The sequence below is a fragment of the Miscanthus floridulus genome, chromosome 2 (assembly GCF_019320115.1).
Source record: "Miscanthus floridulus cultivar M001 chromosome 2, ASM1932011v1, whole genome shotgun sequence".
In the NCBI taxonomy this organism is placed as follows: domain Eukaryota; kingdom Viridiplantae; phylum Streptophyta; class Magnoliopsida; order Poales; family Poaceae; genus Miscanthus; species Miscanthus floridulus.
The window spans coordinates 47,564,390-47,708,568 of record NC_089581.1 but is presented as its reverse complement, the minus strand read 5'-3'; the positions used below and the strand labels follow the sequence as shown (position 1 = coordinate 47,708,568).

General features: G+C 46.1%; 3 protein-coding genes and 3 pseudogenes across 10 annotated transcripts; 3 read left to right on the top strand and 3 right to left on the bottom strand.

The window, feature by feature from the left end:
• Positions 1 to 7,221: 7,221 nt before the first annotated feature.
• LOC136536492 (uncharacterized) lies at positions 7,222 to 9,137 on the bottom strand. The gene is made up of 3 exons (XM_066528766.1): positions 8,667 to 9,137; positions 8,564 to 8,618; positions 7,222 to 7,646 (listed from the first exon to the last, which is right to left on the bottom strand). The coding sequence occupies exons 1-3, from the start codon at positions 9,135 to 9,137 to the stop codon at positions 7,222 to 7,224; spliced, it is 951 nt and encodes a 316-aa protein (XP_066384863.1).
• Positions 9,138 to 26,266: 17,129 nt separating this feature from the next.
• LOC136538697 (uncharacterized) lies at positions 26,267 to 37,694 on the bottom strand. 8 transcript variants are annotated; one of them, XM_066530657.1, is made up of 10 exons: positions 37,270 to 37,694; positions 37,178 to 37,221; positions 36,051 to 36,342; positions 35,902 to 35,971; positions 35,530 to 35,585; positions 29,354 to 29,429; positions 29,219 to 29,255; positions 27,913 to 28,027; positions 26,708 to 26,975; positions 26,267 to 26,602 (listed from the first exon to the last, which is right to left on the bottom strand). In XM_066530657.1, exons 1-9 carry the CDS (start codon positions 37,659 to 37,661, stop codon positions 26,762 to 26,764), a joined length of 1,296 nt encoding a protein of 431 aa, XP_066386754.1. In that variant the 5' UTR covers positions 37,662 to 37,694; the 3' UTR covers positions 26,267 to 26,602; positions 26,708 to 26,761. The 8 variants fall into 8 exon arrangements, with proteins under 8 accessions (XP_066386754.1, XP_066386760.1, XP_066386753.1 ...); XM_066530663.1 differs by having other exon boundaries at positions 36,051 to 36,335; positions 37,270 to 37,347; XM_066530656.1 differs by having other exon boundaries at positions 37,178 to 37,694.
• Positions 37,695 to 40,514: 2,820 nt separating this feature from the next.
• Positions 40,515 to 47,141, top strand: LOC136536491 (uncharacterized; annotated as a pseudogene).
• An 18,453-nt stretch (positions 47,142 to 65,594) lies between these two features.
• Positions 65,595 to 84,403, bottom strand: LOC136523420 (RNA-binding protein L-like). Its single transcript, XM_066517109.1, has 7 exons — positions 84,062 to 84,403; positions 68,364 to 68,841; positions 67,545 to 67,600; positions 67,338 to 67,468; positions 66,227 to 66,323; positions 65,977 to 66,147; positions 65,595 to 65,885 (listed from the first exon to the last, which is right to left on the bottom strand). The coding sequence occupies exons 1-7, from the start codon at positions 84,350 to 84,352 to the stop codon at positions 65,883 to 65,885; spliced, it is 1,227 nt and encodes a 408-aa protein (XP_066373206.1). The 5' UTR covers positions 84,353 to 84,403; the 3' UTR covers positions 65,595 to 65,882.
• LOC136523409 (uncharacterized) lies at positions 78,866 to 80,124 on the top strand (annotated as a pseudogene).
• A 2,450-nt stretch (positions 84,404 to 86,853) lies between the features above and the next one.
• On the top strand, positions 86,854 to 122,829 carry LOC136536490 (tyrosine N-monooxygenase-like; annotated as a pseudogene).
• The last annotated feature ends 21,350 nt before the right edge of the window (positions 122,830 to 144,179 follow it).

The window sequence follows — 144,179 nt, the reverse complement described above, 5'->3', positions numbered from 1 at the left end:
AATCCTGATGCACCTAAAGCCCCTGTTAATCAGGCTCAGAATCAGTACAAGGGCAATGCTTAGAACAATCAGAAGGGTCAGGCTGAGAAGAAAACTGGAAGGGTATTCTATATGCAAGTGGAATCTATTCCAGAAGGAGAACCAGTTATGATGGGTATGTTTCCCATTGCTAAGCATCCTGCAATTACCTTATTTGATTCTGGTGCATCCCATACATTCATCAATCGTACATTTGTTGTGAAGCATGGGATAGCTATTGGGGAAACAAAAGAACCCTATCATATATAGTCGCCTAGGGGACGAATCTGTACAAGGGAGGTAGTTCAGCATGTACCTATTGATTTGGGAGGTTATGAGTTCCCTACCAATATGCTGATATTAAAGGATCAAGATATAGATGTGATCCTTGGTATGAATTGGTTAACTCAACACGGGGCTATCATAGATGTCCTGCATAGAACCATAAGGGTAAATGCACCTGACAGCAAAACCCAACTTCTCATCCAACTTCCCTTTCCTAAGAGTACAGTGGAGACAGTCTGTGCAACTATTGTTGAAGGAGCCGAGGAAATTTTAGTGGTATGTGAGTTTACAGATGTCTTTCCTGATGACCTGCCTGGTCTGCCACCAGACCGAGACATAGAGTTCAGAATTGATCTGAAACCAAGGACAGCACCAGTGTCTAGAAGAGCATATATGATGCCACCGAAAGAATTAGCAGAATTAAAAATGCAACTACAAGAGTTGTTAGACAAGGGTTTCATTCGACCCAGTTCATCACCTTGGGGATGTCCTGCTATTTTCGTGAAAAAGAAGGACCAAACCTTAAGGTTATGTGTTGACTATCGGCCATTAAATGAAGTCACCATCAAGAACAAATACCCCTTACCCCGAATTGATTTGCTTTTTGATCAACTTGCGGGAGCTAAGGTATTCTTGAAGATAGACTTGAGATCGGGCTATCACCAGATTAAGATCAGATGTGAAGATGTGCCGAAGACAGCATTTACTACCCGATATGGTCTATATGAGTATTTAGTCATGTCTTTTGGGCTGACCAATGCCCCGGCTTATTTCATGTACCTGATGAACTCAGTTTTCATGCCTGAGTTGGATAAGTTTGTCGTGGTGTTCATTAATGACATTCTTATCTACTCTAAAAGCAAAGAGGAACATGCGGAACATCTCCATATTGTTCTACAAAGATCGAGAGATCACCAACTATATGCCAAATTTAGCAAATGTGCATTTTGGTTAGAGGAAGTACAATTTCTGGGTCATGTAATATCTGCTGAAGGTATAGCTATTGATCCGAGTAAGGTAGAAGAAGTCATTAATTGGAAAGCACCTACAACTGTTCAGTTCGTAGTTTCCTAGGGTTGGCAGGGTATTACCGTCGGTTTATCCCTGACTTCTCCAGAATTGCGAAGCCAATTACTGGACTGTTGAAAAATCAAACTAAGTTTGTATGGTCGACAGAATGTGAGGAGGCCTTTCAAACATTGAAGAAGTTGTTGACAACTACCCCAGTATTAGCACAACCTGATATCGAGAGGCTGTTTGATATCTATTGTGATGCATCTGGAATTGGTATTGGCTGTGTTCTAATGCAAGAAGGCAGAGTCATAGCATACGCTTCCAGACAACTCAAGAAGCATGAAGAACATTATCCCACCCATGATCTTGAATTAGCTGCTATTGTCCATTCACTCAAGATTTGGTGACATTATTTATTGGGCAATGTCTGTCATATCTATACGGATCACAAAAGTTTGAAATACATCTTCACTCAGTCATAGTTGAATATGAGGCAAAGAAGATGGTTGGAACTTATTAAAGATTATGATTTAGAAGTGCACTATCATCCGGGCAAGGCTAATGTGGTTGCCGATGCCCTGAGTCGCAAGAGTCATTGTCATTGCCTAATTGAAGAACCGATGCAGCGAACATTGTGTCAAGAGATGGAGCATATGAATTTACAAATCATAGAACAAGGTTCCCTGTCCAATATTGTAGTTGAGTCCACTATCAAAGATCAGATCATTGCTGCTCAACAGAAAAGTAAGGGCATAGCCCATATTAAGGATAAAGTCAGATCTGGGAGACCAACATGTTTCAAGATTGATGAATCAAATGTCGTATGGTTCAAGGATAGGTTGGTAGTACCCAAAAATCCAGAGCTGCGAAAGCAGATTCTTGATGAAGCTCATTCTACAAGATACTCCATTCATCCGGGTAGCAACAAAATGTATCATGATCTGAGAAAGAGATATTGGTGGACCAAAATGAAAATAGAAATAGCTCAATATGTAGCCAAGTGTGATATTTGTCAGAGAGTCAAAGCAGTTCATATGAAGACTGCAGGTCCATTACATTCGTTGCGAGTTCCATCTTGGAAGTGGGAAGATATCTGTATGGACTTCATAGTAGGGTTGCCTAGGACATCTACAGGCTACAATTCAATATGGGTTATTGTTGATCGTCTAACCAAGATAGCTCATTTCCTACCAGTCAGAGATAAATATCGAGCGGAGCAGTATGCAAAGATTTATCTTGATAGAATCTTCAGTCTACATGGGGCACCCAAGACCATTGTCTCTGACAGAGGGTCATTGTTCATATCCAAGTTTTGGAAAAGTCTACATGAATCTTTAGGAACTAAACTTATCCGTAGTTCTGCTTATCATCCGCAAACAGACGGACAGACTGAAAGGGTAAATCAAATTCTTGAAGATATGTTAAGAGCATGTGTTCTTTCCTTTGGTGCTAAATGGGATGAATGCCTTCCCTTAGCTGAATTCTCATATAACAACAGCCATCAAGAGAGCATTAAAATGGCACCATTCGAAGCACTGTATGGCCGTAGGTGCCAAACACCTTTAAATTGGTCAGAAGCTGGAGAACGTTGGTTCTTTGGACCGGATGTGGTCAAGGAAGCTAAAGAGAAAGTTAAACTCATACAAGCTAATATGAAGATAGCTCAATCCCGACAGAAAAGCTATGCTGATAAGAGGAGACGACCGCTAGAATTCAAAGTGGGAGATTATGTCTACCTCAAGGTATCACTGATGAAAGGAGTTCATCGTTTTGGGATTCGGGGAAAGTTGGCGCCCCGTTATGTTGGTCCTTTTCAGATCCAACAACGATGTGGACCAGTCGCCTATCGCGTCAAGCTACCAGATCACATGTCAGCGGTGCATGATATCTTTCATGTATCTCAGTTAAAGAAGTGTCTTCAAGTACCTGACCAAGAAATCAGCTTTGGTGATGTAGAACTAGAACCTGATTTGACTTATGCTGAGTACCCCGTTAGAGTCTTAGATCAGAAAGATCGAGTCACTCGCAGACGTACAATCAAGTTCTACAAAGTACAATGGAATCAACACACGGAAGATGAAGCTACTTGGGAGTCCGAGGATTACTTAGAAGAGAATTTTCCTGACTTCTTCGCTTCTATCTAGTTGCAATACCTTGTCTATATTGTAACTTGTCTCGTTTGTCAACAGAATGAAAAAAAAACCCCTCACTAGCCTTTTGAATAAAGTTATGATGTGTTAGCTTGACACATTTCCTTTTCCATTACTTAGCCTTAAGTTTTAAATCTCGGAATGAGATTTCTTTAAGGGGGAAGGGTTGTAACACCTCTAGTGTTTTGACCTAATACTAAAATTTGACATGTCATCATGTGCATTGCAAAGCATTCATATAGTATAAAGTTTTGAATGCATTCACTAAATAAGGTTTATTTTATAATGTTGTTATTTCATGTGATGTGTTTCAAAAACCCTAAATAAAGATCATGACCACAAGGGTCAAATTTCATGTGATCATGTGAGGCCATGTGTCATTTGACTCAAATAACCCTATTGGGCCATGTTACTGGTCAAAAATCAAAATTTAAGTAAAAGGAAGACAAATCAAATTTGAATTCAAATTCAATTTATAAAAGTCCTTTTTGCCTCTTTTTACTAATTCAAGATCCATGTGGAATTTGGGGTTGAGGCAAAAGGCAAAGTTGGAGATTATTTTATGTAGATCAACTTTGGTATTCAAAGTTTTTCAAGCTTACATATAAAATTTGGAGTAATTTTGAAATGATTCAAATGCTCAAATGCACCCCAAATTCAAATTTCAAAATGGAGGCAGAATTTGAAAATACTTCTAGAAGCAAAGTTGTAGAGTTTGAAAAATTGAACAACTTTCATTTTTGGAGATTTTCAACTTCTTTAGAAAATTCATGAGTAATTTGAAAAATGGACGCAGTGGCAGTTCTATAATTATTTCAAAAATCACCTCCACCTCTCTGCTTGCCGCCGGCGCCACGCGGAGGTCACCGCCGATCAAATTTCGCCGCTTTCACATGCAGTGACACGCCCAAACCTCCGTGGCGAGTTCGCCCGTGTGCTGTCAACACCGCACGCCCTCCTTCTTGCTATAAATAGGAGCACGCCGTCGTCATTTCTGTTTTTCACCTTCTGCTCTGCTCCACCGCTAGCTTGCTCCGCCGCTCGCCGTAGCCTCCGTCGAGCAGCATCCACCGTGCCCAGCTACGCCTACGCGATCATCTCGGTCCTGCGCTTCTTGGCGTCTTGCCTACGCCGCTTGGTTTGGCCGGAGTCACCCGGCGCAACTACTTCTTCCCCGAGCCCGGTCGGAGCTCTGCCACCATCGCCTCGACGTGGCTAGGCCGTTCCAGACCATCTCTGCCTTCACCAAGCCCACCGACGTGACCGTGGTGAGCCACTGAGTGTGAAGTTCACTTCGCTTTTGACTCTACCGCAGTTTTGCCAGGGTTACGCCGTGAGCCGACGTGCTCGAGCCGCCATGGCCGGCGTGGGGTCTTCTCCGGTGTGCCTTCTGCCATTTCAAGGACGGGGATGGGTTCGTAGTAAGGTGTAGATCATTTTGGTGAGGTCGGCTTCGCCGGAGCGTCACCATCGGTGCATTTTGCGGCCGGTCAGTGAGGGTAGCACCGCCGTGATTGCTTTGAGTCACTGACAGTGGGGTCAGCCTGTCAGTGCGAGTGAGGAAGAAGAACAGTGATGATTTTTATTTTCTGAATTTGTGAATAGTGCTGAAACTTTGGGAATTTGTAGGAAATTCATGATAGCTCCAAAAATTCTAAAATTTTGTGTGTAGCTTCTGTACATGTTATAGTATGATTTAAAAATTTGAAACTTGAAATTTGAATAAATTTTTAATGTTCAAATATTCAGTCCATTAATTGAAAAATGCAATTTCCATGATTTTTGTAGGTCACTGAATAATTCCAAAAATTATGAAATTTGTTTTGGTACACTAATTTGATATGAGGAAGCTTACATAAAATTTTGAAGTCTTTTGGAACAAGTTCATTTTTGGGCTTATTTCCAAATTAATTTAAAAATAAATAAAAGCAAACCCTAAGTGTTTGATTAGTGTTTGGTCTTGTTTTGGTCATGTTTTGTGACCAGTAGGGTTCAAGATTAGTGTGGTCGGAAAGTTCACCATAGTGGTCGGAAAGTTCACCATAGTGGTCGGAAAGTTCACCATAGTGGTCGGAGAGTTCACTGTAGTGGTCGGAGAGTTCACCGTAGTGGTCGGAAAGTTCACTGAAGTGGTCGGAGAGCTCGCCAAAGTGGTCGGAGAGCTCGCCGAAGTGGTCGGTGCTGGCATGGTCACATCCATTACGAATATGGTTTGGTTAGTTTGGCTTGTAACTGTACCATGGAGGAAAGTTGTATTCAAGGTGTTGTTATATTTCATGCACCATGAAAGCATCATGTTTACATTATCATCATGTTGAAGCATATGCTATTATTTCATGTAGAAACCGAGAGTGAAACGATTCTAGTTGAGCAAGTTCTGGAAGAATCCCCGGTTGTCACGGGATTCGATAATCGTGGTACTGATCCAGAACCTGAGATCGTCAACGAAGGCAAGCCCTGGTTTATGCATTAAGCCATTACCTTGTTACTTTGAAAAGTTTATCACCTATGTTACTTACTGCATTAAGTTGATTACTTCAAATGTTATCTACTTGATGCATTACCTACCTTGTTACTTGTTTACCATCCTTGAAGATGTTTTCATTTACAAAGGCGTAGATTGCTTAGTATGCTTTATGGTAGGCTTTCAAAGTAAAAGTTTTGATACAATCAAAGATGGCATACTGGCCGAAGAAAGAAAGAAGGTTGAATGAACTAGAGACTAGTCGGGTGACTTATCTTGAATTTTGGGTAATGTTGCCGACTATGTCGCTTAAAGGCCACTCATTGTGGATCTTCTGAACGAGACACTTTGTAGTACTAGTCACATACTCCGGTAAGCCTACTTCGGCTAATCCGATACTAAGACGAATGCCCACGCACTGGGAGTGGAGAGATGGCGGGAGTAGCGTGTACCCTCGTGGCTGGAATGTGGCCGGATTTGAGGTGTGCTGTGCTCTCGGGTGGCGTGGAGATGGCTTAGTATAGGAGGATCCGGTAGCAAGGTTGATATATGCAAGATTAAGTTCTACATATGTCGTGTGATAAGGAATCCCCGGCTGGGACTTGAATCAATTCGAATTGCCGGTGCTCCGCGGATATGGAGACTCGATTCATTACAGAAGCAATGCAGGACTGGTGAATTACTAAAATATGAGAAAAAGAATGGAATATGGAAATGTATATTTAGTTGAGATAATGAACAACAAGAACTAGTGGTAAAACTTGAAAATAGAATGAAGAATAGTAAGCTTTTGGCAAAGAACTTTTGAATCTTGCTACATCCTTACCTTGCCCAAACCCCTGCATCTCCAAAGTCTTACATCCCATTACGTCGGGTTAGTCTTGTTGAGTACCTTTGTACTCAGGGTTTGTTAACCCTTGTTGCAGGTGAGTCACATGCGCAGGCTTGTTTTGGTCCCTGCTGCATGTCTGTGTTTGAAGTCAATGACGATGAGGAGTGATGAATGGCCTCTGGACAAGGCACTAGTTTGTATGATAAATAAAGCTAATGTAATATTATCCCGCTACTATGGTTGTATGACACTTATGGTATTGTAAGTTTGAAAACAACTGGTTTGTAATTATGTTATCTTAAGACTTTCGCTATCTTTTACTCTGGTATATATTTGAATAAACTATTGTAATCTGCAATGACTATGATTGGGATCCTGTTTGAAAAGAGAATCGTGGATGATTCGGGTTTCCCGAGGACACCCGACAGACCTGTTGAGTTGTTGGGAACTCGTGTACGCTATCCGAGGTCTGTTAAGACGATGATAGGTGCATGTGGGCCTGATTCCTTAGGAGGTTCTGCCACACCCTCCGCCGCCCCCATTAGCTTTGCGACTGCCTCATCGGCCTCCTCGTCATCGTCGAGCAGGACATAACCATCACTGATGGCCTGGAGGTCAACGCCAATGTAGTGCGAAGCAATGACGGCCAGCGCGCGCTTGATGCCCGTATGCAGCGCCCCTCGGAGTCGCTCGCCCACTTGGCCACTCAACGCAATCAGGCGGCTCCCAAGAGAGCTTCCTGACTGGACCCCCTCGACTTCCAGGGCCTCACAGGCGGTACGGGCGACGCTCTTCAGCGCATCGTGCTCCCCGATCTTGGTTTCAAGCACCGCCTGCACTGCGGCGGAGGCCTCAGCCGCCTGGGTGACCTCTTTCTCCAGCTCTGCGTCAAATGCAATGGAACAAGGTTGAGCACAAAGGAGTACAAGCCAGAACGAGGGCAGAAGCCTACGGAACTCACCCTCGGCCTTCTGCCCCCGACGTCGGGCCTCGACTTGAGAGGCCTCTGCTTTCTTGTTCCAACGCTAGGCCTCGACCCGAGATGCCTTGGCCTTCTCCTTCAAGCGCTGAGCCTTGACTCGAGCAGTCTCGGCCGCCCTAGAACTCTCTCTCCCTAGCTCTGCGTTACACTAGGGAGTTAGGGAGCGAACACAAGAAAAGCGAATAAAACGAGGGGAATAGGACTCACCCTCGGCCGTTCCCCTCCAGACCACAGCCTCGGTCCTGGAGGCCTCAACCACCGTAAGGGCCTCATCCAAGGTGCCTTTCGTCAGCTGGTGTGCGCTCTGCTCCACCCCTAGCTGCCCAGCAAGGACCTTGCCCGAGGCCATGGCTTCTCCAGCCCAGGACCTGAAGGCGTCCCGCTCACCGGCCACGTGGGTCAGCTCCTCCTCCAACTCCTTGACCCGCGCCGCCAGAGGGGCAACCTGCTCCTGGGCCGTGGCTGCCTCGACCTTTGCATCGGCACAACGAAGGCGGAGGTCCTCCACCTCCGCGCTCCGTGCCGCTAGAAGTTCGTTGGCGCCGGCAAGTAGGCCCTTCTACCGCTAGAGTTGGTCCTAGACGTCCCTCTCCCATCAGAGAAAGACCGACTTCCCGAGGGATCGGGTCTCGAGCTCCTAGGTAAGCAGAACAGGGGTCATTCACTACAAGAAAACTCAGGAAAAGACAACACCGCATGAGAAAAGAAAGCGCGAACCTAGGCGACTCTGGGCAGATCATCGGCCACCACAGACAGCGCCATCCATAGTGACTGCTCCGCCAGCTGGCGGTATCGCTCGAAGGTGTCCCAGCACCCACCCTCGGCCGTGTCCTCAAGGACGAACAGAGGCTCCCCCTTAGGGTCATCCCGGCTCTACCACAGGACATGTGGGTGATCCCACCCGTAGAGCTCAGGTCATACCCGCACGAGGGCCGAGCTTCCCTCGCCCGGGGTCGGAACCGGCTGTTCCACGGCGCCAGCCACCTCGGCGTCGACCGCCTCCTGCACCCGGGAAGTATCGTCAGAGGAGATCAGATGGACCTCCACCTCCCGGGCGCTCTCCCACAATGACGGCGGGCCTTGAGCCAAGGGTGTCACCGAGGCCTCTGCCACCTTCATCTCCACTTCTGGGGCCGACGGCCTCGCCGCGATCACATTGGCCTCGGTGGTCCCAGGGGCTCCGGCCTCCGCCATCGTGGCCTCGGTGGTCGCAGGGGCTTCGGCGCCCGCCGCTGCGGCCTTGGCAGTCCTAGGCGCCTCGGCCTCCATCGCCTTGGCCTCGGAGACCCTGGGGGCCTCGACCTCTGTGGCCTCGGCAACTGAGGGCACCTTGGCCTCATCCGACTCATGGGCCTCGCCCTCGTGGGGCGGAGGCGCCCCCTCCCCCGTCATTGTCGGGGCCGCCTCGGTAGCCTGTCCTTGGGTGGCCAGCTCCTTCGGGTCGGCCCTCGCCGATGCCGTGCCACGTTGTAGGGCGGCTTGCACCTCCATCACCCAATGGGCAGTGGAGCCGGGGTTCACCTTGAGCGCTTTGAGGGGCGCCAAGGTAGGCACCTCCGCAGGTCGCTTTCAGCTAAGGACAAAGCACTTACAGGGTCAGCACGAGACAAAAGAACGAACGAAAAACGCTACGGCTCCACCAAAAATACGCTTACCTCGAGCGGGGCTGCAACTGCTTCGGCACAGCGACCCTCGTCTACAAAGGCAGTGGCGGTGGCAGAGGCACGACCTCCACATCCGTCGGCGCCGACTGATCCTCGACGGACCCCGGCGCCCCCTCAGTCCTCTGCGGGGGCAGTTGCATCGCCTCCGCCGCCACCTGCTCCACCGCTACCGCCGAGCCCACTGGGCTGACGGCACGCTTGCCCAACGCCCGCTCCTCATTCATGTCGGCCTCGGTCCCGAGGCGGGCAATCGCCAACCCCGGGGCGGCTCCTCCTCCTCCACCTGGGAGCACCGGGCTGCTTGCCAACACCCCGGGCACCGTCTCCTCAATGTCAGGGAGATGGTCTAAGGGACCCCGCCCTATCTTGCCCTCGTCATCTCCGTCCGAGGCATCCGTCGATAGCGATGGTGACAGGGACTCCTCCAACGGGAGGCCGTCCTTCCTTTGCTGCCGACGGCGCTTACCAGTTCCTTGTGCGCAAGGATCTTCTTCGTGCGCTTCGCCACCTTGGCGTCCTTCCGCCTTTTCTGCGCCTCAGCGTGCGCCCGGTTAGCCGCCCGCCGCCTTGCGTCCTCAGGAATGGGCGGCGGGGAGGCTCGCATGTCCCTCATCCCCTGCAGGAACGGCGAACATGGATAAGGGAACAAGAAACAATGAGAAACTAGGATGCCTCGGGGGTTGCAGCGGCACGCGACTTACCAGCGAGAGGAACCCCCGCGACGGGCGCATCGTGAAGGGGGTCAGGCTACTACCCCTCAGCTTTGCCTCCACCGTCTTGCCCACCCGGCGAAGAATTTCCTTGTCGGAAAGGGCGGAGGCAGACATCCGGATGCCCTCGATTGGCTCGTCCAGCCTCATCTCGAACAGGCACCGCCACCGAGCCATCAGCGGCAGCACCCTCCGGCAGTGGAAGGCGGCCACGACCACGGCCGCAGTAAGGCCACGGCCCCGCAGCCTCTCTAGCCCCTCTAGGAGCGGCTGTAGCTTGGGCTGATCCTCCCTCGGGACACCATACTTCCACCTCTCCGGGCAGCTCCCCATGATCCGCCCGATGTAGGGGGAAGTCCACCGTCGTCGTTGCGAAGATAGAACTAGCTCGAGTACCATCGGCGATTGGTTGACGAAAGCTGGGCCAGGATGTAGAGGTGCTGACAGTCCTAGCGCACTTGGAGAGTGCAGCCACCAGCCCTCACCGCCTTCCTCGTGCCCGACGTACCCGTCGGCTTGGTAGTATGCCCCGCCCGGAAGAGGTGGAGCCACAACTCCCAATGGGGAGCAATCCCCAGATACCCCTCACAGACAGCGACGAAGATGGCCGCCTGCACGATGGAATTGGGGTTGAAGTTGTGGAGCTCCATGCCATAGTAGTGCGGGAGCGCCCGCATGAACCGGTCCGCTAGAAGGCTGAGGCCACGCTCGTGAAAAGACATGAAGCTCACGACATAACCGTCATGAGGCCTCAGCTCTGGCTCGCCCGACGGAGCGATCCACTCTAGCTTGTTGGGGTCGGTAACCGGATGAAGGAGCCCGCCGTCGATGAGCGACTGAAGCATCTCCACGGTGACGTCGGATGGACCCCAAGGGTCCACCTCGATGACAACAATGTCGCCAGCCATGAGTGTGGTGGAGGGTTCGACTACGGCGGTGAGTCTCTCTCTCTCTCTCTCTCTCCGCCTCGCCTCTCTCCCTTCTTCCTCTCAGGGCTCTTTGCTCTAGTGACGGCTCAAAGATGGCAAAGCTATTGCGGGCAAGGTAAGGAGGGGAGGGGCGAGGCTTGTTGCGTATTTATGCAGGATGAAGGCGAAACGGACAGGCGACGAAATCGGGAAAGTTTCCCTCAGATCCGGCGTGGTTAATCCCGATCCGATTTTACCACCCACGTGCCCACCTTTTCCTCATTAATCGTGGGAACAGTTACGTCCCATCCGCTAACACCACGTCATGCCCGACCGCAGCAGCAGCAGGCGTCATTCCGCCTCCCCGAGAAAATCACCTCAAAGGGCGCGCCAGCCGTTGTCGAGCCGATGGGGGAGACATTCTGCCCACCCTATTCCTTTCAGATGAAGGAACTGGGCGCCGAGCCCATTACGGTCCATGGGTTCGAAGGCTGGGCCCCTAAGGGTTTCAACAGCCGCCCTAGGGCAACAGAGTCAGGGACGACCACGGGCGAGCCCACACGGGGCTGAGGCCCAAGCAAGCGAAATGCTTGGGATGCCCTAAGTCATGTCCGAGACCGGCAGGGAGGTCTCCGAATGGGATCCCACTGTAGGGAGGCACCGAGCCACCAGAGCCCAGCGAACGGCCTCGGCACCCACTAGAGAAACCCTCTGGTACTCTTGGAGTGCGTCTCTAGACAACTAGACGACCCCTAGCGAACAGAGCACGGGCCTCCACTCGGACTCACCCGATAATAGCTCGCCGAAAATGCCACCGCTCACGCCCACCGAGGGTAGCTTGGCATATTCCACCCCTCCTTCCGAACGAAAAGGAAGCGCAAGGGTCGTACGAAAAGCTAGGGGAACCCTTGACGGTCCTCTTGCTCCGTGCAGAGGCTAAGGGGCTCCTCCTGCAACCTTGCCAAGACCCAGTGACCCAGGCTCGCATTCGCGGGGGCTCGGCAAAACAACCCCTCCTTTCGAACGAAAAGGACACGCGAGGGTCGATTCAAAAAGTTATGGGAACTCCTGATGGCCCTCTCGCTCCGTGCAAAGGCTAGGGAGCACTTCCTGCAGATATGCCGAGACCCCGCGACCTAGGCTCGCACCCGAGGGGGGCTCCGCAAACAAACCCTCATGCGCAAGGGGCGTACAAAAAGCCAGGGGAACTCCTGATCGCCGTCTTGCTCCGTGTAGAGGCTCAGGGGCTCTCCTTGCAATTTTGCCAAGACCCAGTGACCCAGGCTCGCACACGAGTGGGCTCAGCAAAAAACCCTCCGTCCAAACAAAAAGGATGTGCGAGGGTCGAACAAAAAAATTGGGGGGGACCCCTGACCGCCCTCTCGCTCTGTGCGGAGGCTCGGGGGCTCCACCTGCACCCAAGACAAAGACAAGCGACCCAAGCCCGCACTTGAAATTTCGAGAAAACGTAACAAAGGGCATCGAGCCCATTACGGTCCAGGGGTTCAAAGGCTGGGCCCCTAAGGGTTTCAACAGCCACCCTAGGGCAACAAAGTCAGGGACGACTATGGGCGAGCCTATATGGGGCCAAGGCCCGAGCAAGCAAAACGCTTGGGACGCCCTAAGTCATGTCCGAGACCGGCAGGGAGGTCTCCAAATGGAATCCCACCGTAGGGAGGCACCGAGCCACCGGGGTCCAGCGAATGGCCTCGGCACCCACTAGAGAAACCCTCTGGTACTTTTGGAGTGCGTCTCTGGACCGCTAGCCGACCCCTAGCGAACGGGGCACGGGCCTCCACTCGGACTCACCCGATAACAGCTCACCAGAAATGCCACCGCTCGCGCCCATCGAGGGTAGCTGGGCATATTCCACCCCTCCTTCCGAGCGAAAAAGGAGGCGTGAGGGTCGCACAAAAGGTCAGGAGGACTCCTGATCACCCTCTCACTCCGTGAAGAGGCATGGGGGTTCTTCCTGCGATCTTGCCGAGACCTCGTGACTCGAACTCGCACTTGTGGGCTCGGCAAATATGATAGCATCCCTCGGTCAACGTGAGAAAAAGACCCTCAAGGAATGAATCCATTCCCCCAGGGCCTCGGGGACTACACCCGGCGGGTGCGCTCGCGCGCACCCACCGAGGCCTCGAAATACGAAATACCATTCCGCCAGGAGCCACCTCAAGTCAAGCCTCGATAAAACCTCAAGAAGAGCGCTCACGCTCTCCCTGAGGCTCGAGGGCTACTGTCGGGTATGATAAAACGGGGTACCCCGAGCGCATACCAAAAGAATCACTTAAACCCCATCAAGAACAAAGCCAAAGTGTAAGCCATTTGTCGAATCCCGGCCTCGTCGAAGCCCACCAGCTCTCTGCCTCGCTCCTAGTCTCACACGGGAGGTCTCGGTGGCCTGCCAAATCTCCGCCTCGCGCGAGGCCTCGCATAGGGGGCCTCGACGGGGAACCGATTCTCCATCTCACCCGAGGCCCCACGCGTAAAGCCTCGGACAAGATGTCGATTCTCTGCCTCGCCCGAGGCCGGCTTGGCAACAACCCGTCGCTTCCGCCTCGACCAGTCTCCCCGACAGCGCGTCGCGTCCCATTAATGCGCCAACTACTCCCGCGATATTAGCCGAACGACGGCCCGACACCGTGGAGCGGCCGACGAGACGGGAAGTCACGTCAATGCCATACCGTCCTAGACAGGGCGCGGCAGGGATTACCGGCCACTGTGCTCCGGTGTTGTGCCCACGATCAGCGCCTGTGCTACACTATGCCACCTAACCCCCGCCCCAGAGATAACGTGGCACGGGGGAGTCTAGTCTGGGTCATCATAGCCTCGGAATCAGCGTACGAGATCAACTGTTCCCTCTGAGCCTCGGTGATCTACGAAAGGGTCTTGACAATCTCGGGATTTATGTCTGTCGAGACCCCCATGATGGCTCGGCCTCGGCACCAACTGAGCCTTAGCTTCTCACGCAGTTAACACACAGTGACCAGCACGCCGACCGCCACGCCCGCTTCAAGGTAACACTGGAGCTCCCACGACGCACAGGATCGGATGTGACCAGCGCGTCGCCCAGTACTTCAAGGACGAGACCACTCCGTCGCCCACACCGCCACAGTAACAGGCTATAGGGCTCGGACATGCCGCCTCCATTCGCACGACGCCGTGTAGCTAGCGCATGTGTCACCCTTGTCCCCCCTTCAACTATAAAAGGGAGGGATCAGGGCCATTTCTAGGGGACGAACGATTAGGCCTATACCCACGCAACGAACTCACGCATGAACACACAGACGAACGCTCGAGCTTCCCCGCTGCCTGAGATCAACATCTCAAGCAATCCACACCACTCCACGTAGAGACCTAGGACTAGCTCCCTCTCTCGCCCTGCTTGTAACCCCCTACTACGAGCACTTCGGTACAAGGAATACAAGATCGATCTCTCAAACTAGATGTAGGGTGCTCATTACCCGAACCAGTATAAGCCTTGTGTCTCTTTGCATCACCATCCGGGATTGGGAACACGTAGTACAAATTTACTAGTTGGTCGAGGACCCACCGGTTCGAAACACCGACATCATGCAATTGCAAGGATTTCATAATTTAAGCACATACAGAGTTCTTAAGCTGTGTGCCTGATCCAAAGCTTAAGTCGCCAGTTAGAATCGATAGAACTCTTGAGTCCACAATTGTGTTAGATATAGTATCCGTGGGTATCTCATTCTTTGATTCATGAAGGATGGCATTAAACATAGCAATATCTAAATGAGCTACGCAATGCTCCATCACCTAATAGAAACATAAAAAATTTCATGACTTCACATAAAAGATATCATTACCAAAGAAACAAAAATTAGTATATGAAAGCATACCAATTTTGCCAACACTGGTAAACATCCACACTCATGTCCACCAGCACGAAGAGGACAACTTCTGCTGAATGCATCATCAAATGTAGTTTTCTAGAGATCAATAGAAAAACTACTATGTTGCTGATCACCCAGAAAGCCCTAACAACCTCCCAATCTTTGGAGTTGACAAATCTTCCACAGGGGTTTACATGCGGGGTGTCATTGCATGTGAAATGAAAATCCTTCAGAAAACTAAAAAATGAATGAGTTTGCAGTAGGTTTTACTCATCACTATTTTATAGGAGCCATACTCAGCTTTTTGGAAAGTGCCAAGATAGTAATAGGGTTAACCTTTATATGCCACCACATCTTCTCCAATGCATCTACAATGTGCTAGTTTCACACCAATCATCTAGCAGCTTCATGATATTGGGTATACTTGCCATTGTAGTTACTTTTTCATCGTGTTGTAGCGAAACTCCTCTCAGGCTCCTTTGCACCATTTGTGCTGAAAACCTTAAATGGACTTGAATGCCGTGAAGTACCAAATGTTTGTGCAACGATCTATCAGGACAAATGTGTTCGATAGCCAAAATATCAGCCTACATCAAAATTAGGTTCTTACTTCTTAAACTTTGATTTGAAAGAATTGATGCTAACAACAATAAGGGAAACAAGCGGTAGAGCGTAGTCATAATTTACTATGGGGGTATGGCCCCCAAGACATGGGCCGCACCATCGGAGGTGGCCCGACCCATAAGATCAAGGCATGCACGGCGCTGCTCGGCGTGCACCGTAAGACATTGTATAGTACCAAATAGGCTACTTTACTTGTAACCCTGTCCCTCCAGACTATATAAGGAGAGGCAGAGGTCCCCTAGCGGACAAGATACATATATCTATATCAAGCTACTTGGTCATCCAGATCAATACAATACACCAAAGATATAGGACGTAGGGTATTACGTCGATCAGATGGTCCGAACCTATCTAAATCACTGTCTCTGCGCCATATGTCACCATCCGGTTCCTGATCACGCGCACCCCCACCGACAAATCTACCATCGCGGGATACCCCTCGGTGGACTACCGAGCATATTCTATCGATAGTTGGCGCGCCAGGTAGGGGTGTGCGCTTGATCCATGGCGAGTCAAATGGGCCTCAAATCAACAGTGCGTTCTCGTCATCAATCTCATGGAGATCCATGTCGGTCCACGACGACGATTCATCGCTACTACACCAGCCCCTACGGCAGCAGATCCGATCTTGGAACCACCTCCGAGGTCGTCTTCACCAACAACTCACCTCCCACCAGGTGCTCGTCGTCAACGCCGACCAGACAACACCATACGCCACCGACCAGACGCTCCGTCTAAAGCTAAGTCATGCTTTAATATTCTTCTAAATATTCTCCGATCTTCGTATATCTCCATAATGTTTCTCCGAACTGTTTTCTCCATATTTGCTCTCCAAACGATTTTCCGAACCCTCGAACAATCACGTTGATGTTCGGACACCTCCAGAGACGGCCCTATCTCTGGCTCCTCCCTACACGTGCTATGGGCTCCGCGCTCTGCGTTATGGGTGATCGGCAGTGGCTTCTTGGTCACGCCTGTTCCTCCTACACGTGCACGGGCTCCGCGCTTGACGTTATGGACTATGGGCTAGCTAGGGCTAGAGACTCAGCTACACACTAACTGTTTAGGCGGTTTATATTAAACATAAATATATTTTCACGCCAACTGATCGCCGAACTGCATACGCCGTTTCATCACCATTGTTGATTTTTCTCTGAAGTTTATTTATTTGTACATCATGTACTACCCGTTCTACATGTTTGTATTGCAGGATCATCATCCAGGTGATCAGACCACCTGGTGCTCGGACTTCTCCACCGATCAACTGGTCGGCCCGCTTGGTTCATGGACTCCGTCGCTGACTAGTTGATCGGACTATTCGCCGGTCGTTTCTACTCAATGTTCACTTCGCCACCGACCAGTCGACCAGACTGTTCGTCGCTCGTGCTTCATCGCCAGCGACGCCGGTTACTCCTCGGCCATCGGATTCTTCGTGTTCGAGGACTAAGTGGGCACACTTCACCGCACGGACGTCGTTAGCTATGTCGGTGCTCAGACCTCGTCACTTACGCTGGGCACTCCTCAGTGCTTGGACATCGCCGCCTATGCCAAGGACTCCTCGATGCTGGAACATCGCCGCCTACACCAGGGACTCCTCGGTGCTCGGACCTTGCCACCTACGTCGGGGACTCCTCGCTCCTCGGTGCTCGGACATCGCTAGTAACGCTGGGGACTCCTCGCTCCTCGGTCATCGCCAGCGACGTTGGGACTCCTCGCTCCTCGGTGCTCGTACCTCACCAGCTTCGTCAGGGATTCCTCGGTGCTCGGACATCGCCGCCTACGCCGGGGATTCCTCGGTGCACGGTCATCGCCAGCGACGCCGGGGACTCCTCGGTGCTTGAACATCGCCGTCTACGTCGGGGACTCCTCGGTGCTCGGACATCGCAGTCTACGTCGGGGACTCCTTGCTCCTCGGTGCTCGGACATCGCCGCCTACGTCGGGGACTCCTCGGTGCTCGGACATTGCCGCCTACACCGGGGATTCCTCGGTGCTCGGTCATCGCCAACTACGCCGGGGACTCCTCGGTGCTCGGATCTTGCTATGTCTCATCGGTGTGCTATCAAGCTGCTCCACACTATTCGGATCAGGGTGCTGATCTTGGGCGGCGCGTGTGGGGTCTTGATACGCGCATGTCAGACGACGTCGGCAAGCTTTCTTTTTCTTTGACCCTGCTACAAGATTCATTCTTCATCTTCCAGCAGGCTCGGGGACTAAGTGGGCACACTTCACCTTGCAGTGAATGTGCTTGTTCTCATCTCAAGGCTACGCCCGGGGACTGGTTGCCTGCTCGGCTGGTCTTCTACTTTCTGACCCTGGCACCATGTGACTATGTCACCTACTGTCAGGCTCGGGGACTAGCTGTGCCCCCAAGACATGGGCTGCACCATCGGAGGTGGCCCGGCCCATAAGATCAAGGCGTGCACGGCGCTGCTCGGCGTCCACCGTAAGACATTGTATAGTACTAAATAGGTTACTTTACTTGTAACCCTGTCCCTCCAGACTATATAAGGAGAGGCAGGGGTCCCCTAGCGGACAAGATACATACATCTATATCAAGCTACTTGGTCGTCCAGATCAATATAATACACCAAAAACACAGGACGTAGGGTATTACGTCGATCAGACGGCCCGAATCTGTCTAAATCGCTGTCTCTACGCCTTGTGTCACCATCCGGTTCCTGATCACGCGCACCCCCATCGACAAATCTACCATCGCGGGATACCCCTCGGTGGACTGCCGAGCATATTCTGTCGACATTTACCTTGAAACATCATTACCACGAGGATTTTGAAACAAGCACAAGCCCAGAAACTGAATTTTTTACAACTGAAGTTTTCCTATCTAAGGACCAAAATTTTGATGGATGAATGTAAATCCTAGATAAATGGGGAGCTAGCGTATGAAACTTATGTGATGAACAACCATGCTCTAGCACCACAGAGTAGAGAGAAACCTCAAGAGCAGTCTCATTATTTTCATATGAAACTTAGTTGCCATTATCAGCTAGGTTTTCTTCAGTATTAGCAATTCCATAGTCAGTGCCCCAAATCTGATCACATTTCGGAGTTTCATCCAAATATCGATCTTCTTTGCCTCTTCAGTGGCTTTACCTTCCATCTCTCTGTCCTCAATGACATTACCATTAGTTACTTTGCTCTGAATAGGTTTATCATTAGTGACTTGACATTCAACGGCCTTATCATCCTTTATTCTGTCCTCATCATTTTTGGCTCTGTCTTAACAGCTTTGTCATCGGTGGCTCTGCCTTCAACAGTGCTATCATCCTTGATTCTGCCCTCAACTTCTTTATCATCTGCGGGTTATTAGTAAAAAAAGAAAAAATCCATCTCAAAGAAAAAAGGAACAAAACTTACACCATTTAAACATGAAAGAGATCAGACAAATATTAAAGCAATGGATATTAGTATGATTGTTATTTTACATCTACAGGCAACAAATCACGAATGAATCATTGATGTCTAATGGAATGCATAAATAACCAGCGCCATAGTCATAAATTAAGTCTGTTGAGCTAAAGAAAACAGTGAGACAAAAACAATTATTTCCCCTTGCTTATCTGAACAATCCAATAGTTGCCGCTGCTTTCACTTCACCAACAAAAGATAAATATCAAGTCACTGCTAGTTTCTTCCAAACTGTCATGCCTGCTTGTTCACAGAGGTGGGAACATCATCACAAGATTATGTAAATTCGATTAGCATTATATCTCTTTCTAGCAAGAAGCCAATTATGGCTACCAGCTCAAGATTATGATTTAGTAGTACATACTACCACCTTATTAATTCTAGAGCTCAGAGAAATGATGTGGTAAGATATTTCACTACCTTAAGCAGTCCCTGTTTGTATTATTACCAGCAATAATTTTAGTATTTTTTATGAAACTATCCGAAGGTATAAAATTACACGTGACAATCGAGTCATGCAAAGATTAGATAGAAAATATCAACGGTGTATGAACCCCATCATCTTCTTCCTCATCATCGTCCCCAGCATCATCCTGCTCAATGGCTCGCCATGGTATAGCGGCAGATTAAGCACCATACAAAAATAGGAAAAAAATTATCAAGGTTGACTGAATTTTGACACTGGTCTATACACTCACTATCACCGATTTCAACGAGCGCCATCAGCCTGTCTGCAACGTCAAGCTCCTCGGTGTCTTACAGGGGGCACGCGAAGGCCTCGAGATCACGTACTCACCACCGGCAGCATCATGTATGCCCGTTCCTGCAAAAAGCAGGAGGAATCAGCAGCGATCAGCGAAGTGCCCGGCCTAGGCGCAATCGACCCCGCGAGATTGGCCTCTTGCTAGCTCCTGGACGACACGGGCGAGGGCGAGATTGTCCTCTTGCTAGCTGAGGCCAGTGAACGGCCACCTCCCGTCAGTCGGCGGCGCGACCGCCACCGCAGGGATCGACCGTCACCACAACGTGGTAGATAATCATGTTCGGTTGTTTTGTATGAAGGAAAATTATAACCTCTTGATGAGAATAATTTCTTATTTGATTTGATTTGATTGATAGTAGTTTTCTTTTGCATGCAATAAAGTTATAGCACAACAGGCGTGATGATCGCACGAGGGAGCATTTCCTTTTGCATGGAAGGAAACTGCCATGATTGCCACCGCACGCAGGTCTCATGCAAGGAAAATCAACAACTGTATGCAAAGAAAATCAACGACTGTCGTGATTGTCGTATGGAGATGGGATCGATCGTATGGAGTGACAGACGGATGAACCAAATCAATTATCACACTAAAACGATATTCACACTTTGTTGTTTCTAGTTACAGGAGAGTAGGAGATTATCAGCTACCGAAACCATCGTGCCTGCAGCTGCAGGACAGGATACATGGTCTCCGCCTCGGTGAAGGTGTTCAACTTCCTTCCAACATGCTCTTTCCCACGCGGCCACGCATGCCGCTTGCCCAGACTTGACCTCCCACGGCCACCATGCCATGCATGTCATGTGATGCCATGACATTGACACGGCCATCTCCACGGAGCAGCCGGCCGGCCGGCCCGGGCCGAGTCCGCCGAGACCATGGCCATAGCCCACGTGACTTTACGGCAGGGGCCGAGTACTTTCGACACGTGTCGTCGTGATTCTGAGACCGATGTCCAACTCACTGATTTTTGTTTCCCCTGAAGAGGAGAGGCTCGGAACTCTCAAACGAAAAAGAATGGGGAAAAAAAGACGAACTTTTCAAAACGAAATGGCCGCATCATCATATCATAGGGTGAAAAGAGGCCAACGAAGCCTTCCAGCTTGTCCGTGTGTGCAAGTAAACAAGAGGAATTTTGAGAAGGAATAAACTGTTCGGTTGGTATTAAAGCCGACCGATAAGCCGGCTGAAGCTGTTTTGTTATGAGAGAAAAACACTGTAGATTCTAACTGATAAACCGGCTGATAAGTTCAAACGAACAGGCCGGCAACGGGCACAATTTTTGCGGTACATCGTATATAAACCCACACCCGTGCCCGCGCCCGTTACCCACGACGGGTACAATAGTGTGCTCGCACCCGCCACCCGCAGGCACAGAATACCCACGGGCACACCCATCAGCCCACCAGATATAAAAAACAGAGAGTGAAAAGTAACAACTAAGTAGCTAACAAGGCAATTAGATAACATCAGTACAATACATGGCAATATCAAATTCTACACTAATTATGGTTCATAGATTACACTCACACCGTCACACAGGACACAGTAGTACAATATACATAGTTCAACTTCAACAAGCTGCTATCATTCATAGTCGACACTCGTAATGCATGATTCTTCCTTCATTTCTTCTTTTATGTCTTCAAGGCAAGACCAAAAGGTATCAACCTTACCATCATCTTGATCTACAGCAAGGTATTTTTTAATGTTAGTAGCTGCAGCATATAGATTACAGGTTTTAGAATATATGAAACATAAAAAATGACCATTTTTATTATCTTTAAGCGAGTGACGAAGCCAACTTTGGCTATACATAAGAGCTTCCACCATTTGAGGAGTAAGACGGCTGCGATGCTCACTTAAAACTCTACCACCAGTGTTAAAAGCTGACTCGGAAGCTACTGTAGTGACTAGAATAGCCAAAATATCACGAGTAATCATCCTCAAAGTTGGGAAACGAGTTCCCGCAACCTTCCACCAGCCAAGAACATCAAAATATTCACTCTTGTTATGAGGAAGTGGTTCTTCATCCAAATAGCGATCTAACTCATTCTTGGCTTTAGACAAACTTGAAGTTTGTTTATTCGCAGCAAGTGACTTGAATATGGACAGCACAACCACTGCACAAAAGTAGAAGAAAAAGCACTAAAAGATGATGTACCCACACCCTCTTGGCCAGTTTACACGTGGTATTCACGCATCAACTCCGTTAGCAAACTCATAGCTCTTTTTGACATATTTATCAGCTTCATCTTCACCCAATTGGCCCCGTTCGCTTGGAGAAATCTGGAGGAATTTGTGAGAGAAAAACACTGTTCCGGATGAAAAAAGAAGCGGATCCAGCCGGGTTTAAGGGCACGCGAATGGAGCCAATAGAGCAATGTAGCAAGCTTCCAACATTATCATCTTAAGACATGAATCAAGAATAACAGCTAAAGTATCATCCTTGATTCTGCCCTCAACTTCTTTATCATCTGCGGGTTATTAGTAAAAAAAGAAAAAATCCATCTCAAAGAAAAAAGGAACAAAACTTACACCATTTAAACATGAAAGAGATCAGACAAATATTAAAGCAATGGATATTAGTATGATTGTTATTTTACATCTACAGGCAACAAATCACGAATGAATCATTGATGTCTAATGGAATGCATAAATAACCAGCGCCATAGTCATAAATTAAGTCTGTTGAGCTAAAGAAAACAGTGAGACAAAAACAATTATTTCCCCTTGCTTATCTGAACAATCCAATAGTTGCCGCTGCTTTCACTTCACCAACAAAAGATAAATATCAAGTCACTGCTAGTTTCTTCCAAACTGTCATGCCTGCTTGTTCACAGAGGTGGGAACATCATCACAAGATTATGTAAATTCGATTAGCATTATATCTCTTTCTAGCAAGAAGCCAATTATGGCTACCAGCTCAAGATTATGATTTAGTAGTACATACTACCACCTTATTAATTCTAGAGCTCAGAGAAATGATGTGGTAAGATATTTCACTACCTTAAGCAGTCCCTGTTTGTATTATTACCAGCAATAATTTTAGTATTTTTTATGAAACTATCCGAAGGTATAAAATTACACGTGACAATCGAGTCATGCAAAGATTAGATAGAAAATATCAACGGTGTATGAACCCCATCATCTTCTTCCTCATCATCGTCCCCAGCATCATCCTGCTCAATGGCTCGCCATGGTATAGCGGCAGATTAAGCACCATACAAAAATAGGAAAAAAATTATCAAGGTTGACTGAATTTTGACACTGGTCTATACACTCACTATCACCGATTTCAACGAGCGCCATCAGCCTGTCTGCAACGTCAAGCTCCTCGGTGTCTTACAGGGGGCACGCGAAGGCCTCGAGATCACGTACTCACCACCGGCAGCATCATGTATGCCCGTTCCTGCAAAAAGCAGGAGGAATCAGCAGCGATCAGCGAAGTGCCCGGCCTAGGCGCAATCGACCCCGCGAGATTGGCCTCTTGCTAGCTCCTGGACGACACGGGCGAGGGCGAGATTGTCCTCTTGCTAGCTGAGGCCAGTGAACGGCCACCTCCCGTCAGTCGGCGGCGCGACCGCCACCGCAGGGATCGACCGTCACCACAACGTGGTAGATAATCATGTTCGGTTGTTTTGTATGAAGGAAAATTATAACCTCTTGATGAGAATAATTTCTTATTTGATTTGATTTGATTGATAGTAGTTTTCTTTTGCATGCAATAAAGTTATAGCACAACAGGCGTGATGATCGCACGAGGGAGCATTTCCTTTTGCATGGAAGGAAACTGCCATGATTGCCACCGCACGCAGGTCTCATGCAAGGAAAATCAACAACTGTATGCAAAGAAAATCAACGACTGTCGTGATTGTCGTATGGAGATGGGATCGATCGTATGGAGTGACAGACGGATGAACCAAATCAATTATCACACTAAAACGATATTCACACTTTGTTGTTTCTAGTTACAGGAGAGTAGGAGATTATCAGCTACCGAAACCATCGTGCCTGCAGCTGCAGGACAGGATACATGGTCTCCGCCTCGGTGAAGGTGTTCAACTTCCTTCCAACATGCTCTTTCCCACGCGGCCACGCATGCCGCTTGCCCAGACTTGACCTCCCACGGCCACCATGCCATGCATGTCATGTGATGCCATGACATTGACACGGCCATCTCCACGGAGCAGCCGGCCGGCCGGCCCGGGCCGAGTCCGCCGAGACCATGGCCATAGCCCACGTGACTTTACGGCAGGGGCCGAGTACTTTCGACACGTGTCGTCGTGATTCTGAGACCGATGTCCAACTCACTGATTTTTGTTTCCCCTGAAGAGGAGAGGCTCGGAACTCTCAAACGAAAAAGAATGGGGAAAAAAAGACGAACTTTTCAAAACGAAATGGCCGCATCATCATATCATAGGGTGAAAAGAGGCCAACGAAGCCTTCCAGCTTGTCCGTGTGTGCAAGTAAACAAGAGGAATTTTGAGAAGGAATAAACTGTTCGGTTGGTATTAAAGCCGACCGATAAGCCGGCTGAAGCTGTTTTGTTATGAGAGAAAAACACTGTAGATTCTAACTGATAAACCGGCTGATAAGTTCAAACGAACAGGCCGGCAACGGGCACAATTTTTGCGGTACATCGTATATAAACCCACACCCGTGCCCGCGCCCGTTACCCACGACGGGTACAATAGTGTGCTCGCACCCGCCACCCGCAGGCACAGAATACCCACGGGCACACCCATCAGCCCACCAGATATAAAAAACAGAGAGTGAAAAGTAACAACTAAGTAGCTAACAAGGCAATTAGATAACATCAGTACAATACATGGCAATATCAAATTCTACACTAATTATGGTTCATAGATTACACTCACACCGTCACACAGGACACAGTAGTACAATATACATAGTTCAACTTCAACAAGCTGCTATCATTCATAGTCGACACTCGTAATGCATGATTCTTCCTTCATTTCTTCTTTTATGTCTTCAAGGCAAGACCAAAAGGTATCAACCTTACCATCATCTTGATCTACAGCAAGGTATTTTTTAATGTTAGTAGCTGCAGCATATAGATTACAGGTTTTAGAATATATGAAACATAAAAAATGACCATTTTTATTATCTTTAAGCGAGTGACGAAGCCAACTTTGGCTATACATAAGAGCTTCCACCATTTGAGGAGTAAGACGGCTGCGATGCTCACTTAAAACTCTACCACCAGTGTTAAAAGCTGACTCGGAAGCTACTGTAGTGACTAGAATAGCCAAAATATCACGAGTAATCATCCTCAAAGTTGGGAAACGAGTTCCCGCAACCTTCCACCAGCCAAGAACATCAAAATATTCACTCTTGTTATGAGGAAGTGGTTCTTCATCCAAATAGCGATCTAACTCATTCTTGGCTTTAGACAAACTTGAAGTTTGTTTATTCGCAGCAAGTGACTTGAATATGGACAGCACAACCACTGCACAAAAGTAGAAGAAAAAGCACTAAAAGATGATGTACCCACACCCTCTTGGCCAGTTTACACGTGGTATTCACGCATCAACTCCGTTAGCAACTCATAGCTCTTTTTGACATATTTATCAGCTTCATCTTCACCCAATTGGCCCCGTTCGCTTGGAGAAATCTGGAGGAATTTGTGAGAGAAAAACACTGTTCCGGATGAAAAAAGAAGCGGATCCAGCCGGGTTTAAGGGCACGCGAATGGAGCCAATAGAGCAATGTAGCAAGCTTCCAACATTATCATCTTAAGACATGAATCAAGAATAACAGCTAAAGCCATAAGACCTTGGATGTCACACCAATATTTATCATACTTCTCTATCATGGCAATGGACATTTTTCTAATTATCTTATTTTCGTCTTCTTTCCAAGAACTAATTATGACGGCTGGGGTGGGGAGGTGGAGGGGATAGAATAGAAATGCTAAACATGAATCCTAGGGTTTGCTTTCTTATATACTATTGGCATAGGGGACCCACATGTTAGGGCTCTGGAGCAGGTTTACGAGTCTAGCGGGCACAGGTACAAGTTTTTTTTGTACCTGCCAGACTTTACCCATTGGGTTCAACTACATGCCCTCGCCTATCGCCCCGTTCGGCTGGGAGCGGCTGGCTGGCTGAGCTGACCAGCCCTCACAGAAATACTGTTCACATGAACCAGACAGCAGTACTTTTCTCTCACATAAACGAACCAGCAACGATGCGAACCAGCCAACTGAACAGGCTGTATGCCCGTGGCACAACTCTAAACCCATACCCTCGCCTTAGCGGGTTTATGCCTGTGGGCACGCAGGTAATCTGTGCCGTTGCCATCTTTAGAAGCTGGAGTCATCTGTGGTGTCCAATCCAATGCACAATCTGAACATGAAGGTGGTGCTGGAGCTTTCACTGGAAGGCTCAAGAGGAAGGCCGTGCCTATGCGGCTATGCCTATGACTGGGGAAAGAGATCGGACAGGGCTGTAGAATCCTACTCATTCCATTTTTTCTCGTTGCGCACTCAATTTGGCCCAAACCAGAGTCATGACCATTTCGCATGAAACGGACCCAAAATTACGAGGCTACCCACCTCATGCAACTTGAATAGAGGGCCGCTGGGGCAATTATACATCTGAATGAACGCTTTATACTCTGAAATCGTCCTGCAGGATCCTACTACGATACAAGCACCGGTTACAACCACCTGAGCCGTTTTTAAGTGTAGGCAGCACAAGAGCTTGTTCGGCTCATCCACAATCCGAGAGGATTGGAGGTGATTGACCGGGATTTTGACTTGTAGGGGATATTCTAAACATTGAAGGCAGCAGCACTAAGCTTCATCCAGGAGACTTCTCCGGTGGGGCATATAACCGATTTCACCGGTGGAGACTGAAGAGCATCGTCTTCCGACTGCAACCAAAAACTCGTTGGAAATTTCAAATGAATAACAGGTCGGTGCATCATCACTACAGGCTACAGATACAAATCTTAATAGCTTACTTGTGAAACTATTACCTTAACAGTTGCTCCTGGATACACATTCATAGAACGGAGAATGAAAGCAATTCTTCATAGTTCATCATAAATGGGAGGAGCAGCAGGAGCAGGAACATTTGCTGGGGCAGGTCCATGTTGGGCTTTCGCTACCAAGTCCTCAGCTGATAATGAACCTGATCTGATGGCATCGGCCAGTTTCCTTTGTAGCGTCAACAGGCCAATACGTCTTGAGACAACATAAAGTACCGCCAAGGAGAACATGATAAAACCGATAGTCAGGATGATCCTGGGAAACAGATCTTGTTAGCAATTGGCTACGACAAACAGAATCACAGGTTTGTTACTAGACAGGTAGAAAATTTGTCTCGCAGATAAGAAGCTTATTGCATATCACAAAAGCACCAGGCACAGTTACTTCATTCTAAGCATTTTGGCATGAGATCTGAACTGCTGGGAATGAGGAACAAAATAGTCATACCAGGAATGTCACAGCAATAATGTTCCTTCAAATAAGGTTCATTACACACTTCTCGTAGATGCATAGTACAAGTATTAGGACTGGGGATTGGAGTTTGCTCCAATTCTGATACTTTCTGTTTCCATAAGATTGTGCCTTTTCTTTAACAAGCGGGACCGCATTGTTTGCCAAGGGATCATCTGGACCAAGGCCCAGAGCTCATAGAGGAAGCAAAGAAGGCCACCAGACCTGTTTATTCAATGACAGTCTGATGTGTGTCCTTTGGCGTTACAGATGCATCCAGTGTTTATAAAGGCTTTTAAGAAACTTGTAAGTTCACACAAGTTTTGGTTTAGTTCCAAACTTGTGATTATATGGAAATTAAATGCCAGCATGTTTTCTGCAAGTCACTTTTCTTTGTTATTCTTTTGTCTGATTAGCTGTAATGAATCATGTATTTCCTAAAAAAGATAGACCGGGATACAGTTGTTTAATATGAAAAAAAGTACCGGTTCAAACAATCCTGACAAATGATAGTTCAGTACTGCAATATAGCACTTATCACAATTTCTATGAAAGGAGCCAGCGATGTGGTTCAATTTTGAAGGTACTCAACTACTCATTGAGCAGAATGTGTCTACAGAGACATGTCTTTTAGCTAAATGGCTTGAGTATAAAATAAGAATGTAGTCTATACGATCACGGATCACATTACACACTGATCTGCAGCAAGTTTAGAACTGTACAAAAGAGTGAGAGTACCTACCTATCAAGAACATCTTGCCGTTGCATCGTGGAGAGCAAACCACGGGTACGCATTAGCAAAGAGCGGTGTCCTTGATATTCACCTTCAGCCTTCCGGAGAACACTTGTCGATTCGTCTGCATAATTTAATAAATTAGTTTGCATGGTACAATTTGACTATGATGATCCTTAAAATGAAGGCAAATAAGAAAATGTTTTGATTCATACACCATGAATTGCATGAACATTCTATATTTTCAGCCATAACAGAATAACATCCTATAGTTAAATAAAAAGGAATATTTGACAAATTAAATATAAATATACAGAACAAGTACATGGCTACAACCAAGCAGTTTGCTCCACTGTGAGGCATCACAAGAACATTAGTGCTCCCTCCATTCCAAATTAAGACGTTTTGACTTTTCTAGATACATTGCTTTTACTATGTACTCCTCTAGACATAGTGTATATCTAAGTGCCAATGTTTTTAAGGCGGTAAGGCGAGGAGTGGCGAGTGACTACCGCCTTACGCTTAGGCGACTAAGGCGTGAGGCGAGGCGACGCCTTATGGATTTAAGAAAAACTTAAAACAACAGCTTAGAGTAGTAGATGATGAAGAAAAAAAAAGGAAAAAAGAAAAAGAGAGGAGTAAGAAGTGGGCTGGCCCAGCCCACCAGGCGGCCCATGTGCCCCTCCCCCTCCTGGCGTGGCTTATCCCAATGGGAATCCCCTCCAGCGCTGCTCCTCGTTCTCCACCACTCGTCCGCCTCCGCTCGTCTCTCTGCCGCTCCACTTCCCTCTGCGGCTCCGCTTCCGTCCGTGGCTCCTCCCCTCTCTCCGGATGCGCTGCTCTGCTCCCCTCCCTCGCTGCTCCTCTTCCAGATCTACAGTCGCCGCCATCCCCTTCCAGATCGAGCAGCCGATGGCGAGAAGGAGACGGCGAGGAGACGGCGCAATTGAGCGGAATCGACGAGACGGCGGAATAGAGAGGACCCGCATCAGAATCGATGAGGAGACGGCGGAATCGAGGGGGCATCAGCATGTGCATAAGGCGACAAGGTGCCGCCTTACCCCTAAGGCAAGCTTGGAGCGCCCGATGCCTAAGCGTCGCTTAGGCGACGCTAAAAACACTGCTAAGTGCATAGCAAAAGCTACGTATCTAAAAAAACCAAATTATCTTATAAGTTAGAATGGAGGGAGTACATTACAATTAAGATCAAGCACATTGTACAAAACCGATTTTAGGAACCGACAAAACTCAATCATTCTAGAATGATAAAAATTATAAATAATATACAGACTAACGGCTTAATTAAAATGCATACCGAATGTTGCCAGGGTACTAGCGCTTCTTTCCACTTCCTGTAAGCATTTATAATTTTATATCAATTAGCTTCAAGTTTATGAGCAATAAGCCATTAGGCATACAAGCTAACAATTGAACAAGTGGACATGCAAACCTGAACCATCATCTGGCGAGACCGTCGGAGGCTCTCAGTGATACTTTCAGCAGCAGATGTCACTCCAGCCTTTGTCCTGAATCATTTAATAGGTCAGAAATCACATTATATGGCAAAACTAGATGTTGCTTGGATTAAAAATGTAGAAGGGTGGTTCACTATTTACTGTGATACAAGAGAACTTATCTAAACATGAATGCAAAAGGATGGCCTTTTCATTAGTGAAATACTGAAATGCATTAATACAGCAGCTCTTAATTGTTATTCCACAATTCTTAGTGTATAATATAGAAAACTAGAATTCACAAGTGACAGCCCATTATCTGCTTCTTCAAATTTCAAGTAAACTTGACGGGAAGGAGCACAACGCACCCCTGTTTTTTTTAATTAAGAGGATGCAGGGCTCGAACCTGGGTCGCTGGACTGAGAGCGAACTCCAGTAACCAGTCGCCCATGAGTGCGCCAGGAGTTACACAATGATAACTGGATAAGAGCACTTCGGATGGGCGTCACAACTTCACAAATCCAAGAGTTCATCGGCCTATGGATCAAGATACAAAGTGTCCACCTGCAGCCCGAGGTACAGGACTCCATTACACGGAAGTGGACAGCGTACGGAAATTACTCCACCCGCTCGGCATATAGGGTTCAGTTCCGAGGCACACATCGGAAGTTCCGGCATGATCTCATTTGGAAGGCGAAAGCGGAGAATAAATGTAAAATCCATGCTTGGATTCTCATGCACGACAAAATGCTAGCGGCAGATAAAGGGCGTACCCAGTGCAGAGAGCTCCCGCTCTGTGCGAGGTCTGGGGAAGGGTGTTAGTGGCAAGCCTTACCCTCGCCTGTGCAATGCGAGGAGACCGCGACTCGAACCCGGGACCTTCCGGTCACAGGCGGTAAGACTCTACCGCTTGCACCAGGCCCGCCCTTCAAAATGCTAGCGGCAGATAATCTACAAAAAAAGGGGTGGCCTCACCAAGACCATTGTGTCTTGTGTAACGGTCCGATGGAGACAAGGCTACATCTTTCTTTGCTATGCCCCTTCGCTACAGCCGTTTGGGATCAAGTTCTATCCAGGGAAAATTTCGCAGTGCAACTCCCACAGCAAGAAACTCTCAATTGCAGAATGGTGGGAGCAGACAGCAAGTAACATACCAAAGCAAGACCGTGTAACACCCTAGGTGTTTGGCTCCCACAAAATTGCATTTCATTTCATAAACAGGTGCATCATCTATCTCATCATGCCATTGTTACTGAAACATGTATATACAACATTCTCAATTATGTTTGTTTCATACTTGATTGCTTGTGAATCGTAGTTCGTGCAACATGTGAATGCAACATGAGTTTCTCATACCTTGAAACATGGCAACATGGTAGTGTAATATGACAAGTTTAAAATTGCAACAAAGTCATGAAACATGTGAAACATGGATTTGCAACATTAGGGTAATTTGAGTGTTTTGTTGTTTTATCACATGTGATACTTAGAAGTTGGTGTAGCACTTGTGTAGAGTGGTTAATTATGGTCTAATACACCTTAACTACACTTAGGGTAATTGATGGAACATTGTTCATGTGGACCAAAATGACTAAATTGCCCTCTAGGTGGAGGTTTGACTTTAGGATGACCTATAGAGTGACTCTGTTTGACTGATTAAAAAGTCCAACCTAGAGACCTTGCATGGATGTGCACCATTTACCAAAGTTGTAGCCAATTTATCAAGGAACAAAAGTCTCAATATGACCAGCTCATGAAAATGGCTAGAACATGCTCAAACAGGGCCCACAGGTCAGGTTTCCCTGCTGATTTCAGACTTAGAAAATTTTTTCAGTCAAGTCCTGACTTACAGTTTCATGAGCCCCTCTTTGCGACCTTGTATCTCCCAATCCAGACCGAATTAGTCCAAGCCCCAATTGACAATGCTGTAGTACTCCTGTAGCTCTACAAATTTGCTGTTACTACCTACCGTTAACTCGGGCTAGATTACGAGCTATGAGGCGATGAAATGGCGCTGTCAGTCGTGCCACCGGACCTCGATTCAGCCGTTTCAGAAAATGTTCAGAGAACGCCGTGGCCGACCGGTTCAGAGGCTGGCCACCGCGTGGAGTGCATGCTCTGCTAGCACCTCCACGTCGCGCGCCCGTGCTCCCAGATGAAAGCCAAGCTAGCGCCTCGCTCACTCCCTCTTCCTCTCGCCATTTCCCCCTCTGTCGTTCTCTTCCACGCGAGCGCGGTGACCGGGAACACCGTGACGCCGCCGAGCCAAATCACCTAACCGAGCGCCATTGTCCGATTCCCCTGAACCACAGCACCACCGTGAGCTCCTCCACGTCCTCGACCTCACCGAAACCTCGTCCTCGCCTCTGGTAGGGCTCACCGTGAAGGCGGCTCCACCGGGTCGTCATGTCCGCCGCCGGCCGAGCTCGCACGTGGCTGTGCCGCTCGAGCCTCTTACTGCCCCCTCTTTCTCTTGCTTTTGGTCCAGTGAGTGATGCTGATGCTCGTAGGGTAGACCATTAGGGTCGTGATGCCGTCAACTCGCCGAAGCTGGCCAACCCGCGGCCGTGCGCCGCCATGGCCGTCGCCATTCCCCCTAGCCACCGAAATTGCTGCGATTAATGGTACCCCTAGGTGCGCACGGGTGAGGTGAACACGCTGGTACCCGTGGCCTCGCCGGAGCTGCCACCGGCGGCGAGCTACCGCCGTCGTTCTTCTTCCCTCCCCTGTCTTTCTCTCTGACTAGCGGGGCCCGCTTGTCAGCAGCCGCGCGTAGGCGGGAGCCGACCTTGGGCCGCGCCGTGTTTCTGGGCCGCGCTGAGTGTGCTGGCGCGCGCATCGCGGGCCGCAGTGGCTTTCTGGGCCGGCCCAGTAGTTGGTTCGGGTTTCCAAATTTGTTTTGTTTTGTTCTTTTTCACAGATTTGAGTACAGATTCAAAAATATATATCTCTTGGTTGGTAGATCCAAATGATGTGGTTCCAATTTTGTTGAGTCCCTGGTAATGTCTAGTTTATATTAAAAATATAATTTATGCCATGTTCTGTTATGAAAAATGGAGTTGCTAATTATCTCTTTTAATCATGTGGGAAATAGGGGTAATTATATCTTTTTCTGTGTAGCTCCAAATGGCATGAAATTTTTATGGTGTATTGCTCATATCATGAATAGCTTGTAGTTAAATTTTCATACACTTTGGACACTGTATGTAGGAGTTAGGTAATTCTCTTGTTTGCATGGATGGATCTTGTGTGAATTTTCATAATTTTTCTATAGATCCAGTAAAGGTAAAATTTGGTGAGTGCTATTCTTATGCTAGAATGATACTAGGAAAAATACGAAATCTGTTGCTTGACACTTTTCAATAGGGTTTCCTAATTATGCTAGAAATAGACCTACCATCTGTTATTTTTGATACAGCAAGTTCTGCTTGTCCAATTGCTTTGAAATTTTTATGGTAGTCTATGTGAAGTATGAGATAGCTACTGTAATTTTTGTAGATTTTTCTGTACAGTTTTACTATATGTTGTTTTAATCACCTAATTAACTAAATAAATTAGAAAAGGACATTAAACAATTTATTTAGAAGTTGGCACTATACTTTCTGATGTTCCTCTGGTATGCACAACAATTTGGTAAACTTGGTTTGGTCCAATTATGCTTTTGCGTCATCACTAAATATTTAATTTAGTAAACCTGCCATTTCTGGACAGGTTCTATGTTTACTTGAATTCGATTTGGTTAACGTAAGAATCATGCTTTGATGTTTATAAATGATTTGTAGAGAATTTCATAAGCTTTCCAGAATGTCCTCTTGCAAGTCATTTGAAATTGTAGAACTCTTGTTGTGATTGAATTAAGGAACTGCTCGTTTGCATATGAAACCTTAACTGTTGATTTAAGTATGCCTTTACTATTCCTAAGCTTGTGGTAATGTTCCTAGGTGTTAAGCCTTTAACTGAAGATGAGCATCTTTATCTTAGGTTATGCAAGTTAGGTAAGTTGACCTTGTTCTTCAAGTTAAGTTAGATACATATTTTAAAGTGATTTGAATAGAGCTATTCTTAATCGGTAAACGAGTGTCCAGTGATGTTTCGTTAAACACTTACTGTTATCCATTCATCATGAGCATCATGTCATTCCTTATGCATCCATGATATTTATCTTGTGCATCTGCATGTAATAGGTGTACCGGAAGGGGTGACACTGCTGGAATTCGAGGAACCGAGCGGGGATCAGCAGCAGCCAACACCGGAGGTTCAGGAGGTGCAGCCCTCGGGAGAAGTGCCAGACGAGGTCGCCGTTGAGTGCCCGGATCACCGTCCGTGCAACTTTATGAAAGGCAAGCCCCGGAGCATATTAAGCCTCTTAACTTCTGAAATGCAATTAAAGTATTACTGTTACATATATATTGTTGCATTAAGTTTAGGTGTTGGATGCAAACACTTGCTGCATTGGTTATCCAATCCTTGTCCAGATATTGATACCCTGAATCCTATGTAGCTCAGGCTCGTGTAGTGCTTAGCCCTGCTTAAATACGGTAGAAGTCAGGTGATTTCCTATCACCTACGAGCTATAGGGATATACATATGGCACGGTTGGCTATATTTGCTATCGTGGAAAAGAACCTGTCTTAATTTGAATTGAAGACCGGGCGGAGGCTTGCCGGTTTGTAGTGACTCCGTCTGTGTCGCTTAAGGACTGAATCTTGGAGCCTTTCCTGTTCATGTTGAACGCATGCCTCTCTCTTAGTTGGCCGGGTCTGGAGACCGACCACGAAGCCGAGTAGCTCACCTCAGGCCGGGAGTCGATAAGTATAAAGTACGCCTCGGAAGGGAGCCGTAGGCGTGAGTCCAAGGGCAGGTGATTTAAAAGTCCTGATCGTCCTGGCAGAAGGGTAATCCCTGAGAGTGCTGACGCTGATTGAACCCGCGAATTTGGTTCCTGAGTTGTCCCAAAGGTGACCCACGGCTACCCTTGCAAAGTATGCCAGGGTGAGAGTTAGGAATACCCCCTCAGCTGAGTTGTAATTCGATTCGAGTCGCCGTCTCTCACCGGTTAGTGAGAACTTGACGGGCTTATCTCCAAAGTAGATACACTAAATAACATAATGGTTCAGGAATGATGGTATGATGATGACAGCCTTATTATACCTACTATGGTTAATATTGTTTGCTCCTAATAAGTGAGTGCTCTAGTACAGGTGCTAATCTAGTGGACAGGTAAATGATAATAAACTTGATGCTAAGTTTAAATTGGTCACTATATTCATAAGCTCTTTTATGCAACTATGTCAAGCTAGCCCACCTCATAAGTCTGGCATGACCCTTGGTGTCCTTTATTTCTGGTTTTGACGGGTAAGTCTAGCTGAATACCTTCTCGTACTCAGGGTTTATTTCCCACCTGTTGCAGATGACCAGTTCTACTTTGGTTGCTGCAAGTATTGCCTTCTCCCGGCTGGGGATGAAGACTAAACCGTTGGGCGCGGTCTCTCCTAGTTCTCGTACCTGAAGATGCTTTTGGTGGGACATGACTAAGATCTGGCAATGTATTTGAAACTATGAAGTTATGTACTAAACTATGTTGCTTCCGCAAATTTGAACTTGGTTTGTATGTCGGGAGTTGTTTGAAATCCTTCGTGATTTCCGAACTACCGGGATTATGGGAGCTTAAGTACAGGAATTTGATCACTTCGACGATTGTTTTTGTACTTACGTTCTTATAATTTGGTCGGTTCTGTTACAGACCGCAGGCGCTTCAATGGAGTATGTATTTACATTTGGTGGAATCTGTGGAAGGAGGAATAGGAGGATATTTGAAAATGAGTACAGGACAGCGCAGCAAGCCGCCTCCTTGACCAAAGAAGACAGTGCAGAGGCACAGGGCTGTGACCATTGCTGGGGAAGCCAACTAGTTTAGGGAGGCGAGTTCTTTTTTGGTCCTAGGACCAGGGGTCTGGCACCATGAGTGCCACTTGTACATAAACCTCTATTTTCCCTTACTTAATTGAGCGGCAGACCTCCTGCCTTTTACTTCAATTCAAATTTCAAGTAACCTGGATTTGATGAAACCAGATGGATGGGATACCCATGTAACTGACTAAAATATAAAAGCTCCTTAAATATCCCATATATATTGGCTTAAAGGAAAAAGATCTCATTGAAATCAACTTACTGGAGATTACGCCTACGGATGGTAGACTCTTCGCCACCCCCTAGAAGAAGTGCCCTCTAGAGAAAAGATAATTAGAAACTGATAGCCAAGTTATAATGACACCTGCAATGCTCTAAAAAGGTGGTAGGGTGCCTACCCATTTTCTTGCTAACTTTGCAAGGAGTTGCAAAAAACTAAAGCAGCAATAGTTTCAATGGTGCTTCTGAATTTAAAAACCTCGAGAAGAGATACTGCATATAAAGAATAGGTCCTTAAAAATTAAAATGAATTCTTAATCTTTCACATTGCATTGGTGACACTCTAGAAGCATGTACCACTCAGACAGCTAATCACTTGGATCAATATCATCAAAGTCCAGGCAAAATCACATACCTCCTCTTGAGCAGCTTGTCTAATGTTATCTTTTGCTTGTAAGTTAGCATTCCTCAGGCTAACACGAAGCCTGCAAAAACGTTCAAGATTTATACAAAAAGTAGGCTAAGAAGGATAACAAAAGTAAACAAACTCCAAGACTATCTTACTTCTTGTATTGTTCATCCCATGACTTCAGTGTTGCTTGGCCAGACTGCACTTCATCAAAAGTGGGAAGCTGCTGTGCTAGAAGATCAAGCCGGAACTGCAGTGACTTGAGCAACTGCAGAGCATCCTGTGCAGAACCATTCAACCTCGGAAGATAATTTGCTTCCTCTGTTCCTTTCCCTGCTTTCCCACATGATTCGATTGCAGTAATGTTCTCCTCAAGCTGTGAAACTGCTTGGCTCCATTCTTTCTTCAGATTTTCAACAGCTTGTGTGACTTCGTCCATCCTAATATCTTAATGGATCAAAATCATCAGACTTGCCATGCTGGCATGTGAAGAAAGAGAACTGACAACTTGTAACATAAACAGAATTTATGTTTTGATACATGGATAAGTGAGCACTCCTGAAAAACTAAGTTCCTTAGGAAGAAAAAATCCTCATGGTGGAGGATTACTATTCCTTAGCCGTGCATAAATGAATAGCCATAACATGTGGCTAGAAGAAGTCATTATAATCCAACTAGCACCATCCCAAGCCCCAAATATGCACTGATGAGCAAAAAGACATCATAGCCTACAAATACAAAACACCATTGTCTTACTCCCACTCCCCGATCTCTTATTTATATTGGCTATTATGGTTTTCCTTGATAAATATTGCTACGAGGCAGGTCTTTATTCAAAAAAGAACACAAACACTGCTCACTATGGAGAAACCAAACTGTAACCTTAGTAGGATTAACCTAGCCAAATATTATCAACTGAGATGGGATGCGAGAACGCCATATTGAAAAGACACCAAGAAACCTGATTGTATAAGGTATAATAAAATCATGTTATCTGTGTTTGCTGAATCTGTGTAAAAATTAATTAAACTGTCAAATGTGATACATACTCAAGAAAGACCAAACAGTCACTAGCTAAGTAGGCGTAGCAATATATACGAGCATCTCCACCAGTCCCCCAAGGCCCCAATTCCCACCCCCAATGAGGAAAACATGTAGTTTTAGGGATATGAGAGCTCCAGCAGATCCCCATTCTAGCCCCAATGAGAAAAATTTTTTCTCAGCCCCTCAAAATCCATCCTCCACCCCCCTCAAAGATGCGGAAACCACCTCCCCCAAATACCTGAGATTTTTGGCGCGAGCTCTAACTGCCGGCGCCAGGGACGGAGACGGGGACGCCGGCGGCAAGATGTTGGCCACGGGCGCCAGGGACGGGGACGGGGAAGAAGACACCCGCAGTCAAGATGCTCCGGCAGCCTTGTTGCAGCTTCTCGTGCTGCCTTGCCGCAGCTCCTGGCGCCCCTACTCGCGTCGTCTGGAGGAGTTGGATGTGAATAGGAGCGGCGGATGAGGAGGAGTCCGGAGGAGTGGGATGGCCGGATGGGAAGAGGAGCGGCGGAGTGGTCGCGACGGAGGAGTAGCGGGCGGAGATGCGGCGCTCGGTGCCGGGAAGAGAAAGAAACGGTGGGAAGAACAAAATAAAAAAAGATTATATTTTTTGTCAAAAAAGGGATTATATTTGAATAGACAAATAGATAACTAGTTTTAGGTTGCGAGACATGTTTCTCCTGAGGCAACAATGGGTAGACTTCGCCCATGAACTTCATCTATACGAATCTTATGTTGTGTTTGATTGGGGACCGGAGTGGATGAAATGGTTTTATTCATGTTTTTAAGGAAGAGATGGTTCCAATCCGCTATTTTATTGAAGGGATGGAATTGTCTTTAGTTTGGCCGAGGAGATCTGAATGGTGGGATAAGGACTCCATGTCATGAGCCTAGCTCGTTAGTATCGTTATCCATTCTTTAAGAGGATCTATGTTTAGGCATCGTGGTGCTCTAACCCAGAATGCATGAATCCAGGTACAAGAGGAGTGAAGGACTACAAGTAGATGAGTCCTCGTAACTCGTAAGTGCTAGGGCAAAAAATATAAAGGGGTGCCAAGCAGGCCATGGTAGTGGAGGAGACTCCTGGTTCCGGTGTTTCCATGACGTAGGACCCATATGAACAATTGAACTTTGATTGTGCATAATTATCCTAATTCTTATTCTTAGAGCTAGAAGAGATGTACGCGCCACAATCAGTTTGCTTGAGCATGGTGTAGACGATGCTAGTGGTGAGAAAGTTGGCAACACCAATTAGAGGAGAAGCCAATAGTCTGGGAGGGTGTGGAGCTACAAGAATAGCAAACACTCTAGCAGGATTTACACGTTCCTGCTCAGTTGCTTGGCTCAGATAGTGATGAAGAGACAGCACGAGCCCATCAAGGGAGAAGACCATTGTAATGCTAATACCTTGGTCAGTGTAGTGTGAGAACAAAACCGGCAAGGCATGATGTCACGCTCCAAAAATAAGACGGTGATAGCGCCGTATGTGTACGAAAATTTTAAATCCTCGTACATACACAAGGCAAAAAGAGACATCAAAATCCGAAAAGCACACTTTATTAATACTTTGTATCAAGATTACAGTTTATAAAAGTCTATAGGCCCCGTTCGGCTTATTAAATCTTGGCTGAAACTGACTGAAAACACTGTTCTGACTGAATTATTATGAGAGAAAAACATTGTTCTGTTTAAAAAAATAAGACGAACATGCCGATTTCTGGATAAGCAGAACAGGTCAGTATCTTCACAAGCCAGCTATCCTTGTGCTTTTATTTTGCGCAGCAAAGCTACACCCGGTAGATGTCATAGCTATGCCCACCCTATCCATATGCATGTGTGTCTTTATTAGTCCGCCCAACAACAATAATACTCTCCTCTTTCTGCGTACGACAACAAGAAAAGCTAGATTAGTACGTTTACACGTACTCAACAAGAATAATAAAGAGAATAACACGAAGAAGAACCATGCGTTAGTGGTAATAACTAGTGCAGAGGCTTATCGTCACTATCTTCCGCTAATAATTATTTTATATGGCGTTACCCTTCGTCTGATAACCATTTTTGCAGACACCCTACTTGTGTGAGCACACGGACCATAGCCTGCTTGTGCATCACTATTTCAGAGTTGTTTGTCTCAGGTTGAGTGGACCTATTACCTACACTGATGGCGACAACATTATTTTATGTGCCATATCAATCAATTATGAACCGTCTTTCGTTAGCTTATAGGTAACATAGAGCATAAAAATATAGATCAATTAGCTCAGTTAAGAAGGTGACAAGCACAGTCTTACCTTTACTCGTTAATTTATCTGGTGACTTCTTGCCGTAGCTGTTCCTGCTATTAAACGGTGATACATTACTAGTACTTGACGACAGCACTGTTACTAGTAAAAGATGACGTGTAAAAGGTAATTAATCAGGTATAAGTAATATTTAATGGAGTAATACTAATCGTCTCATGCATGTAAGTATAAATAATCTAACTACACACATCCGGCTTGTTCGATGGTTGGTTTCTGGGCTGGTTTGGGCTGGCTGGTGCTGGTTTATTGTGAGAGGAAAACACTGTTGGCTGACTGGTTTGGGCTGGCTGAAATCAACAAGCGAACAGGCTGATCATCATGTTAAGATCGTAGCTGCATATTTGAACAGCTAGCTAGAGTGATTAGATCCGAAGCTAGTATGACTGCTATAGCCTACAGTACAAGTATTTTCTCTGTTTAGGAAAGAATATAATTCTAGCACAGTATGTATCCTAAATCCTATCAATTATATAGATAAAAAGTATTAATATTTATGATATCGAATAAATATCATTAGATTAATTATGAAATGTATTTTTATAATAAATTATTTTAGAGCTGTAAATGTGAATAATATTCATAAAAATTTGGTCAAACATGAATTATTTTTGCTGGCACGCAACCTGCAGTTACATTTTTTCTGGATAGAGGAAAAGAGTACTAGCAAATGGGACAGTACCTGCTCCTACCTAGTCGTCCGACTTTCACGTCAGCAAACCCAAGAACTGTACATTGTTGCTCGATGTGTGTGTGGTGGATTTTTTTTAATTTTAACATTTTTTAAAACTAATTTTAAATCTAACAGGTTTTTTAACTAACACTTTTGGCCGCGCCTATTGCCCTGGTGTGGCCAAATACCTGTGCCGCGCCATGCATGGTGGCGCGACAGCGGGCTGACGTGGCGACGATCAGAATCGCGACCGGTGACGTGGCTGGGCTCTGCCGCGCCACCGATCTTGGCACAGCAGTGACGCGCCCTGATCCGTGGCGTGGCAGAGCCGAATAAAACCCCCGCCACCTGATCCGTCCCGCTGCCCCAGCAGCAAGGCCGCCTGGCCGCCGCGCCCGCGTCCACCCTCGTCAGCTCGCCACCGAGCACGCTGGCCGCCGCGCCACGAACGTCGACAGCCCGCCCCCCGCCCGGCCCTCCGTTGCCGCCTCCCTCCCTTTCCTTCCATTCCCCAGTCGCCTCCCTCCCTCCTCGTCCTCGTTTAAGGTAATGACACACATTTTATTTTTGTTTGAATGATGGATAGGATATTATGAATGGGAGTTAAGGTTAGGAGGAAAATTATGTTTGGAAACTATGAGCTACGGTTTGAAGGAAGATATTAGTTTGTTTTTGTCAATGTTAAGGTTAATTATTTAGTTTGAAGTATGTTTACCATGTATATTTTTGTTGCTATAAGTGTTGGTTATATTATTTTAGTTGCATTGCAAATGATTATATTTTATAATAATTTGCGTTATTTTGATTGATGTTTAATTTAAACTGTTTTATTAGATGGAAGACATGTTTCGGGAGCAGTTATGACGAAAACAGGGTCGTCCTAGAGAATTGTACCCCGACGAGTCTAGCAAAGATGTCCCCGTCCCCCCTGAACTCCCTGTCCATAACTGTGACTATGGTCGTCCGGCCGACATGTTTTAATCAAGACATCCGGACACAACGGCTCGTTGCTTCTACACGTGCAGTCGTTTTAATGTAAGTAATTGTTTCCGTATATTTTTCTTCTTCATTTATATTACTAGGTTACTAATATTTTATTGAATTTTTGTTGTGTAGGTCCATGAGAGGTGTTTTTTCTTTCAGTGGATCGACGATGCAGACAAGTTTGATCCCAGGTACCTCCTTTTCGACGATTGGTGGAGAGGGCGACATCCACGAGAGCACTTCAAGCGGTGGGTTCCACCTCCCCCTAACCCCCCTCCAATGATGGCTAAGGAGAAGCATTTAGCTGTAGTTAGACGACTCGAGGAACCTCCTCTATGCCATTGCAGAGACCGAGCCGTGATAAACCCTGACAATACGTTAGAGTTTGTGTGTCCAAACAAGCATGAAGTGCAAAGTGTATGTGTTGAAATGTTGAGCTATATGTGTCATGTACTAATGTCACATTATTTAGGTGTATTTAATGGCGAAGTGTCGTTTCAAGGAGTGGTTGTATGGTCCTAAGAACAAATGGCCCGAAGAACCTCCAAAGGCAAAGCAAAAGAAGAAAGAAAGGTTAATTTATAAAGCACCGCCAGTCAAGTGCGAATGTGGTGTTAAATCCAACTACGGTCTAGTCCCTTCGGAGCTTGGAATAAACCATTATTGCGGCCATATGACTGACTATGATGAGGTTAGTTATTTTTGTGGTAACCATGAAATCATATTTTGTTTCTTTTGCTAAGACATATATGATATAATTTTTCATTTGAACAGAGCACTAGGAAATGCAGGTGGAAATGTTATGATGGTCAAGCTAAGTTCTTGGATAAACTGAAGGGGAAGCAAGTAATTCCACGAAAGAGGGGATATGTGTAACACCCTAGGTGTTTGCCACCAGTTAAGCAATGGGTTTGAGCTAAAACATGGTATATTAAGTAATGATGAAGATGTCAAGGTCAAACCTATGGAAATGAGCCCCAACCTAAACATGGATATTGCACCTTTGCTTTACATATAGGCCCTTTTCAAGATATATGTTTGGCTGGTGTTATTGGAATATCTTCATGTGTCTCACATCAATACCCATCTATATTGATCCATGAAAAAGTTTCGTGAAGTTTGGAATCAAGAAGTCACATGAAATGACGAGTTATGTCCTTGCTTGAATTATTTTATAAAGTGAATGGAATTCTCGATCGTCAACCAAACCTTGAAACCTTGCCAAAATGACTCTAGATGAACTCTACAACAAAAGTCATGAAAGGTTCATGTTGGGCAAATGCCAAGAAAATGCTCCAATGGATCAAAAAGGATGATTTAAGCTTCATCGTGATCCTACTTTGGTCAAAGTAGAACAGCAGGTTCTATACCAGTTTTGAGGTTGGACCTTAAATGAAAGTTGTAGTCCATATCATGTAGAACAAACTTTGTTTTTGGACTAAGAGCTATATCATCTTGGAAGTAAGTCAAATCGAGGTCACAAGATTGAATTTGCTGCTGATTTCAGCACTTAGAAATATTCAAAGTCTAGAAATTCATCGACATCGGCATTGGCGTCTCGCGTTCTCCGAAATTCGTTAAGCAACTTAAGTTGGTCCAAAAATAAAAGTTGGAGATAAGTTTATGAAGAAGAGCATACAAAAAGTTGCACTGAGTTTGACCGAGTTTTGACCTCTGAAGGTGAGTTCCCGTGACCGTTATCAACATGTTGACACTATCATATTGAGGCTTAATTACCTGCTGTTACAGAGCTCAAATGATCAGGCACCTTAAATGAGAAACGTAGAGTAGGCCGAGGTGAGCAAACTTCGTTTTGGGTCCATTGCTAAATTCAGCCCGAAAGCAGCCCAAATCGGCTCCCCACGTCGGCCATACCGTCGCCCGCCACGTGCTCGGTACAAGGCCTCAAAGGACACCGCGTGTCCGTGGACGTGGCCACCATTGCCAAGCTTCCTTGCCGCGTGCCCTGCCTCCTCTGCCACGTGCCCTGCCTCCCCTGCGCAGTATAGAGGTGGACGCCGAGCTCCCCACTCCCCAGTGCTCTCCCTCACTTGCTCTTCCTTGCTCCGCTCCGCGCCGGGACGCGCGTCCGCCATGGCCGGCTGGCCGAGCTTGCCACCGCCACGTCCCCACCGCCTTGTGTTCCCTCGCGTGCTACCGCATGCGCCACCACCTTCGCCATCGTGCGTCGCTCCTCCTAGCCCCTGGCAGCCTGCTGCTGCCGCCTTCGGGCCGCCGCCGGCGCGCTTTGCCGTCACGGCCGCTCGCTCGTGCGTGGCTGGGCCACTGTAGGTCACCACGGCCCGTGACTAAGTCCTGCACCAGTGCGCTCGGTCCCCCATGTGCTGCGCCGCCACTCCCCGCCGTCGGCGCTGCCTCAGCCGGCCGGAGCCGCGAGCCGGCCGGCCACTCCCTGCTGCCGTCCTGAGGAAGAAGAAAGAGGACCCCGCGCATGAATAGGAGCTTTTCCAGAGGGTTAAGTGAATAGACAGTGACTCTGATGAATAGTGCAGTAAAGGATCCGTTTGTTCGGGTTTTATTTGTGGAAACTTCAGGGTCCTCGACGCAAGATTTCCTTTCCCTGATTTTTACAGATTTGAATGCTCCACTTTGAGAATTCATAGTAATTCGTACAAAAATCATAAAATAGTAAATGAGGACTTTTTGGAATCCTTGTGAAATTGTCTATGCAGTAGATCTATAATGTGGCATGTTTTAGTTTAAATATTTTGCTGTAAAAATAGATCTATGCAGCTAGGTTCCTGTTACTTGCCATGTCTTGTGTTTTTCATAACTGTAGTTTTTATGCTCAAATAAATGTGAAATGTTTGTGGAGTACTACTAAGGTGATTGTTGTTGTCTGCTAAAAATTTCAGAAGTTTAGGATCTATAGTTTAAGAGTTATAAAAATAACAAATGCCCTGTATTGTTTTGCTTCTACTCTGAATAGTTCTGCATGTTTGAATTAATTGGCTCAGTTAAGTTATGAATCATGACTTGGTGAAAATACATGAGTTATGGTACTTTTCTTAAGCTTTCTAGAAAGTTAAATATCATGATTTTTGGCTAAGTAGATCTTGAGTTATACTTGCTTAAATCTCTGTGGCTGTTTCTGCCCAAAACCAGAGAGGGTTTCCTTGTTCTTATTGTGGGGCCTTCTTAATAGTATACTTAGCTTTAGGTGTTTACAACAAAGTTGTTTAGAATTTGCTAAGCTTTCTAAAAAGTCTAGAATCACATTTATTGGACATGTATAACTCCATTTATAGCTGTTTAAAGTTGGGTTTCAGAAATGACTGCTTTCTGTCAATTGTGGACCAGTTTCTGTAAATGGGTATATTTGACTTAGTTAACTTGAGAATCATGCTAAGATGATTAAATATGAATTGTAGAAAATTTCATAAGCTTTGCATAATGTCTTCTTGCAAGTCATTTGGATTTGGGTAACTCCAATTATAGCTAAATCTTGTAGCTGCTGTTTGCATGTCCAGAAATTAGCAGATTCTAATTATAGTGTTTGCTTGTATATTATTAAGTGTGACGTATGCTTTGAATGATGACTGAGTTAGAGCACCTGAGATCTTGGGAAAACTTGTGTCATGCTTGGTGTTGTCGTCTCCTTTGCCATCTTAGCATGATAGATTATGTGATATTTAAGTTAAGCATCGCGAAGTACTTAAGTGTGTTAGTGTAAACTATGCTTGTCTTGCTTGCTATTCTGTGATGCGTCTCATGGTACTATTCTTCATATTAATGCACTTACATATTGCATCTCATCTAGGTATGCTAGATGCACCACATGAAGGATGAGATGTTGGAGCCAAACCCGAAGACAGTGTTTGATGGATCTATCCCGAAGATGGAAGGACTAAGCGAGTGCTAGGACCTGAGATGTCACCAGGACGGTGCAAGCTAACTGAACTGACTTGTGTCGGATCCCAGGCAAGCCCCGGAGCATTATAAGTCTCCTAATTTATAAAAGCAATTCTTTCTATATATATGAGTTTATATATTGTTGCATTAAGTTGTAGGAGTTGATTGAAACCGTTGATGCATTTATTACTATCCTTGCCTACCTTATTACCTTTTACCCTGTTAGGTCAGGATCGAATAACTGCTTAGCCTTGCTTAGACTGGTAGCGATCGATGATATCCGGTCACCTACATTATAGGTGGTTACTGGAAGAATTTAGCTATGGAAAGAATGATATCCTGGAAGTAACCATGTGTGATGGATAATTGGAGATCGGATGGAAAAGTTGGAGGCAACCAGGCAGGGTTCTGGGGTGCTGTTAGTTTCCGTCTGTGTCAATTAAGGACCGACCGTTGTTGGCCCTCGAGTCATGTTGAACGCATGCCTTACATTTAGCTGGCCGGATAAAGTACCTTCCGACCGCGAAGCTGGGAGATTATTCGGGCCGAGTAGATTGCCCGCAACGCACTGTGCCGGAGCAGGTGTGGTAGGACACGGGGGCGAGATGATAAGACCAAAGTGCAGTCGGTCGGCCCCTGGGTACATGTGGTTCCTGGCAAACTCGAGACTCCTGGATAGTTGACTCGGTGATCAATACCTCACTTTAGCGGGTGAGTGAGGTTTGTGTAAGGAATAAATCACCAGCTGGTTAGGAATCGATTCGAATCGCCATCGCTCCTGGATAGTGAGCACTTGACTCGAGTTACGGCATCGTAGTAATTATTATGGAACAATGATGGTTATCTGGATGGTATGGGATATGCTAAATCTAAATTGGTAACTGGATGATATTGGTTAATCAAGTGATTGCTATAGTACAGGTGCTTACCTAGATGGATAGGTCATAATAAAGATGATGCAAAGTACTTAAAATGGTTTCTTCATGATAGCTTATGCTTTTCGCAAATGAGTCAGCTAGCCCACTAAAGAAAGCCTTGCATAATCCTTGGTGTCATTTTATTTCTGGTTTACGACGGGTAAGTTTGGCTGAGTACATTCGAGTACTCAGGGTTTATCCCACCTTGTTGCAGGTGAAGTTCTCGACCTGTTGATGATGGTGGCTAACCGCCGGTGGGCTCGGTGATTCTATACTTACTTCTCATCTATATGCTTTTGTCGGATGATGTCACTATGCTAGCAATATATTTGGAACTTATATTAATGTAATCATTTGAAAGCTATGTTGTTTTCACTAAGCGGTTTTGAAACCCAAACTTGTACTATTATTTGTTAAACCCTTTGTAATATTATTTCCGCTGCAACCCGATGTATGTGATGTGTATTTGCTTAATCACGCGATCTTGGTTGTGATGTTGATTTACCGAGGTCTTTCGGGACACTCGGCAGACTACCGGGTTTATATGAGTGAAAGTATGGGTGTGTCAACGTGTTAGCGGGGACAACCGTACTTGATCTTGTATAAATTGGGCGGTTCTATCACAATATGGACCTGACTACGTCAACCTTTTTGTTAAGTATCACAAAGACAAGATGCGTGAGTTTGCTAAATAGCACGATATTTATAACCCGATCGACGTTGGGCTTGACAAATGAGGATTGGAGAGATGGATGATGTTAGAGGAGGAGAGGGCAAGGAAGGAGGCAAGGGAGGAGACAAGAGTATAGATGTAGGTCTTGAATGAGCATGTTGTTGCATTATGTGCCAGTGAGTGCTCGAAAGCCTTTTTCCGTTGGCTGATTTTAAATGTAATATAATCACGTTGCTAACTTATTGTATTTTATACATGAAGGGATTAGATGTAGCGAGGAACATGCTGTAGAGGTGGCTCGTGCAAGGTACGAGGGAAAGAAGTTAGATGAGCACAGAAAGTGAGCTGGTCGCACCGTTGAATCACCGATTGTGTTGTCTGATGAGGAGGACGAGGATGAGGATGACACTGCCAGACTCAGTGAGCTCATCGCTCTAGCAGAGGCAGGTTTACAGGTGGATGAGGTTGAAGACGACACTGTTAGACTGAGCGAGCTCATCGCTCTAGCAGAGGTGGGCTTACAGGCGGACGAGGCTAAGGAGGACACTGCCAGACTGAGCGAGCTTATCGCTCTAGCAGAGACGGGCTTACAGGGGGAGGAGGATGACGACACGTTCTTCACTCAGGCCACAGAGGCCGTAGATGAAGCGGAGGCCGCTTACTATAGGCAAAAGGCATATCAGGGCAATGTAGGTGAGACTAGCCATAGCAACAGGGTTGTGGTTGATGATTGGTACTCGGACGATGAGTTGCTTACTCGGTATGTTTCTGACTGAGGGTTTTTGATTGAGCCGTCTGTTAGTTCTATTCCATGCTTTATTAATGATCAATGTAGCTATGTAGTAGAAATTCCATTGTGTTGTCTTATATTCCATTTGAACTACTGATGTATTGTACCCATGTATCATGTACTTGGTTTACCCATGATCGATCTTAAGTGATCACATCTGTTTGTATCATGCGTTGAGAATTTCTAAAACAAACATAATCACGTTAAATTATCTCGAATACAGCGATGTAGCCTACTGGTTTAGCAGCGCCATAGTCCACAGTGCGTCAGTGCCGCGCCATATACAACGACACGGCAGTGACGTGGCCAGACAATGGCCAACCTCAATTGAGTTGTTGTCGGTGCTGTAATAAACTTCAAGTGCTGCCTGCACCTTGCGCAAGTTGAAACAAATATGAAGCAAATAAATAGCCGATAAGTTGCAACATAACATTTTCATTGGTTTATGAGTCTGCAAGTTTTCGACGACAATATTTGTTCGACATAAGTTCGACGTAATGAACTAAGTCCCAAGAATGTAAGGATCCCTCGAACGCCTCTTGGAAACCTTGTCATCTAGTGGAAGAAGGGGGTCGTCGTTCTCCACCTCAAGAAGGGGTACGGCTGGTGCGGCGTGGGAGGGGCCATCCTATTACAAATTGATAAATAAAGGGTTAGAGAATTCAAATTAATAATATTCAGATTAATATTATGTAGCATTGCAAAATTTGAACTACTTGTTATGCAATACGAACACAATATGAAATCACCTGTTGCCCTCGTCTTCTATGCCTGCTAGCCTTGTGACTAGATTGTTTGCAAACAGAGCAAAGATTTATGCCACGGGTCTTGTTGAAGTCTCCCCCACCATACACATCTTCGCCGTACCCTCTCATAGCGTCCATGTCTCCCTTGAGTTGCTTCTTCTTCCTCCTACCCTTCCCTACCTTCATTAGATCCGGATGCAGCACGTAGTCATAACCATTATAAGGTGGCCACTGTGTCGGGTCAAGGTATGGCTCGAAACTCATCTCCCAAATACTAACGGTGTTTGAACAGAGATAGAAGGGTGACATATGTGGCAGATCCTCATAGTTGTACTCATGAATCCTGCAGGCCGTGATCATATGAGAACAAGGGGCATGCATGATCTGAGGGACATTGCAACTGCACTCTACCTTTTCAAGATCAACTCGGTAGTTTCATCCACCATAACGTTCACCGCCCAAGCTTGTGCCACCCTTGCTTCGTACACTAAAGATATGGTGGCGGGGTCCATATGGCTCGACGGTGTGCTGCTTGGCCAATTCCTCGACCTCCTTAAAATGTTTAGCTCTGGCCTTTCCAAAACATCCCTGCTTAGCTATATTCCTCTGCGCAAGTTCCAACCTCTTCACAAAATATTCGTTGCACTTATGAAAGGAGAACTCAACAATTCCAGACACAGGCAACGATTGAACTCCGGTGAATACACAGTTGAAGGACTCCGAGGAGTTAGTGGTCATGATGTCATACCTGAAACCCCCTCGTCATATGCTAACGTCCACTGAGCCTTTTGTTCCATCTGCGCCTCTAACTAGGCCTTTCCCGTTGCATTTATCATCTTGTCTAGTTCTCTCTTTGTCTCCTTGAACTGGTGCTCGTCTCATGCACCATCTATGTACTAGAAGCGGGAACCCATCTATATGCTCAGCTGCAGCATTAAGAAGCCCCACGTGACGGTCCAAGATCAAACATATAATGCGAATTGGGCCAAGCACTTGCACACGTAGAAGCTGCATGAACTATGACCATGATTCATTGTTCTCTCTCTGCCAAAGAAAGAGCCATGTGTACTATCTGGTCCTCAGGATCAACAGCAGCAGCCATCATCAACGTGACCCTGTACTTTCCTATCAGGAAAGTGCCATCAACAAGTACGACTGGCCAACAAAACTGAAATGCATGTTTCATTTGCGCGAACGACCAGAACACATGATAGAGGACATGCCTCAATGGGTCCCGAAAACACATCCCTCTAGTGTCCACAAACCATTTCAAGTCAGGGTTGTAGTAATGCATTGCACATAAGATGCGGGGCACCCTGTTGTACGCTTCCTTCCAACTACCCCATCGAATCACCAGAGCAATTTGCTTAGCACGCCAAGCCTTTTCGTACGTCACATCATACTGAACGAATCCAGATATGGACTGTTGTAAAGAAGACACCGAGATGTCGTTATTGTCATCAACGAGCCCCAATATACGACGGGCAAGGTAATGTGCAGTGAGCTGATGATGATTTTCCTTCCCCATATTGTCTAGGCAAGTGTGGGGTTCGACAATTTTAGTTATTCTCCGCTTGCCATCACTCTGTCTCTTTCTTGCATTTAACCTTCACATACAACCATTTTTGCATATCACGTGGTACCTCAACTCCTGGTCCGAATGAGTGATGGTGTACGGCCCATGGTGGTACACAGCATAGTCCCGAAGAAAGAGTTTTATCTCTGACATTATGTTGAATATCATCCCCTTCCTAAGGGTTTCTTTCTCATGGTAATACAATAAATTCCGACACATCTAGAGATCGGTGTCACAAACTGCCATATCTGTCATGCTGATATCCCTATAGTTCGAAATGCCTCTGAAAGATACGTTCTTGGACCTTAGTTGCTCAAGCTCAGTCGTTGTATAAGGTGGCATTGGAACATACTGCTGCGCTTCGCTAATTCTAGCCCATGAATCATAAGGGGTATCATCTGCAGCCAAATCTATGACTAGTCTACCTTGAGTCTAGACACCATGCAAAACCTCAGTTGGTACTGGCAATAGCATGGTATCAACCGATACTGGCATGGCATCAGCCGGTGTTGGCATAGCATCTGTACCTCCTTGATCATCATCAGAATCATCTGAATCACTGCTAACTACATCATCGATCCTGTCCTCCTCCTCCTGCTCCTCCTCTTCCCGTTCGAACTCATTCACATCAAAGTTATTGCTTATATAGCCTACTGCAGTTGAATGAAACTGCTCCTGCGTCAGCTAACCGTCCAAATCCATGTTATCCTGAGTTGCTTCCCCTTCGCCCCCCTAATTCTTGTTCATTGCCTCCAAAACCATGAATGGACAGGCCGTTCTGAACACCATGCATCATGTACCCATTCTCCACCACCACCTCAGCCATGGGCACATTGGAACCTTAAAGAACCCTAGTGTAGCGGGACCAGTGAGCAGGGTCGCGCAAGGGCATGAGGGCATAGTGTGCCCTAATCTTCTCGGTTTCAAACATCCCCTTCAGTATGAAATCACCGCCAAACTTTGTATTCAAACGGACACAGAGGTCGTTGAAGCTAGGAGGTTCATCAAACCATTCCAATTCTTCTTCTATATCCTCAAACATACCATCTTCTCTCCTAACACTTCCTCCGTACAAAACTCTAACACAACAATCCATCTGCAAAAGCATTTCAACAAACTTTATTAAGTCGTCGAAATCGTCTAACTATAACTATAGGTAGTAATATTAATACCTATTCTAACTATAACTATACTAACTAATCTAATATTAACATCTATACAAGGCTAACACAACAACTAATTAGACTAAATCCAATGTATAACTAGACTCAATAACTATACTAACTAAACTACCTAACTTTACTACCTATACTAACTTACTATATTACCTATACTAACTAACTATACTAACTACATTAGGGGAGTACCTCGTTGCAGCGCGCTAGACCGGGCCGGAAGGCGTGGGCGCAGGCCTCGGCGGGCAGCCACCATGCGTGGCCGGAGGGGGTGGCGCGCTGGCGTGCAGGCGCGGCGGCCGCACCGGGCGGCCGGCGGCCGTGCCGTGCTCGGCGGCGGGCTGGTTGGCGCGGGCGGGCGGACGCGGTTGGCTGGCTGGTTGGCTGGCGCGGACGGACACGGCCGTGGCGGCCGGCGTGCTCGGCGGTGGGCTGGCGCAGGCGAACGCGGGCGCGGCGGCCAGGCGGCCTTGCTGCGCTGCTCGGGCACTAGCGGACGCGGGCCGCGGCGGGGTTTTATTCGCGTATGCCGCGCCACAGATCAGGACATAGCACTGCCGCGCCAAGAGCGGTGGCGCGGCAGAGCCCTGCCACGTCACTGATCGCGATTGCGGTCGTCGTCACGTCAACCCGCTACCGCGGCACCATGCATGGCGCGGCACAAGCATTTGACCGCGGCAGGGCAATAGACGCGGCCAAAAATGTTAGTTTTTTTTAAAAAATCGACAGTGTTAGATTTAAAATAAGTTTTTAAAAAATGTTAAACTTAAAAAAAATCGTGTGTAGCAGGTCTGATCGTACATGTTTGGAGGGATGGAGGGCATTTTATACTAGCATGGGAGTGTTCTACACAACGCTCGTAGTTGGGACGAGGATCAGGCCGTAGGAAAAAATCAGTCGAGAGCTATCTTCTTTACCGTGTGTTCCTGCCCAGTAGAAATATCCATCTGAGTTTATCTCTTCTCCGTTATTTTTCTTATTTCCTTTTACCGCTCGTTCCTATCCGGATAGAAGCTGATCCAGTCGCATGCGTAGCTTTGACATGAGCATGAGGGTGCAGGCTGCCTGCTAGCTCATTCATATTTAATTTATTTTTCTTTTTGATTTTACACATGAGCCAACGGTCCAAGGGTTGAGTGATTGTCATTCAAAGCATGGTGAAGTTATTTGTTCCTAGACATGACACTGGTGATGGAGCGGTATGATGCTTTGGTCGAACAGGCTGATTGTTCCCAGACATGATACGAGCTGCCGAACATGCACCAATACAGAGTGTGTGATATGCTTTGGTCGTCAATGTACCACAACTCCATAAGTGCACCCAGTCCACCCAGGGCCGTTGTGTCTAATCATGAGGTTGTTCACCTATCTTGAGCAGGGCCAAATTTTGGACTTCGATGTCGACGATGTTGAGCCACTTATAACACCTGTAGTGTGCTAAAATTTTGAGGCTTCGATACTCTGCTAATGGAGCATCGCTTTCTTGCATAACGAGGATTGGTCTAAACAATGAGACATCAAAGAATGTACAAGCTTCAATGCTCACTTAGATGGTTGAATAAAAATATTAGTATTCTCAAGTCACATGGTCGCTATTGGAAACAGGAGCGGAAGTGGTTGTTGGCTCGCGGGGGTTGTTTTTAACTCGAGAGTGGGTCCTATGCCTTCCAAGCATCGATGCAACACATTGCCACAGAAATCTAGGTCCTAGCATCGTGTACATGTGGCGTACAACATTGTGAATAGGCGCTAAAGATCCACAACAAGGGAGAGAGAAAATGAGAAGAGGGAGTAGAGTAGGGATTAGGTTAAATTTTAGAGGTGTAGGCACCAAGCTTCAAGAGGATAGATGTCCTAGATGTGCAGGCATCGTGGTGTTCTAACCCAGAATGCATGAATTCGGGGACAAGAGAAGAACATGTGAGTGATGCTCTCGTCAGTGGTTGGGCAAAAAAGACATAATAAGACTATCTCCAACAATCGATACCTAAATCAACGACCTATACCCGGATTTAAGTTCTACACAGTAAATATGTCACATATCCAAATCCTTCCTTCTCTAACAGCCCGCCTCCCTTTTCTCTCAGAAGAAGGCGGAGGCGGCTCTCATCTCCCTCCACTCTCTCTCTCTCTCCCTTCGTCCACCTCTCCCGGTGGAGATGCGCTCGCTGGCGGAGGTCCCGGTGGCGGCGAGGGCTCGTCAGAGATGCGCCCGCGTGGCCCCTGCTGGAGATGTGCCCGCCCGACTGTTGGTCATGTGCCCGGCGGCGAGGGCCCGCGCGCGCCTAGCGGCGGCGGCCATCTCCCACGCGGCTCCAGGCATCGGTGGCGCACGCCCCCGCGGTGGATCCAGCGCGGGGGCCGGCGCGGCTGGGCGGGCGGTGCGGATCTCCGGCGCTGCGCGGGGCTCCCACGTCGGTGGCGTGGTCTCCACCACCACGGCGGCGGCGCGGGCTCCACCATTGTCTGTGACGAAGGCGGTGGCGGCCCCCACGTCGGCTCCGGAGTTGAGCTTGGCGAGGGCGAAAAGCTGCGGGGAGAGGACGAAGGCGGTGGCTGCCGCGGAAGACTTTGTGTCTCGGAGAAGGACGACGCAAATATGCCTTCCGGTCGACCTCGTCCCCAAAATGCATGCTCCGATTGCGTCTTCCGTTGGAGCCGACTAAAACACTGTGTATGACCGATTTTAGGTATACGTCGTTCTTTGCATGAGCGGTTGGAGACCGTCTGAGGGAGTGCCAAGCTCACCACGGTGGTTGAGAAGCTCTTGGTTCTTGTTCCCATGGCGCATCCTCTGGAAGGAACGTCTTGTACCATGTCGTTCGGTCGTCGGTCGTACCGAACACGTGGCTCTCGTGCGGCAGCACGTGGACGATGAACGTACGGAGCTCATCGCCGGACACCGCGGCGACGACTGCAAGGACAAGGATGGGGAGGAACGAGCTTCCCATGGTTGGCATCGCTTGCTGTGAGCGCGTGCATGGACTTTTTATAAGACCTATTATACTACGTGCTCGTTTGTTGTCGCTGTTAAGGAAAGCCGCAGACGGACGGCATTGTTCTCTGGCCGCGGCACGGAGCTTGATTTGGAGCCGTGCCAATGTTGGGAGCCGTTAGAGAGGAGGAGACGACTGTTTGCGCTGCGCGCGGCAGCCGCCTGAGTTGTTGTCCGTGGATAGCACACAGCTAGAGGGCAACAGGTAAATTCCAGCGGAATTACGGCTCTCGATCTTGACCCTGGTCCGAGAACAGCAGCTACCGTCTCACAACATGTGTCATTGTGTGCCTCGGCGTTTCCTGGATGACAATTGCTAATGGACAACCGAGTGGTTCCGCCGGCTCCAGCACCGATTTTTGTGTCCGTCAAATTTGCTTCCCCCGCCGGCCGTTGCTCCCTCCGCCGTCGCTCCTAGGGCGCCGGCCGCTGCTCCCTCCACCGCGCGGGCCCTGCCTCTCCCGAGTACCGATGGTGCGAGCTCCGGTGCTGCCCCTGCCCCGGCTCTGGGCGGCCTCTTCTCCGCGGCCGGCCACCGAGTGGGCGTCTCCGGCGCGTCTGCTGGCCCCTTCTCTCTGATATCGAGCCGCTGCGGGATGTGGCAGCATCGGGAAGAAGACGCCTCAACAGGAGGTAGAAGAGAAGAGAATGGACGTTCGATCTTCCTTCTGGTACGTTTGTTTGACATTTGTCAACAGCTTGTCATATATTCATCTGATATCTCTAATTTTTAGAAATAATTTATATTTTTTTAATAATTTGACGTATATTTCAGTAAGATTTGCAATCTATAAAAATAAAAATAAGAGTGTTATTTCTAAATTTTACATCGTCTAATAAATTATAATAAAAAATTATTATAAATATAATAATAAAAAGACATTATAAATGCACGAGCAAAATCAGGTGGCCAAAACACTTCGGGTCGCTGGCCGGCGCATATTCGGGAGACCCCCTCGTTTATTTTAAAGAAAAAGTTCTCGATACGGACGTCGCATCTTCATTGCGACACAAAAGAGATGATTAGTATGCCCTGCTAGTTGTCAGTATTGTTTTACTGGTATTTTTTGGACAGGCAACTTGCTAGTAATTTGTTTCTGTTGTGAGAAATATTATACGTCAAATCAAAAGAATAAAAAAAGCATAAAACGCAATCCTTATTATTATCGATTTCTAATTGTGTACAGCTTGAGAACATCCCGTCTAACAGTATGGAGAGTCCATTCTAGAGTTCATTTGCCTCTCCAATGTTATATGGATTCTGGTTGCGCGTATTATTTACACAGTCAGAGTTGGCAGCTCTCATGTACATAAATAAAAGACTAGCATCTCGTTCACTTGGCTGATAAGCCATGACTGAAAGTACTATTGACTTATTTATTGTGAAAGAAAAATAATGTTTATTCGCTGAAAAAATACATATTATAAGACAAACGAACAGGGTGTAGGTTTGTCCACGTATGGGGCCCAAGTGGGTATCTAACTTTTGGTAAAAACGGGGAGGCCGAAGTTGTCAATACATGAGGGGATATTGGGGAAAGAAATCCACATTACCTTCCTCAACTCTTCGTATAGTCTAAAAATCAACCTCCAACTATGAAACTGTGTATCTGACACCCCCCTCCCCGAATTACACAAACAGGGTACGTGAACCCCCCACGCCCATTCCAGCTGGTTTTGATCCACGCCGGCCTCCACGTCACCCGGCCCGCCGTCCGCGACAGCTTTGGGCTAGATAAAAGGAGGAACAGATCACTCTCCCCTTCCGGCCGCCAGTCCAAACCTAGCAGCTCATGAGCTCACGTTGGTGAAGATTAGGTGATTCTGCACCAAACTGAAGGAGATGTGGTAAGACTTGTAGAGATCCTCGGTGATTTAGGTGAGTCCCTTCTCTATATGCTCTAGAGATCAAACTTTCTTAGAGATCATGTTATTAAGAATGATATTTTACTAGAAGGTGTAAGGACCGAGGATCAATTGGCGGATATCTTCACTAAACCGCTAGATGAGGCAATTTTTTATCGGTTGAGGAATGAGCTCAATGTGCTTGATTTTAGCAACTTCACTAGAAAATGAGTTTGTGCTGTCCCTTGCATTGCATTGTAATATACAACATGTTTAATCTTTGTTAATGCATATAGGGCTTGAATAACATGGTTAAGATAACCGTCGAAAAGCGTGTGAAGAAGCTTAACCTTGGATCAAACTTGACAAGCAGCTAGAATTACTTTCAAGTATTGCATTACATATGCATAATGTTGTTTTGTCGTTTCTCTTCGAATCACCCTTTTATTGCCTATTTTCTTAAAAAGAATTATAGCCTAAGGCAAAATATTTTGAAAAATTTGAGGGGTTGAGAGAGGCAACTCACATCAGTCCTAATTTGTGTTTATTTGGATCTTATCAAAGCTGGGACTTGATTGGGAACAGGCAGCACGAAGAACTTTGAAGAATTGCTAAAAAGGAGTGACCGGACGCTGGATCGGACTCTGCTCCCCTGCGTCCGGCCAGTTCACAGGAGGTGAACTTTGCTGCGAAGGAGTGACCAGACGCTGAAACAGTGTTCTCCCTATGTCCGGTCAGAAGGTGATCCTGCGTCCGGTCAAGCGAAGAAGATGAAGTCAGGATCGACCGGACTCCGTCTGCGTCCGGTCAATTGTGATCGGACGCGTCCGGTCACGACTCTAGGAGATTTGGACCTCTCTAGAGTCGACCGGACTCTGGGTGGCAGCGTCTGGTCATTGCCACCGGAGCGTCCGGTCAATAGAAATCATGCGGGATTCCAACTCTTTTCTCCGTTTCCTTTTCTATCACGAGTGGGCCACCATATAAACATCACGCCGCCATGACCTAATCCCGTACCCCGCGCCGACATCGCCATAGCTCATGCCCTAGCCACCGCCGCATCCGCACCTGCACCATGCTCCACACTCGAGCTCGCCATTACCTACGCCCGTGCCTCTACGCCGCTCCCGCACAGCCACGCCAGCACCGCCATCGCGCCCCGCGACGCCGTCCCCGCGCCGAAGCAGTGCCAGCCACCTCTGCTCCACGCTGCCGCCGTGCCCGCACTGTGCCTATGCCCTATCGTCGCCCACATCAGCGTAGCCACCAGAGCCTCGCTGGTGCCCTAGCCACATTGCACACCGCGCATCTTCACTGCATTGAACCGCCGATTCACGCCGCATTGCCTCATCGGAACCCTAACCCTAGGCGTTTTCCCAGTGGTGCCCTCGTGTTCCGTTCCTCTGCTCTTTGGATCACTGGTTCGTTAGGTAGCAAGCCCTCGACTCTAATTTCGTATCTAATTGCTTGCTTCTTAGGGTTTCGTATCTCTAGATATATATTGAAATTATTCATATATCCGATCTATTTAAACGTGCAGCGAGTCGGTGTTTCTGAGGTCTCTTTGGCAGCTGTCAGTCAACTCGGGGCCAAGCTCACGAGTACGGATCGAGGCCAAGCCTCAGAAGTGACAGTTGACAGTTGATTCTTGTTAGTGCGGTTGTTCTTTTCAGCTCCATCAGATGGCTCGTGTCAAGAATGTCGGAGGTGGTCCCAGTGATGAGGATCTGAGACCCCCGCCTCGCTTGCCTTTTGAGGCAAAAGGCAAAGCAACGAAGAAGCTGGCGACAAAGAAGAGAAAGTATGCAGATGCTGACACAGAGAGAGCAGCAGCAGTCGCAGCCGCCGCAGAGCGTGTAGAAAGAGGAGGTGCTAGGAGTGGAGTACAGATTGCAGATCAGCTTTCACCTGCACAGAGGGCAGCTATTGAGCAGGTTGAGCGTCGACATGGTAGTCCAGTTGGGACTGTCATGCTTGAGGGATGCCGTGTTGCTTTGGAGGAGCCTTAGCCTCAGGGGGAGCCACAGCTAGCAGAGTAGACTCAGGAGGGAGAGCAGTCCGAGCAGGCCGAGGAGACAAAGTCGGCACCACAGCTTCGCCTCTCTAGTCGTACCCGTATCCAGGTGACACCGAGAGCAGAGACATAGCGAAGGGGTTCTCGTCCACCTTCTAGACCATAGGGTCCACCTCCAGTGACTCATCTGGATTTGAGGGCCGCCATGGCCAAACAGGTGCAACAGCTCAGGTTTGTGTAGTTTGAGGAGTGGTTTCCACCGAGGAGGGATGAGCGTGCATCAGAGGGCTTCTACACACCACTATAGGAGGATTTTTATAATGCATATCTTAATAGTGGGGTAGCATTCAGGTCTCAGAGGGTTTGCTTTATTGAGTCCATTGTAGCAGCAGCTGGAGAGCAGATTCGCCCTTACTTATCTTACTTGCCAGGGCTGACAGACTTACTCGGATAGATAGGCAGATATGTTCCATCTTGGGTTCGAGAGTTATATGCTACACTTTGGATTGACCCACAACATAGATTCATTCACTTTGTTTTTAGAGGTAGAGATTACAGGCTGATGAGCTTTAGGGTCAGGGAAATTCTCAGGCTTCAGGAGCAACCCATCCGGCTACATGAGGTGTGCCATGGTTAGACAGCGCCTCCTAGACGTCCACATGGCGGTCTTGTGCCTCCTACTGATTTGGTCCGCAATTGCTTCACAGAGCCATTCAGTGAGGGATCGAGCAGGACACCCAGTGACCTCACTCCTACAGCTAGAGTGCTTGATGCTATCATGAGGAGGACCCTGCTTTCGAGGATGGGATATCGCGAGGGCTTGACTCGCATTCAGTTATGGCTACTGAATTCTCTGATGCAGTAGACTGTATTTGATATTTAGGATCTCTTACTTTCAGAGATGGAGGATACTATTGCAGAGGGGTTCAGAGGTCATCGACAGATGCCCTATGCTCACTGGATCACATTCTTGATTCACAGAGCAGTTATAGTGAGGCCACCTAAGATGCTAGTAGAGTACAGTGGTGCTACTACAGAGTTTCCTACCTATAATATAACTCAGATGCTTCGCCACAGTGCAGTGAGGACACCTAGTCAGCCACGCCGTTGTCTAGAGGTGCCAGAGACTGTAGCCCAGTAGGATGAGACTATTAGGGGCATTGCAGCTACAGAGGAGGAGCAGTTAGATGCTCAGCAGGGGGGTATGGTTGAGAGCAACCCTAGTGACAGTACTGATGATGACTATGAAAGGTCCTAATGGCTAGAGGGGGGGTGAATAGCCTATTAAAAAATTCTACAACAACACTTAACAAACTAGTTAGACAATTATGAGGCGAAACAAGTGTTGCACTAGCCTACTAAAATAGCAAGCCACCTACCACAATTCTAGTTTATATAGTTTTTATCCACACAAAAGCTATGTCACTACAATAAATTAGTGTGCTCTCAAAGGCTAACTAAAGAACCACACTAATCTAACTAACAAGCTCTCACAACTAGCTACACTAAAGAGCTTGGCAACTAGTTTGTGATAATGTAAAGAGAGTGAGCAATTTGTTTATACTGCCGTGTCGAGAAAGGAGCCAATCAATCACAAGAATGAATACCAATGAAGACCAATCACCTCGGAATCAAATGATGAACACAATGATTTTTTACCAAGGTTCACTTGCTTGCCGGCAAGCTACTCCTCGTTGTGGCGATTCACTCACTTGGAGGTTCACGTGCTAATTGGCATCACACGCCAAACCCTCAATAGGGTGCCGCACAACCAACACAAGATGAGGATCACACAAGCCACGAGCAATCCACTAAAGTACATTTTGGCTCTTCGTCGGGGAAAGGTCAAGAACCCCTCACAATCACCACGATCAGAGCCGGAGACAATCACCAACCTCCGCTCAACGATCCTCGCTGCTCCAAGCCATCTAGGTGGCAGCAACCACCAAGAATAACAAGCGAATCCCACAGCGAAACACGAACACCAAGTGCCTCTAGATGCAAACACTCAAGCAATGCACTTGGATTCTCTCCCAGTCTCACAAAGATGATGAATCAATGATGGAGATGAGTGGGAGGGCTTTGGCTAAGCTCACAAGGTTGCTATGTTAATGCAAAAGGCCAAGAGAGTGAGCTTGAGCCGGCTATGGGGCTTAAGTAGAAGCCCCCACGAAATAGAGTCGTTGTACCCCTTCACTGGGCACAACACGGGGTGACCGGACGCTTTGGTCATATCGACCGGATGCTGGACCTCAACGTTCGGTCATGCGATACGTGCCACATGTCCCCTCCCTTCAAATGTTGATCGCCCGATCTAAACGGTCAAGTGACGATCGGACGCAGCAGCTCAAAGTGGCTGGACGCTGGACCTCAGCGTCCGGTCGTTTCCAGTAAGCATCTAGAAATGAATTTTCATGACCGGACGCGTCCGGTCATGCTCGACCGAACACAGCCAGCGTCCGGTCAGTCACCCTCAACACTGTGTGTTGCCACATCAGCAGGACCGGACGTAGCCTTCCAGCATCCGGTCAGTTTGTGACCTAGCGTCCGGTCAGAGATCGATGCTACGCGCTCTCTGCTGCCACTGGCCGGACGCGTCGGTCCAACCGAGACCAGCGTCCGGTCACTTACAGTGACCTCTGTCTTTTCTGTCTAGGATGCCGGTGGCACCATCGGACAATTCGCACTCTACGGGTGGACACTCCGCCGGTGAAATTTCTAACCCTTGCTCAAATGTGCCAACCATCAAGTGTATCACCTTGTGCACATGTGTTAGCATATTTTCACAAACATTTCAAGGGTGTTAGCACTCCACTAGATCCTAAATGCATATGCAATGAGTTAGAGCATCTAGTGGCACTTTGATAACCGCATTTCGATACGAGTTTCATCCCTCTTAATAGTACGGCTATCGAACCTAAATGTGATAAAACAAAATAGCTCTTGCTATTTATACCTTTGCCTTGAGCCTTTTGTTTTTCTATTTCTTCTTTTCAAGTCCAAGCACTTGATCATCACCATGGCATCACCATCATCATGTCATGATCTTTATTTGCTTCACTACTTGGAATGTGCTATCTATCTCATGATCACTTGATAAACTAGGTTAGCACTTAGGGTTTCATCAATTCACTAAAACCAAACTAGAGCTTTCAGACTACCAGGACATCCCTCAGATGCCTGCACGACGACATGACCATGAGGCCGGTAGTTCTAGTTTAGCTCCACCTACACCACAGATAGATCCCACTCTACTTGCTATCCTTGAGCGGATGAGGCAGGATAAGGCTTGCCAGGCCCAGGAGACAGCAGCTGCTCTAGCATAGGTTCAGGCTAGACAGGATGAGTTCTAGCATTAGCAGTAGGCTATCCAGCAGCAACAGTAGGCCATGCAGCAACAGCAGCTCCTCATGCAGCAGCAGTTACTTGGATTCATGTAGCATGTAGTTACTGCTATTGGGGCTCCACCGCCATAGCCTTCACCACAGATTGGCCAGCCTGCCACCACTTCTATGACTCCAGCTTTACAGTCTAGTGGGCTTCAGAGTCAGGGACAGCCAGCAGCATAGTTTCCTTCACCTACAGAGCAGGTGTCCTAGTGGTTTGCCTCGCCAGTGCTAGTCCCGCAGTTCACACCTCTACAGACGGGCTTCACACCGGCACAGACTTCCTCACTGCTAGTGCTAGATACCATAGTTTCTAGGAGCCTTGATGCTACCTTCAGTGAGTTGACAGGGCAGCCTACTTCGCCATATCTACATGTCACTGGTCCTTCCACAGTTGCACCTATTACCGGGACTACAGAGATGCTCCCTTCCTCAGTTGCATCATCAGAGCCGCCTGCCACAGTTATACCTATAGAGTCATAGGCCGCACCAGTCCCTGATTCGACCCAGACCGCTTCAGCGTCACTTCCAGCTACAGAGGGTTAGACTGCTCAGAGCTCAGGATCAGATGATGATGGCACGTAGTTCCAGCTCGCTCCTTGCACCTCAACGCCCTACTCGTCCGCTGCAGCCCCGTCGACCGACCCTTAGGTTTTGGTGTTTGACGCCAAAGGGGGAGAGGGATCGAGTATGTTAGACTTAGGGGGAGCGATACATTTAGGGGGGATCTATCTATTATATTTGGTTTTTTATGTGTGATACACTATTATGCATTCATGTGTTTACTTTCATGCATCGAACTATATTTATGTGATAGTGATATCTACGTGATCGTGATATTTATGTGATATGTGACATGTGTGCTCTCTATTTTGAATTATCTATATGTCATATCACTTGTGTTATGCTCATTTGCTTTGCTTCCGCATTTTACCCCGATGCAAATGAGCTTTATTACTTGTACTCATGCTTATTTCATATCTATTGAGTACATTATGTTGGCTTGGGTCATATAAGCTTGCCTAACTCCTTTGTTCTTATAGTCATAAGCTTATATGAACCAAGCATGTTGAAAACCTCATCTCTTTCACATACTCAAGGTGGTATTATCATCAATCACAAAAAAGGGAGAGATTGAAAGCATTTAGGCCCCTAGTTGGGTTTTGGTGATTAATGACAATACGAGATTACTGTGACTAACGTGTGTTTTGCAGATGCAATTAAGTTAGGTCATGGTAATGTTAATTGATTGGGCAATCATGGTTGTCATGCCCCTATGATGGAAATCGTTTTGGTTTTTAAAGGATGGACGACAAGGTTAAGGATGGACTAGTTTTAAGTGTTGTTTGGTGTTGAAGAGACACTTAGAGTAGTTTAGGACTTTGTTTTTCCTTTGGTCGTACTATTAAGGGGGGTATGGATGGGTAGCTTGACCTAGGTGAGTCTAGTGGGTTAGGTGTGGTGCACACTTGTCAAATCTATCACTAGGTAGCTCCTAAAAAGCCCTTAGATTAATTGGAGCGAACTTCATTCATATATGATTACGAGTTGGAAGTGAATGGAGGGTCAAATGTTGACCGGACGTTGGTTCCGGGGTGACCGGACGCTGGCGCAGAGTCCGGTCAGTTCATTTGATCAAGGTGAAGTCATTTGGACACGACCGGACACTGAGAGGTGAGTGATCGGACGCTGGGTGCCAGCGTCCGGTCGACACCAGTAAGGGTCCAGAGAGAGAGAATCCTGATCGAACGCGTTCGGTCAGTGCTGACCGGACGCTGGTCAGGTTCCGGCTACTGACCGGACGTTGAGCAGCAAAGTGAACAGACGCTGGGTGCCAGAGTCCGGTCAACATCAGTAAGGTTCCAGAGGGCAGTTTTCATGATTAGACGTGTCCGATCAGTGCTGACCGGACGCTGGCCAGTGTCCGGTCACAACTTAAACTGCATAGATGCGGGTGAACTGACTGGAGCAGCCGGTCACCCCACAGAGGCACATAATGGTTCGTTTTGAATGAGGGGATATAAATATTTTCTCTATTCACTCAAGGGATCACTTTTGCTCATTTCAACAGCTGAGAAACACCCTTGAGAGTGCCAAGAAGAGCAAGGTCCTAGTGAGGTGATTGAGATTTGAGAATCCAAGAGAGAGGCCTCATTAGTGAAAGCAAGAGTAGCAAAGTGTGCATCCACCCTTCTCATTAGGCTTATCGTGGTCAAGTGAGAGTTCGTGCTTGTTACTCTTGGTGATCGCCATCACCTAGATGGCTTGGTGGTGATTGGGAGCTTGGTGATCATCCGGTGGAGCTTGTGGATAACCCAACTCAAGTTGTGAGCGGTTGTGGGTGATTCACCGCGATAGAGTGTCGAAGAATCAACCCGTAGAGAGCACTTGATCCTTGCGCGGATCAAGGGGGAGCTACACCCTTCCGTGAGTACTCCAATGAGGACTAGTGGGGAGTGGCGACTCTCCGATACCTCGGCAAAACATCGCCACTTTCCTCCTTCTCTCTTTACTTTGAGCATTTACTTTGAGCAATTCAATTCTTGTCTTTACATTCATAGAATTGCCATGCTAGAGTAGGATTGGAACATAGGTTGCTAAACTTTTGTGTGATAGAACAATAGAAACACTTTCTAGGCACAAAGGGCGAAGTGGGCTAACCGTAGGGTTTAATTATTGCAAAGAATTTTAGAATTAGCCCAATTCACCCCCCTCTTGGGCATCTTGATCCTTTCACTCTAATATAATAGTTTTATGCATGCGACTAATGCATGGCCGTGAATGCGTTAAGCTAGCCGCACGGCCGCCTTCCTCCTCGCGCTCCTCTCTGTCTTCTTCCTCGCGCATGCAGCATCTTCCGTCATCTTCTCCCTCTTTGGCACCCTTCCTCTTTCGCCCCCTCCCCCTTCTTCTCTATCTGTTGTCTTCTCCCCCTGGTCTTTGTCTCCACCGCGATACGCCTCGTCCTCGACCCCGCCGCTGCCCACTGCCACGCTGTGACGAGCTAGGGTTTTGTCGGACCTCCACAACCACGGAGCTCCGACGAAACCCTAGCACGCTCGCGGCGGCCTCCTTCTCCTCCCTCTCGTCGCCGCCATGGTGGCGCCCCTACCCTAACCTAGCTCAGTTGCCTCCACCGTCGCTAGGACCCTAAAGCTACCCTCCTACCGTCTCCACCGCCTAGCCAGCCAGCCTCCCCCAAAATCCCTTCTAAGCCCACCGAAGATGGAGATCTTACCTCGCAGAACCCTAACGGTGGCAAACTCCTTGTCTCTGACGCGAGCGAGCTCCTTGACAGAACCCTAGCAGTCTTCTTCTTCTTCGACTCCGGTAGGGGCACGAGCGCAACCGTCGAGGAGCTCGCAGGAGTTAGCAGCCATGAATGAGAGAGAGATGGAAGACGATGCCTTCTGAGTGAGTGAGAGAGAGAGAGGTGGAAGTTGATGCCTTCTGAAAGAGAGAGGTGGAGCGCGAGCGTGCGGTGTGTTAAATGCTTGCACGCCCAAATATTGGAAAACCGCTAGAGATGTCGCTTCCTGTCTCATTTGAAATTTTAGAGGGTGGGGTGGGGTTCTTGAGAATGAGTGGTTTCTTTCTTTAGATGTATGGGAGGCCTTATCACTAAACATTGTAATGATGCTGGTATCCCAACCTAACCCTAAACCTTTGCTCTCAATATAAGCTGGACCAAAGGTCTTTGGTCGAAAAAAGGTATTTGCTAATATATTTTCAAAGGGCACAAGATGCGAATTAACAGTTGTCCAAATATTAAGTCCACTTTTGGCCCCTCAACTATTGGGTTCGTCTAATTTTGACCCTCAACTACAAAACCGTCTAATGCTGGTACCCCAATTGTCAAAACAGTTCACTTTTAGCACCTAGACGCAGCTAGGGTTGTTTTGTCCAATGTGGAGCGGGTTTGACCACGCCACGCTGGCGTTGACCGCCACGTAGGACGTTGGCCTCCATCTAGTGACATGTGGGGCACATGCGTCAACCACCCATCCCCTCCCTCTCCATCCTCACAGTAGCGCCCCCACGCTGCCTCTGGCCCGAGCATCACCGGCATCGTCCCCCACGGCAGCGCCACACCTACGCCGCCACCACGGCAGCACCACAACCCATGGGCGAAATCCTGACGCCGCCTCCTAACTGCTGCAGCTGCGAGAGCTGTACCTTGCCGGAGAAATCTCGACGTCAACCCTTGCATGCTGTAGCTGCCGAAGCTACACCCTACGTGGCCTCCGTGCCCGCAGCCGTAGGAGGAGGCCGACCGGCAAGCAACGCTGGCCCATGCAGTCTCAAGGCCGGCTACGGCTCGGCGGGAGGCGGGTCATGGCCTGCTGGCCACGTGCGCCGGCAGCCCAGCGACCACAACCGCAACCGCGGCAGCGAAGAGGAACCGAGGAGAGGTGCGCCAAGTGCAGGACGAAGAGGGCTCGGCGGGAAGCGGGCCGTGGCCTACTGGCCACGAGCGCCGGTGACCATGGCCATGGCAGAGGGTTAAAATTAAACAAACACAATAGTTGAGAGGTCAAAAGTGAACTTAATCCTAATGCATTTCATTGAAAATTGTAAAATTATTAAGTCAAGCAAAATTGCCCCGTTTGCCGTCGGGTGAACATGAAATTGCCGGTCCTAACGATGCCAATACTTGTGGAAATGTGCAATGCGCGTAGCAGATGGACCACGGTACATGAAATGCAGACAGTAACAATTTAACTTTCTCCAAGATTCCAGCAATAAGAGCATAATCCTTGCGACAAAACTTCTCGAACAGTGGAAAAATGTCCAATCCAGTTACAGCTGAAACACTAGTCACTCTAGGCCTTGGCAAAATTAAGTTACAACACAGGCTACGTGTACAAGGGCGTTGGAGCAATATAACACAAGCAACCGTCGCAGAATTTCTCATGCCAATGCACCTAAGCTGCTGCCCCAACTACTTTGCGACCAGTTTGCAAATGATCCTCCCGGGCCATCATTATTCTTACTGCAAAGGGAGAAACAATACATCTTAGCGGCGCACAATTGCATGATTAATCAACAAATGTCGTGCTAGGGCCTTGAGAAACATGCTTTACCTGTTGTGGTGGGGGCTGCTGTGGTGGCTGCTGCTGGTAATTTCCATACCCTGGATATGGTGTGTAGGCGTACATGGCAGGATCTTGAGGGGGGCGAGCATAACCATATGGATCGTATCCTTGGGGATACCCATAATAGCCACCACTCCATTGGTTCTGCTCTTGCTGAGGCTGGAATAAAAATCCAGCAAAGGGAAATATGAACTAAAGCACTAAGTAAAGGGCACACAAATTAGATAAAAAAAGTTACCTGCTTGTTTGCAGGGCTACGACCCCATGAGAGCCTTATGCTCTGACCTCCAAGCTGGCTTCCATTTAGCACCCTTATGGCCTCCTCAGCTGATGCCCTGAAGAAATAGTTTTTTTTTAATCAAGATAAAATCCATGTAGTAGTATCTGGTTCAGAAAATTTTTAGAAGCATTTTCCACTATAAACTAGAAACGCGGGCGTGGCTTTGCCGCGCCTTCCCTTTCGATTAGGCCAGTGGCAATAAGAATATAGGTGTAGTGATGAGAAACTCAGCAATTTTTTGTTCATTTTATGATTTTTATGTATTTTCGAGACTTTATCACCATGAAGGTATAATTTTATTTGCCCCTTAAAAGCATAGGTAAAAGTTTATATGAAAAAATCCTTACTAAAACATACGATATTATGGATGCACTGCATAGTTCTACTCGTTAGGATTTCAGATCAACTTGATTTTCTAATTTACAATTTTTCTGTGATTTACTATGCAATTTTAAAGTTTCAGCTAATTTATTTTTTGAAAAAAAAGAGATATAATCAAAGGTGTATTTTGATTTGAGAAAAATCTGAGGAGGTTTTCGCAAAAATTGCTGAGTGTCTCTAGAGCGCGGGTTGATTTTCGATAAAGTGAAGGTCTTTTTTGCAAAAACCCCGAAGCCCATCCGTTCTGGACTGTGGCTGATTTGGAAATAATCTGAGGTGTTTTTTGCAAAATATTCTGAGAGGGCCTCTGGAGGGCGGGTTGATTTCCGGAAAATAGAAGGGGTTTTTCGTAAAATGACCGCGGATCGCCCGATCTGGGCCGTCCGCGCGCCCGATTGAACGGCCGCGAAAAGCCCGTGACGTGGCACACTGGTTGGCCGCGGTTTGGGCGCAGGTTTCATATGTAAAAGATTTCAAATCCTTTTTCATATGGTTTAAATTTACACAATACACTCCTAATGTGGAATGTGGAATCACTATAACCAATTGGGTGCTAATTTTAGCACTAAAATATTGACACAAAAAAGATTTCAACATGTAACTGGATACTATAAATTGATCTGCACAATGCACTAAAACCGAAATAATGAGGCTATCGAATAACAACACAAGAGTATACTCTTCATACCTGTTAGAATATTGGACAAATCCACAACGCTTTCCTACAGGTATTTTGACATAGAGAAGCTCTCCGTATGGACTGAAGGTTTGCTTCAGAAGATCATCAGTCGCACTCGGATCAAGACCACCAACAAATACCTGCAAATAATGAAGTCTAGAAAATAAACATCCATCATGCAGCTTGAAAAAGACAAAACTATTTACAGATACCCACAGTAGTATTGTTTGGATCGCTATCAGAATCAATTCCTTGGGTATTCTGGTAAATAGCTGCAGAAGAACGGAAAGAGTAAGACACTTCACATTTTGGCTGTAGTTACAGATTCGTAAGCAAGTCCTGAATATGCCGAGAGTTATATGGTGATCCATAAACATTTGAAATTTCAACAACCAACAATGGGTGGTAACAATGCAAGTATGCCATGTGTCAACCTGATCAGATCATAACAGATACCAAAAATGACTTCAACTAGATAGTCCAGTCACAAGATGCAAAACATTGCATTCAAAATTAGATAATTCAACAATATTCCAGGTACAAAATAAAATATTGCAATGAAGATACACTACCAACAGTCCTAGCAAAGTTTTTGTTGACTGCACTGTTGAGTGAAAGAAGGATCCAATGACAGTCACGGCAGAATTTTTGGAGCAAAAAGGTATCTGCCTGCCTCATATGTCAACTAAGGTCATTTCTTAAGAAACCATAAATTGCTTATTACTCAAAAATGAAAAGGACATAAATGCATAGGAAAATGAAGATATACCAAATCAAAGGACTGAAGCTACTGAAGCAACAGCTATGACATATAGAAAAATAGCAACGCAGGACACAATAGCAGCGTATTCAAGGCTTCTCATAAAGAGACTAGGTGAATCGATGCCAAGTAAATGAAGGATTGAAGATACAAGAAAAATAAGCAGAAGCCTGCCTTATCTATCAAAAATTGTACAACAGAAGAGTTTATATGGAAATACTTACAATTCCATTGACAGAAAAAAAAAATCCTAGATAAGAAGTAAGGATGCATACCACTCGATGGCTGTTGTTGTCCACCAGAATTCTTCTTGTTGGATGCTGGTCCAAGGCGCATGGGCCTGCTCGAACAGTATTGTCCATTCATTTCAGTCATTGCTCGTGTCTGTTCATCCAAATCTGCAAACTTAACAAAACCATAGCCTTTCGAACGGCCAGTAGTTCTGTCAAAGACAACTTTTGCACCCTTAACTGATGGATAACGACTCTTGAACGTATCTTGTAGAATGAAATCTGTAACATCCGAGGCCAAGTCCCCAACAAATATAGTATAATCTGAACCATCGTCTCCACGTTTCTCACCAGCCCCACTGGTAGCCCAATTCAATTTGAAAGGTTGATTTACATTAGGCATCATTTGACCATTATAATTCGGCAGAACTTGTTCGGCTAAAGCATGGTTGCTGAATTCAATAAAACCATAACCCTCAGGTTGCCCAGTCTGCTTGTTCCGAATTATCTTCACAGAAATAACCTGAACATTATACAAGCAAACAAAACATTAGGTCAATACATCACAATGGAGTTCCTCATACAGTAAGTATGACAAGGCAACGAATACGATATCTGATCAAAAATAAAATACTATATCCTGGTGTAAGAGTCTTCGCTTATACTCAGTAGAAAATTCTGCAGCAAGAGGCAAAATGTCAACATGTGTATCTTTCATGGACCTTACTTAATGTCAATAGATGGACAACTCAGCTTGAAGCGGACACACATGAATAGGGTGAAATACTCCCTCCGTCCAAATTTAAGTGCTCGTTTGCACTTCAAAAAAATTCCCAAAATACTCGGTCCTCATAGGCCTGAACGAGCGCAGCAGTAGCCTGGAATCTTGGAAAGTTCAGACAGAGCAGTGCAGCACTAGTAGTATTTTATTTCCTCTATGGAACGAGTGGCCGCGGACGGACAGGGCTGGAGGCGTGGAACTCGCCCTGACCACACATTTGCTGGGCTTGACAATATGCGCTGTTACTTTGTCGGTCTAGCTGATCCGTACAGGACGGCAGCATAGGGGTAGAAAGGTAATTTGCCACCTCCACTAAGTTGCTGCGTTGAACCTAGACGTGCGGTTATTGTGGGACGGAGGGAGTAGACAGTAGATGAAAGGGGTAACTTTAGGGTGTGTTTGGTTGAGCTGTGGCTGTGGGAAAAAGCTGCTGTGGGCTGTGAGCTGTGGGAAAGCTGCTGTGAGCTGTGAGCTGTAGAAAAGCTGAAAGCTGTTTGGTTAAACAAGTATAAAATATACCTTCTATCTTTATCTCTCTTGAAACAACTATGAAAAAGCTTTTTATGCCACCAATTTCGAAAAGCAGAAAGCCAAAAGCCAAAAGCAGGGTCAAACTAGCTTTCAAAAATGTACTACGGAAAAGCAGCTGCTTCTGAAAAAGCAGCCTAAAAAAGCAGCCCCTTTGGTTGGGCTTTTGGCTTTTTGGGCTAAAAGCCAAAGCCAAAAGCCCAACCAAACGCACCCTAAACAGATAAGTTCGTTCTTCTTGCCTGATCTCATAACCTATAATAATATGCCTTTTATAAGGCTGACTCAAACTCTTAATGATCCAATGTAAGCAAAATAACCACTCGAAATATGATCCTGAAAGTCACCCAAAACATATTGAAAAAAAAAACTGAAACAAACTAATAGATAGAAGGCAAATTGCAATTACTACTTCGGATCACAAAGCAAAACTGGCGTATTTCCTCTTAGGTACTAGTTTATGAAATGTTATTTTGACAAGAAAGTCATCTATAAGGATTTTAGATTCATCTGTACTAACAGTTGGAATTCATAGTACAAAAGGATCTAGGCCACCATGACATTTTTCAAACAGTTTGAAGGTAAAAACCTACACATAAAGACCCAGATTCTTTACCATCTATGAAAGTGGATTATATTGAATTGGGACAAGTTTAGAGTCAACCATACAAAACGTCAAGCCTTGAAACTTATGAGGCCAAGAAGAAGGCGCAATAAACTTGTCCCGTCAGTCCTTTTTTTCAATATTTCAGTGTCTCCCTTCAAGCTGGGTCATACTACCATCTTTGGTACTGTAATTACCTTGTCATGAAATAGTCAATGACACTGTGAACCCATGCTGGGTCATACTACCATCTATTGATATGTGCTCTCCTAGTTACTGCAGTTCAGTAAATGTAGCAACTTTATCATTACACTGGAGCAACTGACAAGTGGGTATAAACTAACCCTTCCATTTCAAACACATGGATATAGTTCTTTGAGAATAACCATTAGATCAAAATTCATAAGAGAATATGACAGAGTAGCAGACTACCAAGTAAAACAATTGCAAACCTTGAATTATTCACTCCGATCCCAAAAGTTAAACAGATTCATGGTTGCTGTTACTACCTTCATCATGGAAAATACTTTTACAATTCATAATTTTAACTATTTCAAAAGGTATATTTAACAAAAATTGTAAGTCAAATTGTCACATTAGTGATCCCACTACGCATATGCAAATCTCTTACATCCAAGCAAGCAACGCAACATAGGCGATAGAGTTTCAAAAAGAAAATTAAGTGAAGTAATCAAAAGGAACAATTTTTTATCACATTTTTAGTTGTACCAACATATATCATTAAAGCAGAGGTCTATCACAAATCACCAGTTCATCAGAATCTAGCATCTCTGTCTAGATTACGTAACTATTAACCTATAAACCTTGGCAATGGAAATATCATGTGAACCATCTGAACCTTGCAACGTAGCATGACATAATATGAATCGTGTAAACAACAACAACAACAACAACAACATAGCCTTTCAGTCCCAAGCAAGAGCCCCAAGTCACAGTTCAGGCACTTTAATAGCTGTTTTCCAAGTACTCCTATTCAAACATAGATCTCTAGGTATACCCCAAGCTTTCAAATATCTTTTTATTGCCTCCCCCATGTCAATTTCGGTCTTCCTCTACATCTCCTCATATTATTAGCTTGGCTTAGGACTCCACAATGCACTGGTGCCTCTGGAGGTCTCCTTTGGACATGGTCAAACCACCTCAACCGATGTTGGACAAACTTTTCTTCAATTGGTGCTACCTCTAGGCGATCACATATATCATCGTTCCGAACTCGGTCCATTCTTGTGTGACCGCAAATCCATCGCAACATACGCATTTCTGCAACACTCAGTTGTTGAACATGTCGAATCTTTGTAGGCCAACATTCTGCTCCATACAACATAGCCGGTATAATCGCCATTCTATAGAACTTGCCTTTTAGCTTTTGTGGTACCCTCTTGTCACAGAAAATGCCAGAAGCAATGTTTTTGAGGCGTCGCCTAGGCGACAAGGTGTGGCAGAGGTGCTGGGCATCGGGGGCGCCACAACCTGCAGTGGTATGGCGTCCGCCTAATCGTATTAGGCGTCGCCTAGGCGTAGAAAGGCGTCGGGCGGACACCTACAGCCGCGCCGCGGACGCCGTATGCTAACACGCGAGGGAAGGGCGCCAAAAGATCGCGGCCCTGCAGGAAATCGTTCGCGCGCCTGCGCGAAAAGCAACAGGCACGGGAAATCGACCGCGCGTCTGCCCAGATAGGACCTACGCGCGGGAAATCGACCGCGCGTCGCTTTTACCGCGAGTGCGGGCGAGGGGAGAGGAAGAGAGAAGGCGGCGGGCTTACCTCGAGCTCCGCTTGGCTGCTCCTCTGCTCCAGTCCACCGGCCGTCCGCCCCTGCCATGGAGCCAGCCCTGCATCGCACGTCGCTGCTTGCCTCTGCCTCCGTCCGCACCTCCGTCGACTCTGCCTCTGTCCGCCCCGTCCGCAGTCTCCAGTCCGCACCTCCGTCAACTCTGCCTCTGCCTCGAGTCCGCATCTCCGTCCGCAGTCTAACTCTGCCTCGAGTCTGCGCCTCCGTCGACCGTCGGCACTTGGCAGCTGCTCGCCCGCCTGGCTTGTTGTCTGCACCTCCGTTGGGTACTTCCCCTTCCGCCTGGTATGCCCCCTGCCTCCTCTCTGCTTTCCCAAATATCTAAGGCGTGTACTATGCTGTCTGCTCTGAATATGGCGTGTGCTCTGCTTTCCCAAACATAAGGCTCTTGCTTGATTAGTTACTTATTAGTAATGCTCTTGCTTTGTTTTATGTAGCATCCAACAACATGGCAAGCTCAAGTGAAACACCTGATTATGATCCCAAGACTGATCCAGCAAGGAGAGCGAAGTCCAATGATCCAGGATGGAAATATGCCTACTGGCAGGACCCTGCTAGGAGAGATTGGGTGACATGTATCCTGTGTGGAAATGAGGCTTTAGGAGGCATAAAGAGGTTCAAGCTGTTAGTCGCTGAATTCTCACTCTTGGAAGTAGCAGAATTCTTACTCTCATCGAGAGCGGATGACACTAGGAGTTGGGACAATTTTCTGGTTTATTTCTCAATGCCATGCCAACCCGATGGGTTGGGGATACATATTTATAGGCTGCTAGTCAGCCAAGCATATGCCAAGATGCTAGTCTAAGATGTTGTCCTAGATGCTAAGATGTTGTCCTCTAGATGCTAGTCTAAAATGTTGTCCTAGATGTTATCCTCTAGTCTAAGATGTTGTCCTATGCTGTCCTAAAAACACAAAGACCACAACAGCCCCACAAAGACCACAGCAGCCAGACTTATCCATCATTCTCCCCCTAAGTCTTGTGCGTCGTCTTGTGGGAAAGTTGAACCATCCCGGTCCTGGAGCAGAGCTCAAGGAACTTGATCCTCCCAAGAGGCTTGGTGAGCAGGTCCGCAAGCTGATCCTTGGTGTTGATGTAGCTCGCCTTGATGCTCCCTTCCTCAAGACAGCCTCGGATGAAGTGGTACCTCACCCGGATGTGCTTGCTGCGTTCATGGAAGACGGGGTTCTTTGCCAGGGCCAGAGCGGACTTGCTGTCCACCCTGAGCTCCACCGCTCTAGTGTCTCTGCCGAGGAGATCACCAAGCAGTCGAGCGAGCCAGAGCGCCTGAGTCGAAGCGGCGGAGGCCGCTATGTACTCGGCCTCGCAGCTGGACAGGGCCACCACCTTCTGCTTGACCGACTGCCAGCTAACGAGGCACTTGCCGAGGAAGAAGAGGATCCCGCTCGTGCTCTTGCTGGTGTCAATGTCGCCGGCGTGGTCGCTGTCGCTGTACCCGACGAAGTGTGCCGCCCCAGGGCACTTAGGGTAGTAGAGGTCGTGGTCGAGAGTCCCTGCAACGTAGCGGATGATCCTCTTCACAGCCTGCTGGTGCTCCGTTGTCGGCCGCTGCATGAACCGACTAACGTAGCCGACGGAGAATGCCAGGTCCGGCCATGTGTGGGCGAGGTAGCGAAGGCTCCCCACAAGACGCCGGTACTGCGTAGCGTCCACCTCCTCTGTCGTGCTGTCGCGGCTCAGCTTCAGCCTCTCCTCCATCGGAGTGAGAGCTGGGTTGCAGTCGGTGAGCCCAGCTAGCTCAACGACGCGCTTGGCATAGGCGGTCTGTCGAAGCGTGATCCCGGAGTCATCCTGGTGCACCTCGATTCCCAGGTAGGAGAGAGGCCCCAGGTCACTCATCTGGAAGGTGACCTTCATCTCTACCTTGAATGCCGCCACCTCCGCATCCTTGGTGCCGGTGATCACCAAGTCGTCGACGTAGACACCCACCAGCAGAGCATTACCTCCACTGCCCCGTCGGTAGATGGCCGCCTCGCGCGGGCTTTGCTTGAAGCCCATCCCCTTTAGCGTGGAATCCAATTTGGCATTCCACGCCCTCGGTGCCTGCCGCAAGCCATAGAGGGCCTTGCGCAGGCGGAGTACCTTACCCTCCTTGCCGGGGATCGCAAATCCCGGCAGCTAGTGCACGTAGACCTCCTCCTTCAAGTCGCCGTTAAGGAACGCCGACTTGACGTCCATGTGATAAACACGCCAGCCCTCCTGGGCAGCTAGCGCAAGGAGGAGTCGCACGGACTCCATCCGTGCCACGGGAGCAAAGGCGTCGTCGAAGTCGACCCCCTCCTGCTGCACGAAACCTCGTGCCACCAAGCGAGCCTTGTGCTTGACGATGGCACCGGCTCCATCCATCTTCAGCTTGTACACCCACTTAAGGGTGATCGCGCGGTGACCACGAGGAAGGTCAGCAAGCTCCCAGGTGCGGTTCTTTTCAACCGCATCCATCTCCAACTGCATCGTGGCGCGCCATGCCGCGTCTCTCGGCCTCTGCAAACGACCGAGGCTCGCCGTCGTCACACGCAAGGTGCAACTGCGCCTCCAGGTCGTGAGGCACCGGTCCCGGCACCGGCTGGTCACCGAGAAGGTTCTCCATCGTACGGTACCGCAACGGCTCGCCGTCGTGGTACGCGTCGACGCGCTCCTCGTCGTGAGAGTGGAGTAGCGAGCTCAACCGGGCCGTGCTCGACACGAGCTGGTGGTGTAGTCGTGCCCGGAGTGGTGCCTGTCGGTGCTGGAGTGCGTGGCGTTGCCGGCTGTGGTGGAGCCGGCGAAGAACTCATCGCAGCCGAGGTCCTGGCTGGAGAGCGTGGTGCTGTCGGAGTAGCAGGCGCCGGGGTCGGTGGAGGCTCGGGGACTGGGGTAGACGCGCTCGCCGAAGAAGAGCCGCCTACTCCCCCAGCTCCCTCGAAGTGGACGTACTCGACAGTGAAGTCGTCGTACGTCGGAGCCGAGCCGTCGTCCACCACCTTGTCCCACGCCCATCCTCGCCCTTCGTCGAACACAACGTCGCGCGCCGTGCGCACACGCTGTGTCTTCGGGTCGATGATGCGGTAGGCCTTCGAGCCCTCCGCGTAGCCGATGAACACTCCTGGAGTGCTCCTGTCATCGAGCTTGCTGATGTGGCCAAGCTCCTTGGCGAACGCAAGGCAGCCGAGGACCCGCAAGTGGGAGACCGCCGGCTTGCGCCCATGCCAAGCCTCGTACGGCGTCCTGCCGTCGAGCGCCTTGGTAGGCGAGCGGTTGAGGATGTAGACGGCCGTCACCACCGCCTCTCCCCAGAAGACAGCCGGCATCCCCCTCTGCTTGAGGAGGGCCCGAGCCATCCCCACAACCGTCTGGTTGCGCCGCTCGACGACGCCGTTCTGCTGTGGGCTGTATGGCGCGGAGTAGTGGCGCTGAATGCCCTCGTCAGCGCAGTACGACGCGAATTCAGCCGCCGTGAATTCGCCGCCGTTGTCGGTGCGCAGCACGCGCAGCTTGCGGCCGCACTCCGCCTCCGCAGCAGCCTGCGCGCGCCTGATGGCGTCCACAGCCTCTCCCTTGCTGCCGAGGACCATCACCCACATGTAGCGGGAGAGGTCGTCGACGAGCAGCAGGAAGTAGCGTCGTCCTCCCGGTGTCACCGGGCCACACAAGTCACCGTGCACAAGCTCGAGCCTCTCCTTGGCTCGAAAGCTAGCCCGCTGTGGAAAGGGGAGTCACCTCTGCTTTGTCAACACGCAGACGTCGCAGAGCTGCTCCACATGGTCGAGGCACGGCAGGCCTCGCACCATCTCCGTGGCACTGAGCCGCTTCAGGGCCTCAAAGTGAAGGTGCCCGAAACGCTCGACGAGCAGCGAGACAGAGGGGTTGTGCCACCTGCACGTTAAGGACGTAGAGTCGATTTGCGCTTCTGGATACCTGGGTAAGAAGGCGACGACGACGATCCCAAATCCTCATGACTCCGTCCTCAACCACCACGCGCGAACCGTTCTTATCCAGCTGTCCCAAGCTGATGATGGAGTTCCTCAACGCGGGGATGTAGTAGACTCCGGTGAGCAGCCTGTGCTCACCAGACACGGTGGTGAAGATGACGGAGCCGACGCCCTTGATCTCCACGCCGGAGGCATCCCCAAACTTGACGGAGCCTCGGACGCTAGAGTCAAGCTCGGTGAAGAACTCCCATCGACCAGTCATGTGATGGGTGGCGCCGGTGTCGAGGCACCACCCGTCAGTATTGTCGTTGCCGGAGCTGTCGCCGAGGAGGGCGTGTGCTTTTGGCTCGTCGAGGTGGAGGAGAGCCGCTGCGGCCGGTGCCGCTGGAGGTAGCTCAATGCTTGCATGTGCCATGAACAGAGCCGGCTCCTCCGCCTGTGCGACGTGGGCCTGGCCGCGTCATGGCTGTCGGCAGTCCTTGGCCCAATGGCCGAGCTGGCCGCAGTTGCGGCAGGCGTCGTCTCGTGCCGGCTTGTGCCTGCCGGCGGCGCCGCCCTAGGTGCCTCCGCGGGCATCACCGTCGGCACGTCCTCGCGCCTCGGCCTGGGCATCTCTACGCGCCTTGCATGGCTTGCCACGCTTGCGGCCGCCTGTCGCGGAAGAAGGCTCCCCCTTCTTCCGATCACCTTGGCTGGCAAGCCACTGCCCCCGAGTGAGAAGGAGCTTCCCGCCAGTGGTGATGGGCCCCGAGAGAGACTGTGGCTCATCGCTGTCGACGACCTTGAGGCGACCTATCGCCTCCTCGATCGACATCGTGGAGAGATCCAGCAGGGACTCGATCGAGCGAGCCATCTGCTTGTACTTCTCGGGGACGCAGCGAAAGAGCTTTTCGACGGCTCTCTCCTCACCGTAGGTGTCATCGCCGAACTGCACCATCTTCTGCAACAGAATGTTGAGACGGAGAGCAAAGTCATCAACGTCCTCACCTGGCTTGAAGACCAGGTTCTCCCACTCCTTGCGAAGTGCCTGCAGTGTGGACTTGCGGGCGCGGTCGCTGCCGATGCGTGCCGCAGCGATGGCGTCCCAAGCCTCCTTGGCAGTCCGCTTGTTGGTAAGCGAGAACTGCATCTCGGACGGGATTGCAACGATGAGGGCATCCAGCGCCCGTCGATCTAGGTCGTAGTCGACGTCGCCGTATCGGACTGCCTCCCACATGTGACGCACCTGGAGCTTTACCCTCATCACCACAGCCCACTCGACGTAGTTGGTCTTGGTGAGGGTAGGCCACCCACCGCCGGGACCGACGTCCCTGACAATAGCCTGGAGCCCGTGGTAACCATGGAACCGATCCGGGGAGAGAGAGCCACGCTGCCTGTGAAGGCCGCGCTCTCCATCGACCCGTCGGTACCGATCCGGGGAGAGAGAGCCACGCTGCCTATGAAGGCCGCGCTCTCCATCGACCCGTCCGCCATCGTTGCCGTGCGCGCCTCCTCCAGGAGCGCCACCGGCGCATCCGCGCCTGTCTGGGCTGCCGCCGCGCTCGTGGGCGTGCGCGTCTTCTCCAGGAGCGCCGCCAGCGCGTCCGCGCCTGTCTGGGCTGCCGCCACGCTCGTGGGCGTGCGCGGCTGCCCACTGCGCCGCCCGCGCTCGCGTTGCCTCCCTCTCTAGCAGCTCGAGGTCCGCGTCGGCGGTGTCGTCAGCGGAAATGGAGCTGCCGATGCTGCCGCGCAGAGCCTCGACCTCTGCTGCCGCCGCACGCGCTGCATTCGCCGCCTCCGCTCTGGTTGCTGCCAGCTCCGCCGCTGCCAGCCTCGACGCCCTTGCCGCCGCCGCAGCAGTCTCTGCCGCCGCTCGCTCGCGTTCCTCTGTCGCGGCAAGTTCGGCCTCCTGCCGACGCCGCGTGCTCGAGGCGACCGAGCGCTGAGACTGCCCTGCGGACATAACGCGCTACCGGGGGGCTGCTGCGTGGGGAGAGGGCTGCTTCAGACGAGCTGCGGGGGAGGAGTGAGCAGGAGCGGCCGGAGCTGCTGCTCGCAGCTGGGGAAGTTGTGTGGCTGGGAGAGGAGATGAGCAGGAGATGTTTAGACTACAGGATAGTACGGCTCTGATACCACTTGTTAGTCGCTGAATTCTCACTCTTGGAAGTAGCAGAATTCTTACTCTCATCGAGAGAGGATGACACTAGAAGTTGGGACAATTTTCTGGTTTATTTCTCAATGCCATGCCAACTCGAGGGGTTGGGGATACATATTTATAGGCTGCTAGCCAGCCAAGCATATGCCAAGATGCTAGTCTAAGATGTTGTCCTAGATGCTAAGATGCTATCCTCTAGATGCTAGTCTAAGATGCTGTCCTAAAAACACAAAGACCACAACAACCCCACAAAGACCACAACAGCCCCACAAAGACCACAGCAGCCAGACTTATCCATCAGAAGCAACATATGGCTGGTGGATATGGAGATATTGTCCTTTGTCCAAAAGTTACCACTGAAATCAGGAAAGAGATGGAAGCTTATTTGCAAAAGAAGAGAAGGCCTTTGTTCTTGGATGGTATTGAGGAGGAAGACGGGGAAGATGAAGTTGTGGAGGTGGCAGCAGCAGATGTACAAGCAGGAGCAGATGGGGGTGCAACACCAAAATCGGCTGCAAAAAAACCAAGTTCTGGGATAGCCGCCAAGAGAAGGCATGCTACCTATCAATTCAAGGCTTCAAGACCTAGCAATGGCAATTCAACACCAAAGACAACAAAGTCTGTTGTTGCTATGCTTAGAAGAACACCTGAACAGATAGTAGATCAAAGGCGTGCAAATGACTTTCAACCCACCATTGAGTCCAGCACAAAGACTAAAGAGGAGAAGCAATATGTGGATTTGCAATGGGCACTATGGTTCATGGAGTGTGGTGTATCCTTTAATGCAGCAAATTCAAGGCAATTTGAAATTACCTGTGAGGCAACAGCCCAATATGGTTCAGCGTACAAGCCTCCAACTAACCAACAGCTTGGTGAACCTTTGCTTCAAGAATGTGTTAAGGTGACAAGTGCCATGAGGAAGGACCATGAGCAGGCCTGGAAGCAATATGATTGTACACTAATGTCAGACGGATGGACTGATATGAGAGGGCGCCACTTGATTAATTTTCTTGTGAACAGCCCTGAGGGAACGTACTTTTTGGAGTCAGTGATGCATCAAATCAAGTTCATAGTGCAACAATGTTAGCTGATTTGTTACAGGAGAAGATTGAGGACATTGGAAAGGACAATGTTGTTCAAGTTGTGACAGACAATGGCGCTAACTACAAGGCTGCTGGTAAGATTTTGATGGATAGGATTCCCACACTGTTTTGGAGTCCTTGTGCTGCACATTGCTTGGATCTGATGTTGGAAGAAATTGGAAACTTAAAGGCATTTAAGAAACCTATTGCACGTGCTAGGCGTGTCACCACATTCATTTATAGGCATGGGAGGCTTCTTAGTGCAATGAGGGCTCAAACAGGTGGGACTAATCTTGTTAGGGCAGCAAAGACTCGATTTGCTACATCATTTCTGACATTGAAGAGTTTGTATAAGAACAAGGATGCCTTGAAGAGCTTGTTTGTTAGTGAAGCATGGATTGGGAACAACTTGTGTACAACTACAGCAGGTCAATAAGTGCAAGACATTGTGCTATCTACTAAGTTTTGGAACTCAGTAGAAGATTGCCTAAGAGCTTCAGCCCCACTCTTAATTGTTTTGAGGGTTGTTGATGGTGATGAGAAGCCTGCAATGGCAGAGGTCACAACTCTAATGAATCATGCAAAAGATAGGATAAAGCTCAGCTTCAATATATCAACCAAGCAGGGCCTGCTCAAGCGTATCATGGACATTATTGAGAAGCGTTGGGTGAACCAAATGGAGCATCCATTGTATGGGGCTGCACTATATTTGAACCCAGGAAAATTTTATCCTCTTTTAAAAGCTAATGATGATGCCACCGTTGGGCAGCTAAGAGGTTGTTTTATTGAAGTGCTTGGAAGAATGATACCAGATGTGGAAACACAAATGAAGATCAATAGGCAGGCCATTGAGTATGAAGAGCAACATGGAGATGCCTTCTCAAACAAAATGACAAAGGAAAGCTATGACAAAATGAGTCCTCGTAAGTGTTGTTAATCTCAGCTTGCAAATTTCAGCAACTTAATTACATTCCAAACTCCTAATATGTGTTGTACTTTTCATCCAATTGATTGGTGGCGTTCTTATGGTGGCCGAGCCATTGAACTACAAAGACTTGCTAAGCGTATAGTTAGTCTTTGTGCTTCATCATCTGGTTGTGAGAGATGCTGGAGTACCTTCAATTTTGTGAGTATCCTTGTGATTAACAATTTCTATTTAGATGCATACAATCTGATTTTTTGTTTTGCTTCCCATCTGATTTTTTGTTTGTAGATGCATACAAAGAAAAGGAATAGGCTACTGCACAAGAGATTGAATGATATTGTTTTTGTTTCATACAATCGGAAGATGAGAACAAGGTTTCAGCTTATGCGTGAGAAGGCAGGCAAGAAATATGACCCTTTGGTCATTGAGGAGTTTGATTGGGACAATGAATGGGCTGATTCATTGCATGTGCCCATTCCGGGAGCTCGAGGGTCTGATGCTGTCAATGGGCTCACATGGCAGCATGTTGATGAAGCCACCGGTGCATCACAAGCGCTGCAGGGTCGTAATCTTCCTAGGAGAGCTACTGCTACTCAACATTATAGTCGTTCAAGAAATGTTTCTGTTCCTGCTACTGAAGATGGAGAAGAGAAAGATGAAGTTGAAGACCCACATGATGATGCAGAAGTGAAAGTGTGAAGAAGATGGCAATGTTCCTGCTACAGAAGACAAGGCTGCTGATCCTGATGAGTTTGATGATGGATTTTGAGTGTTGAAACAGAGATTTGCACTCCTGCTGATGGATTCTTTTGTGTCCTACACCCTTGTTGTACTTTTGTGTTGTCCTGCACTCCTGTTGTATGGCTTTGTTGTAGTTGACTTAATTAGTATGCTTTAGAGTTCAGTACTTCATTCTAAGTTTGTGGACTATTTGAGACAGACTATGATGTCATTTGTCATGCTCATGCATGCACTAATGCTTGCTAATTTGTTATCTTGCCTCTTGTGTATTGTTTCCTATTTAATTCTCAGCAACTGATAACCTGTTTGATTGCTGAATTCTGTAATTGTCAAGCAGTTTCCTTCAAGGGGGATGGATGCTACATGGGAGAAGAGCTTTTAGAAAGGAAAGAAAGGAACATGGGCTCAAGAATTGGCAACAAACGAGGTATGTATGTGCTGCACTAGTATATAAAATTCTAGCTTACAACGCCTTACAATGTGTGTATGGCATCGCCTAGGCGTCCGCCACAAACGCCTAGGCGTTGTGAAGGGGGTTGGGCGCCGTGCCTCGCCACGGCGCCTCAAAAACAATGGCCAGAAGCTTGTCGCCACTTAGGCACGGCACCTCAAAAACAATGGCCAGAAGCTTGTCGCCACTTGATCCACCCTGCTTTAATTCTATGGGTAACGTCTGCATCAATATCTCCATCCCTCTATAGCATCGATCCCAGATACCGAAAGGTATCCTTCTTAGGCACTACTTGACCTTCCAAACTCACATCTCCCTCCTCCTGAACAAGTCCACCAAAGTCGCATCTCATGTATTCGGTTTTAGTTCTGTTCAATTTAAAACATTTAGACTCAAGGGTTTGCCGCCATAAGTCTAGTTTCCTATTTACTCCCGCTTGACTTTTGTCCACTAACACTACATCATCAGCGAACAACACACACCAAGGGATATCCCCTTGTATGTTCCTGGCAACCTCATACATTACCAAGGCAAAGAGATACGGGCTTAAGGCTAACCCTTGATGAAATTCAATTTTAATCGGGAAGTAATCTGTGTTACCATCGTTTGTTCGAACACTAGTCACAACATTGTTGTACCTTGATGAGGGTCACGTACTTTGATGGGACTTTATGTTTGTCCAAAGACCACCACATAACATTTCTTGGTATCTTGTCATAAGCCTTCTCCAAGTCAATGAAAAACAAGTGAAGGTCCTTCTTCTGCTCTCTAAACCGCTCCATAACCTGTCTTATTAAGAAGATTGCTTCCGTGGTTGACCTTCCGGGCATGAAACCAAATTAGTTTGTTGATATATGTGTCGTTCCTCGCAGGTGCTGCTCGATAACTCTCTCCCATAACTTCAAAGTGTGGCCCATCAACTTAATTCCCCGATAATTAGTACAACTTTGGATATCTCCCTTGTTCTTGTAGATTGGTACCAATATGCTTCTTCTCCACTCCTCAGGCATCTTGTTCGATCGAAAGATGTTGTCGAAAGATATTGTGTAAACAAAACTATGTAAACTTTGAAAACTCATAAAAAACTGTAGGTATCTAGTATGAATCTGTAATTATCCAATCAATTGAGTCAATAACCTAAATGCAGTCAAAATGAACATGCTAGCGGTACATGCAATATGAACAATTTGCATCATGTACTACAAAATCTAATAAGTGCACTGTTAAGTTCAAATCTAGCAAATACATGAAAGTTAGCAGCAACTCGTTTTACAAGAAACTAATCCCAGATGAAGTGACAAAACTAAAGGTGCAAAAAACTTACATTGATCTTATCAACCATATATCACAAACACATAGCAAGAAAATTGTCAAACACATAGCTTAAGTGAACAAAAAAAAAACTATTGTGCTCCCCAGTTGACAGGCTTTGTTGTTGTTGTTGTTGTATTATGCTCCCCAGAATAACAGAGTAAATCTATCAGCACAATCATTACCCCACGGCAAATACATATGCTAATGTTAAGAGCGACAAGAAAAACCATAACACAAGCCCCCTGTTGGTAAGAGGTTACCACAGCACCAGTTGTTAGGTGTTGTCCAAAGAGTAATATTAAGATGCAGCTAGAAAGGAATTATCATTCCTGAAGATGTGAACTAATTCTTTTATGAAACCTCACAAGATCCCTCAAAGATCTACTGACATCATTTTATGTAGTACGGTGGAATTTTTCCTAGGGGCTACAACAGGCACATGAACAAAATACACACACACACAAAAAGAATAAATTCGAAGCACTACACAGTTAATACAAAAGGCTAAAAGAAGAAAACAAACAATGAAACAAACAGCATATATGATTTAAATCACCTCCTCAGCAGATGAGAAGCTATTATGTAGCTGCTTGCTGTGCCATACTAGCTGCATGACCAATTAACGGTATATAATACCTCAGTTCTATATATGGTAGCTTCTACTATGGCTTACCAGCTTTGCTCTAAAATTTTGAGCAAAAATCAAGCAGACCTAATAAAGTAGTAATACAAAACATCTTTTGTCCCTATGTCGACACACACATGACACGGCTCGTCACTCGTTAGTCAAGTGCCGCTATACAAAGAGGATCTAGAACTTGTTAGTGGACTAGGTCTCATTGCACCATATTGCAGCCACCAACTGGACTGCCAGTGATTAGGTACATGCTTGATGGACTAATCTGGTGTGCACACAAATTGTGCAGAAAAAAGCTTTGAGAACCCTCATTATCCAAGTGATTTGGGAGATATGGAAAGAACAGAGTGTGCTCCAGCACAAAGAGTTGTCTGCCCTTTCACTCTTTGAAAAAAATTCAAGGATGAAGCTAGAACTTGGGCACAAGCGAAGGCAAAGAAACTGTCTCAGATCGTGCCTACCTGTATGGCTGATCTCAGCCGTTGTTGTAAATGGCTTTTGCTTTTGCTTTACCCTTAAGTGTTGTACCTTTCTTTCTATCAGTAGAAACGGAAACTGTCTCGTGCCGGTTCAATTTAAAAAAAGTAATAATACCAGCCGAACAAATAATGAGTGGCGGTAAATTTTGCACTTAAGAATTGGCAAATCCAGATGCCAAATCCATTGCGGAGGCAAAATAAGAAATGCGTAACTTCACTATGCACGTAGATAGTAACATAAAGTCGACACACTTTCCTTCATCAAACTCTTAACTAACGGTAAATAATAAATTTACAAGCAGCAGTGAGGCGGCAACGGGGCATCACCTCGCCGGCCTGGGAGAAGCAGCTGTAGAGGTAATTCTCGTCCATCCAGTACTGCAGGTCCCCGATCCAGAGGGTCCTGGCCTCGTCCCAGGCCCCGCCGCCCGACGGTGCCGGCGCCGGAGCCGGCGCCGCCTGCGGCGGCGGCTGGCCCCACATAGCGGGAGGCGGAGGGCCCACCTGGTAGAACTGCGGGGGCGGCGGCGGGGGGTGCCCCGCCTGGTAGTACTGCGGCGGGGGCGGCGGCGCCATTGCCCATTGCTGCTGCTGCTGTGGCGGCGGCTGCTGCATCATGGCGGCGTGGGGTGAAGCTGGTTTAGGAGTCAAAACCCTAGCCACGCGAGGAGAGAGGAGACTGGGGAGCGCGTGGGCCAAACGGATATGGATAAAAGTTGCGGCCGCTGAGGTTGCCGTAGCCGTCTGATCTAGGATGGACGGCCTGGATCGGGCCTACCGGATCTGGAGAAAGAAAGCGACCACTGCACGGTGGTAGTAGCACGGTTCGGGCAAAGCTCAGATGAGCCCCCTTTTCCTTTTTTGGTGTTTGTTTAATTTGATTGATGTTTCATCTAAGAGCAGAGCTTTCTACAAGCTCCGTTAGAGTCTCATCCAAGGTTTCAAAAGAGCCTTATAGGAGTTTAAGTTTCAACTGTTTTTTATCCAAATCTAAAGACAACTTTATTATGCGAAGAAATCATTTTTTGGGGTCAAGTTCCAAGTTTCATGTGAATGTCACAAGCGACCATTCAAGTTTCGTAAGTCATGTCCAATATTAATCATGTTTCAGTGGAGTTTCATTTATGTTTCTACAGCGAAAAATCACAAGATCAACCTAGAAATCCAAACCAAATTAAACAAGGTTATAAAATAAAAGCGCCCAAATCTACATCTAGATGGCTCGAAGCTGGTGGACTCCATTTATGCACTCAAATATATTGAAGACTGCAAGGTTCTATGGAGATTGATTTGTCATAAAAGGCTCTTGTGCTCAGCATTGCCAAAGATTGGTGAAGAGTAACTCTAGTGAAATTAGGGCTCGAAGAGTATCTTGTGATCTAGACGGGCTAAAGTTTAAGCCCTCAAGTGGAAGAGGCAACCTTTCGGGATTTATGCTTGATAGAGAGGCGGTGATCCAAGTGCTTGCTTCAATGTGGACGTAGGTAACCGACAAGTCAATGAACCACACGGACAAATCTTATTGTCTCCATCTTGTGGTATTATTGATCATTCTACACTTGTGCTTTTCATTGTGCCTTTACATTTCATAGTGTACAAATATTAGGCCTTGTCACCAAAGAAAGTTAACCGAGTTAGTTTTTATCTTTTCTAGTGACATAGCTTAGTATTTGCTCACCCCAGGCTCACTAGACGCTAACTTTTTTGGAGTATGCAGCTCAATAAGCTCTGTTACTTGGCGACGTGGAAACTTGTGGCCCAATCCGTGGATCGGCCGCCCCACTCGAATCTCAGCATGTTCTCATGCTCAACCCACAGGGCCGGGGCCGTACCTGTACCTTGTACCTGTACTAGGTTTTCGCGTTTTGGTCGTTGATGATGAAACCACGGCGTTATCCATCCTCAGTTGTGGCTTTTACCCTTAAAAATCAAAAGCTCAACCAAAAGATCGAAAAGTCATAGCTGCTTTTGGCTATAGTACAAATCCAAAAGCACATCACTCTCTGCTTTTGAGTCTAAAAATTACCCACATGCCGCTAGTTAGGAAAGCGAACCGTTTTTCTCTTCTATTATGTTTGCATCCAACTCGCTCCTCGGAGGCTCCAACACGAGCGACGCGTTCCCTGGGGCCGGCAGGCGCCTCCCTCCCTGCTCCGGCAGTCGCTGGCTCCGGCGGCACCTCCCTCCCTCTCTTCTTCCCTGGCTTTGGCGGGGGGGCATCCCTCTGTCCCTGCTCGGCAGTCCCTAGGGCCGGCTGCATCTCCCACAAACCCTGCTCTGGCGGCGCCTCCCTCCCTTCCTAGTTCCGGTGGGCACAGGCGCGGCCTTGCTCCGCGCGTGGCCCTGCTCCGGCGCGGCGTGAGCTCCTCTCTCCTTCTCCATGGCTGACCGTGGACGCGAACCTACCCTGCCCCGCCAAGGGCTCCAACGACGGCCTCGGTGGTGCGCGGCCCCTCGGTCGGCGGCCACAGCCCCAACCCCGATGCGGTGCAGCCCTGCCGGTGGACACGTGCAAGAGTTCTGCCTATGGTTGCCTACGAGAGGTCGAAGAAACTTCATGTGAGGCTCATGAGCAGGGTCCACATGTAGGTGAGAGAGCATGGTAACAGCCACAACAGCTCAACCAAAGAGCTTTTGTTTTTTCTCACAGGCCACATCCCGCGAGCTGCTTTTTCAAAAGTCACGACATAGAGCTGCTTTTTTAAAGGCCACAGCCGAACCCAACCGGGCCTGAAAATGCTGCCGCTTGACGCCCCCGGTCCAACTGTCCAAGCTCCCACGTGCTTCACAAACGCACGCACTACTGAAAAATCTTCGAATTTCATGTCATAGGTTCCATTGACGCCCGACTTTTACTGTATCGATCGATCACAACGAATGCAGCAAAGTTTTCGTCCCCTTTACACATACTACATCTGTCCGCGTTCGTCGACAGGCAGAGTTGAATTGCAATTCGTCGCATTGCATGTGCTGCTGTGGATCACGGCCTGTCCATGGACATGGAGGTAGTGCTGCACACTGTTCCTCTGTGCTGCCATCACCTCACCTCCGTCCTTCGGGTTTGGAACGGATGGACGATCTATGGCTGGACTCCGTGGTTTATAAATATAAATACGCCCATGGTCTCGCCATTGACACTTCAGCCTGTTCAGAACAGTTGCCTTGTTCGTAAGAAAATACTGCGGGCTGGTTTGTGTGAAAGAAAAATACTCTTCCTGACTGAAAACACTGTTCATGTGAACATAACGCGTGTGAGAGGGCTGGCCAGCACCGGCCGGCCAGCCGCTCCAGCCGAACAGGCTGAAGACGGTCCAAACCACAGCGCTGGATCAGTGGATCGGTTCTGCCTGCCTTTGTGCCGCTGCCCACCGCGTTCGAATCGCGTTCGCAGCACCTCTCCACGACCCCTATGACAGGGCCTTCTATATATATGCCACGCGTCTCCGCCAAACGGTCACGGTTCCCAGTGTCAGGGCCCACGCACATTTTCTATATATATGCAAGGTCATTCAGACATGTCTATTACAATTTTCATTCCAAAACTGATCTCTAAGCATCGTCATCAAAGTAAGTGTATATTGTTGTTTTTCGGACCAAACTGCTTTGTTTTTTCCCCCTGACCTACAGCCTGTTCGCTTGTTGATTTTAGCCAGCCCAAACCAGTCAACCAACAGTGTTTTCCTCTCACAATAAACCAGCACCAGCCAGCCCAAACCAGCCCAGAAACCAACCAGCGAACGGGCCGCTAATATCTAGACTGTATTATCAGGACCTTGCGGCCCAAAATATTCAGACTTCAGAAATATTCAGAAAAAAGAGAAATGTTTAGACTTGACATAGGCTATAGTATTCAAGAGAATTTTTAGATTCAGGATCCAGTACAGTTCAGAATTGATTCAGACTTCATATATATAGACTGAAATATTCAAGCCTGGCATATTGAAAAAGAAACAACATTACCATTCATTGTCTAATTTTGCTCCATATAAGATGAAATGTCATTCCTGCACTTTTTTTATAAGACTCATACCTACAGTTAACTTACAAGAGAACATACCTAGCACCTTTTACTGTATTAGCGCCACGTTGCCAGGCACTTCTGCGGCAACGTCATCCGGAGGCTCACCGTGGGGCGGCGCCACTTCGCGTTCGCGAGCCCCCAGCCGGTTGCGGCCGCCGGTCCCGGGCGCGACGAGGCGGAGCACGTGGACGCGCTCTTCGCGACGCTCAGCTTCCTCGACGCCTTCTGCGTCTCCGACTACTTCCCGGCGCTCGTCGGCCTCGACCTCGACGGCCACGAGCGGGTCGTCAGGCGGGTGATGAGGACGCTGAACCGCCTGCACGACCCCGTCGTCCAGGAGAGGGTCGAGGAGTGGCGTCTGCTGCGGAAGGCCGGCGAGCGACGCGACGTCGCCGACTTCCTCGACGTCCTCGCCTCGCTCGACGACGCGGCGGGCCGGCCTCTGCTCACCGTCGAGAAGATCAAGGCGCAAACCATCGCAAGCTAATCCATCTGCCACAACACACACGTTCTCCCTAGCTACTTGCCGAAACAAACGTAACAACATGGTGTCATTGACTGTACAAGTACCCTTTAGTGCTGACAAAGCTTCGTACCACGGCACATGCTGACGAACCAACAAACGGAAAAAAAGGCAGCAAGTAGGGTTATTATTAACTGGTGCAATAGTGAAGCAATGTAGAAGTTCCTTGCTTTATATATGCTGCTGACTGCTGTGAAAGCTAGCTGGCTGGCCACCAAGTGCTGAAAGTACTGTCTTCACAAACTGACACACGTGGAGACATACCTTCATCTCGCATCTATGTGTGCACGTACTTTCTGTGACACATTGACACGGGTAGACCCTTGACTTGACACGGGTGCTCATATTTTTCTATATTTATTTCAACGTTTAACGATGCTATTCTTTCGATGGTAGCCAACGTGTCCGTCGACAGCGAGACACGCGCTCGTGCATGTGAGCGTCTGCAACTGGGCCTCGCAAAAAAAAGTATTTGCCACACAAATAGACGCTAGAGCAGTGGCGGATCCAAGGGGGGGCTGGGGGGGCTCCAGCCCCCCCTAATGTCTTGATTTCAAGCCTAATCACTGTAGCAAAAGCTTGATTTTACCATTAAATCTTCATGTAAATCAACATCTCCATTGTTTTAGCCCCCCCTTATCCCGCATCGTGCATCCGCCACTGCGCTAGAGCGTTCACAGTTTAAACATTCAGTTTCTATTTTGGGCATCACTCTAAACATACACCAGGGAAGGCCTTATATTTTTGCTTCATATTCATGCCTAATCATGCATGCAGATGAAGATCCACCTAAGCAGTGACTGAACAAGCACAACATTCAACACGCGTGCAGGCCATATATAATGGGCAAGCATTGCTGCATATGCATCCACGTACGTGGGCACGGACATATACAACAATGAGCAAGCATTGCTCATCGCTGCATATATATGCATATGGCCATGTGGGCACGTTGTTTGACTGTACGTGACGTGGCACCGATCGCGGCCGGGTAGCACGACCATATGCGTGCATGCAGGACAGCATGATTGCGACGGTGGACAACCCGTCCAACGCTGGCCGAGATGATGAACCGGCCGGACGTCATGGCCAAGGCGATGGCCGAGCTCGACGCCGTCGTCGGCCGGGACCGCCTGGTCGTGGAGGTGGAGTCCGACGTGCGCGACCTCAACTACCTCAAGGCGTTCCGGCTGCACCCGTACCACCCCCTTCAACCCGCCGCGCGTCGCCATGGCGGACACGACCATCGCCGGCTACGCCGTCCCCAGGGGCAGCCGCGTCGCGCTCGGCCGGAACCCCAGGGCGTGGGACGACCCGCTCGAGTTCCGCCCCGAGCGGCACCTGCTGCTGGCGGCGAGCGGCGTCGTTCCATGTCAGTAGGCAAGTGGAACGCGAAAGCCAATTCAAGAATGAATTGCCTGAAACAGATTGATGGACGTACTCCTGCGCCCAGATTGCATTGCATAGCTACCTCGGTACAAATTTAAGCTCATTCAGGTGAACGAGCAGAGATGGCTGCGCATACTGTGGAGCTATGAATCCGGTCTCAAATGCTTATGCCTGTGGGCAGAAACTGCTGTTCTAGGATGCCAGAGCCAGACCGCTACATCAAGCCTCGTTCTGTCCTAGTTGTAGCAAGTCAGGAGGGACATGGAGATCACTGGTAGAGAACAGAGCTTTACTTCCGGTGGGGAACCTCCTCTAGTCCTGGTTCTCCACCCGGGAGCAAGCATCCGGGATTAAAGGGTGGTCCTTTAGTCCCGGGTCAGGAACCGGGACTAAAGGGGATCTTTAGTCCCGGTGGGTAACACCAACCGGGACTAAAGGTGCCTCCTGACATGCCACGATGGCCGGCACCCTTTAGTCCCGGTTGGTAATACGAACCGGGACTAAAGTTTTTTTTCTTTTTTCTTTTCTTTTCAATTTTTTGTTTTCTTTTCAAAATAGGTTTTCGAAGTCGTATTGTACGATGCTAATTATACATTTATACGCGCGTATAGTATATTTCGGTTCAAGCACAATGAACGTATTAAATCACACAATTCAAGCATAGAAATATATATATATATATATATATATATATATATATACACATGCATGCATGCATATGTGTATTTTACATTATATTATTTCATGTGCATATATTACAAAAGATTGCATTACAGTTGTTGTGATATAACAAGTTTTCTCTCATCCTCTAGCTTGGTTCCATGGCAGTGTTGGGTCGAAGTAGAACTCGCCCTTGAAATCGATGACCTGCTCATTAAAAAATCCAGCTATAGACTCTTGAATTGCTTTGATTTGGTCTTGCCGTATGACCTTTTCCTCCAACCATCGAGCCTACAGGTTTGAATTAAAGAAAAATAAATTAATATATGTACATACATATATACATACATACATATATATATATATATATATATATATAAAGACATAGTAACACAATCAATAATAATAATTAAATGAATATATAGTGTATTTTTAACGTACTTTGAGTCTTTTTGTAGGAGTTTTTTGGGAGACCACCTTGATAAACTTGTAAACATAGTAACTACAGTAGTTGTTCCCCTGTTCCTGCCTCAGACACCATTTTACGAGAAAAAGATTTATCATCCAATCTGGTGATCCGGTGAAAGCTATATGTTTAATTAATAAAGATGATGCGATTTAGGGAACTTACTTTCAAAGGGATTACATTCAGTGGCGCTTTGCATTTTCCCATGTGTTGCTTCTCAATAAAGGTTTTCCAAACACTGTCCAATAAAAAATTTGTCACGTCATCAGATATAGTTAATCATCATGTTTGTGTGTATATATAGTTGCTAGAGATACCGAAATTACCTCTGGATAATATCTATCATATCTTGGTAGTCTTGTTGTGGTTTTCTCATCGAGTCATAATTATCAAGTGACTTTTCACCAGATCGATGTCCATCAATATCCAGTGATTGCTGCATGTGTTTATAGGATATAACGCATAACACTCATTAATTAACTAGAATCAACATATGAGCCATTAAGGATGATCGACATTATTAACACTCACTTGAAGTTGTAGGGAAATAGTATATCCTTCTTGTGGCGTTGGTTCACTAAGAAGTTCATGAGGTTACTCTCTGGCTCAGACTTCCAATTAGTCTTTGGAGTAACTGGGTCTTTGAATACTATATGGGGATCAACAAAATCAATTTCATTGCAGCCTTCCTTTCTGAGCTCTGTCATTGTAAATCTGCATATATATAGTACTTGTTAGGATAATTTATATGCATATACACACATATGACAAGTTTAATAATAGATCGAAAGAATTATTACTTACAGGCAATAGCAGCTAATGATAACTTTGTCCAGAGAGGTCAGGTGGCATAGTTGATGAAATTCTGCAAAGTCAACATACATAACATCATCGCCACGGAACCAATGTTCGTCTCTAATTCTGACACCAATGCAGAAGTCTCCACCGGTAGACGCCTGCATGTACCACTTGTTTAGCAGGTACATTTGCGTCCCCAGATCAGATAAAGCTTGAGGGTTGTATAGACTCTGGCCTAGTACAAATTTTTTCTTCCAAATATCAACCTCCGCCGCACTCTCAATGTTTTCATCACCAAACATCTGGTAAAGGTCGAGACCAGTCTCATCAATAAATTTACCAAGGTGATCTAAATCGACATCCGGAGGTATGTTTGCCTGATGCATTAATCCTAAATTCGAACCATATTCATTACCAACAACTAGCGGGGGGACTGATTGGTGCGATTGTTGTCCGAGTTGTGCAACTCCTTTCCCTGCCCGCTTCTTTTTCTGTGCCGCCTCAATTGACTTGGTGAGAGTGCGGTCATAGTCCGTTAACGTTGATTTAGACGGCTTACGAGATTCCCGTTGTTGTTGCTGGTAAGAAGCCACCTTTTTTCTTAGAATATCTGGAGCTACGAAGAAGTACTGTTTCTCCGGGTTTCTCCTTGCTTCTTGATTCTTTATAAGTTTGTCATAGAATCTGGACATATCTTTTTTATATGCATCAGTTCCTTCTTCCTTCTCTTCAGATATTATTTTGGAAATAGCCCTTGGTTTCACGGTGGCTTTCTTTACCGACGGGGACTGGTTCTTCGTTTGCGGGGCTGGCCTCTTGCTAGTACTTGGCTTCTTGGTAGGCGGGGGCGGGGGAGGCGTTGGAGACCTCCTTGGAGGTGGTGGCAGCGACGTTGGAGACCTCCTTGGAGATGGCGGCTGCGGCGTTGGAGACCTCCTTGGAGATGGTGTGGATGCAGCCTCGCCTTCCAACACATTGTCATCGTACAGAGCACTATGATGATCTGGCGATTGAACAATTGGATTTAGGTTGGGGGAGGATCTGCTACAAAAAAAGGAATGACATATTATTATGAGCAGATTGTTAATTATTTAAGCCAATATAAATTAATGATGTAGTGTTTTCATCCGCACCTATGGTGAGGTAGTTCAGGAGGAGGTGGAGGCGACATCCCGGGAATGATGATGTAGTGCTTGCACCATAGAATGAATGTCTTCTCTGCTTCTCCGAGAGTCTTCTCGCCATCACCTCCAGAAATGTCAAGAGGCAAATCACTAAAACCTTTTTTAGCTTTATCTACCGAGATGGTAGCATATCCTTCTTGGATTATATTTCCATGAATCCTTGGTGTCTTGGTTTGGTCGATAGGATTAACAAGACCGATAGCCACCTTGATTGTGGATTTCCCCTTAGGAATGTGTAGCTCACACGATGTACAAGGTTCAGTGACGTCATCCACAGGGAAGCATAGTCCTGTGTCCCCTTGATTTGGTATCTCCGTGGAAGCGCAACTGCTTTTCAACTGAACAGATTGGCTAATGTTGATTCCTAGCTCTGATGTCTGCTTGCTTACACTCACTGCTATTTGCACTTGCCTTCTGATTTCCTCCTGCATTCTCGCTTCAAGGTTTTTTTCCTGCTCCTGTGCTTCACGCACCGCTTCCTCCAACCTCTGGAGCCGTTGTGCCTCTTCTTCCTTCTTTCTCTGACGGCTTCTGTAGGAAGGTCTATCTTAAGGGAATCCATGCTCCCATGAGACACTTCCTTTGCCTTTAGTTCAGCCACTGTGTTCAATAGTCCCGATGGCGTATGTCAGTTCATCCTTCTCTCTGTTGGGCCTGAACGCACCACTAGCAGTAGCTCTCTGAGCATAAAACAATCTTTCTACTGCTTCTTGCAGTCTTGCGCCATAAACACACTTCCCTGTCTCCTGGTCCAGTGTTCCCCCATGAGCGAAAAACCAATTCTTTGCATGCTCTCCCCACTCGAGTGATTCTGGTGTGATACCCTTGGCAAGAAGGTCTGCTTCCATTTTGTTCCACTTCTTAATGGTAGTCGGGTAGCCACCTGATCCCAAGTTATGGTGGTATGTCTTCTGTTGGGTATTACGTTGGTTCTTTATCACTCGACTCACACCATCTTCCGACGTCTTGTACTGTACAAACTCATCCTAATAGGGCCTCTGCTTTGAGATCGGGCTTGGGACAGTAAAATCTGGTGCTATGTTCTTCTTGACATACGTCGTGTATAGGTGTTTCTTCCAAGTCTGAAACTGGGTGGCCATCTTCTTCATTGCCTAATCCCTAACTCGCTCCTTTAATTCATCACCATCTATTATATCATTATAACCATCTGTTTGGAGCGTGAAATGTTCAAAGACATCATTCCAAATTAATATCTTGTCACGATCGGAGACAAAACTGATATGAGGAGCATTGGTCTTCTTCTTCCATTCGCGGATACTGATCGGGAGCTGGTCCCGTACAAGGTAACCACAGTGGTGCATGAATTTCATTTTATTTGCCCCCCCCCGGTTCGCCTGTATCCACATTGAACTCCGAGATGATGAAGCGGCCCTCCAATGGCTTTTTGGGACCTCGAACATTTTTACTCTTCGTTGTAGTTGTTGATGTCGATCCAGAGGGCTACAAAAACATAAACATTATTTTTAATGTCATGAGCACACATAAGACATATGATAATATATATAGCTAATAATAAAAAATATATACTTGGCCAATATGTTGTTGCTCATTTTGTTCAAGAGCTAAGTACTGACTCCCGTCATCTGCATCCTCTTGCACGTTATTTTTAGCACCATCATCGCCGGCAACTTGAGTGCCAGTGTTGATCAAATTCATCATCAACTCCTCCTCATCCATGTTTCTCGAGTCGGCCATCTAGCTTCAAAAAACAAAACCAATATATAGTACGCCAAATCTTTGCTTACATGCGTAAAATCTATGAACAATATGCATTATTAAATCTTGCCCCTCGGTCACGGACGCAATTTGCCACACTAGGGCGAATTGCGTCGGTACTAGGGCGAATTAGGGCTATACATAAACGGCTGAGGGCGAATTGCGTCGGTGACTAGGGCGAACCACGTCGGTGACATCAACAACGCGGTTCGCCCTAGTCACCGACGCAATTCACCCTGGTGTGATTGTTTAGCGTTAACGATAACGATAATACGAATGTTGATCGACTAGGCCGTGAGAGAGGGCGGTGTGACAAGAGTGGCGGTGCTCCACTCCACCATATATATGTTTGTACACATGGGTGAACGAGGGCGGCGGTGCTCCGCTGTATACATAGAAACGCATGGGCGAATGAGGGCGGCGGTGCTCCGCGACGTATATATACATGCATATGAATACAAATGACGTATATATACGTGTCGGCGCGGTGGCCGGTGTGCTGACGACGACGATGTGAGGCGGGCCGGCGTGCTGACGACGATGATGTGAGGCGGGCGGGGCGGTGTCGGTGCGTGATGTTGTGATCCTATGTACCATGTGAACCATGTAGTCATTCATCATATATCTTAAACTAAACATAGTCACTTTATTAACTACAATATATCTTATGCCGACACGTAATACGAATGTTGATCGACTAGGCCGAGGGCGGTGTGACGAGAGTGGCGGTGCTCCACTCCACCGTATATATATGTTTGTACACATGGGTGAACGAGGGCGGCGGTGCTCCGCCGTATACATAGAAACGCATAGGCGAACGAGGGCGGCGGTGCTCCGCGACGTATATATACATGCATATGAATACAAATGATGTATATATACGTGTCGGCGTGGTGGCCGGTGTGTTGACGACGACGACGTGAGGCGGGCCGGTGTGCTGACGACGACGAGACTCTTGTGCATCCTCTCCACACGCGTTGCGCGCTCGTCGATGACACTCTTGTGCATCCTCTCTATGGCTACAGCAAGATGGAGTTCCGCTTGCTCCTCAAACCCCCGTACCCTGTCTAGGGCAGGGTCTACGACGGTTGTGGCGAGCCCACGCTCCCTAGCTACCAACAGAAGGCTTGAACCTTGAAAGGCTTGAAAGGTATGGTAAGATTGCTCTCGTCATTGCTAGCGTTGTCTTCTCACTGGTTTTTGGAACCTGGCCAGTGGCCATGACAGCCACGCGCCATTGCCATGAAAGCCGAGAGACGAACTCACCTCAGGCGGGCGCGGTGGAGGGCCATGGGCACGCGCGGTGGAGGGCCGCACGAGGTCGTCGGCGCGAGGTCATCGGCGGTGGAGGGCCGCACGAGGCGAGGCGCGGGCTCCGGTGTCATAGAAGATGAATCAGCGGCGGTGCGAGGAAGAAGAGAGAAAGGGCAGCGGTGTTCAATGAGGAAGAAGAGGAGGGGATCGATCTGCGCCAGGCACTGGCGGTTATATACCAGGGAGATTTACTCCCGATGCCAGCCACCAGCCGGGAGTAAAGATCCTTTACTCCCGGTGCGTATTACCAACCGGGAGTAAAGGTCCCTTTACTCCCGGTGCGTGTTACCAACCGGGAGTAAAGGCCCGGTGCGTGTTACCAACCGGGAGTAAAGGTATACCTTTACTCCCGGTTGGTAACACGCACCGGGAGTAAAGGGTTTTTTGGCGGGCCACGAAACTATAGCCCACCTTTACTCCCGGGTGGGCTTCCCACCCGGGAGTAAAGGTGGCCTGCAGTTTCGTTTTCCGCCTGTTTTGAGCAAATTTTTTAATAAAAATATGGATTTTCTTGTTAAATACATAGTAAATTAAATAAAAGGCATAAAATTATTTTGTTAAAAATATGGATTTTCTTTTTCTTTATTGCACATAGGAAAAATGTATAACCTAACTTTTTTATTTTTTGTTATAATTATAAAACATTATGTAACTAATATTTATTATTTCGTTAATGCAAAAATGTAGTGTTTAATTAAAATTATTAAAACTATTGGTTTTGGACAAGAAATTTGTTTTCACATCATTTTAACGTTAATATTTTAATTTTTCATCACTCAATATCCTAATTTAACTTTTCGAGAGAGAAATCTCACCAAATCAAACATTGATTTAATTTGAAACACGACATAATAAACATCTGAATTCACAATTATTACATAATATCTCAAACACACACTACTTTAAATCACTATATCATCAAGTGGGCACAACAGTGAACTTCTTCTTTATGTATGTCCCTTGGTTATGATCGCGTCGTAACCATAGAGTGTCCTCATCATTTACCAAGATGCTAGGGTCTTTGTTCACTTTGAAGGGTAGAATTCGGTCATACTTTTCATAATCTTCTGACATGTCCGACTTTTCCTCAATTCCCATGATGACTCTTTTCCCTGAAAGAACTATGTGGAGCTTTGGCTCTTTGGTTGAGTCATTATCGTTTTCCCTCTTTTTGGTTTGGTAGACATATCATTGACATAGAACACCTGATTCACATCCTTGGCAAGGACGAATGGTTCGTCTTTGTACCCAATATTACTAAGGTCTACTGTTGTCATTCCATACTCGTTGTCTACTGTTACCCCGCCTCCGGTCACCTTGACCCATTGGCACTTGAACAATGGGATCTTCAAAGTAGGTGCATATTCTAGTTCCCATATTTCATCTATGCGGCCATAATATGTCTGCTTATTCCCATTCGGGTCTGTGGTATCTATGCGGACACCACTGTTTTAGTTGGTACTCCTTTTATCTTGGGCTACTGTGTAGAATATGTTCCCATTTATCTCATACCCTTTGTATGTTACGATATGCCATGATGGTTGCATAGCCAATAAATACAGTTGCTCATGGATGCTCTCATCACCTTGACATTTTTTTGCAACCAACCGCCGAAAGTTTCCATGTGCTTACGCGTAATCCAAGCTTCAGTCTTCCCTAGAAACTCGGATCGTAAGAGATCCTTGTGTGTTTCAATATACGGATCTACCAAAGAGGAGTTCTGTAGAACTGTGTAGTGCGCTTTATTGAAATAATCATCCTCCATACCAATATATGTTTTCTGTAACACCTCGGGTGTTAGCTTTGCATAACTTGACTTGCATAGCATGAGCATGATCATAAAGCATTCATATACAAGCTTTGACATTTGAAACATTCGATTAAAACATGTGCAACATTCTTATTATTTCATGTTTCCATGTGTATGTGCATACGATCATGAGTGTAAACATGTAGATGATTGTGTGACCTTGCAAATAGCTTAAACATGTTTAGAATATCATTATGAACAACTTTGATATTCATGGTTAGGGGTAAGAAGGTCATTAAGTCATAGTTTGAGTTTGTATCATCATTTGAATGTGACATGTTTGACCAAAGTTGAACTAGGTGTTAGAGACCTTGTATGGAGGAGATCACTAAAGCAAAGTTGTAGTATTTGACATAAGGAACAACTTTTATTTTTGGGTCATTGACTGATTTAGCTTCTAACATGCTTGAATGGGTCCCACAAAAATCAGCAAAATCATGATTTCAACACTTAAGAAATTTTTTCTAAGTCTTGATCACTGACAGCCTGACCAGCCGACCTTGAGCATGATTTTACTCCGTTTTTGTTGCGAATTAGAACTAGATTCTTGAATGAAAGTTGTAGATGGTACATGGTTCTACAAATCTTATTCAGACAATTTCTACCTAGGAGCCACGAATTAGTAGTTAGATGAACGTCAAAACTCGTCGTCAGGCTCGGCGTTTTGTGACTGAACGAACTGAACGAAGCCGTTCAGTGGCCGACCACCGGCAGAGCCCGTGCGCCGCGTGTCCGCGGCGACAGCCGCGCATCGCCGTTGCCCTGACCGTGCAGGCCACGACGCGCCTGAGCGCGGCTTCAACTCCCCAGCATGCGCCCGCTCCATTTCCACTCTCTCACGCTAGCTCTCTCCCTCTCCAGCGCCCTCCCTTGCTCTCGCTGCAGAACCAGGCAACGCCGCCGAGCACAGCACCGCCTCCGCCGTCGCCTCGCGTGCGCTACGTCGCACCACCACCGCCTCCATCTCGCCCGTAGCTATGCCACACCTCCCTCCACCCCTCGTCTTGATTGCAGCAGCTATCACGCTTCGGCGAGGGCGTATTCACCATTTCCTTTCTCGCCGGAGTTCTCGGTCGCCATGGCCGCCTCCACGGCAAGCTGGCCATAGCTCGGCTCATCGGCGCTTTTCCTTCGATTTTGAGCGTTAGCGTTTGGTCAGGACGTGTATTAGCCGGTGCTAAGACGTTACCTTCGTTAGTGATCCCACCGATGGGGAACGCGACGACCCGCGCCGCCGCATTCTAACCCCCGCACCACCGTGCCGTGGTCAAGCGTCGTCGGAGCTTTGCGTGATGCATTTGTTGCTAAAATAGAGTCACTAGGACACCGTGGTACTGTTGCACGCCTCTCCTAGCCTTCCCATGGCTGGAGACGGCCGGCACAGAGTTGAGCAGCGCCACCGTGCCGCCATCACCGGCGACGATCATGCTCCGCCGCACTAGCACTGCCACCACCTAGACCATTCAATGCGTCTTGAGTAGTAGATCACGATGGTGCCCGTGATTTCGCCAGAGAACTCACCGGCGACGAGCTTTGGCCACGTCCGTAGAGTGGCGCCGCCGGCCCTGTTTCGTCTCGATGACATGTGGGTCCAACTGATGCGTAGGTCCCACCGGTCAGCGACTCCATGTTTTAAATCCAGTTCATTTTGAATGCAGATTTCATATGTTTTGTAATTTTTGTATCTTTAGTTTAATAGCTCCAAAAATTGTGAAATAAATTTGTGAGTGTTCCTTAGGAAGTGTAGTATTTAGGAAAAATATGTTCTTGACTTGTATAGTAGAAATTTTTGGAGATTTAAATAGGGATTTGAAATGTGCTTTTGAATGCATTCAAATTTGTTTATTTTATATCTAGAGTTCCTGTATTCCAAAATTTAAGAAATTTTTGTGGTAAGCTAGTCTTAGCATATATGAACTCTGGTAAAAATTTGAGGACCAGTGCATGTGTAGATTTATAGTTATAGATTTTTCTTTTATGAATAGTTAATCCTTGCATGAATTTTTATAAATTATTTATGAGTCCAAAATTCATGAAATTTGTTGGAGGCAATCCTAGTAGTATATGTATGCTAAGAAAAATAGGAAATCTGTTGCTTGACACTTTTTAATAAGGTTTTCCATTTATGCTATTGCAAGCCTTGCTGCCTTGTCATTTTTGCATAGGATGTTCTACTTGGTAAAATGACATGAAATTTTTATAGTAGTCCTTTGATAGCATTAGTAAGGCACTGTAAATTTTGAGAATTTATGAAGTACATCTGATATATGTTTATTATTTAACCTAAATATCTAAATAAAATAATAAAGGCAATTAAATAAATAGTTTGGGCTTCACCATTATATTATCTTAAATGTATTTGGTATGCTTAAACTGTTGGTAGATTCTATGTTGTCAAATTTTGAATGATTACATGAAGTAGAAGTAGTGTTACTTTATATGGCATGATTGAATAGTTTCTGGATAGATTCTGGAGTTTGATGAGTTGCATGTTGAAACTGATGTGTACTATAAAAATAGTTAATAACAAAGTTGTAGAGAATTTGATAAGCTTTCCAGAAAGTCTAGGATCACTGTATTTGGATTAGTAGAACTCTAGTTATGAGTGAAACAAGTAGCTACTATTTTGTGGTATCGTCGATGCATTGTAGAAGTAGTTAAGTAATAATCGAGAAAAGATATGCACCTACTCAATAAACATGATGCACTTGTTAACATTTATGCATTCGTAATACTTATGCCATACTCATGCATCTAGGATCGGAGGAAGAGATCACGTTACTGGAATTCGAAGAAACAGAGGAAGGGAACCAGCAGGAGGATCCGCAAGCCACAGCTCCCGAAGGCGTGGAGCAGAACCCTGAAGAGCTTCCGGAGTGCCCTGACCACCGCCCTACTTCCTTTCTGCGAGGCAAGCCCTGGAGCATTATAAGTCTCCCAGTAATTTACAAATGTTTACTTATGTACTTATGATTGATGCATTAGGTTATAAGAGTTGAATGGAACCACTTGATGCATGTAAATTCCTTGTCTAGATATTAACCCTTTAACCGGTATAGGTCCAGGATCGAATATATGCTTAGCCATGCTTAGACCGGTAGAAGTCGGGTGATGTCCTATCACCTGCGAGATATAGGGGGATACCGGAGCACGGTTGGCTATATCTGCCATCGTGGAACAGAACCATGTGGTAAAAGTAAATCAAGACTGGACGGGAGGTCGATAGAGAAGCAACAAGACATGGAGGTCTTGGGTGTGGATCTATCCCCGTCTGTGTCGGTTAAGGACCGTACCATTGTTGGAACTTCTAACAAGATTGAACGCATGCCTCTCACTTAGCTGGCCGGATAACTCGTTCCGACCGCGAAGCCGAGTAATTCAACTCAAGCCGGGACCCGTTCTGTTATGCGCTCCTTCCGGGGAACGATCAGACTGAGCCCAAGGGCAGGCTTGGCCTGAGCATCCTGGCATCTGGTGTTCCAGATTGTGCGGCGCGGTACGGACCCGCGAAATGTGTACTTGAGTTGTATCAAAGGTGACCTAAGGTTATCGTGGCTGGTAAACCTAGGTTTGTGTTAGGAATAAATTCCCAGCTGGTTGAAATCGATTAGAATCGCCGTCTCTCCCGGATAGTGAGAAACTTGACTAGCTCCAACATCGTAGTAACTGTGTTATGAAACATGATGGTTCGGATGAATATGGAATTACAATACCTGCTATGGTTACTATTGTATGCTTCTAAATGATATACCACATGTTTGGCACAGGATAGTTTGCGAATCTAGAAATGGATAGTTATAATTAACTTGATAAAGGAAATCATAATTTTACAATGGGTCAATTGCCTTTTACGCAAAATGATGTCAAGTTACGTCCACTTATACAACCTTGCATAATCCTTGGAGTCAATTTATTTCTGGTTCATGAAGGGTAAGTCTAGGTGAGTACCTTCTCGTACTCAGGGTTTATTTTCCCATTGTTGCAGATGGCACTGTGTATCATGGTTATTGCAAGAGTTGCTTCTATCCCGCTGTGGATGAGGAGTAAGCCTTGGGCAGGCTTCTTTATTAATTCCTATCTTTGCTTTTGTGGACCGTGATCTTACTTAGCACTGTATCAAACTATGTTGGAAACTTTATCTTCGAACTTGTTTGCTTCCGCTTTATTTATCAAACTCAGTTTGTAATAACTTTTATTCATACTCTGATGACGAAATGTATCTGTGAACTTTATGTAATATGTGGCATGTATGTTGAATCCTGTACGATCTTGGTTATTGTAAATCGTTTATCGAGACCCGCCGTGGTACTCAACGGACTACCGGGTTTATATGGGTTCAAGTATGACAGTGTGACCGCTTGTGGGCTGCTGTTGTACTTGTACTCTTATAAATTGGTCGGTTCTACGATAGCTGGTATCAGAGCAAGATTCAACGTTAATTGTCACAAGTGTATTTAAAACAAAAGTTTTTGTTTTCCAAAAACCCTTCTCTAGCAACTAATAGTTATTTAATAGGTATTTGAAACCTAAAGTGTGCCAATGATCACTTTCCTTATGCCCAAATTAAGGACTATTAGGTGGCTATTTAAGTACTATCATGGGGGTTTTTTTACTTCGTCGTCCATACGGCGTGCTATTGTATGGATGCCATTCACTTGAGTGGTAATGTATGGATCAAATGCCTCTACGCCAAGGTAAGATGATAAGTGACATGACCGCAAGATGTACGCGTGCGGTCGGGGAGAGTTAGCTTTGGTACGGCTATGTATGCATGCTTGCATGTGTATATGGTACGTATTTAATTATGGGTTTAAATTATTGTCGGGTAGATTGATACGAAAGTATATGTATGGGTATACATATATGGAAGTATTTACAAATTACATTCTGCGTATTTCATTATGGGTTTAGGGCTGAAATGAAATTTTATGCAGGTACACTAACAACGAAACATGTAGCTCGGCTAGTTACGCTATTTATGAGAGAACGAATGTATGCCACCGTGTCTACCGTTAGAAACAAATTTTTCCTAAGTTTGTGAGGACGTACGAAACGAGCATGCATCATGATAATTATCAGTCACATAATTACATTGTTCCTCCCCTTATAAAATTCTTACTCGGTTATGTAACTCTTATCCATTATGGCATTGTCTCACCAAAGGATACATGTTAATGGTGCAGATGGCACGCACCAAGCAGACTGCTCGCAAGTCCACCGGAGGCAGAGCTCCTAGCCGTCAGCTTGCTCCACGTACCCGTCAACGTCACACATTCCTTGGAGAGTTTGGGATGCCTACACTCTTGTGGAGAGTGCTCAGCTATGTAGGCTATCCTGATGGAATGGAACCCCGCTACTTCTGGGCGAATGAGTAGTTGGGAGAAGGTCTCTTAGTTACTGTGGAGGCCGTTGTTCATCCCCGAGGTGACGATTCTAAGTGGACAGGTTGGTGTTATGAGTCCATTGGTAGGACTACTGAAGAAGCAGCTGGCAGAGCAGCCTTTGGGATCCTAAGGGATATCATGGATTGTTTTCCTTAGGAGCTGGCAGTCGCCTTGGCTGGAGTCTTTCCGAGGGGTAACCCCTCCACTGACTCATGACAGCAGGCAAGAGGAAGATCTTTGGAGATTGGTGCAGTAGAAGGGTAGAACAGTGATAACCCTTCCATGAGCGCCATGTTCGCAATGATGAGAGTGTTAGATGGAGTAGAAGGTAGCCTCAGACGAGTGTCTGGTGCTCTTGGTCATGCCCACGAGGACCGACGTCAGCTTCAGAGGGAGCACGACGCCGAGATTGAGAGGCTCACGGAAGAGATGACTCGGTTAACTCACCAAAGGAATGCGGCCTAGTCCAGGGAAGATGTTCTGAGAGCTCGACAGTTCGAGCTGGGGCAATAGCTGGCCAATGTGGAAGAATACAACGATAATCTACATGAAGAGGTTCATCTGCTGAACAATCAGCTCCACCCTTATGTCCCACCTGGAGCTGCAGAGATGGATCTAGAAGGGTACGAGGAAGAAGAAGAAGTGGAGCCTGAAGAAGAAGTGGAACCTGAGGGAGGAGATGATCCTACATCTGACCTCGATAGTGATCATGATGAGGATTAGATCGCTTAGCACTTAGTGGAAGGTCTAATGTATCACCTTTATTCATGTAATGGACCTGTAGTTCGAAATTGGCATTAGTAACCCGACTATCATGTAATGTTGATTAATCGCACATTTGGATGAACATCAATGCAATTCCAGTCCTTTATTGGTAATCACGATTTAAATTTGCATGCGTTATGAGCGCGATAAGTGGTCAAATTGGGGATGTCATGTTGCGAGAATGAATTGTTATGCCTCTGTCTTTATTGTGATTTTGAGAATTTTCTCCAGTAATTTCAGTTTGGCATGAGTACCTAATTCATCTGCAATCTCTTACATCAACCAATAATCGCTTATTATTGCAACATCGCAGATGACGCGCACCCGCGCTGGAGCTGGTGGTAGCCAGGATGGCAACCATGATGACTTGCCACCCCCACCGCCGGCGTCTGCTCAGGAGTTCTTTACCCAGTTCCTAGGGTGCCAAAGGACAATGGAGGAAGCTTTGCGCCTTATCGCGCAAAACACTGCTCGTGGCCACCCACATCAACCAGGGGCCGAGCCAAATCAGCATAGTACATTCAAGGAGTTTCTGGATACGAAGCCTCCAATCTTCAAGGTGGCTGAGGAACCACTGTAGGCCGAAGAGTGGCTGAATACCATTGAGCAGAAATTCCGTCTGCTGAGGGTCATGGAGCATCTGAAAGCAGAGTATGCTTCTCATCAATTGCAAGGACCAGCAGGGATCTGGTGGACACATTTCCTGTCATCCTTGCCTGCTAATGCGCGAGTTACCTGGGAATAGTTCAAGCTGGCTTTTAGGGGACACCATATTCCCCCGGGCCTGATGCGCATGAAAGCAACCGAATTTATGAGGCTCACTCAAGGAACAAAGTCACTCACAGAATATATGCACGCATTCAACAACTTGTCAAGATATGCTCCAAGTTTTGTGGATACTGAGGAGAAAAAGATAGAAAGTTTCAAGCGAGGTTTGGGTACTAAACTAATGAAGACTATGGCAAATTCTAGGTGTGCCACGTACAATGAGTTTATTAGTGATGCCTTGACCTAAGAAAACCACAACAACATGCATGCAGTTGCCAAGGGTCGCAAGAGGGCATATGAGGCCGGTGCATCCGGATCCTTCCAATCAAAAGCGCCTATCACATCTAGGCCACAATTCCGTCCACCTGCACCTAAGTTTAGGCCTCCACCACCAAAAGCTTAGAATAATAGGCCACAAAAACCATTTCGTAAGGCATTCACTATTGCCCTACCAAAAGGAAATGGCAATCAGGACAGCTCCACCGGATTCAGAAGTAATCAACCATGTTTCAACTGCAACCAACTGGGTCATTGGTCCAAGGAGTGCCCCCACCCCAAGCGGAATGGCAACCCAAATCAGAACAATCAGAGGCAGGTGAATGCCAGGGCACGTCAAGGACAAGTGCATTATACCGCTGTGGAGGAAGTGCCCGCCGGAGAAGTTGTCACGGCTGGTATGTTTCTTGTCAACAAGCATCCCGCTGTTGTTTTATTTGATTCGGGAGCTTCTCATTCATTTATGAGTCAAGCATTTGCATCTAGACATGATCAAGAAATAATTGAAGTAAGCAAAGGGGGTTTTAACATAAGTTCAGCAGGGGGAACGGTTACTACCAAAAAGATAGTCAAAAATGTACTCATCTCCATACAAGGGAGGGAGTACACAACAGATTTGATAATATTGCCTGGGTTATCGATAAGTGTAATCTTAGGCATGAATTGGATGAAGGATCATGGTGTTCTTATTGACACTAGCACCCGCACTATTATGTTGAGAGAACCCACGGGAGGGAATGCTTTTCTAGTACCACTCTCCCGCGATTTCAAACCCCAACATTTAGCCTGTGCTATCCAAACCACCACAATATGTGATATCCCCGTGGTTTGTGAGTTTCCAGATGTATTCCCAGAAGAATTACCAGGTCTACCACCGGATAGGGACGTGGAATTTAAGATTGAGTTAGTGCCAGGTACCGCACCCATATCTAGAAGGCCCTATAGAATGCCACCCAATGAGTTAGCAGAACTTAAGGTTCAATTGCAAGATCTGTTGGACAAGGGTCTTATCCAACCCAGCTCATCTCCATGGGGATGTCCAATCTTGTTTGTGAAAAAGAAGGATAAGTCACTGAGAATGTGTGTAGATTACAGACCACTCAATGCTGTGACCATCAAGAACAAATATCCATTACCCCACATCGACATCTTGTTCGATCAGCTAGCGAAGGCAAATGTATTCTCCAAAATTGACTTGAGATCAGGCTACCATCAGATAAAGATCAGACCGGAGGATATACCTAAAATTGCTTTCTCTACTAGATACGGCTTATACGAGTATTTGGTTATGTCTTTCGGACTAACAAATGCTCCAGCCTACTTCATGTACCTGATGAACTCGGTATTCATGCCCGAACTTGACAAGTTCGTGGTCGTGGTTATCGATGACATATTGATTTATTCAGAAAATGAGTCAGATCACGAAGAGCATCTGAGGATTGTTCTATCCAGACTTAGGGAGCATAAGCTATATGCCAAGTTTAGCAAATGTGAATTTTGGTTGAGCAAAGTACCTTTCTTAGGTCACATTTTATCAAGAGATGGAATCTCTGTAGACCCATAAAAAGTACAAGAGGTCATGGATTGGAAAGCCCCAACTTCGGTTCATGAAGTTCGGAGTTTTCTAGGGTTAGCAGGATACTATCGTCGGTTTATTCCAGATTTCTCAAAGATAGCTAAGCCTATGACTAGACTACTTCAGAAAGATGAGAAGTACAAATGGACACCAGAATGTGAAGCAGCTTTTCACACCCTCAGAACTTTGTTGACTACAGCACCTGTGCTAGCACAACCAGACATTGAAAAGCCTTTTGATGTATTTTGCGATGCATCGGGAATAGGTTTAGGATGTGTGCTTATGCAAGAAGGAAGAGTAATTGCATATGCTTCTCGGTAATTGAGAAAACATGAAGTCAACTACCCTACACATGATTTGGAACTTGCAGCCGTTGTCCATGCATTAAAGATATGGAGACATTACTTGTTGGGCAATGTATGTCATATCTATACTGACCACAAAAGCCTCAAGTATATCTTTACCCAGCCTGAGCTGAACATAAGACAATGAAGATGGTTAGAATTGATTAAGGACTACAATTTAGAAGTGCATTACCATCCGGGTAAAGCTAATGTAGTAGCCGATGCACTCAGTCGGAAGTCCCATTGCAACACTGTGGAAGCATTGTTGGAAGATGGATTCAACTTGCTACATCCTGCTGTACTACACAATATCACAATCAGTTGTTCACTTGAGGGTAAAATCATAGAGCTACAACAGACAGATGTAGGAATAAGTCACATCAAGAGAAAAATGTAAGAGCAAGAAACCAAACATTTTAGATTGGACGAAAGAGGTGTATTATGGTTTGAGGACCGGTTAGTGGTACCAAAAGACCGTGAGCTAAGGAACCAAATTTTAGATGAAGCTCACTCATCCAAATTGTCTATCCATCTAGGTAGTAGTAAAATGTATCAAGATTTAAGAACCCGTTTTTGGTGGACCAAGATGAAGAAAGAGATCGCAGCCTATGTTGCTAGGTGTGATAACTGCAGTAGAGTGAAAGCCGTCCATATGAAAACTGCTGGATTACTTTAGCCATTGCCTATTCCAGGATGGAAATGGGAGGAAATCAGCATGGACTTTATCACAGGCCTTCCAATGACGCCACAAGGTCATGATTCAATATGGGTAATTATTGATCATCTCACCAAGTCAGCACATTTTGTACCAGTTCACACAACATATCACGTGGGGAAATACTCTGAGTTATATGTTTCCTAGATCATGAGATTGCATGGAGTACCCAGGACTATAATCTCAGATCGAGGACCAAAGTTCATAGCTCGTTTCTAGGAGCACTTACACCAGGCTTTGGGAACCAAGCTAATCAGAAGTTCGGCATATCATCCGCAAACTTCAGGACAGACAGAGCGAGTGAACCAAATCCTAGAAGATTTACTTAGAGCTTGTGTTATATCTTCAAAAGGTTCATGGGAGAAATGGTTACCTTTAGCTGAATTCTCCTATAACAATAGTTATCAAGCGAGTATCAAAATGGTTCCATTTGAAGCCTTGTATGGCAGAAAATGTAGAACTCCTTTGAACTGGATTGAGCCCGGTGAAAGGAGATACTTTGGTATTGACTTTGTCAATGAAGCCGAAGAGCAAGTACATATCATCCAACAACATATGAAGGCAGCTCAATCAAGACAAAAGAGTTATGCTGACAAAAGAAGAAGACCACTGACTTTTGAAGTGGGTGACTATGTATACTTGAGAGTATCACCCATGAAAGGTGTGAAAAGATTTAGGATGAAAAAGAAGCTTTCACCAAGATATGTAGGGCCATACAAAATTTTGGAATGAAAAGGAAATGTTGCGTATAAGTTACAACTTCCACCAGAGATGAGTGCAATCTTTAATGTGTTCCATGTCTCTCAGTTAAAGAAATGTCTTCGAGTACCTAAAGAAGCTATTGCACCCACCAACGTGCAGCTTCAATCAGATTTGACCTATGAAGAAAAGCCAATTCGAGTATTAGAGGAGATGGAGAGAGTAACAAGGAGTAAGATTATTAAGTTCTATAAGGTGGTGTGGAACAATCATAGTGAACAAGATGCTACGTGGGAAAGAGAAGATTATCTACGAGAAGTTTATCCTGCCTTTTTCCAAGAATGGTAGGTCTTGCAAATCTCAGGACGAGATTTTTATAAGGGGAGGGGCTGTAACACCTCGGGTGTTAGCTTTGCATAACTTGACTTGCATAGCATGAGCATGATCATAAAGCATTCATATACAAGCTTTGACATTTGAAACATTCGATTGAAACATGTGCAACATTCTTATTATTTCATGTTTCCATGTGTATGTGCATACGATCATGAGTGTAAACATGTAGATGATTGTGTGACCTTGCAAATAGCTTAAACATGTTTAGAATATCATTATGAACAACTTTGATATTCATGGTTAGGGGTAAGAAGGTCATTAAGTCATAGTTTGAGTTTGTATCATCATTTGAATGTGACATGTTTAACCAAAGTTGAACTAGGTGTTAGAGACCTTGCATGGAGGAGATCACTAAAGCAAAGTTGTAGTATTTGACATAAGGAACAACTTTTATTTTTGGGTCATTGACTGATTTAGCTTCTAACATGCTTGAATGGGTCCCACAAAAATCAGCAAAATCATGATTTCAACACTTAAGAAATTTTTTCTAAGTCTTGATCACTGACAGCCTGACCAGCCAACCTTGAGCATGATTTTACTCCGTTTTTGTTGCGAATTAGAACTAGATTCTTGAATGAAAGTTGTAGATGGTACATGGTTCTACAAATCTTATTAAGACAATTTCTACCTAGGAGCCACGGATTAGTAGTTAGATGAACGTCAAAACTCGTCGTTAGGCTCGGCGTTTCGTGACTGAATGAACTGAACGAAGCCGTTCAGTGGCCGACCACTGGCAGAGCCCGTGTGCCGCGTGTCCGCAGCGACGGCCACGCGTCGCCGTTGCCCTGACTGCGTAGGCCACGACGCGCCTGAGCGCGGCTTCAACTCCCCAGCGTGCGCCCGCTCCATTTCCACTCGCTCACGCCAGCTCTCTCCCTCTCCAGCGCCCTCCCTTGCTCTCGCCGCGGAACTAGGCAACGCCGCCGAGCATAGCACCGCCTCCGCCATCGCCTCGCGTGCGCTACGTCGCACCACTACCGCCTCCATCTCGCCCGTAGCTACGCCACACCTCCCTCCGCCCCTCGTCTTGATTGCAGCGGCTGTCACGCTTCGGTGAGGGCGTATTCACCGTTTCCTTTCTCGTCGGAGTTCTCGGTCGCCATGGCCGCCTCCACGGCAAGCTGGCCATAGCTCGGCTCATCGACGCTTTTCCTTCGATTTTGAGCGTTAGCGTTTGGTCAGGACGTGTATTAGCCGGTGCTAAGACGTTACCTTCGTTAGTGATCTCGTCGGCGGGGAACGCGACGACCCGCGCCGTCGCATTCTAACCCCCGCACCACCGCGCTGTGGTCAAGCGTCGTTGGAGCTTTGCGTGATGCATTTGTTGCTGAAATAGAGTCACTAGGACACCGTGGTACTATTGCATGCCTCTCCTAGCCTTCCCATGGCCAGAGACGGCTGGCACAGAGTTGAGCAGCGCCGCCGTGCCGCCATCACCGGCGATGATCATGCTCCGCCGCACTAGCACTGTCACCACCTAGACCATTCAACGCGTCTTGAGTAGTAGATCACGATGGTGCCCGTGATTTCACCGGAGAACTCACCGGTGACGAGCTCTGGCCGCGTCCATAGAGTGGCACCGCCGGCCCTGTTTTGTCTCGATGACATGTGGGTCCAACTGACGCGTAGGTCCCACCGGTTAGCGACTCCATGTTTTAAATCCAGTTCATTTTGAATGCAGATTTCGTATGTTTTGTAATTTTTGTATCTTTAGTTTAATAGCTCCAAAAATTGTGAAATAAATTTGTGAGTGTTCCTTAGGAAGTGTAGTATTTAGGAAAAATATGTTATTGACTTGTATAGTAGAAATTTTTGGAGATTTAAATAGGGATTTGAAATGTGCTTTTGAATGCATTCAAATTTGTTTATTTTATATCTAGAGTTCCTGTGCTCCAAAATTTATGAAATTTTTGTGGTAAGCTAGTATTAGCATATATGAACTCTGGTAAAAATTTGAGGACCAGTGCATGTGTAGATTTATAGTTATAGATTTTTCTTTTATGAATAGTTAATCCTTGCATGAATTTTTATAAATTATTTATGAGTCCAAAATTCATGAAATTTGTTGGAGGTAATCCTAGTAGTATATGGATGCTAAGAAAAATAGGAAATCTGTTGCTTGACACTTTTTAATAGGGTTTTCCATTTATGCTATTGCAAGCCTTGCTGCCTTATCATTTTTGTATAGGATGTTCTACTTGGTAAAATGACATGAAATTTTTATAGTAGTCCTTTGATTGCATTAGTAAGGCACTGTAAATTTTTGAGAATTTATGAAGTACATCTGATATATGTTTATTATTTAACCTAAATATCTAAATAAAATAATAAAGGCAATTAAATAAATAGTTTGGGCTTCACCATTATATTATCTTAAATGTATTTGGTATGCTTAAACTGTTGGTAGATTCTATGTTGTCAAATTTTGAATGATTACATGAAGTAGAAGTAGTGTTACTTTATATGGCATGATTGAATAGTTTCCAGACAGATTCTGGAGTTTGATGAGTTGCTTGTTGAAACTGATGTGTATTATAAAAATGGTTAATAACAAAGTTGTAGAGAATTTGATAAGCTTTCCAGAAAGTCCAGGATCACTATATTTGGATTAGTAGAACTCTAGTTATGAGTGAAACAAGTAACTACTATTTTGTGGCATCGTCGATGCATTGTAGAAGTAGTTAAGTAATAATCGAGAAGAGATATGCACCTACTCAATAAACATGATGCACTTGTTAACATTTATGCATTCGTAATACTTATGCCATACTCATGCATCTAGGATCGGAGGAAGAGATCACGTTACTGGAATTCGAAGAAACAGAGGAAGGGAACCAGCAGGAGGATCCGCAAGCCGCAGCTCCCGAAGGCGTGGAGCAGAACCCTGAAGAGCTTCCGGAGTGCCCTGACCACCGCCCTACTTCCTTTCTGCGAGGCAAGCCCCGGAGCATTATAAGTCTCTCAGTAATTTACAAATGTTTACTTACGTACTTATGATTAATGCATTAGGTTATAAGAGTTGAATGGAACCACTTGATGCGTGTAAATTCCTTGTCCAGATATTAACCCTTTAACCGGTATAGGTCCAGGATCGAATATATGCTTAGCCATGCTTAGACCGATAGAAGTCGGGTGATGTCCTATCACCTATGAGATATAGGGGGATACCGGAGCACGGCTGGCTATATCTGCCATCGTGGAACAGAACCTTGTGGTAAAAGTAAATCAAGACTGGACGGGTGGTCGATAGAGAAGCAACAAGACATGGAGGTCTTGGGTGTGGATCTATCCCCGTCTGTGTTGGTTAAGGACCGTACCGTTGTTGGAACTTCTGACAAGATTGAACGCATGCCTCTCACTTAGCTGGCCGGATAACTCGTTCCGACCGCGAAGCCGAGTAATTCAACTCAGGCCAGGACCCGTTCTGTTATGCGCTCCTTCCGGGGAACGATCAGACTAAGCCCAAGGGCAGGCTTGGCCTGAGCATCCTGGCATCTGGTGTTCCAGATTGTGCGGCGTGGTACAGACCCGCGAAATGTGTACTTGAGTTGTATCAAAGGTGACCTAAGGCTATCGTGGCTGGTAAACCTAGGTTTGTGTTAGGAATAAATTCCCAGCTGGTTGAAATCGATTCGAATCGCCGTCTCTCCCGGATAGTGAGAAACTTGACTAGCTCCAACATCGTAGTAACTGTGTTATGAAACATGATGGTTCGGATGAATATGGAATTACAATACCTGCTATGGTTACTATTGTATGCTTCTAAACGATATACCACATGTTTGGCACAGGACAGTTTGCGAATCTAGAAATGGATAGTTATAATTAACTTGATAAAGGAAATCATAATTTTACAATGGGTCAATTGCCTTTTACGCAAAATGTTGTCAAGTTACGTCCACTTATACAGCCTTGCATAATCCTTGGAGTCATTTTATTTCTGGTTCATGACGGGTAAGTCTAGCTGAGTACCTTCTCGTACTCAGGGTTTATTTTCCCATTGTTGCAGATGGCACTATGTATCATGGTTATTGCAAGAGTTGCTTCTATCCCGCTGTGGATGAGGAGTAAGCCTTGGGCAGGCTTCTTTATTAATTCCTATCTTTGCTTTTGTGGACCGTGATCTTACTTGGCACTGTATCAAACTATGTTGGAAACTTTATCTTCGAACTTGTTTGCTTCCGCTTTATTTATCAAACTCGGTTTGTAATAACTTTTATTCGTACTCTGATGACGAAATGTATCTGTGAACTTTATGTAATATGTGGCATGTATGTTGAATCCTGTACGATCTTGGTTGTTATAAATCGTTTATCGAGACCCGCCGTGGTACTCGACGGACTACCAGGTTTATATGGGTTCAAGTATGACAGTGCGACCGCTTGCGGGCTGCTGTTGTACTTGTACTCTTATAAATTGGTTGGTTCTGCGACATTTTCCTCCCTAGTGTCCCCTTTCCGCTTAGTCTCCCCTCATGTCACGATTCAGGAACACCAATCGAGTCAAGGTCGGGAATAAAGTCAACACAGAACTCAATGACCTCTTCTGTTCCATAGCCCTTGGCGATGCTTCCTTCTGGGCGAGCACGGTTGTGAACATATTTCTTCAGGACTCCCATGAATCTTTCTAAGGGGAACATGTTGTGTAGGAACACAGGACCAAGAATGAAAATCTCCTTGACTAGGTGTACTAGGAGGTGTGTCATGATATCAAAGAAGGAAGGAAGGAACACCAACTCAAAGCTGACAAGACATTGAACCACATCATTCTGTAGTTTAGCTAGATCAGTTGGATCAATTGCCTTCTGAGAAATTGCATTGAGGAATGCACATAGCTTCACGGTGGCTAGACGTACATTTGGAGGTAGAATTCCTCTTAATGCAATTAGAAGTAATTACGTCATGAGAACATGACAGTCATGGGACTTTAAGTTATAGAATTTCTTCTCTGGTACATTTATAATACCCTTTATATTCGAGGAGAATCCAGATGGTACCTTGATGTTGTTTAAGCATTCAAACATGATTTCCTTCTCCTCTTTGCTTAGAGTGTAGTTGGCAGGATATAAGTAATGGCGTCCATCATCTGTCTTCTCTAGATGCAGGTTGTCTCTTTCTCTCAAACAACGTAGGCCCTGTCGTGCTTCAAATGTGTCCTTAGGCTTTCCATACACACCCATGAAGCCTAGCAGGTTCACACAAAGATTCTTCGTTAGGTGCATCATGCTGATCGAGCTGCGGACCTCTAGGACTTGCCAATAGGGTAGGTCCTAAAATATGGACTTCTTCCATATGGGTGCGTGATCGTTAGCGTCGTTCAGAACAGATTGGCTACCATGTCCTTTTCCAAAGACGACTTTTACATCATTGACCATATCGAGTACATCCTCACCGGTTCGGTTGCGAGGCTTGGTCAAGTGGTCTGCCTTCCCTTTAAAATGCTTGCCTTTCTTTCTTATGAGGTGATTTGCAGGAAGAAATCGACGATGGCCAAGGTACACGACCTTTCGACATTTTTTCAAGAATACACCTCTAATATCACTGAAGTAGTGTGTGCATGCATTATATCCCTTGTTTGACTGTCCTGAAAGATTACTTAGAGCAGGCCAATCATTGATTGTTACGAACAACAATGCTCGCAGATCAAAGTGTTCCTGTTTGTACTCATCCCACACATGTACACCTTCTTTATTCCACAAAATGAGAAGTTCGTCAATAAGTGGTCTCAGGTACACATCGATGTCATTGCCAGGTTGCTTCGGGCCTTGGATGAGCACAGGCATCATAATGAACTTTCGCTTCATGCATAACCAAGGAGGAAGGTTGTAGATACTTAGAGTAATAGGCCAAGTGCTATGACTACTGTTCTGCTCTCCAAAAGGATTGATACCATCTGTACTTAAAGCAAACCTTAAGTTTCTTGCGTCATTTGCAAACTCCAGAAATTCTCTATCGATTGCTCTCCACTGGGACCCATCAGTAGGGTGTCTCAACATATTGTCTACCTTACGGTCTTCTTTGTGCCATCACAACAATTTTGCATGTTCTTTGTTTCTGAACAGACGTTTCAAGCGTGGTATTATAGGAGCATACCACATAACCTTGGTAGAGATTTTCTTCCGCGGACGTTCGCCCTCAACATCACCAGGGTCATCTCGCCTGATCTTATACCGCGATGCATGGCATACCGGGCATGCATCCAATTTCTCGTACTCTTTGCCATGGTATAGGATGCAGTCATTAGGACATGCATGTATCTTCTCGATTTCTAGCCCCATAGGACAGACAACTTGTTTTGCTTCGTAGGTAGTGGCGGGCAATTCATTGTCCTTCGGAAGCATATTCTTTTGGATTTTTAGTAACTCTCCAAATCCCTTGTCAGATACACCATTCTTTGCCTTCCATTGCAGCAATTCTAGTGTGGTTCCCAACTTTTTCTGCCCTACATCACAAGTTGGGTACAACAATTTGTTGTGATCTTCTAGCATCCGCTCGAACTTGATCTTCTCCTTTTCACTTTCACATTCTCTTTGTGCGTCACGAATGACCTGACAAAGATCATCAGCAGGCTCATCTTCTGTGGCTACCTCTTCTTCAGCTTATCCCATTGCAGTATCATTGAAGCACGCACCATCGGGAATAATATCATTGTTGTCCCATTGTTCTTCTTCACCTTCTTCCATTATAACGCCGGTTTCTCCGTGCTTCGTCCAACAAATATAGTTTGGCATGAAACCCGACTTGAACAAGTGTGAATGAAGAGTCCTTGAGCAAGGATATTCCACCGTATTCTTACATATGGCACATGGGCAGCACATGAAACCGTCGTGTTTGTTTGCCTTGGCCGCACGTAACAAAGAATGCACGCCGTCAATGAACTCTTGGGAGCGGCGATCAGCATTGTACATCCAATGCCGGCTCATCTGCATTACATGACATAAATACCATATTAAAACCTAGATCATAATTAATTATTTATACAACATGCGTGCCACCACAAAAGGTACAAATTTATGAAAGCATCGCTATAATGTAGACAATCCCAACTACCACTAAAAGAACTAAAGCTAAAATACATTTCAGGAGCACAAGGATTTCGCGACTAATCTCAACTAAAACAAACAGATCCCCCGATTGTGCAACATCTTTGGGGTTCTTCGGCTGGATCACTGCCTCATTAGCCGCCATATTTGCCTGTTGTGCAAGATATTTTTGCACGAGTTCAACATACTCTCCCTCCCAGTAGAAGCCTGAACATCGTCCACTGCCATCCCACTGAAATTAAAACAAAAAATTAGAACTTTAATCACAACCATCATGAAAATAGGCATAAACTAACCATAATCATTAAATATGATAAAATAACTCACATTGCGATCCGGACACTTGTAGAAGATACGATCCTTGTTGGGACCCTCCTTCTTCACTCGGTACTCTATCACAATCTTCTTCTCATCACGACACTTGCCGCATGGAATAAGAGGGAGGCCCGGCCTAAGTCACTTTGGAAACCCATGAGAGGCCGAGGACTCGGAAGCAGTTGCCATCTACTCTCTATACTCATTTTTTAATACACTATAAATTTCTCATTTTATAAACAAATAAAATTAAGAAACTATAAAATTATCTATATCTCTAAACAATGATATTTTTAATGGTCATTGTGTTCTCGTCTTTTACTGCGGCAGGTAAGTAATTCACATGATATTTCCGCAAATTAACAGAAGAATGGGAGTGTACACACATAACAATCGATTATCGTTTATATTTATATATATACTACGTTTGGGTACGGTGATTGATAGACTACTGCGACGATATCAGGACGTGTGAATAAATAACCATCCGTACTAGTTGACCTTGCTTACGTGACCATCTCGGCGAGCATTTCTCCACCGGACGGCACCGTACTTGGCCACGGAAGAGCTCTGATTCTACGAGGAAGGGAACACGGTCTTCCACGACCGTTGCCGCTCTCCCTCGTAGAATCAAAGCTCCTCCTTGACGTCCGTTACCGCTCGGCAGAGAACATGCTCGCCGACATGAACACGGTCCGCTAGTTCAACTAGCTACTTTAACCTTCCTTCATGTAAATATGCAAGCTTGAAGTGATTTTGAGCTCAAATTGCTTACAAATGAAAAAAAACCACAATAAAGAACCATATATATATATATAGTGAACAAAATGGAATAAGACAATGATGAAACATGAGAGTATAAAGTTGGTAACCTTTAGAACCAAAGAATCGATGGAGGAATCGAAGAAATCGATGGAGGAATCAAAGAATGGATGGAGAAAGAGCAAGAACACTGCTTAAATTTGAACTTAAGCTCTCGAACGGGCTCGGGAAGGAAGAAGATGGCCAGCAGGATTTATAGCTCAAAAATATATTTTAATAAATAACCATCCGTACTAGTTGACCTTGCTTACGTGATCATCTCGACGAGCATTTCTCCACCGGACGGCACCGTACTTGGTCAAGGAAGAGCTCCGATTCTACGAGGAAGGGAACACGGTCTTCCACGACCGTTGCCGCTCTCCCTCGTAGAATCAAAGCTCCTCCTTGATGTCCATTACCGCTCGGCAGAGAACATGCTCGCCGAGCTGAACACGGTCCGCAAGTTCAACTGGTACGAATTTTCTATAATTTTCTAACTATTTTCTAAGTTTTTCATTTCATAAAAAGTTAAAATAAAATGTTTAGTCACGGAGTCCATAGAAATGACCATATTTTGACCTAGCAACGCATTATCAATTGTCATTGCGTTGCATTGCACCCCGGACCGGACTCCGGACAATAAAATACTATGGTCGATCGATGCCGTTCTTTGTCGTACAGTCGCACGACGACGGCCGATGGACCCGTTCAACCATCAAATCTGTTAGGCCCAGCTGTTCGGGTGTATCGTCAAAAGAGAACGGATTTGCTTTCTATTGCACGGCCTTGCATTGCATCTGTCATACCAGTCGGAGGGACTAGTCCCTATACTCATTTTTTAATACACTATAAATTTCTCATTTTATAAACAAATAAAATTAAAAAACTCTAAAATTCTCTATATCTCTAAACAATGAAGTGTGCTATGCATGCTACAAATGAACGGTGAATACTAGTTTTTAATAGCTACTTTAACCTTCCTTCGTGTAAATATGCAAGCTTGAAATGATTTTGAGCTCAAATTGCTTACAAATGAAAAAAACCACAATAAAGAACCATATATATATAGTGAACAAAATGAGATAAGACAATGGTGAAAAATGAGAGTATGAGATTGATAACCTTTACAACTGAAGAATCGACGGAGGAATCGAAGAAATCGACGGAGAAATCGAAGAATGGATGGAGGAACAATGGAGGGAGGAAGAACACTAGCGCAGTGAGCTTCAAAATGTGCTGAGCTCGGGCTCGGGGAGGAAGAAGGAGACGGCCGATATATAAAGGGGGGACCTTTAGTCCTGGTTGGTGGCTCCAACCGGGACTAAAGGTCCCTCCCAACGGCTCCTGTGGTGGCAGAGACCTTTAATCCCGGTTGGAGCCACCAACCGGGAGTAAAAGTCTACCTTTAGTCCCGGTTGGTGGTTCCAACCGGGACTAAAGGTCCCTGTCACCTCTGTCTGGCGCAGTAGCCATTGAGAGGGACCTTTAGTCCTGATTGGAGCCACCAACCGGGACTAAAGGTATCTCTAGTCCCGGGCGCAAAAAATGCCGGGACTAGAGCCCATTTTGACCGAGGATCAAAGGTCTGTTCTCTACTAGTGTGGATGCTCAGAGTTATCATCTCCTAGGGCATGCAGAAGCAGGGTATAAGAAATGGAAATGCATGCGCTCATATGAAGTGCAGTATTATGAAGAGATTATATATGGAACAACTGTACTACCTTTCTTAGGTCCAGTTTAGTTTGCAAAAAATTTTGCAAAATTTTTCACATTCCCCGTCACATCGAATCTTTGGACGCATGCATGAAGCATTAAATATAAATAAAAAATAAAACTAATTACACAGTTTAGACGAAATCCACGAGACGAATCTTTTAAGTCTAATTAGACTATGATTAGACACTATTTGTCAAATAACAACGAAAATGCTACAGTGCCCATATGTTCAGCTTTACCATTGTCACCTTTCTTTGTGTTTAGGAAGCGTGCTGATGACGAGACTCATGAAGAGATATGGCTGCGATATCAAATGCAAGTTCTTAGCAAACTGTCAAGTTACATATACTTCACTTATGACTATAACTCAACCACTCAAGGACGTCCGAAATAAACAAGACACGTAGTTTGCTAACCTTTCTGGCTTTGACCACCTTTTTCTCAAGTTCAGCCTTGGCACGTGACTGCCGCCGTCTTAAAAGACCATGGTACTGCTTGGCATTTACATAAACAGGCTCCTCGGATACTTCAAGAGGTAATGGCATTCGAGATTGAGTTAGTCCAGGTAGCTGAAAATGAGCCTGCACAGACAACGTAAACGTAAGGCGCTTTATACACTAAAAAAGAAAGAGTACGTAGGGCGCTTTATACATTAAAAAAGAAGAGTACTACAACACAAGCGGAAGGGAAATGCTTTGAGTACAACAATTTGACTACAACTGAAGTACAACCATGCATGCACCTAAACCGTTATCATCCATGTGATTTTAACAGTTGGAATCTTGAGTTGTACGTGTAGCAGTGCTCTTTGTTTTTCCAAGTTAATTCAGGCAATTCGGTCGAGCTTTGAACATAGAGGTATTGATAATACATGATTACATAAATTGAATAAAGTGAAGATGAATTCGTCTATTCAGAGTGTTGTACTTGATCCAAAGACATCTGAGCACTACCATCTTCCATAGTTACGACAACCTTACTTTTTCTTCTTTTGGCACCTCTAATGGGACAACCTGTAGTGTGTGTTCATGTGCACATACACACAAACCCTACACATGCACACAACCAAACGTTTCTGCTTACCATAGGTTAGCATTTTTTTACCAAAAAAAAAGGAACACAAGTATTTTCAATTCAATTTTGCTTCCATTTTCTGGATCATGTGCTGTAATTTTAATAGGAAGCATGCTCATAAGACTGACAACTGTTCAATACATCTCCACTCTCTTTATCTCAGATTTCTAGAGCATGTACCAACGGTCTGGGATTTGTGATTGTACTAGCTTCCCTTCTACTGGCCTCAAATCCTAGTCAAGTAGTTGGTTAGTCCTCAATCTGATTTTTTTCTTCTGCATGGCCATTGCATCTGGTTCAGGCTGCAGACTGCATGCAACATGGCAGTATTAATCTGACTATCTGAAGCAAATTTTGGTACTTGTACAGAAGGTGGGACTGGGGAAGTGTTGTCTTCACTTATATTTTCTTGAGCTGCAACCGTTGACCTCAGATTTGTCCAGGTGCTGCAGCCATCTCCTGCCAGCCCTCACTTAAATGATAGGCATTTTGAATAGCCGATAAATTTTCATCTGTGATATCTTGCCTTATATCACTTATAACTGATGACTTTATTCTCATGAAAACATTGAGACTTCAGCTATTACAAAATTAGTTGCATAATGTTACCCAATTGGGATTGGAGAAAACATCATGTGGACTACTTGTGTGTGATGGACTACTTGTGTGGTTACTGCTAATATCAAGTTAATTTCGTACTGCTTTGGCTATTCGTTAGAATGCTGGTTAGTACTAGTTGTTAGTTACTGTTTTAGCATGTTGTACTTGAGGTACAATTCTGCTTTGGTGAATTATCTGATTGCAGCCTTATGCCCAAAAATATGCACGAATCGTACTGGTACTTTTCTTGTAGCTCATTTACCAGCTTGCAACTAGACCATTCTGAACTTGTTATATTCCTACAAGTATTGGTTTACTATATATATGCAACAAACATGAATATAACTCTTGTTTCCATCTTTCATGGTTCATCTGCCATTATGAATTTGTTATGTCCCTACAAGTATTGAATGGTGATGGTTTGATATTTTTCGTTGGAAATCTGAGCATTAGTCGCTAGTCATTTCTTTTTTTTATGTAGAGGGCAACTGGAGATGGGTCCTCTCAAGTTTCAGCAAACCTGTACCACAAGTCATTTGGGCTGCAACCATCATGTTTGATCAGCATGTGTGCTGTGGAGCAAAAATATTTTCGTAGCAACCATCAAGCAACAAGATTATTATAGAAATTATCTGGTTTCTGCCATCTAGAATGTAGCCTATGTTGGTTGTGCAACAAACACTCCATTTTGCTAAGTCAGTGCCTATGCTATGTAGGGCCTGGTGCAAGCGGTAGAGTCTTACCGCCTGTGACCGGAAGGTCCCGGGTTTGAGTCGTAGTCTCCTCACCTTGCACAGGTGAGGGTAAGGCTTGCCACTGACACCCTCCCCCAGATCCCGCATAGAGCGGGAGCTCTCTGCACTGGGTATGCCCCTTTTAGTGCCTATGCTATGTGCTAGTATGAAAGGCTATTTAGGAAGCAGTAGCTTTATGCTGCTTGGTCTACTTTATGACTTTGGGATATGGTAGCATGTAGCATCATACTGAGATGTATGACTTTTCTATCAACTTTAGTTGTCTGCTGACTTCGTGTTGCAGTTAAGGCAGTTGCTTCTTGTATGACTTAGGTTGGGCACATGTTGCCACATGCATGATTGTGTAGAAACCTTATGACGTGAAAAGTATTTTTTTCTGTTGAGATGTGCATTCATGTAATTCTTTTGATATTTGACTTTGCTGAATGACAACGTACACTCATATGGCGTACAAGACAAATTAGATGTAATAAATATTGACCTCCATGTGATATATATGTGTTTGTGTACCTTCATGTGACGTGGACACTATATTAAGCTTGAATCTGGGTTTGATATGTGATAAATGTTTTCTCATCGTATTTATTTTTTTGGTATATTTATGGTGTCCTGTTGAACAATCTGTCGCTATAGACACATGGACTATTGGATGATCTGTCGGTATATGCTTGGTAACATAGCATTTGTTGCTAAAAAATAGCAATAGACTATCTGTCACTATAAATATTCATAGACAATCTATCGTTAAAAGTATTGTCTAGCAACAGAACTTACACCGTCTACATAAGTCTATCGCTATAACCTTTTAGCGATGGATGGTCTGTCACTATATCCGCTTTTAGCGTCAAATCGTCCCTCGCCAATCTCGGTGTTGTGGTGTAGTGGACTTGGATGGCCATGAGAAGGTTGCCAAAGGCGTGATGAGCACCCTTGATCGACTCCATGGCCCCATCATAGATGAGAGGTTCCATTACCGTCGTCGGAAAGTTGGCAAGAAGAAAGATGTTGAAGTTGAAGACATTCTTGACGTGCTGGTTTCTCTTGAGGATGAAGATGGACAGCCACTGCTGTCCACTGATGAGATTAAAGCACAAACAGTGGTGACTGGTGAGTCATATTATTGAAGGGCATATTGTTATCTTATCATGAAACAACTAATTGATTAATTAGTATGTTGTATATATATAGGAACTGATGTTTGGATCAGTGGTCTACCCGTCAAACACAGTTGAGTGGGCCCTTGCTGAGATGATGAACAAACCTGACGTGATACACAAGGCAATGGAAGAACTGGATACAGTCGTCGGGAAAGAGAGGCTAGTCCAGGAATCAGACATCTGCAGTCTCAACCATCTGAAACCATGCATTCGAGAGGCCTTCCGCTTGCACCCTTAACATGCGATCAACGCGCCCCGCGGGGCCACGTCGCCTTGGAAGACACCACCGTCACATGTTACCTGATCCCGAAGGACAGCCATGTTATCATAAGGCCTTGCTTGATACGTATGTATTCGTCTCAATTCACATAAAGTGGATTGGAGTGGAATTAAACTAAATTTCATTCCGTTACACTCTATGTGGATTGAGTTGAATACACATGCATCAAAACAAGACCTAAGCCGGATCGGGCTGGGCAAAAACCCCAGAGTTTGGCCAGAACCGCTTGAGTTCCGGCCTGAGCGCCATCTGAACGATGGGGCTGGCCGGCTGGGGTCGTCGTTCTCGCAGAACCAGACCTACGCTTCGTCACCTTCGGCACCGGGAGGAGAGGCTGCCCTGGTGTATCGCTTGGTACCTCCTTCACAATGCCTTTGTTCGCCAGGCTTTTGCTGGGATTCAGTTGGACCAAGCACCCAGGTGTTGGCACTGTCAGTCTGCAGGAGTCGCCTACTAGCCTTGCACTAGCCGCGCCCCTTGTTTTGCAAGCTAAACCACGCTTGGCTGCACACCTCTACATGGAAAATTAAGTGGAACTGTGGAAGTACTGTTTTCTCTAGCCAGGACCACTAGCGCCTTTGTGAATTTGATGCTTATATTACATTTGAAAATCATCTCTCTTAAATCTTATATTGTCGTTCAGAAGATAATTTTTATGATATTTATTTTTTCATCAGTTCATAGCACGCGGATACCTAGTAACATTTAATTTGTACATAAGCCTCTTCCATGTGTGCACAAAACATCTCATTTATACTTTCAAGGAAATTTCTTGATCTTCGAGAATTATGTTGGATTTCCTTCTATTCCGAATTAAAAGTGCATCAACATATCTTTTGAGGTAACATTTATAAGTGACAAAACCCATGAACAACACAGAAAACATTTTGGACAACTTATTAACAAATTTATTGAACAAGAAGAAATTTAGAAGGTATATTTGAATTATATGAAATAAATCACAAATTAATTGGATAGAAGCAGGCTGCACAGTTACATAGAGGCAGCATATGGGCATGTGTTATACTTTGACCAGGTCGGCACCTAGTGCCACCCTGACCATGTATCCGTCCTCCCCGTCTGCTTCCGCGAGCGTGGGCCCGCTTCAACAGTTCTTTTCGTGCCCACCCTTCCACCCACTACCCTGCTTCCCGTGCGCTATCACTGTTGGTGGTCCTTAAAAGGCCAAATCCGACCGTCAAATAAGATAGAAAAAGAGGAGAACTAGCATGCCTTACTCATATATTTTATTTATATTAACATATTTCCACATGTATTGGAGAATAAGTGTTTTGCAAGGCACATTTACGAAAACCACCGAAAACATGCTCAAAATGCGCAAAGGAACAAAGCGTAAAGCTATCCCGCACAAGCACTAAGGGGGATAGGCCCACCTACCTAACAAAATTGGGCCCAAGGACGCACAGACACAGCCTAGAGTTCGGTCGCCTACGTCTGGTCAAGAGACCGAGGGCGGCCTTCACTGCGTGCCACTGATCAGATGCAGGACCCAGCGTCTGGTCACTGCATGACCAGCGTCCGGTGCACTATGTGAAACCCTATTTTTTCTATACAGGGCACCGGTGACACCATTGGACTGTCTGTACTCTACGGGCAGACACTCCGCTGGTGAAGTTTTGAACCCTTGCTCCCAAGTGCTAAACACAATGTGTATCACATTTGTGCATGTGTGTTAGCATATTTTCACAAACATTTTCAAGGGTGTTAGCACTCCACTAGATCCTAAATGCATATGCAATGAGTTAGAGCATCTGGTGGCACTTTGATAACCGCATTTCGATACGAGTTTTACCCCTCTTAATAGTACGACTATCGATCCTAAATGTGATCACACTCACTAAGTGTCTCGATCACTAGAACGAAAAGCTCCTATCAAGTTTCACCTTTGCCTTGAGCTTTTTGTTTTTCTTTCTCCTTTTTCCAAGTTCAAGCATTTGATCATCACCATGCCATCACCATCATCACGTCATGATCACCATTTGCTTCACCACTTGGAATATGCCACCTATCTCATGGTCACTTTGATAAACTAGGTTAGCACTTGGGGTTTCATCAATTCACCAAAACCAAACTAGAGCTTTTAGGATGGAGATGCGATTCCTACGTAGATTTAATCAATCATGTTAGAGCATGCACACCGAAAGGTTAGAGCATGCTCCCTTATAGGCAGAGGCAGCACTAAGCTTCGTTGGCCAGTAGCAATGCTCGCGGAATTGAATGAACGGATAGGGTTATTCGCCAGATGGGTGAAGGGGATGGGCTATAAAATTTAATGAAAAAGATGCAAAGCCCAATAATATGCCAACTAAGGGCCAACTTCACTCGACCTTTGCTGCCTACCTAGCCCAAAATACAAAACAGAGCTTTCTTCAAACCTTTAGCATCCCCAGCTCTGGGCCATGGCAGAAAAAATGGAGAGGGGCTGCGTGGGGGCTCCAAGGGCTCGTAGGGGTAGCGGTGCTTGAGCCCCATGCTCCCATGCTGTATCCACCCCTGCTTTCTCCGTCTCTCTTCTTTTTCACATCTAACTAGTAACAAATGTATCACAAAGTAGATTATAGGGGGTAGCACCCTGAACATATAGAATTATACTGGCTCAGGCACAAGGGTACTCTATGTCCAATGTATTACGTGTTATTGCTTATGCATCATGTGCTAGGGGACAATTCTGAGTAGGGATCACAACTATGTATCTATCGGTTGAGGATCTATTCAGGACCGATCAGGGGCTCCCAACTCCTTATGTAGTCAAGGGGTAGGGTTCCATATAGAGTTCTGATTGGGATAGAGGTAGTTTCCTAGTCGATTACAATGGATGAGTCGGTTCTCATGTATATTTTGCATGTGCCTTATTCACCAAGTAGACGAGGTACCCCTATTCGATTGGACATCTTGAATAGTTATTAGGTGAGGCCATCCACCTCCTAGTTGGGTGATTTTGCTTTGGGTGAGATATCTGGTTACCATGTAGTCATAGTAGTCCCCGAGCCTCTGTGCAATTTGAAGAATTATACGGAGGGTTTGTTGTAATTGAAGTCTGAATGTGAGTGCTTTTTACGTCCGGATCCTCTGAGTGTCCCGGATGCTTCATGTCGTCAATCCTGAGTACTTTTTTCGTAGGCATAGTTCACTAGGCTCACGCATTCAAACCTAATAAGTCTAGCCCTCAAAGAATTAGTTGAATGATACTAAACTTGAGGCCATTGCCTTCTATTGACCTCTTAGCATGTATTGAGCACACCCAGGGCATGGTGTGACAACTTGGGTGAAGCCTCCAGTGGTCGTGTGACCTACTCAGGTGAAACCAGTGACGACGTGCCCAAGTGGATGTGGCTAGAGGCGATGCTGGTGTTGGCATGGCTAACTCAGGTGAGCCCAGCGAGAATGTGCTTGAGTAGTTATTATGGTCAGAGACATTGCCACAAGTGGTGTGACCGACTCATAGGAGCCTGGCGACAGCATGCTTGAGTAGTCATGGTCGGAGACATTGCTGGTGCATCATGTGTTGACTGTCACTAAGTGCCAAATTTGATTGTCAATTACCTCGAAAGTAAAGAAGAACTAGCATCACTAACATTTATATTTAGTTTCAAATAACATATTTCCACATGCACTTGCAAAATTTTGGTTGCAAGTTACTTACCACGAAAAACACATGGAATAAGGTGAAGGAATCCACTTTCAACCAACCAATGAATCATCAACACACATACAAGGACCCAAAAGGCCAACTACACTCCAATTTGGCACAAACTAGAGGTCAACGGGGAGGAGCAAAGCCAAATTGACATTGTGGACCAGCCCATAAAGGATGCCCTAGGAACCCATAGGCCCAGGATCGGCTGATCCTAGCATCATCAGGGGGGGTCGGTCGATCCCCTCTAGGCTCCAACCGGGCACAACCACCTCAAGGATCTTCACAACATCATCTAGAGGGGCCCTACACCATTGGATCAACCGACCTCGGATCTAAAGGTTCGGTCAATCCTAGGGGGATAGGGTGGTTTGGCGATCCCTCGGGTCTCCTCTTAGTGTGATCGTTTGTGTGCCACCTTAGGGGGTCATTCCTACCTATAAAAGCCCACTGAACCTCCTTGTATTTGACACCACACTTAAGAGTTACAAATCCCACACTTTTAACCATAGTTCACAAGTTCTTAGTGGAGAATTAGTCCTAGCAAGCTCAAGTAGATCAAGAGGTGTTCTTGGTGAGTCTAGCTCTCTAGTAGAAGCTTGATCATCTTGTAGTACTTTTCAATTATCAATAGAATATTCATCTTGTAATACTTTTCCTAATTGAATTTTGCAAATATAATTTTTACAAGCCTAGCTTTGCCAAGAAGAAATGGTTCCCAATTTTTTTGGCATTCTTCGTTGATATAGAACTCACACTATTTCGAGTCTGATACAAAAGTTATGACTATTTTAAGGAAGGCAATCTGAATCAGGGTTTTATGTGTGTGTTTGGTTCCCTGGGTTAGCCCCTAGACTAGCTTACAAAATGCAACTTGGGCCTGTTTGGTTCCCTGTAAGGCCTGCTAGTTAGGTTTGCACAAGCCTATTTTGCACGAATTAGTTGGCTTGCTGGAAACACCCACATCGCTTGTTCTCGTGGAGCCAGGCTCCGTCCAGCGCCGTGCCCGCTCCCCTCACCTCCTGAAATGCTCGCAGCGGTGACCTCGTGCCCAGCGCAGTCGCCGTCCTCGGCTTCAGCCACCACGATCAGATCCTAGCGCCCTCACCACCCCCGGCCCCAGCCTCGGCCATATCCTGGTGCCCTCACCGCCCTCGGCCCCGACCCCAGCTAAGATGGAGGCCAACGAGCTTCCATGGCAGGCCGTGGAGAAACCTAGATGCGGCAGGGGGTCCTGTGCAGTGTGGCGGAGCTTCCATGGTGGCACGACACAACTTCCATGGCGAGCGATGGAGCTAGGTAGTACGGCAAGAGCTTCCATCCCATACGCCTCCTTGAAAGGTCCTTGTTTGGTTTTGGTAATTGAGCGACAACCTCGATTGACTAATTATGTTTGATGTGAGATACATAGGAAATTAGTCCACATGTACATGTGTGTGAGCAATATATGTCATGGTGGTGAAAATTGCTCGGAGATGTTGCAAAGCTCACACATGTGATGAAGGAGCTCATTGCATATGAGACATGACATGGAGTCATGTGACTAAGGTGGAGAAGATCAAGACAAGGCTTGGCTTAATGGACTAGTTGCAAACGTGAAGGGCAAGTTGGAGGCTTTGGAGCGATGGACCGTGTGGTGGTGAAGTTTGAGCAAAGACTTGGCACCGATGGACCGATGCAACGATGAAGAACAAGTGAGGTCAAGATCGATGAACCAATAAGGTCACATGATGATATGAAGTGGATCATATCATTGTTGATCATGTTGGTGCATGCGTTGCATCGACATTGGAGGAGATGGAATGGAATGCGCAAGGCAAAGGTATAACCTATAGGGCATTTCATTTCACCAGTCATAGGTGTGTAGAGAAGTTTATGACCGGGTTTAGGATAGATGGCCATACTATCAAGAGGGACAAACTTGTTTGCATATCGATCATCTAGTGCCACTTGAGCGATCTAACTTTGCAATGTTGCTAGGATCAAGTGGCGTGGTAAATTGAGTGACTAATCCGTTGAAAAATATTTGTGAAAATGCTAACACACTTGCACTTGGTGGTGTACACTTGGTGGTGTTGGCACATTTGCAAAGGGGAAGAAGTTGGAGTTGTTGTGGATCAACTTAGAGAAGAGAAAAAGGTTTTTCAGTGTACTCTGAACTATAGGATGGTCCTTGGATTGGAATACTGTTTTGATCCATTGCGATTTGGATCAAGTATGCATGTGGGATGTGTAGACCTTTGAGTAAGCTTTCCAAAATGTCCAAGATCATCAAAATCAGAGTTCGGAGCTAAGAGTTATAGCCGTTTTAGCGCTGAAAGGTCTGTGACCGGACTCTATGACCTACGCGTCCGATCAGCACCTGGGAGTCTGGTCACCGAGTTCGGTCAGTGTTTTTAACACGTCCAGGAGTGACCAGACGCACAGAGAGTCCAGTCAGTGATGACTCAACGTGTCCGGTCATCAAAAGAGCTCTCTGGAACCTCTCTAGAAGTGACCGGACACTGATAGAGTCAAGTCCGGTTATAGGATAAAGGTGAGTCCGGTCAGTTGTGTAGAAATATGTTGGTAACCGGACTCAGCCTCGGCGCGTCCGGTCATTGGACCTAGGCGCGTCCGGTCAAGAGTATGCGCATGCAAGAGCTAGCCATTGAGGCCCAATGGTTGGCTTCAAAAGGATGGGACGCGTGGCGTCATCCTAGCGACCGGACTCTGTGACCTGGGCGTCCGGTCGTTATGACCTGCGAGTCCGGTCAGTTCGAAAAGTGCCTAGTGAAGGGGTATAACGGCTCTATTTTTTTTGGGGCTATAAAACCAAGCATTAGCCGGCCTTGGGCTGCTGGCTGAGCACACTAGAGCCTTGGCGGCTTATGTGGTAGTGCTTGGGAGCCCTCTAACTCACTTGAGCTTGATAGTGTTCATCCGATCTAGTGAGTGAGTGATTCTAGTGTAATTGCATCGTGAGGTTGCATCGAGTGGCATTAGGTGGTCGTCTTGCAAGCCGGTGGTGCTTGTTACTCTTGGAGGTTGCCACCTCCTAGATGGCTTGGTGGTGGTCTCCATCGAAGCCCGCAAGAAGCTTGTGTGGTGCTCCGGAGAAGAGCTTTGTGAGGGGCATTGTGCTCGCCCCGCGGGAGCCACGAAGAGCAACTCTAGTAGAGCGAGACGCAAAGGGCAACAAGTGGTCTGGCCAGGTCAAGTGCTAGAGCTTGTGGTAAGCACTCCACGCGGGAGAGTGTGACTTGTGGGTCACCACTAGCAAGAGGACCGACGGCAACCTTGGAGCTTGTCTCAATGGAGATGTAGCGTGTTGGCAAGCACGTGAACCTCGGGAGAAAAATCTCTGTGTCAACATTGTTCTTCCACTTGGTTTGTAATCCCCTTATGGAAGCTTGTAATTACTTTCATATACATTGTGCTTGTGTAGTTGCTCTTATAATTAGTTAGCTTGTGTAGCTCACTAGTTACCATCTTGCTTGTGTAGCATAGATGTAGCTCCCTTGCGTGGCTAATTTGGTTTGTGTAACCTTGTTAGTCACATTACTTAGTTTGTGTAGCTAAGTATCTGCGCTCTCTAATTTGGCATTGGTAGCCTTGTTATTGAGCATTGCTAGTGAGCTTAGGAACTTTGTGCTTTTGCTTACTAGAATTGTGTAGGATCTCCCCGGTGTGCAAAATACTAGTGGCATATGTTTGTGTGACCTTGCTCCTAGAATTGGATAGGCGAGCTCTAGCTAGACCGGCACCTTTGTTGCCTTATTAGAATCTTTATAAGGTGCATATGAACTTCGATAGAGGGGTGTAGTCTTGGCTAGACCGATTGTTTTAATTCCGCATTTGTTTCGGTTTGCCGGCGCGATTAAATTTAGAAATAACTATTCACCCCCCTCTAGTCCACCATCTCGACCTTTCAATTGGTATCGGAGCTAGGTCTCTCATTTGTGGTCTTCACCGACCCGAGAGGATGGCGACTTATGGGCTAGATGTTGATTGTCCACACATTTTTTATGGCACACACTTTGCACGGTGGAAAAATGAGATGATATGTAATTTTAAGTTTATTTGCTCTCAAATGTGGTGGATGGTCGATGTAGGCTTTTCTCATGTGTTGGATGAAAATAATCTAACTCAAGCACAAGAGAAATGCCTAGATCTCAACACCCAAGCTATTGACATCATGTATAGATCTTTGGATGATAGCATATTTGGAGAGATCATTGACATGAAGACCGCCCATGAGATTTGGAGTTATCTCAATGAGAAGTATGGGATGGTCTCCGATGATGATGATGATGAGCCCAAGAAGGAGGTGCATGAGTGTGTTGAGCATGACCACGATTTGGTGATTGTGGAAGATTGCTCCACCTCATGGTCAAGTGATGATGATGATGATTATACCACAAGATCACTTGACAAGATTAATGATGATGTTACAAGTGATGCCAATGATGATGCTACTCCATGCACACTTGATGTTGATAATGATGGATCATGCTCAGGCTATGAGAGTGATGTTTCTTCAAGCTCTCCAACTACATCACATTGCTTCATGTCACAAGGTGACACTAAGGTATCTAATGCAAATGCGATTGATCTTGATTCATATGAGGAGCTTCTAGATAGATATGGTTGCATGATCAAATCTTTAGAAAAGAGATAGCTACAACCAAGAAATTAAAAAATGAAAACTCTTTTCTAAAGAACACATGTGAACAATAAAAGCATCTACTTTATGTTACTAGTTGTTCACATGAGGAGATAAAATTGGCTCATGAGGAACTTAGTGTTGCTCATGATAACTTGGTACAAAACCCTGATTTTCTCATTAAGGGGCTTTCCAATGGAAAAACTAAAACTAGTGAGAGCTCATCACATGGGTCAATTAATCAATCACATATTGTTGCTAACCCTTGTGATGAAGGCAAGAAGCATGTATCCACCTCTTGTGATGATTTATTAGATATGCCATGATCTTCACATATAGATGCTTGTTCTACTTCTATGTCTGGTAAGACTAACCTTTTGAAGGAGAACAATAAGCTCAAAAATGAAGTGAAGAATTTGGGCAACAAGCTAGAGAGGTGCTACAACTCAAAAGTCACCTTTGAGCATTTGATGAAGACTCAAAGAAACGTCGGTGACAAGAGTGGCCTTGGATTCAAGAAGAAGATGACAAAGGGCGAAAGAAAGAGAGAAAGAAATATGAAGAAGCTACAACAAAGAAAGCTCTCTCATACAATGTGCTACCAGTGTCATGAAGCTAGACACCTTGCAAATGGTTGCCCTAACATTGAGAAGCTCAAAAAGATAAAAGAAGAAGAGAGGCTCAAGCATGTGAAGGGCTTCAAGTGCCGCACTTGGGGTCATCTTACCTCAATGTGCCCAACCAAGCAATTGGTGAAGCAACTAGAAGAGCCTCAACCAAAGCCTCAAGTTGAGCAAGAGAAGACACCCAAACTCAAATCAAGATCAACCATGAAGATGGTGATGATTTGATGATAAAGAAGAAGAAAACTAGAAGGGGTGGAAAAGCAAGAGAAAGAGCGATGCATCCAAGGATGAGTCAAGATGCAAAGCAAATGAGCAAGAACAAAGAAGAGAAAATGAAGAAGATTGCTCATATGAGGTGTTATAGTTGTGACATATTGGGTCACCTAGCTTCGGTTGCCCAAACAAGCTTGAGAAGAAGGCTCAAGCAAACAAGGAGAAGCAAGACAATGAGAAGCACAACATGAGCAAGGAAGAGAAGGCTCAATCAAAGAGAAAGTGTTGCTCATGCTGGGAAAGGGGACACATGGCACATTCATGTCCTCTTGGTAACACTCCTAAGCTTATTTCAATTGATGATGATTCTATGCTTAGGAAGGATGATAATGGTACCTCTATGGTTGCTATTGCAAAACATCCTGTTACTCATACTAAGGCTTTGCCTAAGTATGTTGCTCCTAACTTAAGAGGACCCAAACTTATTTGGGTACCATCAAAAAGTGGATGATTGTTTGTAGGTACCATTGGCATTGGAGGCTTGGTTCAAATGGTATTCATCTTGTTGATTATGTAGTTGAGCCAAGTATTGATAAGTGATGATCATTATCCCAATGCCATGACAAATTGAGTGAAGTCCAAGTGCTATCAACAAACAAGTGCTATAATTCAAGTTGTTGGTGATTCATTGGATATATTTGATGGCTTACAAATATTTGAGTTGAAGCTCGCTAATTGGATGATCATGAGCTAACCAAGGTATATCACTTGTTGATCATTTCATTTGGGTGTATATGAGTTGACTGAATATGATAAATATGCAATATTGCTTGCTATAAGATGTTTGAATGGATAAATTGATTAGTAGTCAAGTTTGGATTGATTTGTGTTGGATAAATTCATGAGATGGCTTTTAGTGAGTGGTTGAATGGATTTATGTCTTGTGAAAGTATTCAACAAGTTGGTTTCAAGTTTGATTCACATTTGATGAAGTATAGCTCAAGTGATTGAAATATGTCCTATATTAAAAATCTGAGTGAGATGTGATCTTAGCCATGTTTGAGTGATCAAAATTTATTGGATTGGCATAAAAATTTGTGTACATGCTCTAGACTTATGGTATAAGATTCTATACAAATTTTATGAGAATTGGATAAGATGCTTTGGTTTTGGAGTGGATCTTGTGAGCTATAGTGCAGCAGTTTTTAGCATGTAACAGTGGTGGAAGAATTGAAATCTGGTAGCAATCTAAACGTCAAATGAAGTTTAAATTTTTACAGATGCTAGATAACTTAGTGAAGCACATCTCCACCAAATTTAGTGGTATTTGGATTTGTAATTTGGGTGATATGTATTTTTCTTTGAAGAGTACAGATTTTGACAGAAAAGTGACAATTATTGGATTTATTTGAAGTCACTTTGATTGAAAGGTCCTCAAGTTGAAACATGTTTATAAGTAATTGAGGTACCTAAGTTTGGTTCCGAGATGGTCTAGAAGTATGACAAGGAAAGAGTACAAGGCCATTTGATTGTGGAGTATACTTTGCACACATTTAGTACTCAAATTAGAAGATCAAGATCAAACTAAAGATGAAGATGAAATTTAAGTTCTAGTGACTATTGAAAATCATTTAGTAGAAAGAAAAGGACTTAAAGAAGGAATCAAGGTTACTCATCAAGTTAAGTTCATCACTTGGATCAATCAATCAAGTCATTTCAAGTAAGTATCAAGGATGGTTCTTTGGAGAGAGGTCACTTCTCCCTAGTGTAGGAGCTTGCCGCCTATGTGTAGATAAACCAAGTGTGGTACTTGGAAGGCTAACATAGAAGTGATGATCTGAGGGATATTTGAGATGCTTAGTTGAAGCAATCAAAAGGGTTGATCAAGAAAAGCAAGCAACACCTAAAAGAGAGCTAGTCATGGCAATTCAAGTGGTATTCCAAATAGTTCTCTCATGCAAGCATTAATCAAAATATGAAGCAAGCTAACCACAATAAGAAAGTGCACTTGATCATTAGTGGTTCTCATTTCATATGGGTGAAGAATGGACTCTATCTATGATGATTGGTCTTCACCAAGCTTTAAATTGGATTTCACATTGCTATTGCGGAGCTTAATTGGAAACTAGTGACTATCCTCTACTCCAAGATAGTAAAGGTATCATTGTAATGTGCATGATCATTTCATCCCTTACTAGTATGCGGTTAGTGCATATAGTTCATACTTCGTAGGATCATGCATAACAAATGAAAGTTTTAAATTCATAGCCTACCACTATTGCTTGAATGATTAATTGATCTAGTGGTTAGTATATGAATTTGTTCATGAGCTAGTGAACCCAAGTACTTAATTTAATTTGGATTGCTTACAAGTGACAAGTGCAACATTGGCAAGATAACCCTTACAAGAGGTGTGAAGAAGCTTATCATTGTTTCAAACCGGACTTAGAAGTTTAGGCAAATCAATTTAGTCAAGTCAAAATTAGAAGCTCATGATAATAACAAGAGTACAAGCACAAGACAAGAATGCAAATGGATATCTAGTTTGAATTGTTTCAAGTGGCATCTAGACTCAAGTATTCCATCAAGAATTCACAAGTGGTGTCTAGATCAACTTACAAGTGATATCCTACACATGGTAGTCATGATAATAGCAAATGTTCAAGAAATAGTTTTTATTGACAAATCAATCATATGCGTGGTATCACATCTCTACACATGATATCAACCATACAAGAAGGTGGTTCCACAAATGATCCTCAACTTTAAGAGATCATCAAATGAAGAATGCATCCCTCACTACAAAGAGCTCAAGTTTATCAAATGGATGACCCATGAAATGACTTAGGGGGAGGTGTCCCACCAATTGGTATCAAGGTCAAAGATTCTATGTGTGTTATCTCAAGAAGCTATACAAGTGGTGTCATTCCAATAATCAAGTGATATCCATAAAAAATGCAAGATACAAGCCTCAACCATCTACCCAAAAGCATGTCTTTGCATCAATGAGAAGCACGTCTTTTATGGAAATTGATGCCAAAGGAGGATAAATTGTACAAAGATATGAAAGCTTTGGGAAAGATTGAGACAAAGAAGTAGAGGTTGGATATGGACATAAACAAAGAGGGGGAGCAACATTGAAGGATGTGAAAAGATCAAAATTCTTGGACAAGAGAAGCATACAAGTAGGGGGAGCAAGCTCATGAACTTTGATTGATTGCATTTGATATGTGCATATTCATGTGCTTGCTTGCATTGCATAAGCTTTTAAATTCAATATGCATGCTTGTGTGGTGTATGCTAGTTGTAGAATTTGATTAATAAAATGAAAACTAGCATGCATAGGATGATAGCTAGACACTTGGTATGCTTTTCAAGTAATGCTAGTACCTTGCTTTTAATGTTGATCTCATGAGGTATCTAGTGCTTTTATTTCCAAGTGATATCTAGCTAACCATGGTGCTAAGGATGAACTTAAAGGTGCAACTCCGATTGGTATCACGCTTCAAAGGTTTTCTCTATACACCTTATCATCATTTGGTAGTAATTACTCTCTCACAATTCCAATCTATGCATATGTGTGAGCTTCAAACCAAATACTCTAGCACGTATGGAGGGGGAACAATCAAAAGGGTTGATCAAGAAAAGTAAGCAACACCCAAAAGAGAGCTAGTCATGGCAATTCAAGTGGTATTCTAAATAGTTCTCATGCAAACATTAATCAAAAGATGAAGCAAGCCAACCACAACAAGAAAGTGCACTTGATCATTAGTGGTTCTCATTTCATATGGGTGAAGAATGGACTCTATTTATGATGATTGGTCTTCACCAAGCTATAAATTGAACTTCACATTGCTATTGCGGAGCTTAATTGGAAACTAGTGACTATCCTCTACTCCAAGATAGTAAAGGTATTATTGTAATATGCATGATCATTTCATCCCTTACTAGTATGATGTTAGTGCATATAGTTCACACTTTGTAGGATCATGCATAACAAATGAAAGTTTTAAATTCATAGCCTACCACTATTGCTTGAATGATTAATTGATCTAGTGGTTAGTATATGAATTTATTCATGAGCTATTGAACCTAGGGTTTGTTGTAATTGAAGTCTGAATGTGAGTGCTTTTTGCGTCCGGATCCTCTGAGTGTCCCAGATGCTTCATGTCGTCAATCCTGAGTACTTTTTTCATAGGCATAGTTCACTGGGCTCACACATTCAGACCTGATAAGTCTAGCCCTCAAAGAATTAGTTGAATGGTACTAAACTTGAGGTCGTTGCCTTCTATTGACCTCTTAGCATGTATTGAGCGCACCTAGGGCATGGTGTGACAACTTGGGTGAAGCCTCCAGTGGTCGTGTGACCTACTTAGGTGAAACTAGTGACGACATGCCTAAGTGGATGTGGGCAGAGGTGATGCTGGTGTTAGCATGGCCAACTCAGGTGAGCCCAGCGAGGATGTGCTTGAGTAGTTATTATGGTCGGAGACATTGCCACAAGCGGTGTGACCGACTCGTAGGAGCCTGGCGACAGCGTGCTTGAGTAGTCATGGTTGGAGACATTGCTGGTGGCATCAAATGTTGACTGTCACTAAGTGCCAAATTTGATTGTCAATTACCTCGAAAGTAAAGAAGAACTAGCATCACTAACATTTATATTTAGTTTCAAATAACATATTTCTACATGTACTTGCAAAATTTTGGTTGCAAGTTACTTACCATGAAAAACACATGGAATAAGGTGAAAGAATCCACTTTCAACCAACCGATGAATCACCAACACACATACAAGGACCCAAAAGGCCAACTACACTCCAATTTGGCACAAACTAGAGGTCAATGGGGAGGAGCAAAGCCAAATTGACATTGTGGACTAGCCCATAAAGGATGCCCTAGGAACCCATAGGTCTAGGATCGACTAATCCTAGCATCATCAGGGGGGTTGGTCGATCCCCTCTAGGCTCCAACTGGGCGCAACCACCTCAAGGATCTTCACAACATCATCTAGAGGGGCCTACACCATTGGATCAGCTGACCTAGGATCTAAAGGCTCAGTCAATCCTAGGGAGATACAGCGGTTTGGCCAATACCTCGGGTCTCCTCTTAGCATGATCGTTGGTGTGCCGCCTTAGGGGGTCATTCCTACCTATAAAAGCCCACTGAACCTCCTTGTATTCGACACCACACATAAGAGTTACAAATCCCACACTTTTAACCTTAGTTCTCAAGTTTTTAGTGGAGAATTAGTCCTAGCAAGCTCAAGTAGATCAAGAGGTGTTCTTGGTGAGTCTAGCTCTCTAGTAGAAGCTTGATCATCTTGTAGTACTTTTCAATTATCAATAGAATATTCATCTTGTAATACTTTTCCTAATTGAATTTTGCAAATATAATTTTTACAAGCCTAGCCTTGCCAAGAAGAAATGGTTCCAAATTTTTTTGGCATTCTCCGTTGATATAGAACTCACACTATTTCGAGTCCGGATACAAAAGTTATGACTGTTTTAAGGAAGGCAATCTGAATTAGGGTTTTATGGGTGTGTTTGGTTCCCTGGCTTAGCCCCTAGCCAGGCTTACATAATGCAACTTGGGCCTATTTAGTTCCCTGTAAGGCCTGCTAACTAGGTTTGCACAAGCCTATTTTGTACGGATTAGTTGGCTTGCTGGAAACACCCACATCGCTCGTTCCTGCGAAGCCAGGCTCCATCTAGCACCGCGCCCGCTCCCCTCACCTCCCAAAATGCTCGCAGCGGTGACCTTGTGCCCAGCGCAGTCGCCATCCTTGGCTTCGGCCACCGCGATTAGATCCCAGTGCCCTCACCACCCCTAGCCCTGGCCTCGGCCAGATCCTGGCGCCCTCACCGCCCCTGGCCCCGACCCCAGCTAAGATGGAGGTCGACGAGCTTCCATGGCAGGCGGTGGAGAAACCTAGATGCGGCAGGGGGTCCTGTGCAGCGTGGCGGAGCTTCCATGGTGGCGCGACACAACTTCCATGGCGAGTGATGGAGCTAAGCAATACGGTAGGAGCTTCCATCCCATACGCCTCCTTGAAAGGTTCTTGTTTGGTTTTGGTAATTGAGCGACAACTTAGGTGGACTAATTGTGTTTGATGTGAGATACATAGGAAATTAGTCCACATGTACATGTGTGTGAGCAACATATGTCATGGTGGTGAAAATGGCTTGGAGATGTTGCAAAGCTCACACATGTGATGAAGGAGCTCATTGCATATGAGACATGACATGGAGTCATGTGACTAAGGTGGAGAAGATCAAGACAAGGCTTGGCTTGATGGACCAGTTGCAAGCGTGAATGGCAAGTTGGAGGCTTTGGAGTGATGGACCATGTGGTGGTGAAGTTTGAGCAAAGATTTAGCACCGATGGACCGATGCAACAATGAAGAGCAAGTGAGGTCAAGATTGATGAACCAATAAGGTCACATGATGATATGAAGTGGATCATATCATTGTTGATCATGTTGGTGCATGTGTTGCATCGACATTAGAGGAGATAGAATGGAATGCGCAAGGCAAAGGTATAACCAATAGGGCATTTTATTTCACTGGTCATAGGTGTGTAGAGAAGTTTATGACTGGGTTTAGGATAGATGGTCGTACTATCAAGAGGGACAAACTTGTTTGCATATCGGTCATCTAGTGCCACTTGAGCGATCTAACTTTGCGATGTTGCTAGGATCAAGTGGTATGGTAAATTGAGTGACTAATCCTTTGAAAAATGTTTGTGAAAATGCTAACACACTTGCACTTGGTGGTGTTGGCATATTTGCAAAGGAGAAGAAATTAGAGTTGTGGATCAACTTAGAGAAGAGAAAAAGGTTTTTCGGTGTACTCTGAACTATAGGATGGTCCTTGGATTGGAATACTGTTTTGATCCATTGTTATTTGGATGAAGTATGCATGTGGGATGTGTAGACCTCTGAGTAAGCTTTCAAAAATGTCCAAGATCATTGAAATCAGAGTTCGGAGCTAAGAGTTATAGCCGTTTTATCGCTGAAAGGTCTGTGATAGGACTCTGTGACCTATGCATCTGGTCAGCACCTGCGAGTCCGGTCACAGAGTTCGGTCAGTGTTTTTAACATGTCCAGGAGCGACCGGATGCACGGAGAGTCCGATCAGTGATGACCTGACACGTCCGGTCATCAAAAGAGCTCTCTGGAACCTCTCTAGAAGTGACCAGACGCTGATAGAGTCGAGTCCGGTTATAGGATAAAGGTGAGTCCGGTTAGTTGTGCAGAAATATGTTGGTAACCGGACTCGGCCTCGGCGCGTCTGATAGTTGGACCTAGGCACGTCCGGTCAAGAGTATGCACATGTGAGAGCTAGCCGTTGAAGCCCAAGCCTTGGGCCAACAATCAGCTTTGGAAGGAGGGGATGCATGGTGTCATCCTAGCAACCGGACTCTATGACCTACGCGTCCAGTCGTTATGACCTGTGAGTCCGGCCAGTTCGAAAAGTGCCCAGTGAAGGGGTATAATGGCTCTATTTTCTTATGGGCTATAAAACCAAGCATTGGCCGGCCTTGGGCTGCTGGCTGAGCACACTAGAGCCTTGGTGACTTATGTGGTAGTGCTTGGGAGCCCTCTAACTCACTTGAACTTGATAGTGTTCATCCGATCGAGTGAGTGAGTGATTCTAGTGTGATTACATCGTGTGGTTGCATCGAGTGGCACTAGGTGGTCGTCTTGCAAGCCGGTGGTGCTTGTTATTCTTAGAGGTTGCCACCTCCTAGATAGCTTAGTGGTGGTCTGCATCGAAGCCCGCAAGAAGCTTGTGCGGTGCTCCAAAGGATAACTTTGTGAGGGGCATTGTGCTTGCCCCACTGGAGCTGCGAAGAGCAACTCTAGTAGAGCAAGACGCGAAGGGCGACAAGTGGTCCGGTCGGGTCAAGTGCTAGAGCTAGTGGTAAGAACTCCATGTGGGAGAGTGTGACTTGTGGGTCACCACTAGCAAGAGAACCGGTGGCAACCTTGGAGCTTGTCTCAACGAGGACGTAGCGTGTTGGCAAGCACATGAACCTTGGGGGAAAAATCACCGTGTCAACATTGTTCTTCCCGTTGGTTTGCAATCCCCTTACACAAGCTTGTAATTACTTTCATATACATTGTGTTTGTGTAGTTGCTCTTGTAATTAGTTAGCTTGTGTAGCTCACTAGTTACCTTCTTGCTTGTGTAGCATAGAAGTAGCTCCCTTGCGTGGCTAATTTGGTTTGTGTAACCTTGTTAGTCACATTGTTTAGTTTGTGTAGCTAAGTATTTGCGCTCTCTAATTTGGCATTGGTTGCCTTGCTAGTGAGCTTAGGAGCTTTGTGCTTTTGCTTACTAGAATTGTGTAGGATCTCCCCGGTGTACAAAATACTAGTGGCATAGATTTGTGTGACATTGCTCCTAGAATTGGATAGGTGAGCTCTAGCTAGCCCGGCACCTTTGTAGCCTAATTAGGATCTTTATAAGGTGCTTATGAACTTTGATAGAGGGGTGTAGTCTTGGCTAGACCGATTGTTTTAATTCCGCATTTGTTTTGGTTAGCCGGCACGATTAAATTTAGAAAGGACTATTCACCCCCCCTCTAGTCTACCATCTCGACCTTTCACTCCTCCACTTGCATGCTCGAGAACTTGCGCTCGAACGCCGCTAGGAGGTCCGACGCGAGCGGCACGGCGGCTGTCATGACGGACCTGAGAGCGATGCCGGATAGGTCAAGCTCGTTAGCCATGGGGCTCTTCACCATGGCCAGCATCATGGGCGGCACGACAGGTGTGAACATGACACGGTGTTGAGCAGATGCCGGTGATGGAAGCTTCCATGGCATGGCGGAGCTTCAATGGCATGCGGTAGGGGGTGTGTGGCATGGTGCTGCTGCCATGCTCACCATCGCAGAGGTGCTGCTGCCATGCTTGCCATCGCCAAGGTGTTTCCAAGCCTAGTTCCATCATCAATGTCTCCAGCATGAGCTACAGACAAGCAACGGTAGCGGCAAGATCCAGCGCCAGCAGACAAGCAGCAAGAGCAACATGAGCACGCTATCATGAGCAGATGAGTAGCACGAGCATGCCAACATGAGCTCCACCTTCTTCTCTAGCTTGCTACCTCCAAATTGAGCACGACTGTGCAGCCATGGATGAGGGCCTACTGCCATGGTCGCCAAGGTGCTCGTCGACCAAGCCCACAACCTGTTCGACTAAAATTCTCAAAGGGGGTAAACTTACCAGGTGAAGGAAGAGGTGAGTCTATGCAAACTAAACTAGGTAACAAAACACACTGATTCCTATCCAGGCTTAGCTAGTACAGGCAACCAAACAAGTGCTGCTTGCATTAGTTAAAGCTGGCTAGAGCTAGCCTATCTTAGTTTTGCTAGCCAGGCCTATCTAGGAAACAAATCAAACACACCCTATGTGGACACAAGATGTGGATTTTTTATGGCGGTGGCGAGGGTTGATGGAAAACAATAGAGGGATCACACAAATGAGACTTAAACATGTTCTAAACTAGCAACAAGGCCTTGACCTAGGATTAAACTCAACATGGAGGATTCTAAAACTAAAATATGCAAGACTATAGCACTGATGGTTGTAGGACTGGCGGTGGAATATGGGACAAAGGAGAAAACACTCGAACAAGGGTAAGGGATGTCATCTTTCATCTTCCGTGAGGTGGAGAGAACTATCGATTTGTCGGAGGCTTGACACACTGATCCAACTTCAGGCCACAAAGTCCTAAACCTTGCAACCTTAGCACCATGTCTCCTCTGGTTATCAACCATGCCACAATCTAGTTGACCTCGCTGAGAAGGCTAGTCCCTACTGTGGATCGAAGAACACAAGCAAGAACAAGATAAAATGCAACTCAAGTAAAGTGACAACTGTAGATGGATGATTAAGCACTCAAATTTGGGGTTTTACAAACTGATGATGTTGATTGTTTAATGATAGATTGATCTAAAACAAAACCCCAAACCCTAACTTGGACGACGACTACTGAATATATAGTCTATGGGGCATCCAAGGACCCCTATTCATGTCCCTAAGGAGTCCCAACATGTTACATGGCCCAATGGCCCAAAAGACGATGACGTAGCATCCTGATAGATTCTATATGTCAAATCATTTTGATGATTCCTGTTGCTTCCTAAAGAGTTTTGATGTGGGACTAGTGCCATCTTAGCTTATGAAATTATCTTTCCATCCATAGGTATAATGTCAAAAACGAAGTTCGTATGCGACCTAGGTGTCCATTTTAGTGGCGGCTACTCCTAGAGTCCAAGATGGACTCAAACTTGGTATGTATTAGGCCTCCAACTTGGCTTGTACACCCTTTCTGGCCTTCTAAGGAGGTGCCAAGGTGATGGCGTGCAAAGGCTTTCTTGGTGTGTTCTCCATCTCCTTGTGGGCGTGCCCCAACTTAGGCCAGGGTCCCAAGGATGAATATCGGGCCCATGATGATGACACATCTCTCAACATAAACAGTCACTACTACAAGAATCTTTTGCGAGGTGGTCAACAATGATTTTCTGAGGTGGGCACAACAAATGCCTCGGAGGAAAGGTCACGGTAAGTGGTGGGTTTTCACGGGCAGGCAAAATGCCCGCCTAGGTAAATGAAATTCATAAAATAAAAAAAAACAAATCCAGCCTGCGAGCCTAGTGGCCTACCGAGCACACCCATCGGGATCTGCCGCCGCCGGATCTAGCCGGCTTCCCATAGATGGATCCAGGGGTACGCTGCCTCATTGGGCCACCAACCACCGCATCTGCCCTCTTCGTCGCCAACACCGGAGTGTGACATCAGATTTGCGCTCGCCCTCCACTATCGCCCGCCACCCTCCACCAGATCTGGCGCAAGGAGGAGGTGGTGCCCCTCTCCACACCGTCGCCAGCCACCGGATCTACGCTTGGTGGTGGGGTAGGAGGCGAAGGGACACCGAATCTGTGGTGGTGGCACCGTATCTAGGGTAGTGGAGGTGTGCCATCTTTAGGAAAGAAGGGGAAGGCCATCGGATCCGGGGTGGCGGAGGTGCGCCGTCATTGGGAAAGAACGGGAAGCCTGCTGCCTCCACATTGCTTCCTCCACCTCGCTGCTGGTGGGGAAGAAGGGGTAGACCGCCGCCCGCTTCCACCCCGCTGCTCCCTGACGAACGGCGGCCAGGGGCACCACCGCGTGGAGGATAGAGGATTCTCGTGTGTCGCCGTGTGGGGGAGAGAGTGGTGCGCCACTGCATGGGGGAAAAGGATGGGCGGCGTAGGGGAGAGGGAAGAGCTAAGGGGAGAGAGGGAGGGGCGTGGGGGAGACCGATGCTCACGGGAGAGAAGGGCGCGGGGGAGCGTGCCACTCGATCGGCTAAGGAGAGGAAGAGAAATGAGTGAATGGAAACCCTAACTTCGTGTACGTATTTATATCATAGACGGTTATCGGGTCTCTCATGGGCTAGTTGGGCCTCAGCCTTTTCAGAGCCAGGCCTTATAAATGACCGCCTCAGTTAATGTATTAACCGAGTCGGTTGCGTTAGAACAACCTCCTTGGTTAATAGGCATTAACCGAGGCGGTTGCAAGGCCGGCTGCCCTACCACGAATGACCAAGGCGGGGAATCGGCCCAACCGCCTCGGAGGCCTTTTTCCAAATGCCTCGGTTAAGTTTTTGTGTAGTAGCGAGTGGCAACTTGTCATGATGGTTTAGAGGCCTTGCCGACGTGATCTCTAGGTAAAACCAAGTCTATTTGAAATCTTATCAAATAAGCTTTCCACAGTGTACTCATTTGCCTCAATCACAGTCTGTATGAAAGAGTTATGGACTTCGAAATGAAGTAGTGTGTTGGACTGACGACGAATTGAATGTTTAACTTTGATGGACTTGCACTTTAAGATCGGTTTTGTTCCTGGCATATCCATGCTCCATCACCATCACTGTTGTTCTTAAGAACATTTGAAATACCTATATTAAGTAGCAACAAATTCTTACTTATTATGTCATTGTGCAAACATAGAAATGAGCTCACCTTGTTTTTAACTTTCATGGGCATATCCCTAAATGTGATGTCATCATCACATATAGTCTTAATGACTCTTTGGCCACATTGATCCTCTGAGCTTGGTATGAGCAGCCATGACTTAGTGTTCGAGGGACGAGGAGATCACTTCCTTAGTGGAGAAACGTCATAGTAGACGACAGGTGATCCAGAGAATCAGGTGTCGAGTGGCAAGTCATAGTGACTTGTGGCACTTGTATTTGTTGGTGGGAGACTTTGTGGCAAGCCTAATACCGTGACCAAGAGCATATCCTTTGTGGAACTCTAAGGTGGACTAGGGGTTTTGTTTAGAAACTTGTATCTCAAGATACATTGCCACGTCTTAGGAGTTTGCCCCCTTTTGGCATAATCTCTTTACATACCACATTTATGTTTCCACATATGCTTCTTTGTTGACCTCTACCTTTCCAAGATTAGTTTAGGATACTTTATAGGATTGTTGTTGGTGGATTTGGTAAGTAAAGAACACTAGAAAATATACGTGCACACCTTGCTAGTTAGTTTGTTTCTTTCCTAGTGCGAGATCAAGTAGAGCCTTAAAGTAAATATTTAAGAACGCAATTCACCTTGTCCCATTCTTGGATTGGCCTTTGCATTCCTTACATTACTTTTGTATAGTTATATTAGACGACTATGTGGGTTTCTTTGAATTAGTTGTAATGATTTGATCTTCATTAATAAAGAAAAGTTGAAATAAGATCAT

Bases quoted from the DNA above. Each gene is read 5' to 3' on its own strand.
- LOC136523420 (XM_066517109.1), bottom strand. From the start codon at position 84,352: ATGATGCAGCAGCCGCCGCCACAGCAGCAGCAGCAATGGGCAATGGCG. The intron at 68,842-84,061 runs GTGATGCCCCGT...TATAATGTTCAG, and splicing joins GCTTCTCCCAGGCCGGCGAG to GTTATTTCTGTGAAGATAAT. The intron at 66,148-66,226 runs GTAACTTTTTTT...TTTTTATTCCAG, and splicing joins GTAGCCCTGCAAACAAGCAG to CCTCAGCAAGAGCAGAACCA.
- LOC136538697 (XM_066530656.1), bottom strand. From the start codon at position 37,661: ATGAAGTTCATGGGCGAAGTCTACCCATTGTTGCCTCAGGAGAAACAT. The intron at 35,586-35,901 runs GTATGTGATTTT...TCTTTTCTCTAG, and splicing joins GACAAGCTGCTCAAGAGGAG to AGGGCACTTCTTCTAGGGGG. The intron at 29,256-29,353 runs GTTTGCATGTCC...AAATGCTTACAG, and splicing joins CTCGCCAGATGATGGTTCAG to GAAGTGGAAAGAAGCGCTAG.
- LOC136536492 (XM_066528766.1), bottom strand. From the start codon at position 9,137: ATGACGGGGGAGGGGGCGCCTCCGCCCCACGAGGGCGAGGCCCATGAG. The intron at 8,619-8,666 runs GTATGACCTGAG...GTCCTGTGGTAG, and splicing joins GAAGCTCGGCCCTCGTGCGG to AGCCGGGATGACCCTAAGGG. The intron at 7,647-8,563 runs GTGGGTGCTGGG...CATTTGACGCAG, and splicing joins CCTTGAGGACACGGCCGAGG to AGCTGGAGAAAGAGGTCACC.